This window comes from Euleptes europaea, chromosome 19 (assembly GCF_029931775.1).
Source record: "Euleptes europaea isolate rEulEur1 chromosome 19, rEulEur1.hap1, whole genome shotgun sequence".
Lineage (NCBI taxonomy): Eukaryota > Metazoa > Chordata > Lepidosauria > Squamata > Sphaerodactylidae > Euleptes > Euleptes europaea.
Window position 1 is genome coordinate 17,188,188 of NC_079330.1, and position 133,509 is coordinate 17,321,696.

The following is a 133,509-nucleotide window of genomic DNA, read 5'->3' on the forward strand; positions in this document are numbered from 1 at the left end:
TCACATCACCTACTTGCCCAGTCCCTTTCACTGGAGATGCACAGGATTAGAACCTGGGACCTTCCGCATGCCAAGCAGATGCTCTACCACTGAGCCACAGCCACTACTCTGACCCATAGAAGCTCTCCTGAGTCTCAGGCAGAGGGTCTTTCCCATCACCTACCTGATCCCTTTACCTGGAGATGCCGGGGATCGAACCCAGGACCTTCCGCATGCCGAGCAGAGCCACAGCCCCTCTCCAGGGTCTCAGGCAGAGGGGTTTTCCCATCACCTACCTGATCCCTTTACCCGGGGTTTGAACCCGGGGCCTTCCACATGCCGAGCAGAGACTCTACACCACTGAGCCACGGCCCCTCTCCATGGCTCTCCAGGGTCTCAGGCAGAGGTCTTTCCCATCATCTACCTGCCTAGGCCCTTTACCTGGAGATGCTGGGGATTGAACCTGGGACCTGGGGATTGAACCTGGGACCTTCCGCATGCCAAAGGGATGCTCTACCAATGAGCCACGGCCCCTCTCCATGGCTCTCCAGGGTCTCAGGCAGGGGTCTTTCCCATCACCTACTTGCCCAGTCCATTTAACTGGAGCGGCCGGGGATCGAACCCGGGGCCTTCCGCATGCCGAGCAGAGACGCTACCGCTGAGCCACGGCCCCTCCAAGTGCTGCCTCAGTGTTGCCTCCGCAGTTAAAGACAGAGGGGGGGGGCGTTCCCTGGGTGCCGCCGGGCCGAGAAGCACGTGGGCGAGCCAGCAGCGCCGCCCTCCCCCTCCTCCCCCCTCGTCCCCCTCCCCTTCCGTCCCCGCACCGTTTCCACGGCAACCGGCCGAGCCCCCGTCTGGGCGGCGCGTCCCCCGTCCGGCGTCCGGAGGCAGCCTGCGTGGCGCGCGGCCGGGCCCGTCCGGCGCGTGCAGGGGGGGCTCGCCCCGCCCCCTCCGGCCGCCCCTGCAGTGCAGGCCCCGCCGCCCCGCCGGCGGGCGCGGTGATGCCCGCCGGGCTGCGGCAGGCGCTGCGGAGTCCCGCCGGAGGAGAGACCCCCTCGCCGCCCCCCGGGCCGCGGAGGGCAGGCGGAGCGGCGCGATGATGCCCGAGCCGCGCAGGAGCTGCCCGGCCCCGGCGGAAGGCTCCGGGCATTGCCAGGCGGAGGGCTCGGCACAGGTAAGGTGCAGGAGGAAGGGCGCTGCCAGAGCCTCCATGGTCAGCGGCAGTCTCTCTGGCTCTCTTTCTGCGTGCCCCAGGCTGGGGTGGGGGGAGGCTGGAGCCTTGCGGTGGTATCCTTGGGGACCGTGCACATTTGCATGCCTCCAAAGATGGAGAAGGACCATGCAGAAGGACCCAGGTTCAATCCCCGGCATCTCCAGTTCAACGGACTAGGCAGGGCGGTGATGGGAAAGACCCCTGCCTGAGACCCTGGAGATCTGCTGCCGGTCCGAGTAGACAATACTGATTTTGCTGGGCGGGGGTCTGATTCAGGATAAGGCAGCTTGCTGTGTCCACGGTCTCAGCCGTCGGGTGACGGCGCAATCCTTTGCAGCGTTTGCTCCCCTCGAAGCCCATTGAGATCCAGGGGCTTGGGGTGGAGGAACTCTGTAGAGGACGGCGGATGGGGCTTTAGCAGAGATCTAGCTCGGGGGCTGGTCAGCAAACCGCCCTGGCCAGGCGGAAGCCTCTGCTTGCTGCTACAACCCCCCCCCCCAAAAAAACCTGGCATGCCAGTTTGCATACCTCCAAAGATGGTCTCCTGTAAAACCAATGCTTTTCAGCCCTAGGGAGAGTCAGGTATGGCTGGCTCTTGGGAATGCAAAAACCAAAGGCGGTGTGGGGGGGAGGATGATGATGGCTAAATGCCTTCTTGACAGATTCCTGGCAGGGAGGTCTCATGACAGCTATCAGCCGGGAGGGCTGCGTGGAACCTGCATGCCCAGAGGCAGTCTGCCTCAGTGCCAGGTGGAAGGGGCAAGCGGCGTCCATTCTGTGCTCGGGGGCTTCCCAGAGGAGCCTGGCTGGAACGGTGAAACGCAGGATTCGATCCCCCACCCACCCATGCGCACACCGGGTGGTCTGATCCAGCAGGGCTCTTCTTCCATGCCTGATTCTCGTCCACGCCTCTTAATCGGCTCTCCTTCGCCCACCACGCCAACGATTTGCCTGATCAGTCCGTTTGAAACATGGCGTTATCGATATTCGCTCCCTCGTTGCCCAATTTCAGCCACCTTTTTTTAAAAAAAAAATCATTTGCTGCAAATTTGTCCTTGCCGGTAGCAAACCTGTGGCTGTAAGAAGAGATGCAGTAAAGTCTCCTCGTAGGCAGGCATGAAGAAGCAACCATTTTCCCCCCCATGCTCTTTATGAACTGCGGTGCTTTAAAAAACAAAAACAAAATCCGTTCTGTACGCACCCTCCCTATTGGGCTGTCCAGTCCGGGAAAGAGCCGGTGGTTAAAAGGGGTGTGTGTGTCGGCTGTGTGGGTTGCGTTTCCTTTCCATGTAAGCCCACGAGAGGAACATGCTGCAGTGAATCATCCCTGGCTTTCACATTCCAGGCTTCTAGTGTTTAAATAGACTTGTAAATTGTGGCTCGCCTACAGCGAGCAATCATTGATTCCAGGCGAACGAGACAGGGAAGATTCGATGTCACAAGATGGTTTATTTTGGTATGCAGGCTACTATGTTTCTCTCTCTGATTTTGGCACGCTGGCAAGAGTTGTTGGCTCATTTGGAAATCTCTTTTTTAAAGGATTTTTTGCCTGCCTTATTTCAGTAACCCTGTTCTCCAGCCCCTCCAAAGGTGGCTACACTGATTATCCCGACTGGTGTGCTAAGGTTTCAGATCAGGAACTCCTGCGTTCATGGATTATACTTTCAACCCTCATGCTCTTGGTTGTCACAGCTAGGGTGTCACCGGGTGCCACAGTTTCATTCATTCCTCTACAGCGTGTCACAGTTTCATTCATTCCTCTAAAGAGTGTCACAGTTTCATTCATTCCTCTAACGAGTCCGGCGTAGATGAATTGCGTCATTCCGTTTTCACCCTTACAACAGCCCTGTGAGGTAGATTAGCCAGAAAGAAAGCAACTGGCTGCCCCTCCTAGTCAGTTTCATTCATTCCTCTAAAGTCCAGCATAGATGAATTGCGTCATTCCATTTTCTCCCTTACAACAGCCCTGTGAGGTAGATTAGCCAGAAAGAAAGCAACTGGCTCAGGGTGCCCCTCCTAGTCAGTTTCATTCATTCCTCTAAAGGGTGTCACAGTTTCATTCGTTCCTCTAACGAGTCCGGCATGGATTAATTGCGTCATTCCATTTTCACCCTTACAACAGCCCTGTGAGGGAGGTTAGCCAGAAAGAAAGCAACTGGCTCAGGGTGCCCCTCCTAGTCAGTTTCATTCATTCCTCTAAAGAGTGTCAGTTTCATTCATTCCTTTAAAGAGCCCAGCGTAGATGAATGGCGTCATTCCATTTTCTTTCTCACAACAGCCCTGTGAGGGAGGTTAGCCAGAAAGAAAGCAACTGGCTCAAGGTGCCCCTCCTAGTCAGTTTCATGGCCGAAGGAGGGTTTGAACTCAAGGTGGTTTCTCAGTCACAGTCTAACCACTGTACCATGCTGCTTTCCTTCTTGATGGCTGAAGAGGAAGGAGAGGCTTGAGAGACCAACACCAAATCGATTGCTTTTTTCCCTTTCCACGGAGGAGGAACACAAGCTCGGTTTTGCATCCCAAAACAAGTGCCATGAAGCAGCAAAGGTCTCTCTGCGGGGCCAGAGGCCTTTTGCCTCGTCCCAGACTGCCCTGGCAGGGTCTCAGCCAGCAGATGACCGGAATAACAACCCAAGAGGCTGCAGGCACATGTTCTTCACACCTCTAGCTTTGGGGGGGGGGGGGAAATAGAGTTGTCATTTTTGTTAGAGATGAAGGCAGCTGCCTCCTTGCCCTGCCTGCTGGGGAATCTCTGAATGAAAGGGGGAGGGTCTTGTTTTGGGGGACGATGCACTGATTCCGTGCTGTTAAAAACAATGAATAGTGACAATGGATCAGCTTTTGACCTTTGTCCAGATTGGAGGAATCTCCTGTGAACGAGGGAGGGCAAGAGTAAAAGGGTTGTTTTCTTGGAAGGGGAAGTCTATGAACTTTGGTGCTTCAGGGTCTCCTCTGGTCTGGAGGATTTTTTGAACATTTGCTGCTGCTTACGGGGATTATTTGCCTTTGGCCTTTCATGCAGAGACGTTTCCCCGTAGGCACCCCTGCCAACTGCTTCAGGGCTTCCTTTTGATTATGCATGCCTTTCATGCCTGTCAGAGGTCGCCTGCCCCACCCTGCGTTTTGCCTGTGTTTTCCAGATGTTGTTTTAGCCAGAATCTGGAAAATGCGGGCAACATGCCCCGGGGAGAGTGAGACGACCTCTGACAGGCGGAAAAGGCATGCATAATCAAAAGGAAGCCCCAAAGGAGTCGGCGGGGGTGACCGCGGGGAGAAACGACCCTGCATGAAAGGCCTTTAAAAGAGGGAAAAGGAGACCTCAAGAAAAGGCAGATTCCCAATTGCAGAAAACCCAGGTTTAAATATCTCTCTGGGTTTATAGAAAAAAAGAATGCAGCCAGGATTATTTGCAGGGTTATCTGGGCTTGGCTAGAGTTGGCAACTCTGGGTCAGGCAATTCCTGGAATTTGGGGGTGGGAGCCTAGGGAGGGCGGAGTTTGGGGAGGGGAGGGAACTCAGCCGTGATGTGGTGCCATAGAGTCCACCCACCAAAGCTGCCCTTTCCTCCAGGGGAACTTATTTCTGTTGTCTGGAGATCAGTTATGATTCTGGGAAATCTCCAGGCCCCTCCTGGAAGCTGGCAGCCCTAACTCTGCCCCAGGGTTTTGTGAGCCTGTGAAACAAAATTAGGAAAGGCTTCCCGCGGTGCCCAGATGGTGGGGGTGGGTAAGTGGGTGGGCAGCGACGGCTACTGCTCCGCAGTATGGGTTTGTGAGTGTGCAAAGTGCCGTCAGCTCACAGCTGACTTGTGGCGACCCAGTAGGGGTTTCAAGGCAAGCGACTAACAGAGGTGGTTTGCCGTTGCTTTCCTCTGCATAGCAACCCTGAAATTCCTTGGTGATCTCTCATCCAGATACTTACCAGAGCTAGCCCTGCTTAGCTTCTGAGATCTGGGGTCTGCAAAGTCATTTGCCCAGGGCACCTGGGGTGAGTCATATGCCCCTAGCCAAGCATCATTCGTCAAAAGAGGAGAGAGCCTTTTGCCAGGAAAGCTTCCTTTTGTTGGCGATTTCAGATGTTTTTGTGATGTCTTTTCCATTCCAAATCCACCCAATGGAACTGGTGGACTCACCCAGATAGCCACTTCTCTTGTGGGCAGGGCAATCTTGATCAGAGGTGCTTTCTTTTTCATTTGTTGCGAACTGTAGGAGATGCCAGATTTTGTAGGAGCCAACTTGGAGGGAGGGAAAGAGGGATCTCTGCTCCTGGCAACCTGAGACTGATTTAGAGAAGTCTCTTTCTTTTTGTTATATAATACCATCTAGGCTCAATTGAACTCAGCAGAAACACAGAAGTCAGGATTAATTGAGGTCTTTGGACGCTTTAGCATTCTGGGGCTTTGTTATATGGAGCGGGTTTGTGGCCCGGATTCGGAGAAGATGGCCCTCGGGCACCACGTTGCCCTCCTGTTCTGGGTTTCTAGGACTGGCTGTTCTGAGCAAGGGAAGGGAAGGGAGGACTGTGCTTAGCCTAATTTGCTAGGAGAATGAGAAATTGTGCGTGAGAAAGGGATTGTGCCAGCTCTGGTGTCTTCCAAAAATAAAAACACAGAGCTGCCTTTCTGAGTAAGAGCAAAGGTCTCCCCAGCCCAGATTTCCTTCTTTGAGTGTGTGTAAAGTGCTGTCATGTCACAGCCGACTTATGGCAACCCCTGTAGGGTTTTCAAGGCAAGAGACTAACAGAGGTGGTTTGCCAGTGCCTTCCTCTGCACAGCAACCCTGGTATTCCTTGGTCTCCCATCCACTTACTAACCGGGGGCGACCCTGCTTAGCTTTTCAAATCTGACGAGGTCAGGCTAGCCTGAGCCATCCAGGTCAAGGCATCGCTTACTTTAGCGGTGGTCAAGCATCAAGGTTTGCAAATTGGCCATGGCTCAAATGTTTCTGCCTAGCATCTCATAAAGAACAGAAATACTGCTTGTGAACATGGAGTCCGAGGTCATATTAGCTCTATGGATTTGCCGTCTGACAACTGCTAGGCCAAAACTCTAACCACCACACCTCAACGATGCTTGAATAAATGGAATTATCTGAGTAGAAACCTCTTTGCCCTTGTTCCATGCAAAGGATCCGGAGGACAGTAGTTTGTTGATATAAACTGTGTGTTAGAGATCAGTGTCCGTAGCACCGTTAAGATCGGCATTCATGCAAATGGAAAGTTACCCCAGAAGAGGAAGTTGCTCAAAAATAAAGGGGTTTGTCAAAAAGGAACTTAAAATGGAGAATATTAGAGGGGGGGATTTTCAGGATGCTTGGCGGTTATTTAAATGTACAGTGACTGAAGCTCAGGTGGGGGTGACCAAAACTGTATACAGAATTCCAACTCTGGCCTAAATCTGTACAATAGCATAATGATACCTATGGCTGTTCTGTCTTCAGTCTCTTAATTACAGATAAATTGCCTTTTTCGCTGCATTGAGTTAACATTTTCATTGAGCTGTCCACCATTACTCCAAGATCTCTTTTCTGGTCAAGGAGATTTTGAAAGGTTTTTGACACTCTGTGAATTAACCTGGTTTCAGAGCCAGTGTGGAGTAGCGGTTAGTGTGCTGGCCCAGGCCTGGGGAGGCCTTGTTCTGAACCCCCACTCTGTTGTTCTTGGACCGGACGTGGTGTCACTCTCTCTTCCTCAGCCTAATTTACCTCCGAGGGTTGTTGCGAGGATCAAATGGAGGAATGGAGAACTGCCTCGGAGGGAGGGCAGGGTAAAAATGTGACGGATATTCAGTGGGGCATGCCCAGTGACTGGTGAAACAAACCACGCAAATTAAAAGAGAACCGAAAGCGGCGTCAGAGTCAATCGAGTGGCGTACAGTCAACAATGTTCTCAATAGCTTTTCTGTCCCCGTTTCATGGCCGCGAGCGCAGACAGAGCCGCTGTGCGGATAATATCTTTGCTGTTTGCCAGCATCCATTCCAGCTTGCCGGTTCGACCGGTTTGTGTCTCAAAAGAGGCGAACGAAATCTAAACCCCACTCCCTCCTCCTCCATGAATCGGGCACTCAAACGAGAAAGCGGGGTAGTGCCGTGACATCTCCAGCAGCCCGGTTTCCCCAGAACACGAAAGCAGCACACCCCTCCAAGACTGAATAGGGAAACAAATAAAGCAAACCCTCTCCTGTAATCATTGGGACACGCTTAAATCGGTCCCTACTGCAGTGCTGGTTTTACTTCAGTCTGTAGAGAGAGGTTTCGAATTGGATAGAGGACATAGCTCAGCAGCTTCCGACTTTGGTTGCACGACCAAGGTCCCAGGTTCAATCCCCAGCACTTGCAGGTTTAAAAAAAGACCTCAGGGAGCAGATGTGAGAAAAGATCTTTCTCAGCCTGAGATCCTGGAGATCTGGGACCAGCCAGAGGAAACGGTGCTGAGTTGGAGGGTATGACTATGTGTTTACTGTGTCTCGATGCTGGACTTGCTATCATGACTGTCAATTACCGAGAGACCTGTCCTCCACAAATTCATCTCCAAGTAGGGTTGCCAGGTCCCTCTTCACCGCCGGGAGGTTTTTTGGGTGGAGCCTGAGTAGGGCGGGGTTTGGGGAGGGGAGGGACCTCAATGCCATAGAGTCCAATTGCCAAAACGGCCATTGTCTCCAGGCGAACTGACCTCTATTGGCTGGAGATCAGTTGAATTAGCAGGAGATCTCCAGCTAGTACCTGGAGGTTAGTAACAAAATTATGACACTTCTGTGTAAATAATAGTGACACGAAAGGTAACACAGAAAGGCTACACAATCCATAAAGATGCGTGAAAATATATTATCTATCAGCAATATAAACACCAGCTTGCAAAATCATGTCCTTAGTACAACATAGTTGTGACTCAAACACCAGTATGAAATTGCTAATATCAGTTGTCCAATTTTTTAATGATCTTATTTCTATTCGCAGGTATAACACAGGTAAGTCCACCCCAAGATAGAAGAGGAAGACGGCCGTTTCAATTTTTCATCGGTTCCACTTCATGGACCTAAAGTATGGCATTAGGTCCATGAAGTGCATAAGTGCAATGCTGTAAGACAAGAAAGTAAGGAGAAGCATAAATGCATTATTAGGTCCATGAAGTGGAACTGATGAAGAATTCCTATGTTGTCCTATGTTGTACTAAGGACATGATTTTGCAAGTTGATGCTTATATTGCCGATAGATAATATATTTTCACGCATCTTTATGGATTGTGTAGCCTTTCCGTGTTAGCTTTTGTGTCAGTACCTGGAGGTTGGCAACCCTATCTCCACATCCTTTCCTAAAGCAGCTGCTGCGACATCTCACGGCCGCGAGGTTCGGGTTTGCATCGCAGCTCAGATTGCGTTGGTCGGTTGGGGTGTCTTGCCCTGAATAGTTGAGGATTTGAGCATTTAGCCCGGCCCCTGGAAAGCAACCCGGATTTGCCCGCTGCCTCGCTGAAGGAGCCCTTTCCAGCCCTGAAGGTTACCTCGCTCTTCCCATTAAACATCTGCGCTAGATTTGTAGTCTGCATGTGTCGGATTGAGTCATTATCCTCGGGACGCTCCCCTCTGTCACCGCTTTCCGGAATCAAATGGCCCGTTCCTGTCATGGAAGCCTCCGCCAATTAGTTCTCGTTATGTGAGGTTTGACCTTGGACGTGAAGAGAGCTTCGCCCAGCGCCTGTCGTTTCAAGAGAGAGCATCTCTTGCCAGTTTTGCAAATCGTAACAGGCAGACGAGAAGAAGAGTTGGAGGGAAACGGCCTGCCGGAGTGACGTTCTGACACCGTTGCTGGAATGGCGCGGGTCTGTTGTTACTGGAGTCGGGGCCTGCGTGCGCATGTGTATCGTGGTGAAAGTATTCCTATTTTGGTCCTGGTGATAATCTTCAGTTTGCTGCTGGATCGTAACAGGGATCACCACCAGTGGTGGTGTGGAAAGTGCCCTCAAGTCACGCCTGGCTTATGGCGTAGGGTTTTCAAGGCAGGAGACATTTGGAGGTGGTTTGCCATGGCCTGTTCCTCTGTAGCCATATAATATGAAGCTTGCTAGATCAGATCTGCTCTGACCTGGATGGCCGAGGCTAGCCTGATCTCGTCAGATCTCAGAAGCTAAGCAGGGTCAGCCCTGGTTAGTATTCGGATGGGAGACCACCAAGGAAGACCAGGGTTGCTGTGCAGAGGAAGGCACTGGCAAACCACCTCTGTTAGTCTCTTGCCATGAAAACCCCATAAGGGGTCGCCATAAGTCGGCTGCGACTTAAAGGCACTTTACACACACAGGTCAGATCCAAAGCCCATCTAGGGAGAGCACCCAGTTAAAAAAAAAAAGGCTGTCCAGATGTTTCTAGAAATCCCGCAAGCAGGGCTTGAAGCAGTGTCCCTCCTTCAGTGTTTGGCTTTCTCCCAGTATCCAGAGATATACTGCCTCAGTACTTGGAGGTTCCATTTCTAATTGTCATGGCTAGTAAACGTTAAGCACGGTCTCTGTTGGATCAGATTGAAATTTCATCTAGTTGCCCGCAGTGCCCCCTGAAGGCTTACCATCTGAGCATGGAGACAAAAATCTCTCAGTTGTGGTCCTCCATTAATGGCATTCACAGGTAGACTGCCTCTGAACAGGGCTGAAGGGTTCCACTTAGCCATTGTGGCTAATGACCATTGGCAAACCTGTGCTTCAACCTGAATTGGTCTAACCCTCTTTTAAAGCTGTCTAAACTTATGGGTGTCACCCCCCTCTTGCAGCAGAGAATCCCACAAGTGAATTAAGCATTGCGCAAAGAAGCACTTCTTTGATTGGGCTGAATCTACAGCCCCCCATCTTCATCAACAATGCCCCTGAGTTCTAGTTTCATGACAGAGGGAGAAAAAGTTCTCTCTACCCACTTTCTCCACCCTGTGCATCCTTTATTGTCTGGTGTTTCTCAGTGGTGAGAGAGAGGCACTCGGCACATGCTCAGAGGTGCCATTGAGATTATGACTGCCAAAAGCTGGTTTGTGTGATGGATGAGGAGTTGGCAGAAGGAAGATGCTTGCTTATGGGTTACTGTTACTTGCAAAAGGCCTCAACAGTTTGGGACCGAAATATTTACAGGACTGCCTTCTCCAATGTGGACCTACCTATCAATTCAGATCTGTTTCTGGGGCCTGCTTTGCATGCTCTGGCTTGTCAGAAGAAAGGTAGGCGAATGTCAGAGACAGGGTCTTTTCTGTGATGGCACCTCAGTTCTGGATTTCTTCCCCCATGGAGACTCACCTGGGGCCAGGCAAAACTTTTATTCCCCAAACTTTGTTAACTTCTGACATTATGGCTGATTTGCAGTACAGTCCTCTGCTGAGTTGACCCAGTCTAAACCCATCAGTTTCAGTAATTTTAGACTGGAGTAATTCATTATAGGATTGCACCGTAATTTGTTTAAAACAGCTGTTTTTATTGACGGTTGTGCTGGTGTTTCAGGATTGAGCACTTCTGGGGCTATAAAAAATGGTTGGTCATATCACTGGTTGATTTTTATTGTTTTTGTTATTAATTAATGATCATTTTGGGTCTTTTCTTGCTGGAAGCCTGAGCCGTTAGCTGAACACACAGACTATAAATCTCTTAGATGAGTAAATGTTGAAAGGGCTCCCAAGTGAGGCACAGGATTTCTTCTTGCCTTGTGCACAGAGATCTTCTGCTTCTCCCTGGCTCTGGCAAGGCCCCTGCCCACCCCTGTCGTCAGGGGTGGGAGCCCCTGACCAACTCTTCTTCTTCTAAATGGAGGAGAGAACGATGTACGCTACTTTGGGTCCAGACTGGGGGGGGAAAGGAGGGGTACAAATGAATTCATTTAATTAATTGATAGTCATGGCTGAAGGAAGAGGCTGAAGGGGGAGGGGCTGTGGCTCAGTAGTAGAGCATCTGCTTGGCATGCAGAAGGTCCCAGCTTCAATCCCCGGCATCTCCAGTTAAAGGGACTGGGCAAGTAGGTGATGTGAAAGACCCCTGCTCTGAGGCCCTGGAGGGCAGTCCAAGTAGACAGTACTGACCTTGATGTTATGTGGGGAGGGGCTATGGCTCAGTGGTGGAGCCTCCGCTTGGCATGCAGAAGGTCTCAGGTTCGATCCCCTGCATCTCCAGCTAAAGGGACCAGGCAGGTAGGTGATGTGAAAGACCCCCGCCTGAGACCCTGGAGAGCCACTGCCAGTCTGAGTAGGCAGTACTGACTTTGATGGACCGAGGGTCTGATTCAGTAGAAGGCAGCTTCATGTGTTCAAGAGAGGCAAGGCTGCAGGCCACAGTGCCAGCAAGAGGGGGCATTTGCATTGGTCTCTCTCTCTCTTTTCCAGTATGGTGTGAGCTATCAGTGTCTTTTGCGGCAAAACCAAGTGCTGCTCACCGCCCTGGAGGAGCTGCAGTCGCGGTGTGCCGGCCTGAAGAAGGAGAACAGCCTGCTGGTGAGCCGAAAGAAATAGACTAATAGGCCAAGTCCGTAGAAAGCAGGACCAGATGTTGAAGGACATGAGGGATGGGTACAGGGCCGGGGACTGAAAGAACGTAGGGCAGGGGTAGAGGCAGATGACACGCTGGTATGCAGGAGGTCCCAGGTCCAATCCCTGCCCTTTCCAGTTAAAGGATCTCAAACAGCATGTCCTGGGAAAGGTTTTCCTCTGCCCAAGACACTGCAGAGCCACCTGCCAGTCAGAGGAGACTGTACGGAGACCAGAGTTCTGTTTCAGCAGACGGCCGCTTGATATGTGCTCTGTTATAGCTGCTTCTGTTGATATGTCCTGGTTCCACCTCAAGGATGAATACGACTTGCAGGGATTTCCAGGGGAATCGCCAAGGCGCGTCCAAGGGGTTTGGATGGGTTTTCAGGCGTCCGATTTTCCTAGAATCATAGGATCATAGAGTTGGAAGGGGCCACCCAGGCCATCTAGTCCAACTCCCTGCTTATTGCAGGATCAGCCTAGAGCAGCGGTTCCCAAACTGTGCTCCACAGAGCACTTGGTGCTCTGCAAAACATCTCCTAGTGCTCCGTGAAGAGATTGGAAAGGAAAATACTACCGTCATTCGGTTTACTATATAGGTGCTAGGTGAAAATTAGTGCTCCGTGACGAATTTCTCTCCTGAAAAGTGCTCCGTGACTCAGCGTGTTTGGGAACCGCTGGCCTAGAGCCTCCCTGACAAGTGTTTGTCCAGCCTCTGCTGAAAGACTGCCGGTGAGGGGGAGCTCACCACCTCCCGAGGTAGCTGATTCCACTGTCGAACAACTCTTGTCCCTAATCGCCATCGATTGTCCTTCCGCTGACTCCGCCAAGCTCCTCTGGGCCCCGAGGGGGAAGGCGGCTGCCGCCTCTCCACCCAGCCTGGCCGGTCCGCATGATGACCCCGAGGCACAGCCGGACTCCTAAGCAAAGGACATGCTGGAGAGGTTGTGCAGCCCACCAATGTTTCCCCCCTCTCTCCCCCACCCTTCCTCAAGAGAGCCAGCATGGTGTAGTGGTTAAGAGCGGTGCTTTGGAGCGGTGGACTCTGATCTGGAGAACCGAGTTTGAGTCCCCACTCCTTCACATGAGTGGCGGGCTCTGATCTGGAGAACTGGGTTTGTTTCCCCACTCCTACAAATGAAGCCTACTGGGTGACCTTGGGCCAGTCACCATTCTCTTAGAACTCCTCTCAGCCTCACTGACCTCACAAGGTGCCTGTTGTGGGGAGAGGAAGAGTACGTGATTGTAAGGCACTTTGAGACTCCTTAAGGTTGAGAAAAAAGGATATAAAAACCTACTCTTCTTCCTTCTTAAGAGAACTTCCCAAAAGACAGATAAAAATTGATCCTGAACATAAACTAAACAAAAAAGGGGTGGGAACTTACTGATTCGCTGCCACTTGAAGACCCGGCTGTCCTCGGAGCTCATCATCGCAATGATGCTGCAGGAAGACAAAGAACATTCAGGAATGAACACGGGAAATGGTGAACATGCCCAGATTGTAGCATACTGGTTAGAGTGACTAATCTGGTGAACTGGATTTGTTTCCCTGCTCCTACACACGAAGCCAGCTGGGTGACCTTGGGCTAGTCACACCTCTCTCAGCCCCACCTACCTCACAGGGTGTCTGTTGTGTGGGGGGGAACGGTGATTGTAAGCCGGTTTGAGTCTCCCTTAAGTGGTAGAGAAAGTCGGCATATAAAAAACCCAACTCTTCTTCTTCTTCTCAAGCGCAAGAGTTGCTTCCCAGAGACACAGGAGAAGGTGAAGCACCTGAAGAGGAAAAACGCTGAGCTGGCCGTCATAGCCAAGCGCCTAGAGGAGAGAGCCAGGAAGCTGCAGGAGGCGAACCTGAGAGTTGTAAGTATGGTAGGAGCTTGGCCCTGCCCCTCTTCCCCCAGCGCTGCAGGGACCTTCGAATGTGGCATAGCGAATAGAAGTCTTAATGTTTCAAAGGGGCCATGGCTCAGTGGTAGAGCATCTGCTTTGGATGCAAAAGGTCCCAGGTTCAATCCCCGGCATCTCCAATTAGGATTCGATTGTGGGTGATGTGAAAGACAGCCTCTGCCCATCATGTTGACCATGGCAGACCAAGTGTCTGACACCATATAAGCCAACTTCATGTGTTCTTGTATATGAGTAAAATGAATAATTGGAAAGCCCAAAGCATCTCTGTATGATCCACCACTCTGACCTGGCTTCCCTTAAATCAGCCATTATTGGGAATGGGTGAAGCTGTTCTGTCTCTAGCATGGGGTGTGTTTGGATCGCTGAGATACAGAAGCAATGACTTCCCTTCAGAGGCGGATGACCATCGTATCTAAAATGTGATATATTTAGAATCATAGAATTATAGAATCATAGAATCATAGAGTTGGAAGGGACCACCAGGGTCATTAGTCCAACCCCCTGCACAATGCAGGAAATTCACAACTACCTCTCCCCCACACACACACACCCCTAGTGACCAGAAGATGGCCAAGATGCTCTCCCTCTCATCATCTGCCTAAGGTCACAGAATCTGCATTGCTGACAGATGGCCATCTAACCTCTTCTTAAAAACCTCCATGGAAGGAGCGCTCACCACCTCTTGAGGAAGACTGTCCCACTGAGGAACCGCTCTGTTCGAAAATTCTTCCTAATGTCTAGACGGAAACTCTTTTGATTTAATTTCAACCCGTTGGTTCTGGTACAGCCTTCTTGGGCAACAGAAAACAACTCAGCACCATCCTCTATATGACAGCCCTTCAAGTACCTGAAGAGGGTTATCATATCCCCTCTCAGTCTTCTCCTCTTCAGGCTAAACATACCCAGCTTCTTCAACCTTTCCTCATAGGACTTGGTCTCCAGACCCCTCACCATCTTTGTTGCCCTCCTCTGGACACGTTCCAGCTTGTCTACATCTTTCTTAAATTTATTCTGTATCTATATATATTTCTTATACTAAACAATAATACCTTAAAAACACATTTTTAATATTATCCATATTGAACTCCTCTTAACTCATTCTGTTTTTGCATAATATTTCCTAAATCTTCTAAATCAATTTTTAAAAAAACTGCGTGCCAAAAGGAATCAGTGAAATAAAAAGAACCTCTTTGGTTTTGTGAGCCTTAAGTCGCAGTGCACGCAAAACTAAAGAGGACCGAAACAGGAATCTTTGGAAAACAAAATCCGCCTCCTCTCCTCCGTTGTTCTTTTCCCGGTGCAGGTAAACGCGCCAGTAGCTGTGAAGGGCTCCTGTGCTGGGCTTTGCAAGAAAGCGCTGGCCCGCCAGCGTGCGACAGACCTGAGAGAGCAAGCCAGCGTGCTCCTGGCCAAAGAGAAGCAGATCTGCGTTCTCCAGCAGGAATGCCAAGAGCTGCAAGCGAAAGTCATGACCCGAAAGGTGAGCCCTCGCCTCCGAAATCTCTGGGGCCCAAATGGTTGACGAGGCAGCTGATCGGTGGCTGGCTTCCACCACAGCAAGGTGGGGCCGATTGCCAAAGCCAAAGAATTAGAATAAAGTTCCCTGGACTTGGAAAGCTAGCAGCTCAGGTAATAGGCTATAGCTATCCTGGTGTGTTAGGGAGCCAGTGTGGTGTAGTGGTTAAGAGCGGTGGTTTGGAGCGGTCAAGTCTGACCTGGAGAACTGGGTTTGATTCCCCATTCCTCCACATGAGCGGTGGAGGCTACTCTGGTGAACTGGATTTGTTTCCCCACCCCTACACACGAAGCCAGCTGGGTGACCTTGGGCAAGTTACAGCTCTGTTAGAGCTCTCTCAGCCCCACCTACCTCACAGGGTGTCTGTTGTGGGGAGGGGAAGAGAAGGAGATTGTAAGCCGGTTTGAGTCTCCCTTAAATGGTAGAGAAAGTTGGCATATAAAAACCAACTCTTCTTCTTCTCCGTGGAGGGACTGAGGGGGTGGTTGTATGGGCAAGCTTTCAAATCTCAAGCAAGGTCCTAAACCATACAAAAATGGGTCATCGCTGATAGAAGGCTAGTAGAAATGCTAGCAAAGTTAGTGCCTGGTGAGGGCATACAGACTTCATCAGTGTTGATATTCGTATCCTCCTTTTTGCTTCCGTCCAGGACGGCCCCCCTTGCCTCCCTCTCCCAGACTTCCACCATCTGCTCCGGGAGTCTCAGAAGGAGGTGTTGCGCCTGCAGAGACAGATTGCGCTGAAGAATTTCAAGGCCTCTCTGAGTTCCGGGAGCCGAGGGCCAGGTGATGTTTCCTCGGCCGCCAAGACAGGGTTACCTGGGACAACCGGGCCCTCTTTCCCCGGTGGCTGTTCTCCTTCCAGCCAGCCGCCAGCAGGAGAAGAGTCGTCCTCGGCAGTGGAAGCAACTTGCCAGGTAAATAGCCAGGGCGCGGCTGCTTCAGCAACCTTCCGATCGACGACCGAGCGAATAAATGAATCGTGTTCCTTGTGGGCTGCTAGGCTCGCCAACTCCAGGTTGGGAAAGTCCTGGAGATTTGGGGGTGGGGCCTGGGGAGGGGAGGGTTTGGGGAGGGACAGCAGTGGGATATAATGCTGTAGAGACCACCCTCGAAAGCAGCCATTTCCTCCAGGGGGATTGATCTCTGTATGGAGATCAGGGGACGTTCTGGGAGATCTCCAGGCTCCAACTGGAGGTTGGCAACTGTATGGGCTGGGAGGAAGAAAGGGATGCACCAATCCAGTCTGTGAAGGGGGGGAATTGTGTTTTTAATAGCAGAAGAGTGTTCACTACTGCGGTTTCCACCACCTCCAGCTTCATGGGATGGAGCTTTCCTTTGATGTGCACGTACACCTAAGCTTGAGATGCTGTGTAAAAAAACACAACAACTAATCAATTGTTAGTAGGAACACCAGTCATACTTTTTCAACACAAGCAGTTCCTGTGCAGAACATCGTGGGGTAGCCTGTGTGGTGTAGTGGTTAAGAGCGGAGGTTTGGAGCGGTGGAGTCTGATCTGGGTTTGATTCCCCGCTCCTCCACATGAGCGGCGGAGGCTCATCTGGTGAGCTGGATTTGTTTCCCTGCTCCTACAAACGAAGCCAGCTGGGTGACCTTGGGCTAGTCACACTCTCTCAGCCCCATCTACCTCACAGGGTGTCTGTTGTGGGGAGGGGAAGGTGATTGTAAGCCAGTTTGAGTCCACCTTAAGTGGTGGAGAAAGTCGGCATATAAAAACCACCTCTTCTTAAGAGTGGTGGTTTGGAGTGGTGGATTCTGATCTGGAGAATTGGGTTTTGATTCCCCACTCCTCCACATGAGCTAATCTGGTGAACCGGGTTGGTTTCCCCACTCCTCCACGTGAAGCCAGCTGGGCGACCTTGGGCTAGTCACGGCTCTCTTAGAACTCTCTCGGCCCCACCTACCTCACAGGGTGTCTGCTGTGGAGAGGGGAAGGGGAGGCGATTGTAAGCCAGTTTGGTTCTCTCTTAAGTGGTAGAGAAAGTTGGCATACAAAAACCAACTCTTCTTCTTCACCTTGAAGAGGCCTTACAGATGTTGAGAACACTAACCTGGGCACCACCATGGATTTCTTCCTTCCTTTTCTGCATCGAGCTGCTGCTCCTTTGGGTTTCCTGCTGGCCATTCCCAGGCCGGGGGAGCCCCTTTGCACTTGGCCGCAGGATCCTGGGAAGCCAGGGAGGCCCCACCGTCTGTAGAGGGTTTGCGTCCTCCCCCGCCCCCCGCCTTTTGTGTATATCCGTTCCCCCTCCTGGGCAGCGCCTAATGGTTCAGCCCTGCAAATCCGCCCGGTTGGGACCTTGCCAGATCAGAGCTGTCCGTGGTGCTGAAAAAGGTAGGCACTCTGCCGGGGCCAGGATCTCCTGCAGGCCGCGGCACGGGGGGGGGGGATGGGAAGGGGGGGAGGCATAAGGTGGAAGGAGTGGGGGGCAGGAAGCTGCAGCCCCCCTATACTGACTTCCTCGGGGTGGGTGGGGGCAGTTTTGCTTGGAGGGGCCCCTGGGAGGAGACACCGCGTCAGGTTTTGCCCTAGGTGGAAACGCCTTGGCTTTAGTGGACTCCGAGCATGTGCAGATTGCTTTTCTCCCTGCGCTCCCCAAACTAGAGGGTTGTGAGCCAGAGAGACCCCAGGTAGGCCTGAGCCGTGCCACCTGTTTGGAGGGAGGGGTGTGAAAAGGTGGGCTGACGGGTTCCCTTTGGGCCTCACCCCACAGAGCACAGCAAACCTCTCTGGCTCTTGAGTTGTCGCTGGCTCGGAAAGGCATAAAAAGTTTTAGCTTCCATCCCTCCCAGAGTCGAGGCCCGCTTCTTCTTGCAGAGATAGCCACCGGCTGCTGGCTTTCCGCGATGGCAGGTGAAAAACCCGGCTAATTTGAGAGGACGCTTGGGGACAGGGGATTATCACTTGTTCCCTCTGTCCTCTCTGGCAGTTTTGCTGACGCTGTTTTATTTTTAATTTTTATTGTGCTCATACTGCTAGGGTGCCCTGTGGCCTCCGAAAGGACAAAGAGACAGGATGTAAATATTTATGGTGAATGTATTTCTCGGACACAAAAGCTGGGGCTGCAGCTTCTCTGGAAGGCACACATTTGAACAGTTCCCTTCCTCTTGCCCTTTCTAAACATGTTTTCTTGAAAATAAATCCCATGGATTGCAATGGGGGTTTATTTCCAGGTAAATATATTTAGGCTTACTTACATTCTTTCCACCTGTAATGTGCTTAGAGGCACTTCTGTTTTAGAGGGTTTTTTACCTGATCCAAGATGTGTGCTGAATTCTGACTTTCAGAGTCAGTTCTGGGGCTGAGATCTGGGGAACACTTTGTTTATAAATTCCTAGACTGCCTGAGGCCTCTTGCACTGGAAAGACATCAGTGCATAACTCAATGCATAATTCAAATGTTTTTTACAGTGAGAGTTGTTCAGCAGCGGAATCAACTGCTTAGAAAGGTGGTGAGCTCCCCCTCACTGGCAGTCTTCAAGCAGTGGCTGGACAAAGATTTGTCAGGGATGCTCGAGGCTGATCCTGCATTGAGCAGGGGGTTGGACTAGATGGCCTCTATGGCCCCTTCCGATTCGATGATTCTGTGAAACCGTGCCTGCGTGTCTGCTGGGCTCTTGGAATTTTGAAGGAAGGGGCAGTCTTTGGGCCACCAAACAGACAGCCCCAGTTGCCCTGCTGCTCTCTGAAACTCAGCTGTGATTTCTCTCTTAGGGTTTCCTAGAGGCCCCTGGTTGGCTACTGTGTGAACAGACTGCTGGACTTGATGGACCTTGGTCTGATCCAGCAGGGCCTTTCTTATGTTCTCTCCTTTCCAGACAGGCCCAGGAGCGCACTCATGTGATGGAGAGGAAACCCTCCCTCTCAAGAAGGTGATCGCTGCATCCCCTGAGATCAAACAACAGATCCAGCAGTTGGTAAGCTTTTTTTCTTTTTTTTAAAGATGCATTTCTTTTTAAGTTGCACAGCCGGGGCGTTTATCTGCAAAACAAGACGTTATTCAAGCAGGCTAGGTTCGGAGAGGCTGTAGGGAAGAACCATGGCTCAGTGGGAGAGCATGTGCTTCGACTGCAGGATGACTTTCCCTTGGCAGAGCGCATGCTTTAATTGCAGGATGATTCCCCTTGGCCTCTCTGGTTAAAGGATCTCCAGTAGTAGGTGCCGGGGAAGCCTTTGTAGGCTTGTAGACCTAGGGAAGTTCCTGTTAAACGGAGTAGACCATATTGGTCTGGACTGACCAATGGTCGGACTCTGCACAAGGCAACATCATATATTCATGTGCAATGCTCTTTTCACAGTCTGATTGATCATTCCTTGCATGCCATATCGCCATCCGGTTAATTGTGCATTGCGGTCTTTGTTCAAAAGCAGAGGTTCCTCCCAGCAGTAGAATGCAGATTTGCACGCTGGGTGTCTATTGTTTATCTGCCTTTGGCTTAATTTTGCATCCTCCTGGGCACTCAGCCCTCCTCCCCTCTCCCACGCACTTTCTGTTTTCCCAGGTCTGCCAGTAATGTTCTCAACCCCATTGCCTTTTTTTGTTATATTGACCTGCAGCAATTAATATAGGGGATTTGGGGAGCTGAAATTTTTATGTCATCTCTTGCGTTAGGCACGTTGGCTGGCTGGGACGGGGAGGGGCAATCGCGCTTTCCCAGAGATGAAACAGTCCAGTTGTGATTCTGGGAAAGACAGAGAAATGGAAATTCTACTATGAAGATCAGGTTTTTTTTAATTTTAAGATGTCTGCCTCACCCCCTGCAGTTTTATAGAGCCCTTGTGTGTGTGTGTAAAGTGCCATCATAAGAACATAAGAACATAAGAAAGGCCCTGCTGGATCAGACCAAGGCCCATCAAGTCCAGCAGTCTGTTCACACAGTGGCCAACTAGGTGCCTTTAGGAAGCCACAACAAGACGAGTGCAGGAGCACCATCCTGCCTGTGTTCCACTGCACCCAAAATAATAGGCATGCTCCTCTGATACTAGAGAGAATAGTATGCAGCATGACCAGTATCCATTCTAACTAATAACCATGAATACCCCTCTCCTCCATGAATATGTCCACTCCCCTCTTAAAGCCCTCCAAGCTGGGAGCCATCACCACACCTTGGGGCAGGGAGTTCCACAATTTAACTATGCGTTGTGTGAAAAAATATTTCCATCAAGTCGCAGCTGACTTATGGCGACCCCTTTTGGGATTTTAATGGCAAGAGACTAACAGAGGTGGTTTTGCCAGTGCCTTCCTTTGCACAGAGGTCTCCCATCCAGATACTAACTAGGGCTGACCCTGCTTAGCTTCTGAGATCTGACAAGATCAGGCTAGCCTGGGCCATCCAGGTCAGGGCTTAGAGCCCTTAGGGCACCAAAATAAGAATAGCAAAATCAATATAAACATATCAATATCTGAATTTTGTTTGGGAAAATGAATTGCTTAATACACTAACTTATCATCAAAGAACACTGATAAGCTCTTCCAATATTAAAGTTTATGGAACGTTAGGCTATGTTCATAATGTTCTGGGATGATAAGGCCACTGAAGGAACTTCTCCTTATGTTTTCTATGAGCTACCCTGAGCCATATTTGTGCAGTGTTTATATCCTAAGGAATTATAGAATCTGCGTTATCATGAATCACTCTGCTTCTTAAAATAGCAGGAATAGCTATGGGATATAGTTGTTTATGATGACAGTTAATAGTATCTTCTCTCTCCATTTATATGGCGAGTTAAGCGAAACACATGGCTTGTGTGATAACAGTTTAGTGAGTCGGCACTTTTCATTTATATTCCGCCTGACTCACTGAATTGCGAATCAGGATATTTTTTTATTTACAGCCCATGTGTCTTGCTGATCGTTGTTAGATGTGCATTGTGTATTACTCAAAGAGGTCTGTATTTTGCATACGTTTTATATTAATTAAAAATATCAGTGTCCATTTAAAAACACATGTGCACAAATAACAAATCAGCAGCACAAAAACAGAAAAGTCTCTTGCCCCGCATTCAATGCTACGAGTCAGCTTGTCTGCTCACGGCTCCCCCTCTCCTGCAAAGGGCGGGGTTTGGGGGACCTCAGCTGAGGAGAACGTCATGCAGCCCACCTGCAAAGCAGCCATTTGCTCCAGGGAAACTGATCTCTGTCATCTGGAGATCAGCTGAAATTGGGGGAATCTCCAGGCCCCACCTGGAGGTTGGCAGCCCCAGGTTGTGAGGAAAGGTTCTGGCAATCTAGAAAGGCTGGGATTAATTTCTGGAAAGGCAGAGACCCGGGGGGGGTGTTAAATAGGTCGTGGATAATGGCAGAGCCGGTCTTGTGACTACCATACACTCCCCTGTTCTTTTTTCGGTAGGAGTCTGAGCTGAGAAAGAAGCGGAAACAGTGTGAAAACCTTGAACATGAAGTGAGGAAGAAACACAAAAGATACGCAGAGCTTGTGAGTAATCCCGGCTCAACGTTCCTGCGGGGCACCCAGGATCCCTCGCACCCACCTTCTCAGACCCTCTTGTAGACGCAGAGCAGTTGGGTCTTAGAGCCAAAAACAGAGGGAGTCTCCCTCTTCGTCTGTTTTATTGATTGTTACCACTTGGACTTGTTTATAACGTATATTATGTTGTTTCAAGTGGTTGCTGGCATATTTTATGGAGAGCGCAGCTACAAAATAATTTAAATACCAGCGATCTTCCGATGTGACTGCCAAAGTATTCCTATCGCCTGACAATACCAAAGCTCAGAAGAGCTTTTACTTTGGCAAGAATGAATGCCCTTCCTTTGGCGGTTTTGGAGGGCAGATATTTTAAAAGTGTCATGCTCAAATAGAACATGTAGATGCTCACATGACAAAGTTGAAACTATCGAACATATGAGCATGGAGGGTCCTGTATTTAATGACCAGAGGACCAGTTTAATTACTCCTTTGTTTAAAAATATGGAAATGTCCAACGAGGCATCTGGCAGTACGAAGGCCCAGGTGACGTGGCTACTATCAGATACAAATGATTCAGTTATTGTGTTTGTGGCAAAATTTATAGGGGCAATAATTAAATACCAAAAGAATAACATTAAGTAAGGCATTTTTTATTCCTTTATTTTCTGCTCAAGGCTATAGCTGTATAAGCAGAGATGGATAGATGGATGGAGGATGGATGGATGGATGATAGATAGATGATAGACAGACAGACAGAGTTGGAAGGGACCACCAGGGTCATCTATTCCAAACCCCTGCACAATGCAGGAAATTCACAACTACCTCCCTCACACACCCCCAGTGACAGACAGACAGACAGATAGATAGACGGATGGACGGATGGACAGATAGATAGATAGAATCCCAACAGTCAAGTAGGAAAGGGAAGTCTCCTTCCCCTCAGCACCTCTGCAGGTGTAAAGTGGAAATCAGCTGTGCAGGATTCTCCAGCCTAATTCTGTGTTCAAAATAAGGGCCAGTTCATGCATCGCATTTCGTGAGGTGTCCATATGACGCTGCAAGCAGGAGTCTTTGGCCCCTTAACCACTAACAAGATTATATCCCAGCACAAGCTTTTGTGGACAAGAGCCCATGCCGACAAATGCATGGTTAGGCTAGTGAGGATTCGTTCATAGCACTGGACATCGTGGCTGCAATCCATGAAAGCTTTAGGCAGTAATATGCATGTAGGTACCATCAAGTCACAGCCGACTTCTGGCGGCCCCAGCCAGGGGCTTTCAAGGCAAGCGAGAAGCAGAGGTGGCTTGCCACTGCCTTCCTCTGCAGAGCCTTCCTTGATGGTCTCCCATCCAATACTGACTCTGCTCAGCTTCCAAGATCTGATGAGACGGGGCTACGCCATACCATTCCACACCCTTATGTTGTGATACAATCTTGTTAGTCTTTAAGGCATGCCGCCCGACTCCTGCTTGTTTTCTCTGCAAAGGATTTAACCCCTCTGGAATTATTACGGAACTGGGTCAATCTGAAAGTGTTTCGGGGTGCAGTCGAGCCCCGACACCCTCGCTCGCCACTCCCGCAAACACCCCGCCCCTTGGGTCAAAGGAGGGTGCTTTTTCTTGCTCCCCCCCCCCCCAGAAATGTTCCTGGTGCTTTCTCCCCCCACCCTACTCCCGGCAGGAAATTCAGCTGCAGGAAGTGCGGAGCGACAATGCCCAGCTGTCTGAGGAGAACGCCGTTCTTCATAGGCAAGTGGAGTGGACCGAGAAGGTAATCAGCGGTTTTTCGTATCCTCCTCCCCCCCACATCCATCATCAAATCATGAAATAAGCTGTGTAAACCCTACCCTGGAAAAGAAAGTGCGACTGTAAGCCACATTTCAGCGGAGAAAAGATGGATTTCTAAACCAGGCCTGGGGATTTGGAATGCCCATTTACAGAATGCCCAGGGTATAAGAAGAAGAAGAGTTGGTTTTCATATGCCAACTTTCTCTACCGCTTAAGGAAGAATCAAACTGGCTTACAATTGCCTTCAGCTTCACAGTGCTAACTGTGGGTTGGCAAAGTCCTGGTGATTTGGGGGTGAAGCCTGGGGAAGGTGGGGTTTGGGGATGGGAGGGACCTCAATTGGACATAATGCAATAAACGCCATCCTCCTGAGAGCCCGTGTGGTGTAGTGGTTAGGAGCGGTGGTTAGGAGCGGTGGATTCTGATCTGGAGAACCGAGTTTGATTCCCCACTCCTCCACATGAGCGGCGGAGGCTAATCTGGGTTTTTTCCCCCGCTCCTCCACAGGAGCCAGCTAGGTGACCTTGGGCTAGTCACACTCTCAGCCCCACCCACCTTACAGGGAGTCTGTTGTGGGGAGGGGAAGGGAAGGTGATTGTAAGCCAGTTTGAATCTCCCTTAAGTGGTAGAGAAAGTCGGCATATAAAAACCAACTCTCCTTCTTCTTCTTCCTCCAAAGCAACTATTTTGTCCAGGGGAACTAATCTGTGCTGTCTGGAGATCACCTGTAATTTTGGGAGATCCTCAGTCCCTGAAACAACTACATTTGAGGGAGAAGGGGGGTTGTGGGGTCCGAGTGGCAAGGGAGGTAATTTTGACAACGGAATTTGGGAGCAAGAGGAGAGGTCTGGGATGTAAGGAGGACAGGCCAGAGATAACGGAGACTGCAGAAGTCAAGGCAGGGCCCACCAGTTGACATTGAGCCCTTCACAAACTGCTGGCTTGGTCTACCTCACAGGGTTGTTGAAAAGAGCAAGAGTCCAGTAGCAACTTAAAGATGAACACAATTTCTGGCAGGGTATGAGCTTTCGTGAGCCGCCGCTCACTTCTTCAGATACAGCTAGAATGTGATTCCATCTACCTTTAAGTAGAGGATACTTAAGGAGAGATGGAATCACATTCTAGCTGTATCTGAAGAAGTGAGCGGCGGCTCAGGAAAGCTCATACCCTGCCAGAAATTTTGTTAGTCTTTAAGTTGCTACTGGACTCTTGCTCTTTTCTACTGCTAGTGACAGACTAACACGGCTACCCATCGTGATCTATCACAGGGATGTTGTGAGAGAATTGAGAAGGGGAGAATGATGTTCTAAGCTGTTCTGAGTCCCACCAGGGGAGAAAAGTGGGAGATAAATAAATGAACGAATACAGACGATGGGCTTCTCTTCTTGGGCAGATCGAGTCTGAAAATGCTGACTTGAGGCTGCGGGTGGCCGTGGTGACGGAGGAACGGGATTCAGCTCTTCAGAAATCTCAGGATCTCCAAAACAGGCTGGAGAGTCTTGGGCAGGCGTTGAAGGTGAGTAGGATCTTGAGCAGCTGCTGAGGTGGGGCAGGGGCGTGGATTGTGGCTGGATTTGGCAATTGTTGCACAACTCCAGTTGTAATAGCCTTTGGTCTTTTATGCATGGCTTGTCTCCCTTGCCGTCACCCTTCCGACGACTTCGGGTCTTTGTTGTGATTATGCATGCCTTTTCCGACCATCAGAAGTCGCCTCACTCTGCCCCGCACTTTGCCCGCATTTTCAGAGACCTGTTTTATCTCGAATTTGAAAACGCGGGTCAAACGCGGGGAAAAGTAAGGGGGAGAGTGAGGCCGACCTCTGATGGTGGGAAACGGCGTGCATAATCGAAACAAAGACCTGAAGTCTTTGGAGGGGTGACGGCGAGAGAGACAGCTATGTATAAAAGACCTTTCACACCTGCTTTATGCCACTCAGGTCTCTCTCCTTTCAGCTGGGGAACAGCCTCTCTACATAACAATATGTATGCAATGCACAATAAGTCAGATCTGCATTGTGAAAACAACACTCCGACGTTTGCAAGCAACAGTGTGCTCCTATGCATGTTTACTCAGAAGTAAATGCCACTGTGTGCAATGGGTTCCCTTCCCAGGCAGATCTGGGTAAGATTGCATTCCAAAGATGTGATGCTGGCATATGAGAAGAAAGTAGTATCCATGCAATGAGAGATTTTATATGTCCTTAATGACTCACACTAAAGATTTTATAAAGAGCTGGAAATATTTGAGTGTGGTATCGCTTCATACGTATTTCTTTTGTCCCTTTGGTCTCCTCTCGTAAAGAGGCTTACACATTTCTGTACAGTTTCAAAAACCTGCGAAACCTGTTTCGCCGAGGGGAGGGGCTGTGGCTCAGTGGTAGAGCATCTGCTTGGCAAGCAGAAAGTCCTAGGTTCAATCCCTGGCATTGCCGGCTAAAAGGATCTGTCTTTAGATGATGTGGAAGACCTCCACCTGAGACCCTGAAGAGCTGCTGCCAGCCAGAGCAGACAATACTGATATTGATGGACCAATGGTCCGATTCAGTATAAGGCAGCTTCATATGTTCAAAGGAGACTGCAGGATAAAGGAAATATGCATGTGTTTGTGTGGGTTTATAGCCCGTAGGAAGCAAAACCACGCTCTGATCACTTTTGTTTCTTTTCAAAACAGTGGCGTGTCAACCCAGCCTTTCTATAACAAGTTGGTCTCTTTCCTCACTGTCCAAAAGCATGATTCCTCCAATGGAATCATCCCACAGACCATACCAGTCTCCACATTGCAGGGACCAGGTGAGCACCCTTCTTTGGGTGCCCTGACCCTCACCTCTAGGAAGGGGGAGCCCAGACTTCCTGGGAGCAAATCCCCACGGCATGGTTGGGTGTGTGACTTCTCCATTTCCCCAGCACATGAGAGATGTCGCAGAACGGAGGCAGCAGCTGGAGCTGGAGCATGAGAAGGCCCTGCAGAACTTGCAGAAGAAGCAGGATGAAGTCCGACAACTCCAGCAGGTGAGAAAAACCTGCCACAGGACTCCCTTGTGTTCAGTTTTGGGCACCACAATTTTAAAAGGATGTAGAAAAGCTGGAACGTGTCCAGAGAAGGGCAACAAATATGGTGAGGGGTCTGGAGACCAAGTCCTGTGAGGAAAGGGTGAAGGAGCTGGGTATGTTTAGCCTGAAGAGGAGAAGACTGAGAGAGGATATGATAACCATCTTCAAGTACTTGAAGGGCTATCATATAGAGGATGGTGCTGAGTTGTTTTCTGTTGCCCCAGAAGGTCGGACCAGAACCAATGGGTTGAAATTAAATCAAAAGAGTTTCCGTCTAGACATTAGGAAGAATTTTCTAACAGAGCGGTTCCTCAGTGGAACAGGCTTCCTCGGGAGGTGGTGAGTGCTCCTTCCCTGGAGGTTTTTAAGCAGAGGCTAGAGGATCATCTGTCAGCAATGCCTTAGGCAGATGATGAGAAGGAGGGCATCTTGGCCATCTTCTGGGCATGGAGTAGGGGTCACTGGGGGTGTGGGAGGGAGAGGTAGTTGTGGATTTCCTGCACTGTGCAGGGGGTTGGACTAGATGACCCCAGTGGTCCCTTCCATTTCTATGATTCTAAGAGAAAATGGCCGCTTTGGAAGGTGGACTCTATAGCATTGTACCCCTTTGAAGTCCCTCCCCTCCCCAAACCCCTCCCTCCTCAGGCTCCACCCTCAAAATCTCCAGGTATTTCCCAGCCCACAGCTGGCACCCCTACCTACCACCTTCTGCCAGGTTGGTGGCTATCATTAAGGTTGCTTTCTTTCACAGGTTGGGAGGTTTAAAAGGTGAAGGAGTGCCTGTTTCAGATAGTGTTTAGCACACAACCGTTGTGTCACACTGAGCATTGAGCAGGAGCAGCCAGATCCCAACTTTGTTTTCTCTCGCACTCAGGCCCAGGCTGAAGCTCGGAAGGAGCACGAAGGAGCCGTGCAGCTGTTGGAGGTGAGAAGAGAAGAGAAGAAGAAAGAGGGCACTCAGCCATCAAACGGGGCTCAAAGGGTGTTAAATCCCTCCTCTTCCTTGAACTTGTGATGTTGAAATGCGCAGGGCTCATATTTCTAGGCAGATCCATGTTCTGGGGTGGGGACTTATGAATGGAGTCTGCCGTGCCAGCTCTGAAGGCATTTTGCCTACCGTGGAATCGGGACCATAGCCACAGGTAGTTTGAGAGCTTCTTTGTCTCCCAAGGAATTGTTGGCTTTCGCTGAAGTTAAGTCTCTAGTCCCTTTTACATATGAGGACATAAGGAGACAACTGCATGTTGTCTTCTACCTCGTTGGCCCATAATTCTGATTCTACTTTCCAACGTTCTGGCCAGAACAGCACTGGGGTGATCACGACTGAAACAATAAAACAATACCAACAAGTTTTGGAGACCAAGCCAATACGGGAGACCAAACCCTATGAGGAAAGGCTGAGGGAGTTGGGAGGAGGAGGTTGAGGGGGGACACGATTGCTCTCTTGAACTATTTGAAGGGCTGTCACTTAGAGGAGGGCAAGGAGCTGTTCCTGTTGGCAGCACAGGATAGGACTCGCAATAATGGGTTTAAATTGCGGGAGGCAAGGTACCGGCTGGATATTAGGGGACTTTTTTTTACAGTAAGAGTTGTTCAACAGTGGAATTGGCTACCTAGGGAGGTGGTGAGCTCCCCCTCGCTGGCAGTCTTTAAGCAGAGGCTGGACAAGCACTTGTCAGGGATGCTCTAGGCTGATCCTGCATTAAGCAGGGGGTTGGACTAGATGGCCTATATGGCCCCTTTCAGCTCTATGATTCTATAAAGTACATAAAAACAAGTGAAGCCCATAAAAGGGCAATAAAAACATGCAAAGGGCATAAAAGCAACATAAAAGAGCCCTCAGGCTCAGAGAAGACCATAAAACAGCTTCCAGACGTTAAAAACAAAGCCCTTAGATAAATTCTTGGGTGATAAGAAATGTTTTGGCCTGGTGCCTAAAGGAAAGTGAGGTAGGCACCAAACCTGCCTCAAAGGGGGGCATTCCAAAGGTGATCTGGTATTTCTAGATTTGGGACAGGGAGAGCCGAGCTGCTCAGAGTCAAACCAGATGAAATATTGTAAGAGCAACAACAGCCTGTGTGGTTTTGTCCCTGGTGAATGGCAACTGAGGAACAGGAAGGGGATCGGGGCAATATTATATTATTATAGTACTGGAAATCAGAAAGCCAGGATGGTGTCATGGTTAAGGATTTAGGGGTAAAGAAAACGCTGCTTTGTGGTTGACAATCTTTCTCTGCTTGGTTTTCACTGTTTCCGGACAGAGTTCCTTGGATTGCATGCAGGTATTGCTGATTTTACCCTGCGGTGAACTTTTCCTTTCTTCCTTTCACCCAAATCCTGCCTGTAGGGCTGGCCAGCGAGGGGTTTGGAACAGAGAAATGTCACATTCTCAGAAATGTTGAAGGGAGGGGGCAGGAAATAAAGTACAGCAAGGGCTTCTTGCATTCTTGTTTTCTCAGTTCCAGAGTTGACAGGGGGTGTCAGTCCCGCAGAAGAAGAGCAAGCTTTGGAGACAGACAGGTCTCTTCTTCAAGGGGAATGTTAAAAAAAAAAATCTAGGCATATAGGCACCTCTTCCCTGGCAACAAACAGAGATGGATTACTGCTACACAATCTTGTTTTAATTGTTAAATCTCTTTTTGAGCATTTGGGAAAGCGGTATAAAAACATTCTCAACAAAGATTTTTAGGCCTGAATGTCCACTAATATCTGAAACCCAGAGTGCCCCAGTATTTACCACATTGTCTGGATTTAGAAATAATAATATATAAAACTATCAGATTTTGCACTGATTTCTTTTAAAAGCCTCATGGCTGTAGAGAAATCGATATGCAGTTACGGGATCAGATGAATTAAGAGGGTAAGAAGAGCCACACAAAATCTTTTGTTTAAAATATTGTCGAAGGCTTTCACGGTCAGAGTTCATTGGTTCTTGTAGGTTATCCGGGCTGTGTGACCGTGGTCGTGATATTTTCTTTCCTGACGTTTCGCCAGCAGCTGTGGCAGGCATCTTCAGAGGAGTAACACTGAAGGACACTGTCCTTCAATGTTACTCCTCTGAAGTGGCCTGCCACAGACCACGGTCACACAGCCCGGATAACCTACAAGAATCTTTTGTTTAAATCCGTCATTTTATGACATGCAGATTGGCTGGCTGGCTTGAGCTGCCTATACTGCTTTATCATACATTCCTTGCCTTGGCCGGGCAGTTCTGGCCTGGGGCGTCTTGCTTGCTCTTGCTCTGTGCGGCATGTGCAAATGAAGCTGGCGTCTGTTCCTTCGGTAGGGTGACTGAAATGTTACATGAATGTGACCACGCGTGGAAGGACTTATGTCATGATAGTGGCAGTCAGTTCTCCCTTTCTCTTTCCCATTATGTGACTTTAGTAGTTTGTGTGCAGTGTGTATCTGTACTCTGTTGAACATTAAAACCTCACAAAATATACACTCGCTTTTCTGAAAAGTGTTTTTGTTCTGTCACTGGTTTTATGGGCAACCATTACCCGGCTTTTCCCATCCAGGGTGTCTGTCCTCGCACTCTTCTTTCCACCTTTATTCAGGCTTGCAAAATTTCAGTCAGCTCATGTGCACATGTGACAGTTTAGTCTTCCAAAGAGATCTCTTTACAACTTGAATAGAGGCATCTTCTAAAGTGGTCTCTCCCTGGCCACCCCTTCAATTTTAATGATGTCCCACTGCACCCTTCTTGGGCTTGGTGGATTTTGTCCCTGGTGGGGCATGCCTCTCTTTTGCTGATCCCTATTATGTGTCCTTTAAATAGGATGCAACGTGTAAATCACGTGACTCATGAGAGCCAATGGAATATACCGCCGAGAATGTTAAACTAAGGGAAAACCTGGGTTCATATCCCCACTTGGCAAAGAAGCTCATGGTGTTGGGGAAGTGACTCGCTCGGCCTAGCCTACCTCACAGGGTTGTAAAGTGGAAGAGGGGTGAATGATCTGTGTTGCCCTGAGATTCTTGGAAGAAAGGAAGGAGAACGAGGGGATAACAGACACAAGGGAAGCAATAAATGAATGAAACGTGAGGGTTCCTAACGGTGTTGCGTGCGATCTCTGTACATCACCTTGGGCAGCTGTGAATTTGGACTAGATGACCTTCAGATTCCTCTTCCAGATGTGTGATCCATGACCCGCCTTTCCATGTTGCTCATTTCCTTCTGCTGTCCTCTGCCCGACTCCTCAGGCCCGCGTGAGAGAGCTGGAGGATCAATGCCGTAGCCACACAGAACAGTTTAACTTCCTCTCTCAAGAGCTCCGGCGTTTCCACCTGCAAACTGGGAAAAGCGGTCTTCGGTCGTCCTCTCCCTTGGTGGCATCTGAGGTCCCCCTCACTGCCTGCCCAACGTCTCCACAGCTCCTGGATGGCCGCAAGGAGAGAGGTGAGAGAACACAGGTGTAGTGTCACCAGTGCCCGGCAATACAAACCACAGACCATGTTGACAGCACGCACTATCCATCCTGCCCACCCCTACCCCTTTTTTTCTTTTTTTCCAGATCAGATTCTGAAATCAAATCAGAAACCATTTTCTGTCTCTGTGCTTGTTCCCACACTCTGCATCCAAACCCTGCCCCAACCCCTGGCACAATCTGTCATTGGTTGAAGCTGTCAGTAGGCAATGACATTAGCGCCTTCTTCCTTAGGAATCATAAAGTTGGAAGGGACCACCGGGGTCATCTAGTCCAACCCCTTGAACTATGTAAAGTACCCTCAAGACATCAAGACTTATGGCGACCCTGTAGGATTGGGTACCTAAGGTTGGGTGGAAAAGATAAAATAATAATAGAGACATGTTTTATTTTAAGGCACTATGTGTGCGTAAAGTGCCATCAAGTTGCAGCCGACTTCTGGCGACCCCTTTCGGGGTTTTCATGGCAAGAGACTAACAGAGGTGGTTTGCCCTTGCCTTCCTCTGCCCAGCAACCCTGGTATTCCTTGGTGGTCTCCCATCCAAATACTAACCAGGGCTGACCCTGCTTAGCTTCTGAGATGTGACGAGATCAGGCTAGCCTGGGCCATCCAGGTCAGGGCTAAGGCACTATAGCAGGATTAAAATTGATAAAACATGGCACAGTGGCATCTTATAAGGTTGATAGACCTAAACTACATGCCATGGAGGTGGTTTGCCTGTCCGGAGCAACCCTGGACTTCCTTGGTGGTCTCCCATCCAAGTGCTAACCAGGGCTGACCCTGTTTAGCTTCTGAGAGTTGACGAGGTCGGGCTCTGTCCTGCCTTTGAGCATTCTGTCGCATCCCCCCCTTTGGCTTGGCCTTTCTGCCCAGAGTAAAGCACAGCGTTTGGTTTCAGATCCAGAGATCGTCCCTGTGGCTCCCCAATGCAGCAAGAAGGGTCACAATGAAGGAGTTGGAGGATTCTCTCCCAGGGCACCTCAGCACACCAATCTCGCGGTACCCGTGGTCGCCAGAAGTCCGGATTCAAGCACCCCTCCTGTCGCCTCAAGGAAGTCGGTCAAGCAACTGGAGTCCCAGTCCAGCTCCTCGAGATCTGAGTCTGTGCGCAATAGTTCCAAATCCTGCGCCACTCCCGAGGTTAGTTGTGGGCGTGGCGTGGGAGTTCCAGCTTTTCACTTAAGAACATTTAATGGCATTCCAGGGCCTTAAGCATACGTAGAGTGCTTTTGCCCCAAGGGGAGCAAATATATATCTTCCCCACACAAATGTTCAAGTCTCCAACTTCCTGGTCTGACAACCGGTCAGGATAAGGCAACTGCTGCCAGTCGGAGCAGAAACTCCTGGGCTAGATAGACCAAGAGTCGTCTTTAGCCTAAGAGGGATCCTGACGTCTCCTGTGAATCAGTTGTCCGCTTTTGGACGAGCCCTGTGGTCTTTCCTCCCCATGCCCTCCTTCAATTCCTGCTGCCTTTCTTTAGCTGGACACTGCCAGTGAGATGGAAGAGCTGGACATCGATAGCGTCTCGCTGATCCCAGAGCTGGAGCACCAGGGTCCAGTGAAGCTCCACGTCTTTTTAGTGCGATACAGGTACAGTCGTCTGGGCCATTGGAGTGCATAGACTCTTGTCTTCCCATTCTTTTGGGGCTACTGTATTGGAGAAGAACGTGCGCTTGCTCCAGATAATTGGCACGGCTCTGTGGAGGGGCTTTGTTTCCTTACAGGACCCCTGAGAGACCTCTCCCTATTCAGGTCTGGGAAGGGATGTGTTTCCCCAGGCAGTATTGGCTAGTGACCGTGGGGTAATTGTCTTTCCCCTGCAATATGTGGCTGGGCATCTGCTTCCTGCTCGCTTGGTAGTTCTTCAGTCTGGGTTGATCCGGATGCAAATGGCAGACGGACTGCCCTGACATTCAGCAGGTGGACATTAGCTCAGCATTTTCATACCTGGGGCTTGATTAAAGTGTAGTGCTGAGTGATGACTCACACCTGCGCCTGAGATGTCCTAGATTTAATGCCAGTGAGCAAATGTTCATGTCATAGCCACCCAATGATAGCACAAGATTTTTTCAAGGGACTCACCAAGGACTTAGTATAGCGTGTATATGTGAACCACCCTTAACAATTCTGTAACACTGCATGAGTAGCTTTTCAGAGGCTAGGGCCTTTCCCAGGTGATATGAACCCCTTTCTCTCTTCTAGCATAATTACCTCTGTCTACCTCGGGGACCCAGCTAGCTATGTTCTTACATTTCTGATCATAATGGAGGTTCTGTTTGCCAAATCCCTTATATTTGGCTTTTTTGTTGTTGTTTTTTTAAAAAATTCTGGGTTTATTAAACCCAAAACCGAAAAATACCAAAAAAAAGGTGCCCAGCCCTATAGGAGAATGATGTAAGCTACGTTTGGTCCCCGTTGGGGAGAAAGGCAGGGTATAAATGAATTAAATAAATAAGATAAAATAAATGAATACTGTGCTTTAAAGGGTACAAGAGTGTTGTGCAACCCTTTGACCTTTCGGTGTCAAAATGGCTGTCCTTGCCTCTGTTTTAGCTACAACCCTTTTGATGGTCCCAATGAGAACCCCGAGGCCGAACTCCCGCTGACAGCTGGTGAATATATTTATATTTACGGAGAAATGGATGAAGATGGCTTCTTTGAAGGTACATGGAACCAAACAGGCTGCTTTAAGCTGCTGTTGAGAGACAGGGTGGTGTAGAGTTTCACGTGTCGGACTATGATCTGGAAGGCCTAGGTTCGAATCCCCACTCTGCCATGGAAGGTGGCCTTGGGCCAGTCCCGCTCTCTCAGCCTAACCTAAAATAAATAAACAAATGGAAACAAAAACAGAGAGAGGACCCATTTTGGTTTGAGGAGCCAGCGTGGTGTAGTGGTTAACAGCGGCGGTTTGGAGTGGTGGACTCTGATCTGGAGAACAGGGTTTGATTCCCTACTCCTACACATGAAGGAGATGCTAATGGTTGGTTTCCCCACTCCTACACATGAAGCCAGCTGGTTGACCATGGGCAAGTTACAGCTCTGTTAGAGTTCTCTCAGCCCCACCTATCTCACAGGGTGTCTGTTGTGGGGAGGGGAAGGGAAAGGTGATTGTAAGCCGGTTTGATTCTTCCTTAAGTGGTGGAGAAAGTTGGCATATAAAAACCAACTCTTCTTCTTCATGACTCAGAAGCAGAGCCTTGGAAATAGCTGGTGCTTTTGATGAGGGATTTGAGAATAGATTATTGCCTGTTCAGATGCAAGGAATTGTGTCATTTACTCGAGCAGGTTCTTGATGCTCTGTAGAGTCAGGCCCTTTCAGAGATCTGGGTTTTTGTAGGATTAGGCCCAGGAATCATAACTGAGGGTTCATACGTTATGAAGTCTACATGGCAGGTGGGTGGACTTTCCGTAGATGTGCGCTGGAAATTCTGTGTTGGCTGCCCACTGCTTTATGTGTGCTAGAACATAAACAAGCGTGGCTGCTCCTGTCGTATCCTATTTGGCTCATGAAGAGTCACAGTTGGTTTGATGAAAGGCAACGCAGGTTAGTGAGGGAATGGAGAAGGTTTGGAGCTTGGCCAAACTCAGGTGGTTTACAAGTCATTGGGGTCACTGGGGGTGTGGTGGGGGAGATAGTTGTGAATTTCCTGCATTGTGCAGGAGGTTGGACTAGATGACCCTGGTGGTCCCCTCCAACTCTATGATTCTATGATTCTAAGTGACCAAGAACACTCACATGGCTGACAATGAGCTGTTCTAACAAGCAGGAAATATTTTGTCTTGCATTGTGTTGAAGCTAAGCTATGGTTCTTTAATAAATGTCTTGTAAGCTGCTGGTAGGAGGAGGGTGGGCAGATTTTCCTGAAAGGCTAGGAGTTTAAATTAAATAAGTATATTAAAAATGCCCACAACCTTCTTTTGTTACCTTCAGGAGAGCTGATGGATGGCCGGAGAGGCCTGGTCCCTTCCAACTTCGTGGAACGCATTTCCGATGAAGACCTCGTCACCTTCCTGCCTCAGGAGCTCAATGACCTCTCTCAAAGCTCTCCCCTTGAGAGAAGTTTTCTCAGCATGAGCCTCAGCAGCGGGGAGAGAAGCGATTATTCGGCTGAGGAGCTCAGCGCCAGTACAGCGCCTTCCAGGCTGGAAGGGGGCCAGGAAGAGCTTGGTGATCCCACAGCAGTGCCTTACCCCAGGAAGGTGACTCTCATCAAACAGTTTGGCAGCAGCATCCTAGTCGGCTGGGAACCTCCCCTTCTGCCCGCCGGCTGCTCGGACGTCCAAGGCTACAACGTTTACGTGGACACAGAGCTTCGGCAAAGCATGAAGTCCGGGTCCCCAATGAAAGCTGTCCTGGAGAAGCTGGACTTGAAGACGAAAGCCTACCGCGTCTCGGTGCAAAGCGTCTCGGAGAAGGGGAGCTCGGATCGGCTGAGGTGCACATTTCTGGTGGGACACGGCGCTGCCTTGGCCCCTGCGCAGCTCCAGATACGGAACCTCACGGCCACCTCGGCAGAGATCTCCTGGCTGCCTGGCAACAGCAACTTTTCCCACGTCGTGTCCCTCAACGGGGAAGAGTGCAACACAACAAAGGCAGGGGTCTACTGGTACACCTTCCGCCACTTGAACCCGACCACTTCCTATGTCGCCACAGTGGAAGTCCAGCTTCCGCAGGTGCTCTGGGAACCAACTCCAGAGAGGCAGGAACAGCCGTTGTGGGCAGAGATCCACTTCGTAACAACTTCAGCAGGTGAGTCCCAGGAAGCAAGATGGTAAATTGCTGTTTGTTCGGCGAGTAGTCGAGTCAAGTTTATTAATACAGTCGACTGACCAATAATGTGCCAACATGTCAAAATTTCCAGACACTATCGTTTTGCACCACAGAATCACAGACTGCCTGTACATGTAAAAGTGTAAGGCCAATAAAAGCAACCCCTGGTTAAAATTATCATCTTAAAATTGATAAAATTGAAAAATATTCTAACAATCATTCTCTAATAAAGCTCTGCGTATTTTAATAGCAACAGTGCAGAACTTGGCAATTTGGAGTGTAAGCTGAAGGTCTTCTCCTAATAGGAGCTTCTTTGCCAAAAGCCCAACTGACTCATCAGGGAATTTACCAAGTATGGGGGAAATAAGCTTGGATCTAACTTCGTGGTAGAATGGGCAACATCAGTGCATGTTCGATGGTTTCAGTGTCCCCTGTTCCACATGGACATAACCTCTCTGATCTTGGAATCTTCTTATATTTCCCCTCTAAAACAGCCGATGGTAGGGCCTGGCATTTGTCAAGGGTAAAGGCCTTACTATAATTAATAGACCCAAGATGATAAAAATAATCTGCAGGTGACACCAAGTATCTAGATTTGTCAGGTACTAGGAAAAATGGTGATTTTCCAAGGTCTGTCTGGCGTTCAATGTCTTCCACCCTTTGCTTCAAGAAACTTGATGCTTGGTCTATGCCCATGGCTTGTTCGGCGAGTAGAAATCACTTCCGGGAGACCAGGCAGGGAAGTTTTACAATAAGTTATTCTTCGGCCACAGATAGCTAACCTCGAGTGGAACTAGATTTATATTCAGACACCGCTGGATACTGCAAACCACTTGCTAATGGTTGCTGTATCCAATGATAAAATACAGCCTAAATCTTACAAAAGACACAGAAGATGCTGTTAAAGGCCTCATCTCCCATGTCAAATTCTTCCCCCGTGTAGAATGCATCTCGCCACATGTTGTGTGGTGTTATGTGCATTGGGGCAAGGGGCTGGTGCTGTTGGCAGCCAGTAATGTGGAGTGAGGTTTGTAAGGGGAAATCAGTCCCCTTTCTGTCTGAGAGCCAGTGTGGTGTAGTGGTTAAGAGCGGGGGTTTGGAGCGGTGGACTCTGATCTGGAGAACTGGGTTTGATTCCCCGCTCCTCCACATGAGCGGCAGAGGCTAATCTGATGAACTGGATTTGTTTCCCCACTCTTCCACACGAAGCCAGCTGGCTGACCTTGGGCCAGTCACAGCTCTCTCAGCCCCACCTACCTCACAGGGTTTTGTGGTGGGGAGGGGAAGGGAAGGTGATTGTAAGCCGGTTTGATTCTGCCTTAAGTGGTAGAGTAAGTCGGCATATAAAAACCAACTCCTCCTCCTCCTCTTCCTCCTCCTCCTCCATACAAAAGTCACCTGTGTTTTCCCCATTTGTCAGTTTTGTCCCCAAACCCCCTGGGTTTTCTGCCGTTTTAAAAAATGAAGAGTGAATGGCTTTTTTCCTCAGGGTCTCCGGATGCCCCACTGGATGTCCGAGTGGAGCCAGGTCCCTCACCTGGGATTCTGGCCATCAGCTGGTTACCAGTCACCATTGATGCAGAAGGATCGTCGAACGGGGTGCGAGTCACGGGCTACGCCGTGTATGCCGACAGACGGAAGGTACCAAACTTGTGCAGGCTGGGGAAATTAGAGGGAGTGTATTTCACATGTTTTTAAAATTTTATAATAAATGCAAATATCAAACAAAAAATAAAAAAAATATAAAAAACAAGGGTGGCAAGTCTACACATATTCATGTAGAAAAGGTTTCCAGATGTCTACAGATATGTCCATACACCATTGTTGTCTATATGCCATATGTTTTAATGTTGAATGTGAGAGCCAGCATGGTGTGGTGGTTAAGAGCGGTGGACTCTAATCTGGAGAACCGGGTGTGATTCCCCGCTCCTCCACATGAGCGGCAGACTCTAATCTAGGGAACCAGGTTGGTTTCCCCACTCCTACCCATGAAGCCTGCTGGGTGACCTTGGGCTAGTCACAGTTCTTTTCGAGCTCTCTCAGCCACACCTACCTCACAAGGTGTCTGTTGTGGGGAGAAGAAGGGAAAGAAATTGTAAGCTGGTTTGATTCTCCTTAAAAGGTAGAGAAATTCAACATATAAAAACCAACTCATCTCCTCCTCCTCCTCCTCCTCCTTTCTACTGGATTATGGGAAGTGGTCATTTATCTCTCCAGTATTGTAATATAAGTTTTTTAGCAACAGTAAGAGTACAGAGGGTCCGTTTTCATTGACCAACGGTTAGCCTCCAAGAAATTGGCAAATGGTTTAAAAGTACATAAGCATCCTCAAAGGCAAATGACTATTCCTAATGCAAAACCTGGAGGTTGGCAACCCTATCTACAGGCAATAGAGATCAGTTCACCAGGAGAAAATGGCTGTTTTAGAAGGTGGACTCTATAGCATCATACCCCATTTAAGTCCGTCCTCTCCCCAAACCCCACCCTCCTCGGGCCCCACCCACAAAATGTCCAGGCATTTCCCAACCCAGGGCTGGCAACCTTAAGTAGCCCCTTGGAGACCAAGAAGATATTCACGGGATAAGCTTAGGAGAGTGAAAGCTCTAACCCAGGGGGCTTATACCCTGAAAACCTTGTTGGTCCCTAAGTTGCTCCTGGACTCGAATCTATTAGTCCAGTCTCCTTTTAGGACCCTCACAAAGCAACTTTTACTTGGCGGTGTGTAAATGGCATCTCCAGACTAATCTTTCAAAAGCGAGACAGTTCATAAACGACAACAGCTTCAGTCGGCGGTCGGCTCCATTACCCTACCCTCGGGCATCGGGTTTATCTCACAGTTACCCTGGTTCCTTTCCCAGGAGCCTCTCCTTGTGGACGAAGAACCAAAGCCAGACTATTCCTAATGCAAAATTGATATGAGTAATGACTTTTCCCCCTATCGACCAAATAACCGGACAGGCCCAAAGCAAGGATTGTATATCTCATGGAACCCTTCTGAGGGGGTTGGACACTACCAGAAATGGGAGCCCAATGCAAAAGAAGCCCGATCTTCTTGGCTGTGTCTGTTAACCTCACTGCAGAAAAAAACAGAACCATTCAGTTCTCAACCCTTGCTCTGGCATGAAAAAGTGTGGGCCCCACATAGGCACGTGTACATTATTTGTTAACAGAAAATATTAGCACTTGCGTACAAAAGTGAAGGTAAAAGCGTTACCTTGAATCTCTCTGTTTCCCTGTGCCCAAACCCACGCCTCTCCTCTTGAAATCCATGGCAACGTCCTTGGGGCTCAGAAGAGTAGAAATGGTTGTAACAGTCATAATAGAAGATTGGCGCTGTAATCAACCCCGCAGCAGAGAGATAATGAAAGTCACTCTGTTCTCCACAAGGCGAGAACTGTCCCACACGAAGGTTACCATATACCCAACACATTGTGTGTGTTAAGTGCCATCATATCTCTTCCAGCTTATGGCAACTCTATGAATTAATGACCTCTAAAATATCCTATCATGGACAGCCTTGCTCAGGTCTTGCAAACTGAGGGCTGTGGCTTCCTTTATAGAGTCAATCCATCTCTTGTTGGGTCTTCCTCTTTTCCTGCTGCTTTCCAGCCAGTGTGGTGGTTAAGAGTGGTGGTTTGGAGTGGTGGACTCTGATCTGGAGAACCGGGTTTGAATCCCCACTCCTTTACATGAGTGGTGGAGGCTAATCTGGTGAACTGGATTTGTTTCCCCACTCCTACACATGAAGCCAGCTGGGTGACCTTGGGCTGGTCACAGTTCTCCTAGAACTCTCTCAGCCCCACCTACTTCACAGGGTGTCTGTTGTGGCGAAGGGAAGGTGATTGCAAGTCGGGTTGATTTTTCCTTAGGTGGTAGAGAATGTCGGCATATAAAAACCAACTCCTCTTCTTCTTTCCACATTTTGTAGCATTATTGTCTTTTCCAGGAACTCTTGTCTTCTCCTAATGTGACCAAAGTACGATAACCTCAGTTTGGACATTTTAGCTTCTAGAGAGAGTTCAAAAAAGTCTGTGGATGGTCACAGGGTGGACCTGGGTTCTGAGAAAGGAGGCTAGTGCTGAGCATGCGGTTTTTCACAGAGATCCCAACCTTAAATAAGCAGTGGCTTAGATCCTAAGTGATCTTTCCGCTGGTGATAGATCCTTCTGCTGATGGAAGAAGGAAGGGCCATTTTTGCAGATCCCCCCATACACACACCGCAGCCTTCCACTTTGACCACTGTGACTTTCCTTGGGATCCACAGACCCCCAGGGATCCAATTTTAGAGGGCTCAGAAGACAGTAGCAGAAAAGGGGAGGCAGGAAAGTCAATGCCTACACAGTACAGTTCTGCTTATATTACATAGGATCTAATATCTCCGTTTTCGCTTTATGAAGTATAGCAATGTCCCTGCAACATCACTCCAGTCTGTAATTATTCACCTGGTAGGCATTTCGTATTACATTTTTGTCCCACCCTTTCTCCAACAAACACAGGGTGGGAGCCAGTGTGGTGTAGTGGTTAAGAGCAGTGGTTTGGAGCGGTGGACTCTGATCTGGAGAACCAGATTTGATTCCCCACTCCTCCACATGAGCGGCGGAGGCTCATCTGGTGAACTGGATTTGTTTCCCCACGCCTACACAATAAGCCAGCTGGGCGACCTTGGGCTAGTCACACTCTCTCAGCCCCAGTAATGCGATAATACCATTTGCCCTGACCTGGATGGCCTAGACTAGCCTGATCTTGTCAGATCTCGGAAGCTAACCAAGGTCAACCCTGGTTAGTACTTGGATGGGAGACCACCAAGGATGTCCAGAGTCAGGGCACAGAGGCAGGCAATGATAAACCACCTCTGAACATCTCTTGCCAGGAAAACCCCATGGGGTCATCAAAAGTCAGCTGTGACTTGACAGCAAAAAGAAAAATATCTGTATTAACCACGGCCTCACGAAAGGGACAGAGTGCAGCAGGTCCCTTTGGAGAGAGAATGTCCTAACTTTTGATTTCTAAGGTTACAACCGAGTGCACAAACACATTGGTAATGGGTTTCTTTAAGTGGCAATTTTATGTTTCGTTTCTGACTCTTTGTTGCAGGTGATGGAAGTTACCTCCCCAACAGCTGGCAGTGTCTTGGTAGATATTTCCCAGCTGCAGATCCTCCAGGTGTGTCGGGAGGTATCTGTAAGGACGGTGTCTCTTCATGGAGAATCAGCGGATTCAGTACCAGCTCAGATCCCATCGGCCTTGTTAGGAGATGTTGGCCGTTCTCCTCCATCTGTGCCGAGCTATCTCACCTCTCCGCTTCTATGTGGGGAGACTGGGGCTCCTCTCACCCTGCAGCCCCCCCAGGAACATAGCGCAGACCCATCTTCCAGGGGTGGTAATCCCGTTGCCAAATTCACCTCCAAGCCTAATGCCAACAGTGAGGGTTCTGTGAATTCTTCACTCACAGAGATGTCCCCAAGCAACCATTCCGCTCCTACCAGGCCTCCTTCAACTCACGTCCCTCAAGCACCAACGATAGAATCGGGAACCGCACCAGGAGAGGAAGGGGAATCCTTTGTGCCAGTTGCAAACAGTGTAGCAGCAGAAAATCTGGCTAAGCCCAGGAAGGAACCTGGAGAAGATAACCAGGTATGTGTTACAGCTGCATGGGAATTGGGACTTCTTTTGGGACGGAGCCAAAGAAAAGGGGGAGGGTCATAAAAGAGGAGATGTAGTCATGGTAAAAGCTGGAAAGAGGCAGTGTAGCATAGCAACCTGAAGAGAAGCTGTGGTAGTTCAGGTGTGGAACTTAAATCTATATGAACACACAAATCACTATTGTTTATACACAGAAGTGTCATTGTTTTGTTACAATCTCCAGGTAGTGGCTGGAGGTCTCCTGGGATTACAACTGATCTCCCCATAGGGTTGCCAGCTCCAGGTTGGGAAATACCTGCAGATTTTAGGGGTGGAGCTTGAGAAAGGGTTTGGGGAGGGGAAGGTCTTTAATACGGTATAATGACGTAGAGTCCACCTTCCGGAGTGGCCATTTTCTCCAGGTGAACTGATCTCTGTCACCTGGGGATCAGTTGTAATAGTGGGAGATCTCTAGACATCACCAGGAGGTTACATCCAAATACAGAAACAATATTCATTCATCAATTATATACTCAGTTTCTCAACCAGCATACATATTCATATATTATTAAAATACACCAACCAGTGAAATATATAAACCTCCAAATCTGGTTCCACCCTGGTTGGCAACCCTATCTCCAGGCAATAGAGGTCAGTTCACCTGGACAAAAGGGCTGTTTCGGAAGGTGGACTCTATGGCATCATACCCCATTTAAGTCCCTCCCCTTCCCAAGCCCCACCCTCCTCGGGCCCCACCCACAAAATTTCCAGGCATTTCCCAACCCAGGGCTGGCAACCTTAAGTAGCCCCTTGGAGACCAAGAAGATGTTCAGGGGATAAGCTTAGGAGAGTGAACGTTCTCTAAGCTCTTTCAGGCTTATACCCTGAAAACCTTCTTGGTCTGTAAGTTTCTCCTGGACTTGAATCCAGTCTTCATTTAGGATCCTCACAAAGCAACTTTTACTTGGTGGTGTGTAAATAGCATCGCCAGACCAGTCTTTCAAAAGCAAGACAGCTCATAAACGACAACAGCTTCAGTCAGCGGTCGGCTCCATTATCCCACCCTCAGGGGCATCGGGTTTATCTCACAGCTACCCTGGTTCCTTTCCCAGGAGCCTCTCCTTGTGGACGAAGAACCAAAGCCAGAGACGCCAGGCAGCGGTGCTGGCAACCCAGAGGCGTGCAAAGCCTGCTTTGTGGGGCAAGGGTCGAAAGAGCCATTGCCTGAAAGTGGGGCTGAAGACACTCCAAGCTGCCTGGGCACAAAGAGGCCGCCCCCAGGAGAACACGCCGCGCAGAGAGAGGACGGCTCCGGAGACACGGGCCAAAGCGGCAAGCAAGGCCTGGAATTCTTCACCGGGACTTTGGGGAGGAAGCTGTTGAAAGAAATTCCCAGGGACGACTCCGCCCTGACTGCGCCTCGGGTCAGAAGAGAGGTCCGTGTCGCTTGTCGATTTGGGGGATCTCTTTACGGACGGGGTTCACACATGCTTGAACCTCTTTTGATGGCTCTCGAATGAACGTTTGAATGATACCCCTTAGCATTTGGACAGCACGGTAGCATTTTCAAGTGTTCCAAATGCTACACGTGTATTAGCTCATGATCCTTGCGACGACCCTGTCAGGTAGGAGGGTATTCTAGTCACTATACACATTCATTTATCTCAAGGTTAGCACTCCACATCTAATTTTTATTTATTCATTCATTTATTCACATTGTTTATAGTCCGCCTTTCTCTACTAGAACTCAGGCGGATTGCAACACAGTGAGGCAAGACAGGATGAGACATTCAGTGAACAACACAATAGGGTTGTAGAACCAAGCAGAAGTCTAAAAACAGAACTAAGGCAAAGGTTAAGTATTAAGTATGCATTAAATGATGCAAAAGTTACATAGTATGATGCTAGTTTCAGCAAGATACACACAGTATGATGCTAGTTTCAGCAAGATATGCACAATACTATACAGTCCCTAATAATTTATCCAAGTAACTTAGGTCTAAAACGCATGGTCGCTTTAGCCTCCTTTATTCCCTGTTTCAGCCAGGATTCAGCCAGGATCAAATGCATGTTCAGCTAAAGCGTTCGATCCTGGCCGAATCCTGGCTGAAACAGGGAATAAAGGAGGCTAAAGCGACCATGTGTTTTCGCCCTTAGTGAAACATTTTGTATAGTGCGCCTCTATTGCCTGCATAGAAAAGCCCTTGTGAGTACTTCAGTTTTGCATAGTTTGCAGAAGGCCAGGAGAGCGAGAGCCTTGTGGGTTGTAATGTTTTATTCTCCCCTCTTCTCAAGTGAGCTGTGACTCATGAAAGCTTACACCCTGCCAGAAATGTTGTTTGTCTTTAAGGTGCTACTGGACTCTTGCTCTTTTCTACTGCTATAGGCAGACTAACACGGCTACCCGTCACAGGGTTGCTGCGAGGGTAAAATGGAGGAGGGAATGCTATATGCCACTTTATGAACGCTATATGAAGAAAATGAATCAATCAAAGTTTTCTTCAATCAACCAATCAAATTTTATTTCGATACAATATCAGCTCTGAATAAAAACCAAAGTTAGGTTAAAATAATAAAAGGTGAGGGCTCTGGAAGGGATGAGTTGAAGAAGAGGAGGAAAGATCTATGGAGAAAGGTTTTCAATCAGCCGTTTATGAATCCCACTAGACCGGAGGGGAAAATTTGGCTACTTGAGTGGTTATCTCCTGAGAGGAGTCTGCTAAGAGACAGGAAACTTTAGCTTCTTCCGATCTCCCAAGAAAGGATGACAATATGGGGAGAATGTACTGCGATCTTATGTCGTTGTAGAAGGGACATTGCAGCACAACATGTTCGATTGTTTCCACTTTCTCAGTTTTCTTATGTTCCTGTTGAGACTTGGCCAACGGAAGGACAGAAGCGTCAGCAGTCGCCGCGCCACTTCCTTTTCTGTTCTGTTTCCTCTACTTTCAACAGACGTTGCAACGCGACAACAGAGGGCAGCACCAACAAACCAATTTATGTTTAGAATTTGGAGGGGCGGGAAAGGGGTGTCCAAAATCCAACTGAAACGATGGTTGGTAAAGAGCTAACAGTACTACACCACATAGGTCTGATGCCTCTAGGGTCATCAACCTCCAGATAGTGGCTGGAGAGCTCCCGCTATTACAACTGATCTCCAGGCAACAGTTCACCTGGAGAAAATGGCCGCTTTAGAAGGTGGACTCTATGGCATTATACCCCGTTGAAGTCCCTCCCCTCTCCAGACCCTGCCCTCCTCAGGCTCCACCCCCAAAATTTCCAGGTATTTCCCAACCTGGAGCTGGCAACCCTAGATACCTTCCACGCATCCCATCCTAGGTCTGATTTTTAAATTTGATACTGGCCAGACACAAACAACTCACATTGTGCATTCAAATAACATCTCTTTTCAACCGTGCTGCTACCTACGACAGTGAAACACTCAACTAAAATTTCGTCTTAGAACCGATTTTTAAAAATCAACACAAAGGATGTAAAAAAAGTCAAAACTTTCCTGTTTTAAGGGAGCATCTTTCATTTTTGGTCTTTAAAACTCAATGCTGGAACAAATTTCTCGTATTTGTTTTGGCTTTTGGGCAAACGGTCCATCGCTTACTTTGCCATTGATAGCGAAAGTGCTTTTTAATTTCTCCACCAGGGAGAAAAGAGACTGGAACCCGGAAATCGTCCGCTAAATCTCCTTACTGACCGAGGATCTGACCTCTCCGACATTATGGAGGAAGAAGAGGAGGAGGAGGAGGAAGGAGAGAACCGTCAGGCAAGCGGGCAAGGGGAATCGAAATGGGACGCATTGGAACAGCACAGCAGAGAAAATGGAGAGAAGGTAGCTATTGGCATTGCTATCTTAGTGATTTGCCCTGACAGCAGGACTGCTTGCTGAAGCAGCACGTCACAACAACCCTGCAGGTGACAGTGTGGTTTAGTGGTTAGAGCATCAGGCTAGGTTCTGGGAGGCCCAGGTTTGAATCCCCACGCTGCCATTGCAGGTTGCTGGATGACCATGGCAGGGTGCTGGGTGACACTGGACCAGTCGCAAGCTCTCAGCCAAACTTACCTCACAGGGTCGTTGTTATGAGGATGACATAAAGGAGAATGACGTAAGCTGCTTTGGGTCCCCCATTGGGGAGAAACGCGGGGTATAAATGAAGTTAATAAAATAAAAATTATAAAAAGGGAGATCAGTGATTGGATCTTGCAAAGGGCCATGGCTGAATGACAGAGCACCTGCTTTGTGTGGAAAGGGACCCTGATTCAGCATCCGGATCTCCTGTTTAAAAGTGGTCTCAGGTAGCAGATGTTAAGGAAAATCTCCCTCTGCCTGAAAGTCACTGCGATTCAGAGGTGACAACACAGAGATAGAAGAAGAGTTGGTTTGTTATAACCCATTTTTCTCTACCTTTAAGGAGTCTCAAACCAGCTTACAATCACCTTCCCTTCTTCTTCCCACAACAGGCACCTTGTGAGGTAGGTGGGGCTGAGAGAGTTCGGAGAGAACTGTGACTAGCTTAAGGTCACCCAGCAGGCTTCATGTAGAGGAGTGGGGAATCCAACCTGGTTCTCCAGATTAGAGTCAGCCACTCATGTGGAGGAGTGGGGAATCAAACCCAGTTCTTCAGATTAGAGTCCATCGCTCTTAACCACTACACCACACTGGCTCAATAGAAAGGGTCCGACTCAATCAAAGTAACTTCATGCAGTGTATTTTTTTAAAACCTTAAAAAGGCCCACAGTGTGTTTTTTTTATTTAGGTCTGGGCTGCGGGTCCAGCATCCTGTTTCCATCAGTGCCCCGATGCCTCTAAGCCCACAAATAAGGCACGAAGGCAACTACCTTCCTGTGTTGTTTGTCCTTAGTAAACTGGTGATCAGAGAAAGTTTGCCTCCGAACATGTGGGCTTCATTTACCGCTTTCAGGTGTTGGTAGACCATTCCACTGAAAATGTTATCCAATTCTTGGTTGTCTATGCATTGTTGCCTGCGAATTTTAAAATCGTCTAATGACCATCGCTAAACCTGACGTTAAAATGTGCTTTGTGTAAAAATTGCCTCCCTTTTTTTTGTGCATCCCAAACCTATGACAGATTGGCTTTGTTTGGGTGATCCTGAATTCTTTCCCTTTCTCCCTTAGAAGCTCCTTGATTCATAAATCTTGAAATTCTAAATCTATTGTTTAAGGGATAAAAGGACTGAGATGCATTTTGCCACTTCCAACATAACCTTACAATCGCTTTCACTTAATAAATAAATTAGCTCAGACACAGAGTTACTAATACATTCTGTTAGAAGAGGAATAATATATCTTGATCTTAGATCCTCATAAAAACAACGTTCCAGGAGCACGTGTGCTAGAGAATCAGTAGAACCAGAAAAACACGGGCAGGTCCTTTTTGGATGTAGTAGATTCTTGTATCTGTCTTGCATAACCATAGAAGGGTCAGCACTCAGTTTAGCGGGGAGGGGGGGGAAGCTCTTAAAGAGATCCTGAATTCTTGCACTGAACCAGAGGGAGAGAAATTTATCTGTCCGTTCTCTCCAAGATCTCATTCATAATGTCATAAATACCCATCAAACCTCTCTCCACTTCCCTGTTGTCTTCCCATTCCCAATATAAAAAATCTCCCAAGTTCTTTAGTCTTTCCTCTTGTAGAATATGCATAATTCTAGGTGTCCTTTTCTGTACGTTTTACAACTATGCAACATCCTTTTCAAGAGGGCGAGGCTGGAAATTTACATGGTATTGTCAACATGGCTGCCCCAATCATTTATGCAGTGGTACTATTATCCTTGGTGTTCTTGTGAGTTAAGGGTGACCTTCCTCACTGCAACCAGAAACAGGTAATGTAACCTTTGAGTGAACCAAGAGGGAGGCAGGTCTTACTTTCCACGTATGAGAGATGTCAGGATTTGAACCCATGACCTAGAGTTGCTTCTCCCTGTTCCAAACATGTCTGCAGGGGTTGTTGATCCTGCAGCTTGTGGAAGAAAGCCTGTCCACACACTGGTACATGCAGAGGTATGCTCCGGTTTAGATGGCACTGTCCATTCCAGAGCTGGGCCCAGTTGTTGAGAACAGGTTTGGCGCTAAGCGCCTGCTCAAAGGAAGCCCTGGATTGACTTTGTGGTGAGCTTCTGACCAAAGCCAGAATTTCTGCAGAAGAGGCACACGCTGTGAGCACGGCACAAGTTTTTTTTCCCCAGAAGCTGTGGACGGGGTGTCGTCCCAGAGGTCACAAGCTACCCGGTACTTCGACCTCATTGCATACTCTCTGGATGATCTTCAGATGTTTATTCTTTCCCCAACAATTTGCACTGCAGTTCAGGACAAAGGGGTGGCCAGGCCTTTCTGCATGGTCATCCCCAGAACAGCAAACAAACGCTGATTAATTCGGCCTGGTTTTTCGAGAGGACGTAGGGCAAGGTCTGGCAGGGTGATTTGAACAGGGCTGATCCTGTGCCGCGGGTTCACAAAATGCATCTTGTAGCCTGGAATCTAGAAGACTCGGATGACTTGCCGAAAAACCGTGAAAACCTCAGAGCAAGGCTCCAGCCCTTGTGAAAACAGGCAGATATGCTCCAGGGTCGGGCGTTTAAAGGGAGGAGCTTCTCTGCCCTAACTGAATCATCCTTCCGCACTCATGTATTTTTTTCCACGAAGCTTCTGCCTGCAGAACAGCAATTTTAAGAACCCTAAAATGGTAAATCTGGGGCTAAGCCTACAAAGTGAGGCTGCATGCGCAAAAGATATAGGATTTACATAAGTTATGTGTTTCATAGGTTAGGGGGTTCTCTGCCCTAACTGAATCATCCTCCCGCACTTATGTATTTTTTTCCACGAAGCTGCTGCTTGCAAAACAACAATTTTAAGAACCCTAAAATGGTAAATCTGGGGCTAAGCCTGCAAAGTGAGGCTGTATGTGCAAAAGATATAGGATTTACATAAGTTATGTGTTTCATAAGTTAGGGAGTCTCTGACTGCTTGAAAAGTCCAAAAGAAATGCTTTGGATTTGCATAACTCTTTCCTTAGAAAAAGGGACTTAATGTGTCATTATGACATAAATGGTTGGCATGGAAGTTGGGATATTTTTGGCACCAAATGCGAGGATGGAATTCAGCTAATCTGCTCTCTCTGCAGCCGGTCTTTAAGTATAGAATTGCACATCACAGAGTCTAGCATTGTGGCCTTATAAGAAACAAAAACACTGAGAGATCTGGGAATGACCTTCCCAAGGGCTTTCTAATGCCACCCTGAATAAATCAGTTTTCAGGCTGCTTCGTCCTGCCCCTCGAACCAATAGGTTCTGGGGGTGGCTACAAAAAGAAAATCGCAGAAAGTGGTCATGTGAGGGGAGATTCAGATTTGGGCTGCGGCCTGCAGAGCAGCAGGAGGTAGGGCCACCAACCTCCAGGTGGTGGCTGGAGGTCTCCTGGGATGACAACTAATCTCCAGGTGACAGAGATCCATTCACCTGGAGAAGGGTAGCAAGTATTGGGAGCAACTCCTTTTCTAGTGGAGTGTGTCTGCCACTCAGAATGGGAATCCCAAAGCCGGATGGATCACGGTTTTAACTAGGCATGAGGAAGCTTCATCTTGTCACATGCCCGTGGCTTGTGGGGCGGAGCCCCTGCTTTGCATGCAGAAGGTCCTGGGTTCTATCTCTGGCATCGCCGGCAATTGAGGTTGGGAAGGAGAAGTTACAGGAAGCATCCCAACTAGGCGATATGATACGATAAAAGTTTATTGTTGGTGGCCAAAGGCCATCACAGTCGGTCATACAAAACCCAGTCATAAATAATAACATGAAAACAGCCTGACCCAAAAAAAGCTAGTAATTAAATGCACTAAACATCCTGATTAAAAACAGCTGTAGCCCGGATTTTATTGGCTGCTAAGGCAAAGAGGGACACTCTATAGGAAACAACTGGATCGGCGTCTGAGAGGAGAAGGAGCTGAAAAAAGATTTAGGCCCTTTAGGAACGCTGCGAGAAATTTAGATGTGGGCTCTGTATAAAGAGGACAGAATAATGTATAATGCGTTAGGTCCTCTGGAACCGTGGCTCCACAGATACATAGATGAGAGGCCCCTGGCGTTTGGGAGTAACGTCCAGCTCACAAAACCATTGGCCTAGTTTGAAACTAATGTCCACAAGGAGATAATTGCAAAGTAGAGTCCAATCTGAGTCTTGTAGTGCTCCTTAAGATCAAATATATCCCATGTAGTATGATCTCCCCAGAGTCTAAGATGGGATACTGGACTCTTATCCACTGTTCAGTGAACCCATAAATGGATGCTACGTGATAAGCAATGTGATTTCAGTGAACCCTTCTTCGATAGGGATCCAGATATTCTACTGTTTCGATGGCATCTTCATTAGGATTCAATATGAACTGCTCCTTGGCTAGTTTCTATGTTGAGTGGAACATAAGCGTTCTCCCCCTAGTTTGAAACTAGGCAGCCAGTCGTTTAGAGACTGCAGTGTGTGATTTTTGACAGATAGGGTTTGGTGGTTGTTCCTCGGTTAAAAACAACTAATTGTTAAAGCTGTCTGGTTACTTTGACTTTAAGTTTGACCCGCCTGCAAGAACCCAGCATGATCACCATTAAGTATAGCACACCTCCCAGCTCTGGTAACTGTCTCAGCTGTCAGACTAGAGAGGAAAGGCATTACTGGTCATGCTTACCAACTAAATAAACATATATGTTTGGTTATATGTGACTCCTGTGTTATCTTTAACCTGTATAACCCACATCATACTCTGTAAGGTCCAGAGAAAAGGGGTAAAGCATCTGCTTGGCATGCAGAAGGTCCCAGGTTCAATCCCTGGCATCTCCAGTTAAAGGGACTGGGCAGGTAGGTGATGTGAAAGACCTTTACCTGAGAACCTGGTGAGCCGCTGCCGGTCTGAATAGACTATATTGACTTTGATGGACCAAGGGTCTGAGTCAGTATAAGGCAGCTTCATGCATGAATGATCTTTCTCTGCAGGGGACCCTGTTGAACCATGACGGGTCAGAACAGGCAACAGAACAGGGTTAGGTGGACCCTGTCAGTGTAAAGCAACTTCATATGCTCCTGCGATCTATCCATGTTCATCCTTCCACTGAGCAGGCATCCTAGGTGTGAGCTGCTGCTCCAGAGTGCTCCAGAGTGTTCTTGTACCCTTCATGTCCATCTCCTACCCCCCCACACACTCTTCCTCCTGCACCGCCTTCTTCTTCCAGCTCAGTAGTTCCAAATTCGGCAACGGATCCTAGTGTGTGATTCAGAGGAGAGATGGGAGGTACCTGCTCCCCCCCTCCATGTTTAACGCCTCTTTCCTCTTTCTCTCTTTGCTTCTTCCTTGCATGCCTGGTCTCTGGGGCCGGAATGCAGCTGGACCCGGGCGACACTGATAGCGACGAGGAGATCCTGGAACGGATCCTGGAGATGCCCTTGCAAAAGAAATGCAGCAAAGCCCTTTTCAGCATCCCGGAAGTGACCGAAGAAGAAGAGGAGGAAGACTGGGAGCATATGCCGAGGAAGAACCTTTCGGCCCCTACAGAGAAGGCTACGGATTGCCTCCCGGAGAGGCGGCCATCGTGCGATACCAGAAGGACGAAGCCTCTTCCTCCTGTGAGTTCCCAACAGGGGTGTTTGCCAAAAAGAAACCAGGTTGTCCTGGACCATATCTTGCTGGAAAGAGACCTGCCTCGGAAGCTCAGAGGAGAAAATAATGTTAATGAAGATAATGTTAACGAAGCACCGGTTTGCCCTGAAATATCCAGCAGGTGGAATTGGGAGAGTCAAGAGAAGAGGCTGAGGTCTACTGGAACAGGAAGAACCTCCCAGTGGAAGAGACCTAGTCAAAATAAAGAGAAGGCCCACAGCCAAGCCCAGGCGAACCAGATGAGAAAAGGAGATGTCCGAGAGCACAGGCGCTCCTTGCTGGGCAGTTCCCACCAGAGTGGGGGAGGGGGCCTGTACCGTACCCAGAGCCTGAAGGAGAATTTGGACGTGATAACCAGCCTGGGGCTGGAGGAAGCGGCAGATCTATACAGCTGGGCCAGGCCAAGGACCTACCAAGCATCTCCAAATAGGACAGCGGCCCATGAGGTAGGGGGGAAAGGCCTCCGAGGCCTACCCCTCTGTGTCAGCCCAGAAAGTTTGGAAATTGACATTGAGTACGACTCCGAAGATGACCAGGATCTGACCATGACTTCCACCCCGGTGAGCCAGCTGAGTTCGGACGGGAGGGCCGACGGGTCCCCCACAGACTGCGAGGACGGCTGGAGCGACTGCTCCAGCCAGTCGGAGTCCATCCGGTCCAGCGGCCCGAGAGAGCTGAAGAGAAGCAGCAGCTTGGAGGACGAGAGCATGGAGTGGGTCGGGTCCCCGAGCCGCTCCCCGGGGCACCGCTGCTGGGAGAAGAGGGCCTTGTTCGGCTCGGAGGAACGGAGCCGGAGCCTCGAGCGGAACCCCTCTCTCTGGAGAGCCGTGCCTGAGCGCCGCTGGAAGGGGGGGACGTTTACGTCGGCGCACACGCGGGTCCGTGAGACGCTTCCTTCATGCTCTGGTGTTGTCATCGCAGCTGGCCACGGTTCCGACTGTGCTTCCTCCCCTTGCTCCCGGCTTGCCTGCATATGGCTTAGTGTGTGCAGTGCTTAACAAAATTAGGTGTCCTTTTTTCTCCTCAGGGCTTTGTGGTGCATCTGTGCTGTTTTCTGTGTGGCTTTTCTCATGCTTCATTCCAGAGGTATCTCTGAATCGGACGCTGCTGGCTGAAAGTTCCAACGCAGTATTCCTCTTCTCCGATTAACCTTCAGAAAAATTATTCTTTTTTTTTATATTTACATGTTGTTTATTATTTTTTCACCAAATACGGTCAAATATAGACAACATCTGGCCAAATTGCATTCTGCGACTTTAAAATAAAGGAAAGAAATTATAAACACCCTTTTGCAAATTAAGTGTTGACTTCCAACAGTTTATAAACGGCTTTCTAATATTACCAAATAATCTGCAGTGCTGCAGTCCAAGCTCTGCTCACGACCTGATCCCGACGGAAGTTGGTTTCAGGTAGCCGGCTCAAGGTTGACTCAGCCTTCCATCCTTCTGAGGTTGGTCAAATGAGGACCCAGCTTGCTGGGGGTAAAGGGAAGACGACTGGGGAAGGCACTGGCAAACCTCCCCGTAAACAAAGTCTGCCTAGTAAATGTCAGGATTTGACATCACCCAATGGGTCAGGAGTGACCCGGTGCTTGCACAGGGGACTACCTTTACCTTTAATATTACCAAATACTGGTCTAAGGTGTCTCCCATCTTATTAAATGTTCACTTTCGGTCAATGTAGCCATTTTTAAAAAACAATCCGCCATATTTTCTAAGTCTAATCTTTGACTGGAGGGAAGGTGGCATGGTATATACCCGATCTTGTTGGAGCTTGGAAGCAAAGCAGGGTCAGTACTTGGATGGGAAACCACCGAGGAAGAATCTGCAGCGGAAGGCTATGGCAAACTACTTCTGCTTCCCATTTGCCTTGAAAGCCTCTTGCTGGGGTCGCCATAAGTCGGTTGCCACTTGAAGAGACATAGATATGTAATCTTTGACGAAAAGTTTCTTTAAAAAGGTCTGATGAATGGTTTTATTGACCAATTTCAAAGTTACCTTCTCCTGCATTTAGGGTGGCGTACCGTCCAATGTGATTAAAACCCAGATACAACAACACAGGCCCTGACCTGGATGGCCCAGGCTAGCCTGATCTCGTCAGATCTCAGAAGCTAAGCAGGGTCAGCCCTGGTTAGTATTTGGATGGGAGACCACCAAGGAAGACCAGGGTTGCTGTGCAGAGGAAGGCACTGGCAAACCACCTCTGTTAGTCTCTTGCCATGAAACCCCCCCAAAAGGGGTCGCCATAAGTCGGCTGCGACTTGACGGCACTTTACACACACACACACACACACACACACACACACACACACACACACACACACAACACAGTAAGCTAAAAATGGTGCAAAGCAGGCAGCTTGCCACACATGGCAATTAAAAAAAAAAATATTTAGCCCTTCTCAGTAAACACCATTAAGCCAGGAATGCCCTCCACAATATGTTTGCTTTTCAGACCTTTCAAAAGACCTATAGTGAGAGGGCCTTTCTCACCCTTGCCTCTTTCTGCTTGACTCTTGCGATCATAGTCCATATTCTGAGAAGCTCTGCCACTGAGTGAGCTTGAAGACAAATTTGGAGATCCCTGCTTAGGTGAAGCAGCTGCAGGAATTTTGTTGGGAGGATTTAGATCAGATTCAGGGGTTTGCACATCTGTTACTACCAGTTTTCACCTGAAGTGAGATACGGGGTGTCCTTGGAAGTCCAGATGTCCTGTTGGAACCTAGAGGGAAGTTAGAAGAATTCTGATGAGATTTAGATTTAGAATTTAGTCTCTTTTAGAGGATGAACCACAATTCAGTGGTGGAGCACGTGCTTCGCATACCAAGTGTCCCAGGTTGAATACCCAGAAATGTATCCTGAGGCATTATGACTTCACTAGCAACCAAACATTGCCAAGGATAAAGGCTTGATTACTCTTTGATTAGTTTAAATGTTTGAGTGTGAAAGGAGGCAGAAGCAGATAGGAACAATGCCTAGGTTCTGATTAAGTATTTCGTTAAGTATTTTGCTACAGATTTCCAGATGATTGAATACATTTTGGGAGAGGTTTCCCAAGAAGGAGGAGATGACTCAGAGGGGATTGGCTTTACCTGTTTTGCAACTTGATGTGGTTAGCTGGACATCTGGATGTGTAAAAGAACAAGTCCAAGTTCTCTGAATAGAGAACTCTTGATTGCTGATGCAATTAAGAGGTTGAATCCCTGGCATCTCAGTAGAAGCACTGAGAAAGACTCTGCTTGAGGTCTCTTGGAGATCCTGGTCACTACCAGTACAAATAAACAATAGCGGGCTTGTTGGGCCAAAGGCCTGACTCAGTAGAAAGAAGCTTCAGATTTTGAGACCCGTCCTGCTGTGGACTTGAGTCACACTGATGTGGTTTCGTAAATCCATCCTCAGTCCATTGTCGATCAAACAGTGCCAACACAATACCCTCAACCCTTCTCATGTTCCAGGGGAAACATAAGAACATAAGAAAAGACATGCTGGATCAGACCAAGGTCCATCAAGTCCAGCAGTCTATTCACTCAGTAGCCATCCAGGTGTCTCTAGGAAGCCCCCAAACAGGACAACTGCAGCATTATCCTGCCTGTGTTCCACAGCACCTAATATATTCAGCATGCTCCTCTGATCCTGGAGAGAATAGGTATGCATCATGACTTGTATCCATTTTTACCAGTAGCCGTGAATACTCCTCTCCTCCATGAACATACTCCCCTCTTAAAGCCTTCCAATTTGGCATCCATCACCCCATCCTGGGGCAGGGAGTTCCACAATTTAACATCATGGGGCAGGGAGTTCCACAAGTTCCACAGGGAGTTGCCCACCATTTCTAGAAGTCCTCCTCCAAAAGGTTCCAGAAGAGGAATACTGCTTTGAATTGCTTTGCATTTTGTGTTATTGCTGTGAGAGAGCGCTAGAATTGCAGAGGCTGAAGTGCTGAAGGGGTTTCCTCGGGAGTAATTCTGCCAAGGTGTCTGTTTCAGGTGGCAGGTAACGGGGATCCCGAGTCACCAAACTCAATATCCTGGCAGGCCTCTACCAGAAGAGGCCGAAGGCCCCAGAGGAAGAGGCACGAAGTGGCGCTTCACACTGCTGGTTCTGGTGAGTTGATCAGAGCTTCTGGAAAAGGAGAGCCGTCAGGGGCAGGGAGTTACTCGAGCAAACTTTGCAATAGCTGTGGGGGCTCACAGTGGAAGTTGGGGCTAACCACGTTTCTTTTGGCTTGCCAGCAGGCTCTTGGAGAAGTCCCCCCTCTATAACAATGGACGACGGGGACACCGTTCGGCTCTTTGTGGCCCTCTTTGACTACGACCCCATTTCAATGTCTCCTAATCCGGATGCTGCAGAAGAGGAACTCCCGTTCCAGGAGGGCCAAATTCTAAAGGCAAGAGCAGAGCTAAGAGAGGAAACATCTAGTCCACTTGGGAGCCAGCGTGGTATAGGGGTTAAGAGCAGTGGTTTGGAGCGGTGGACTCTGGGGTCACTGGAGACCTGGTAGGGGTCACTGGAGACTCTGATCGAGAGAACCGGGTTTGAGTCCCCCACTCCTCCACATGAGCGGTGGATGCTAATCTGGTGAACCAGGTCGGTTTCCCGACTCCTCCACATGAAGCCAGCTGGGTGACCTTTTCTTCACTTTTTCCCATTTCTACCAAAACCCTTTTTTTTAAGGTGGGGTGGCCAGGGGCTTTTCCACACCGAGCTGCAACTCAGCTTCTTAACTGCGTCGTTTCCCCCCTTCCTTTACTCGTGATACTGTTTACCAGTCATTGCTCACTTGTTCTCCCCCCCACCAAATCACAAGATAAAAGTTAAAGAGAAACCAGCAGAGTGACAACCGCGATGCTGCGTGTTGTAAGAGTGTGTTAAGGAACTGAGCTGCGAGGGGGAACTCAGGGCGGAAAAGTCCCTGAAAGTTACACGGTGTTTTAAATGTAGCCACGTCATTGATGTATGGCAAGAGCAAGTATGGTACTTGCTTTATTTTTGGTCCCTTTCCTTCTAATCCCTAGCACAGAATTTAGGGGAGGGGCCGTGGCTCAGTGGTAGAGCATCTGCTTGGCATGCAGAAGGTCCCAGGTTCAATCCCCGGCATCTCCAGTTCAAGGGACTAGGCAGGTAGGTGATGTGAAAGACCTCTGCCTGAGACCCTGGAAAGCTGTTGCCGGTATGAGTAGACAAGACTGACTTTGATGGACCAACAGTCTGATTCAGTATAAGGCAGCTTCATGTGTTCATGTGTTCAATTCCTTTCCTTCTTTGCTTCTATGACCCATAGGTCCTGAGCAGTTACTTCTTAGAGGAAAATATGATGGAGAGAGATTTGGCCATGGCCAATGTTATATTTGGATCCATCAGCAAAAAGGGGACTATTTTGTCTCTTGTTATGGGGGCAGGAATTCTTGCCAATATGGGGGTGATCCATTTATCTCGGCGGCATTTAAAGAGGGGGCATTCCATCACCTTATGAGATGATGTGTCAATTTTCTTTGAATTTGCTTGGGCAAAGTCTGTCGGAGTATGGTAGATTTCCATATCTTCCATTTAATACTGCTGAGGATGCAGCATTTAAATGGGCGAGCATAAAGGCTCTTTGGAAGTAAGGGACTGTCAGGTTGTAAAAGTATAGTGGAGTTAGCAAAGGGGGGGGGAATGCTAAAGAACTGAGTTGAACATACTCTCAGGGCACGCATTGTGGAACTATGGTGGTCTAATTCTTTTATGCATCTCTTAATAGTTAATATAGATTTCCTTTCCCCCATATTTAGTAGGGTTAGCACAGAATTTGCCTTTTTCACACACACGCACACATGCAGAGCACACTGGGCTGACATTTTCATTCAGCTATCCGCCGTAATTAGGAGCCCCGTGGCGCAGAGTGATAAGCTGCAGTACTGCAGTCAATAGCTCTGCTCACGACCTGAGTTCGATCCCGACAGAAGCTGGTTTCAGGTAGTTGGCTCAAGGTTGACTCAGACTTCCATCCTTCCGAGGTTGGTCAAATGAGTACCCAGCTTGCTGGGGGTGTAAAGTGTAAACGACAGGGGAAGGCAATGGCAAACCACCCTGCAAACATAGTCTGCCTAGTAAATGTTGTGATGTGATGTCACCCCAATGGTCAGTAATGACCCGGTGCTTGCAGAGGGGACTGCCTTTACCTTTAATAAGAGCCAACAGGAATTATAATGGACAAAAGAACGTGAGGATATTTTTCATTTAACTTCTTTCCCTGGCTCTTAACAGTCTGCATTAGGAAGTTCAAAGAGATCACAGGACAGGGAGGCAGGAAAGAGATGAACCTGACAGGGAAGCTTTCCAAGGGAACTACCTTTACCTTTTTAGCTAGCATGGTGTAGTGGTTAAGAGCGGTGGTTTGGAGCGGTGGAGTCTGATCTGGAGAACCGGGTTTGATTCCCCACTCCTCCACAGAGTGGCGGATGCTAATCTGATGAACCGGGTTGGTTTCCCCACTCCTCCACATGAAGCCAGCTGGGTGACCTTGGGCTAGTCACAGCTCTCTTAGAGCTCTCTCGGACCCACCACCTACCTCACAGGGTGTCCTTTGTGGGGAAGGGAAGGGAAGGTGATAGTAAGCTAGTTTGATTCTTCCTCAAGTGGTAGAGAAAGTCAGCATATAAAAAACAGCTCTTCTTCTACCCCTCCTCCTCCTCCTCTTCTTCCTCCTCCTTTTCCTCCCCCTCCACGGTCTCTTTCCTAGGGTCGAAGGTGCCTTGAGAGAAAGATAGCTGCTTGTGCTCATCTCTGCCTAGCCAGGCTTTGTCTCCGCAAAACAGTTTCTTTTTAAAAAATAAATTCCGCGAAGCGCGTTCAGCCAGAGATGACATCAGGCCACAAGGCGTGTGTGAGTGCACTGTGGCAAGCAAAGCTACTCTCGCACCACTTCCATCCCTCGTAAATAAAATTATTGAGTCTGTCTCCACCACATGTCCCCTACCTGCAGGTCTATGGCCACAAGGATGCTGATGGTTTCTACAGAGGAGAAAGCGCCGGGAGAGTGGGGTACATTCCATGCAACATGGTCTCCGAGGTCCAGGTGGACAGCGACGTGGCCAGGAAGCAGCTCTTACAAGACGGTCACATTCCTGCCAACATGCTGGCGGAAAGCCTAGGTACACTCTCTGGCTTCCTTTACCTGCTCTTGATAGGGTTTACTTTAAAAATGAGCCCTGCTTTGGTACCCTACTTCCTCCAGCAGTTTAGGAAAGCTGTAACTCTCGGCTGTTTCCCTCGCGGTCACGCCTCCGATGACTTCGGGTCTTCGTTGTGATTATGCATGCCATTTCCGACCATCAGAGGTTGCCTCGCTCTCCCCCTGCGTTTCCCCGTGTTTGGCCTGCGTTTTCAAATTTGAAATAAAACAGGTCTCTAAAAATACAGGGAAACGCAGGGGGAGAGCGAGGCGACCTCTGACGGTCGAAAACGGCATGCATAATCGCAACAAGGACCCGAAGTCGTCAGAGGGGTGACCGAGAGGGAAACAACCACGCATAAAAGGCCATAGTACCCTTCAGGGAAGATGTGGCTCCTCGGGTGGTGGTGGAAAGTTCTGTCGAGTGGCTGCCGACTTATGGCAACCCCATAGGGTTTTCAAGGCAAGAGATGAACAAAGCTGATTTGCCATTGCCTGACTCTGCACAGTGACCCTGGACTTCCTCGGTGGTCTCCCATCCAAGCGCTAACCAGGGCTGACCTTGCTTGGCTTCCAAGATCTGACATAATCAGACTAGCCACCAGCTTCAGTTCCTGGCAACGTCTGTTGGGAAACACTTCCTATTTTGCCTGGAGAGCCACTGTCAGAGGAGATAATGCTAGATGGGCCAAGGGTCTGATTCAGCATGGGGCAGATTTATCAGTTACAGAATGATCTGGACTGTAATGATTGATTCCATTCTTTTCATGCATAAGATCCCAGCTTTTATATCTAGCATTGCCAGTTAAAGAATTTGCTGGGAAGGAATTGTGGGTACTTCAGGAAAGGTTTGGCGTTTCCTTTCTTCTGCTGATTCTTCTTTGCGAGTCCCTCCCAGCCCCAGTACCCTGGTTCCTTTGGCAAAGGACTCAGTAATTTGCATCTGCTGAGGGGATGCGTATTCTCATTGAGACACCTATCCACCAACATAACTGCACCATGTTAATTCCTTCTCCCTAGGAAATCCTAGAGACTGCAGTTTCATGTTGGGGGGGGGGGGAAATACTAGAGACAGCTAAAATTCCTAGGATATTTTGGGAGAAGACACAGGAGAGCCAGTGTGGTGTAGCAGTTAAGAACGGTGGTTTGGAGCAGTGGAGTCTGGAGAACTGGGTTTGATTCCCCACGCCTCCACATGAGTGGTGGAGGCTAATCTGCTGAACTGGATTTGTTTCCCCACTCCTCTGCATGAAGCCAGCTGGGTGACCTTGGGCTAGTCACAGTTCTCTTTGAGCTCTCTCAGCCTCACCTACCTCACAGGATGTCTGTTGTGGGGAGGGGAAGGGAAGGTGATTGTAAGCCGGTTTGATTCTGTCTTAAGTGGTAGAGAAAGTCGGCATATAAAAACCAACTCTTCTTTCTTTTGTATGTGAAAAAATGTAAGAACTGGCCTCTAGAAACTCTTTTGTTTTAAGCCTCCTTTTGTTGCTTTGCTGATTCAGTATTTATTTCAAATATTTCTGTCTTGCCTTTCTACCAAAGGGTAACTAAGGCAGCCCGCAATATTATATTTTTAAAATAACTTATTTGAGATTAAGCTGCAATTGATAGTGACGTAATTAATCATTAATTTTTTTACTCCCGCTGCATGATTGATTTGCTTTTTTCTTTTGATTCTTTACTGCAGGGAAAAGTGCAAACTCTGCCTCGCCCCAGAGAAAGGCAGTCCATCCTCCGAAGCCCCGGCGGTCAAAGAAAGGTCTGTGATGGCAACAGGCTGTCAATTCCTGTCAGTCATTTAGGGCCAGACTATGTGAGATGGAAATAATGGACCTCCCCTTGGGTTTAGAATGTAAAATTGAGGCGCGTGTAAATCTGAGGGGCCAGTGTGATATCGTGGTAAGAGTGCTGGACTAAAATCTTACAGGCCAACGCTCCCCAGAACCGGGTCTCAGGCAAAGGTCTTTCACATTACCTACTTGCCTGGTCCCTTTAACTGGAGATGCCAGGGATTGAACCTGGGACCTTCTGCATGCCAAGCAGATGCTCTACTACTGAGCCATGGTACACACGGGTGGAAGAGCAGGGTTAAAAACACTAGCCAGCATTGTGTCAGGGTTAGTGCCAGGCTAGGCTCTAGAGACCCAGGTTCGAATCCCAACTCTGCCATGCAAGCCTGCTGAGTGTCCGTCTCTCTCTGCCTAACCCACCTGGCAGCATGGGTACTGTAAAGAGAGAATGACATCGGAAGCTGCTTTAGGTCCCCACTGGGGAGAAAAGTGGGGTATATTTATCTGAATTAATCATTTAAAAAAATTAAAATCTTTTCTTGCACAGTGGGACGAGACAAGCGGGAAGGAGAGAGCCCTCGCTCGGGTGAGAATTGCTTTCCTTTTTTTCCTTCTCAGATTCCCAGGAGAGCCAGCGTGGTATAGTGGTTAAGAGCGGTGGTTTGGGGCGGTGGACTCTAATCTGGAGAACTGGGTTTGATTCCCCACTCCTCAACATGAGCGGCAGAGGCTAATCCGGTGAACTGGGGTTGGTTTCCCCACTCCTACACATGAAGCCAGCTGGGTGACCTTGGGCTAGTCACAGTTCTCTCAGCCCCACCCATCTCACAAGGTGTCTTTTGTGGGGAGGGGGGAACAGACAGTGATTATAAGCCACTTTGAGATTCCTTATGGTACAGAAAAAGCGGGTATAAAAACCAACTCTTCTTGAACACATGAAGCTGCCTTCTACTGAATCAGGCCCTTGGTCCATCAAAGTCAGTTTTGTCTACTCAGACAGGCAGCGGCTCTCCAGGGTCTCAGGCAGAGGTCTTTCACATCACCTACTTGCCTAGTCCCTTTAACTAGAAATGCCGGGGATTGAACCTGGGACCTTCTGCATGCCAAGCAGATGCTCTACCACTGAGCCACAGCCCCTCCCCAATTTAACCCATGATCCTTTGTGAGTCTGGAGGTTTGTTTGGTGTCCATCCATACCCCTGCCTGCCTCTCTGTCCTGGGACTGTGTCCCACCAACACACATCCACATTAGCTTTGAATCACACGTGATTCAGCCATAGCTCTTGTTGAATTTTCCTCCGTTGTGACTTTAGCTTTGACTTGTGTGCTGAGAAGAGAGCCACCCCTTCTTGATGTCGCTGTACTTTTCCTTTTTCTGACAGCAATACTTGAGGGCCAGGATCTCAGCTCTGAAGAGGAGGCTTCCAAAACGATGGTGGCCATCTTTGACTACAATCCGAAGGAAAGTTCTCCCAATGCGGACATGGAGGTAAGTGAGGGCCGCTGTCCCCATAATATTTATAGGATTTGGAATATATGGGGCACATTTGTATTTATAGGCATAACTCTTCATTACCATTTTGACGTTCTTAACAGCATGCCTCAGAGACTTCTCTTTTCTGCTCTGTCCCAGCATTTAAGTAAGGCTTAGCTGAAACTCCTCGCTAGGTTTTTTGGTGAATACCTTTGGCAGTGCTGAAAACACTTTACCTTTTAATGGTTTTTCCGCATCCATTCCTTTGCCTCAAAATGTTTGCTTATTTGTTTATGTTGCTGACACTTGCTGCCAGCGATGTCATCATGTAGTCACATCTGATCACGATGCCATTCCGCTAAGTCTTGGATTGGGTGGCTTCACCCAGGTGGCTGAGGCATCCAGGGCACTCTGGAAGCAGCAACCGTGGGATGCAATGGTGCTAAACAGGATCAAAATTAGGTAAATGTTCGCAATGCCAATGTGTTTTTTGGGGAGAAGCTTCCACCCTATTACAATTGTGAACATGAACATTACAATTGCTGGTTTTGACCTGGAAAATGAATACGGAGAATATTTGGCACGAACTGCCCTGTTGATCATTGTATTTCTTTCTAGGCTGAGCTGAAGTTTTGCGCTGGGGACATTGTGACTGTAGTTGGCTCCATGGATGTCGACGGGTTCTATTTTGTAAGTACAGAACTTCCCTCTGTAGAGACAGCTTTTACTTCACCAACCTTTTTCTGCTGACTTTGCATGCTAACTGAGAGTTTGAGCACTCTTCAACTTGTTAGTTAACTATCTTTGCTTAAAGTTACTTTAAACTTTGGCAGTTAATTGAAACAGTTTACAGTAAAGTTAAACTAATTGAACACATGAAGCTGTCTTATACTGAATCAGACCATCAGGCTCTCCAGGGTCTCAGGCAGGGGTCTTTCCCATCCCCTACTTGCCTAGTCCCTTTAACTGGAGATGCCAGGGATTGAACCTGGGACCTTCTGCATGCCAAGCAGATGCTCTACCACTGAGCCACAGCCCCTCCCATAAAATTGCTTTTTAATAGAGGTTAAGAGTTGAGATTGGCCTTTTTATCTTCCTATATCAGATGTAATTAATATGTACTTGCTGATTGGCTCATTTGCACTTGTGTCGGTTATCTCATATTTAGTTAAGAACCAATCACTTACCTAGACAGTAATCACATGATTATGACAGAACAGATTTAGAAAAAGACAAGATTGATATTTTACTATAAATATGCACTACAGTGATAGCCAAATCAGATTTCTCTGGATGGAAGTCTCAGAAGAAGATTAGATGGAATTTCTGGGTATATGACTAGGGCTTTTTGATCATTCCTAAATGCAGTGAGACCCTGGAAATCTTGTTGGTCTTTAAGGTGCTGCCAGACTAGAGAAACAAAGGCACGTGTATTTGTTTTTTTGTAAGGCAGAAACAAAACCAAAATGGGGATATTTTGAGTCACATCAGCCCACATTCCTCACCCTCATTTCTTCTCTGTCCTTAGGGGGAGGTCAACGGGCAGAAGGGGCTTGTGCCGTCCAACTTTCTGGAAGCCCTGCCATCCGATGGTGTGCTGCCTGGTGAGCCAAGGCTTGGAAGGCAGGTAAAGTCCCACCCCCCACCCCCCGCATGAGAGCTTGGGCTGTGGACGGGAGAATTGTCAACCACCGGGATGTGGGCGCCCAACAGCCGTCTCTCTCTCTCAACTGCCCACAGTTTGGCAGTCAATTTTATATGAAGTGGTGGTGTAACCATTAAGATTTCCTAGAGCTGAAGAACTTTTTGGGGAGGAGGGCAAGATCCGGGCTGGAAAGCAATCAGAATGGCCGCAGGAGGCAGGGATTAATTATTCCAATGGCAGCCAGCAGCGTTGTCTAAACACCACATTCATTTTGTGCTTTTGAGTGCCCAAAGATGCCTGTTGGTTTATTTGGTTTATTTATACACTGTCTTTCTGGAACTGCCCGAGGCATCTTAACGCTTCATACAGTATAATTATAGTTGTTAAATTAAAGATAGGAGATTAAAAAGACATGGCAATTAACCCCCAGTTTAAAACCACATTAGGAATTAGTTTTAAAAGGTCCTTTGAAGTAGAAACTGTTGGGCAGCCAAACTGGTCCATGCGAAATCCAAACACAAGAACAAAATCTGTGTAATAACCTTTATTGGGACAAACCCAAATTGGAACAAAACGCTTTGCAAGCTCATCAGAACTCTTCCACAGACTGGATGTTCCCAAATTTAAAAAGATAGAAGGGTAGAGGGCAGAATTCTCAGGCCATGATCTTGAGGTCTGGTCTTACAGGAATCCATTGTGAGATTCTGGCAGGCAGTTCATTTTGTTGGTGAGGTGTAGCATTGCACCATGGTCAATGTCTTTGATTCTTTGTTCTGATATAAAAACATCCAAGTCTTTTGAAACAAAAACTATCTCCAGAAAACTGGTAGCTTGAGGACCAGATGTAATTCATGGGGTAGGGAGCTGTAAAGATTTGGGGTGGCATTTTTCTCGTTATCCTTGCAACAGCTTTGTAAAGAGGGCCATATTGCACTACATATATTTTTGTTTGGAGGAGGGTATACGTCAAACTGGCGGGACGACGGCTTGCCTAAAAATGACTTTAGTGCCTGAGGCCACTCAGGATTTCCTGGCAAACACTTTATCATCCTCTTTGATTTGCCGTTTTCCTGTGTGGAATCTGAGCCTGTGAGTCTTCCTTTTCAGTCTGGTCATTTATGCAGGGGAAGTTTGTGTTTGGTTTGCTGCACAGTTTTCTGATCCAAATGCTCAAACATCATATGCATGAGGGCTTCCCCCACCCCCGAAGAAATTCCAGGAGTACCTTGTGATTAATTAGGCCTCCCCAGTGAATCACAGAGCTTCTGAGTCCCTCCCCCTGAAAAGGGAGCCTTGTTGCAGTGTACTTGGAGGGGGTAGGTCAGCTCTTAAAGGGACCACTCCCTGTCTGTGCCTGTGTTTTTGCACAACTGGGTATTCCTCCCCTGCTTTCTTCAACAGCTCCCTGCCAGGAGCTGCCTTCCAGCCTCTCTTTGGTTGATGTCTTCCTGCACATTTCATGAAGATTCCACTCCCTCTTTTGAGCTTCGCAAGGGGTTGGATGGGAGGGACAGACATGTGGGAGGGAGAAGCCAGAATAGGTGTGGGGAAAGAAACCCCAAAGTTAGGGCTATGCATGAAAATGGCGGGGATTTGCCTCACTCTTGCCTCGAAGCAGAATTTAAATTTGTTATAAAACAGCATCCTAGAACTGCGGGGAAAGAACGAGGCAGGAGCGAAGTGACTTCTAAATGTTGGTAAAATCATGAATAATGCAAAGGAAGCCTCGAAGCAGGGTTCACGAGCTAAATACCCCTGCATAAATGGCCTAAGTTTCCATGTAGAAAACTTTCCCCATGAAACTTGTGCACCAGTTTTGCATATTAGCTGCCTAATAATGACATGAAAGAATTAAGAAAACCAGAAATAAAAATAGGTGAAATGAAAAGATGCCTACTAGAGGAGGGGGCTTCCACAAAGCATGACTGGCATAGAGCTTTATGGCAAATCCTAGTAGTGTGTCTCTTGTCAATATTAAAGCACGATGGTTTGGGACATTTTACAAAAAGTCACTTCAGCCGTCATGTTTAACTGGATCTCTTCTGGCCTTGTCTTACAATCTCCAGGATAGAAATCTGGATTTCTTTTTGAAAGAAAGCAAAGTTGAGAATTGACCTGTTAGAGGGGGGAAATCCATTAGGCATCTCAAACTGGGTTTTAAAAAAACAGATGATGGAAAGTAAGCAGAGGGATGCCAGAAAGGCATTTTTGAAGTTTTTGACGGGTGGCGTGTGTGCGTGCGGATGAATATTGACATCTTCTGTTGTCCTTTGTGGCTGGCGGTGCTCTTCAGAGAACAAGGAAGAGAAGAGTCCAGTGACAGAAGCGAGGCAGACAGCCACAGAGGGAGAGACCGAGAGAGACGGATTGAAATTATGTAAGTCTCTCCAACCACAATAGCTGGGGAAGAGGCAAATCATTTTTTAATGAGTACATATGAGTACATAACAACCCTGCTGTATTTCACAAAGGGCTGATTTACCCATTACGAACTCCACATGTGGATTTTCAACGTATGTGTGGAATATGCAGTCACAAGAGCGGCTAGCCATTGACATAGGTGTTCATTGAGCCCACATTTGGAAAGACTAGGCGTAATTTCTTTGGTGGCCTGTTCTGTCACTAACTCCAGTGCTCAGAGGACCATGAAACTGCCCAGTTGAGCAGGCATTGTGTGTAGTTTCATTCACACTAGCACATTCTATCAAAAAAAATTGCCTTATATATGATGAGGAAACTGGGTCCAGAATTTCCTGTATTACAGTTGTTTATGCATAATGAGAGATACACCATTCTCCCATACAGTCATTCCCACACCATTCTCCTGTACAGTCATTCTCCCATACAGTCGTATTACAGTTGCTTATGTGTAATGAGAGATAAGAACATAAGAACATAAGAAAGGCCATGCTGGATCAGACCGTTATGTTAGGTGCTTTGGAACACAGGACGGACGTTCCTGCTGCAGTTGTCTTGTTTATGGGCTTTCTAGAGGCACCTGGTTGGCCACTGTGTGAACAGACTGCTGGACTTGATGGACCTTTACAGAAGCCATGTTGGGTTTTGCTCAGCAGGGCTTACCCTTCTATATGCTTGACAATTCTATCTTTAATAATGCTTTCCATTAATTTACCTGGAACAGACGTTAAGCTAACTGGCCTGTAACTTCCTGGGTCGCCCCTGGAACCTTTTTTATAAATGGGTGTTACATTGGCTATTCTCCAGTCCTCTGGTTCAGAGGCTGATCTAAGGGACATGTTACGTATCATTGTTAGGAGTTCAGCAATTTCCCACTAGAGTTCTTGAAGAACTCTAGGATGAATATCGTCTGGTCCCTGTGACTTGTCAGTTTGCAGTTTGTCAAGACGTTCTAGGACTTCCTGCCTTGTTACCACTATTTGCCCCTCAATCTCCCCTCCCCAAAACCTCTGTTCAGGAGAAGGTATCTGCCCTATATCTTCAACAGTGAAGACAGATGAGAAGAATTAATTTAGTTTCTCAGCAATCGCTTTAATGTTCCTTTACTCCCATTGTCATCCAGTGGTCCAACCGCTTCCCTAGCTGGTTTCCTACTCCTAATGTACTTAAATAATTTATTATTGTTGGTCTTGATGTGTTTAGCAATATGTCCCTCAAAATCTTTTTTTGCATCTCTGATTGTTTGCTTTCATTTCCTTTGTGCAAGTTTGTGTTTGCTTTTGTTTGCCATAGTTGGGCAATCCTTCCAGTTTCTGAAAAAAGCCTTTTTTTCTCTAATAGCTTCCTTCACCTTACCCGTTAGCCATGGAGGTGACCTCTTGGACTTATTACCACCTTTCCTGACCTGTGGTATACAATCTAGCTGAGCCCCTAGTAATGTGGACTTGAGTAACCCCCAAGCATTTTCCAGAGATTTAACCCTCCTAACTGTTATTTTCGACTTCCTCTTTACCAGGTTTCTCATTTTAGAGAAGTTCCCTCTTTTAAGGTCAAAGGTAATTGTGTGAGATTTCTCAGGCACTTTCCCACATACATATAAATTAAATTTGATGCCATTGTGGTCACCATTGCCAACTGGCTCAACTACATCCTCATCCCGCACTAAGTCGCTGGCAGCACCACAGAGTATTTCCAGGATCGTCTCCCTTCTGGTCGGGTCTGTGACCACCTGTTCGAGGGCACAGTCATTGAGGAGGTCTAAAAATTTTTATCTCTTTGGCTTGACTGGAGCATGCGTTTATCCAGTCAATATGAGGATAGTTAAAGTCTCCCATTGCCCCATTCTCCTGTCATTCCCACACCATTCTTCCACACCATTCTCCTGTACAATCATTCTCCCGCACAGTCATATTGCAGTTGCTTATGTGTAATGAGAGATGCCAACCACCAGGTACTAGCTGAAGATCCCCTGCTATTAAAACTGATCTCCAGCCGATAGAGATCAGTTCACCTGGAGAAAATGGCCGCTTTGGCAATTGGACTATGGCATTGGAGTTCGTCCCCAAGCCCCGCCCTCCTCCGGCTGCGCCCCAAAAACCTCCCGCTGGTTACGAAAAGGGACCTGGCAATCCTAGAGATGCACCATTCTTCTGTGTAGTCATTCCCACACCATTCTCCTATACAGTTATTCTCCCGTGCAGTCAGATTACAGTTGCTTATGTGTAATGAGAGATGTACCATTCTCCCGTGCAGTCATTCCCGTGTTAAACCTGTAAGCACAAACAAAGCCATTTTATGCAAGTGCAACATAACATCTGAACTGGGTTGGAGCCATCGTAACAAATAGTCGCTGATGGGGACCTATCCTCCATGATTTTGCCTAATTCCTTAATTTATTTCAAAGTTATTTTGCAACTGTAAAAGACGTTCTCCTGTTCTTGGATCTCACTGCCCCTTTGCTTTCTGTTCCCTTTTCAGTGGCATTCACTAGATTGTGGGGAACGGCTCAATTTCTTTGCCTGGAAGCTGGGAAGTTCCACTGCCTCACGCCCTCTCGGCCTAGTCAGGGCACGTGTCCCTCAGGACCCCTCAACCCCAAGCCCTTTGGGGAAGAAGATGAGGCATTTCTTCTTAAGGACTCAAGTAAGAAGAACAGACAACGGTGGCCAGGCAGCCAAGAGAAACACAGAACTGCTGGGCTCTCTGAGCTGTAATCTGAACCCCCCAAAAGTGTCTTGGAAGAAGGGAATTCAGATTATGAGAAATTTATCACAATGGCATTTTGCTTCTGGAGAGCTTCTGGAGAGCTCCATAAAAGGGAGTTGGAGCTCTGGAGGTCCAGAAAGGGGTGTGGGTTTCCCGTAGGAATGTACCACTCATGATGTCTGTTCTCCAGTGTGAGGTTGTAGCTGTGATGCAGTTCAGTGGATGTTTCCCATCTTCATTATCTCACAGGAAAAAAATCCCCTTTGATTGGAAATCAAAGCTCCTGTCTTAAACCTTTGCTCTGTTCCTGGGGGTGTGGGGAGGCCTCTCAGAAGGTCACATTCCCCCAGTCTAGGCCTTTTGCACTCAGATTCATTTCCGTTACTGCCTCCCATCAGCAAGATGCGGTCAGATTTGGCCAGGGAAGACCTTCTTTGGGGTGATTCCCCACCCCAAGAAAGGAAAAAAGGAAGGATCTCTTTCCCATTGCTCGTGAGAGGGGAGTTGCATCTTCTTCTGAAAGCTGGGAGAGCCGATTTTACCCAGGGCTCCCTTCCGCAGGACACTTGTGTCACTCAACAGGAGATTCACACCACCATCTTTATCCAAGTTGTCTATTTTGACATGGTGACTTGTCAGTGTTTATTTTTGGTCATTAGATCATGCCAACAGGGTGCCTTGGGAGACAATCCTTCCTCACAGTCTTGCCACACTTCTGCTCCAGATTGGAAACCTGGAGAAGCGGGGGGTGCGGGTGGTAAGATTCTCCTTACCACTTGGCAGGATGTTAAGTGGACAGCTTACCATGTGGTAGGGATGTATGGAAACCGACCCCTGGCAGATTTCCATATTACCAGGCCTATTTTTACTTCCCTCAAAGTACCTCGAAAGAAGCAGGAACATAGAAATCCAAACTTGCCTTGGACACAATTTAATGGTAGTTCCACTCTGAGGACTTGCCATTTTGGTGTGGTGTGGAGTGGGCCCTCACCAGCCCTGGTGGCCAACAGAACATCCAGTGTTGGTGTGTATGTGTGTGAGAGAGAGACCGCTTTGGCACGTAACCTGGGTTCTAGCTTGTATTAAAGCCAGCTCTAACGAATGGTAAGATTGGGCATTTGCTGGGGTTCCTAGAGTGGGAAAAGACCTGCAGATGCCCTAATGACGTGGCATCCTTGCTCTAGAAGTTCTCTAGAAAGTCAAAGACCACTTGTTCTTCTTAAGGGTCATGTAATGGTGGCTCTTTCAGATCCTAGAGGTGGCACAGATTAGTGCTGTTCCTTTCTGTGGAACCCATATAGGAATGTGGAGAATCCCCCTTTTGGGTAGTCTTACAGAAGGCCTCTTGCTCACCAGAAAAAACTTGGGATGTTTTGTCTGAGCTGGAATGTCCAAGGCACCTCAAAATTCTTTAGGGTGGTTTGGTGGTAATGCTAGTGGCCTGTTTTCACCAAGACCTGTGAACTATACAGCCTGAGCTATTTTTAATTACCAGATGAAGCTGCCTTATACTGAATCAGACCATCGGTCCATCAGGGTCAGTATTGTCTGCTCAGACTGGCAGCCGTTTTCCACAGTCTCAGGCAGAGAGGTCTTTCCCATCACTTACTGCCTGGCCCCTTCAACTGGAGATGCCAGGGATTGAACTTGGGACCATCTACATGCAAAGCAGACATTCTACCACTGAGCCACAGCTTCTCTCCACAATGATGGTAGACCCGAGATGGACATAGCGATTTTCATTTGCTGCTTATTACGTTTCCCAGGGAGTCAGGAAGGAGGATGGTGAGTTGTGTACCATTGGCCAAACCCAGCATTCTTAGGTTCTCTGACATGCGTCAGTCATAGCTCACAGTCTCCATGTATTGGATTGTTCAGATGACCTCTGCCTAAAAGCACGGCCACTTACCGCGGTTTCTGCCCAGGCTCCTCCCTGTTGATTCCCAATTTCACCCAGGATCAAATCCTCGGAAACGAACGGCACTTGATTTGCTGCTGGCTGAGCGATGTGTCAACCCAAAACGAACCCGGATTTGCTCTTGAGGAGCCAAAACGTTATGCCTGGCTCGTTCAACTTACCCGGAAGCGGGGCGTGGACACCAGAGGCTGTAGTTGGTCAGTGAGAGTGAATTGACCAATCACCAGGGGGAGGGGGCGTTGCTGGACGACCAGGAAGTTCGTTGCTCCCGCGTTTTCTGTTTGCACGGACGGAGCAGCGCACAGTTTCTCCATGGGTCATGTGTACAGATACTCCCCCGGCCCGGGTTCATTTAATCCTGGCTGGAACGGGGAGGAGCCTGGGCAGAAACCGCGGTAAGTGGCCGTGCGTTTTAGGCCCTCATTAGAGCTGGTGCCAGATTTTGGTGGGTGGGAGAAAACAACAAATTCCCAATTGATTTGGAGACCGAAGCTCAGGTAAATCACTCAACGAATTCCCACACCCAAGAAGCCTGGTGAAATGTTTCAGTGTTTGGCACACTTCCCCTCCTGAGTTCCACTGGAAAGACAAAAGGAGGTTTTCAGTCGACAGGTATTGTGTCATCTGTTTCTCACTAACCAGATAGTCTGCGGTTGGTTTGGGGGAGGTGAAGAAACGCCCTCTGCAGTGTGCCGAGTCAGTCAGAGGCCAGGACTAGAACTGGCTGTCGAATTCTCCCTTGGCCGAAATTTCAAGGTGAATTTTTCACACAGGAGGAAGACCCAACGAATTTCAAGGAAAACAAGAAACGGTTTTGAAAGTGCGAGCTTAAGTACCCGGGGAGTTGGGGGGGGTTGCCCTAAATCTCTACCTACCATTGTGCCAAATGATTAAGGTGACCCCAAATGGCCTCGTGGCCCTCTTCTCAGCTCTGCCTTACCTGACTCTTCCATCTGCCAAATGCTTTTAGCTGAAGGGGGGGGGGATTTGGTGAAATGCAATCCTGGGCAGCCACGTCCTGCCTTGAGGGTTGGTTTTCTTGTGCTGAGGAGAGGTCTGTTTTCAAGGCCGAGGGGCTTCAAAAAATGTTCTTGGTTTGTCTCCCATTTTGCCGCCGGTGTTCCTCTGCATGTTTGTAGGGAGGGGGAGCCATCTTGTTCCTTTCATTCGGGGCCATTGCCGGGCGGGAGGGAGTTGGGGTTCAGGTGAACTCTATTTTTATTTTTGAAAAAGCCTAATTTATTACATTAAAGTCTATTTTCACAAAAATCAAGTGTTAGCGTTCAAAGTTCTTTCTGAGGGCTGATTGGGAAGCTGGGACTCTCTACCCACATCCTTTTCTCCATTAATACATGACCCCCTGGTTGCTTGTCGCCTGGTTTTGGGGGTGCAGATGTGGAGGGAGGAGGGCTTGGCAAAGTAGATGAGTTCCCTGCTCCATAAATAGTCCATGTTGCAGGGTAATTCGTACCCTGCATGTTGCAGGGTAATTCGCACTACGATTTGGGAATGAAGCGACGTGAGATACAACCTCAACTGAGTTTGCCGACTTTTTCTTGGTCGAGTGGAAAAGTGAGAACGGTAGATCATGCAGAGGTGCTGCTGCCAACCTCCTGTCCTTCTGTCCCACTTTGCATCTCTCTCAGCATGTGGTTTACAAATTATTGCTTGCATTGTGTTTTGCATCACCTTCCCAATTATCAATATGACTGCATTGCTGCTGAATGGGGCAGGGAATAAAAATAGCAAAGAACTCTGTGCTAACTTGAAGGCAAATAGATTTATCTGCCCACTGGGTTTCTTAGCCTAGGATCTCATACATCAGATACAGAACAGGAATGAGGAGATTCTCATCAGACATATGCCTACATAACTGAATATCCATTTTTGACTTTTGAAGTAGTGGCACTGCATTTGAAGAAATCTGAGAGATTTAGTAGTTAAGAGGTGGTGTAGTGGCTAAGATCGGAGGACACTAGAGAACCAGGTTTGATTCCCCACTCCTACATACAAACAGTGGACTCTAATCTGGAGGACCGGGTTTGTTTCCCCACTCCTTCACATGAAGCCTGCTGGGTGACCATGGGCCAGTCACAGTTCTCTCCGAATTCTCTCAGCCCCACCTATCTCACAAGGTCCCTGTTGTGGGGAGAGGAGGAGGTTATGATTATAAGCCGCTTTGAGACTCCTTAAGGTAGAGGTAAAAGGTAAAGGTCCCCTGTGCAAGCACCGGGTCATTCCTGACCCATGGGGTGACATCACATCCCAACGTTTCCTTGGCAGACTTTGTTTATGGGGTGGTTTGCCAGTGCCTTCCCCACTCATCTTCCCTTTACCCCCAGCAAGCTGGGTATTCATTTTACCGACCACAGAAGGATGGAAGGCTGAGTCAACCTGGAGCCAGCTACCTAAGACCAACTTCCGTCGAGATCGAACTCAGGTCGTGATCCTAACAAAGAAGAGAAGAGGAGGAGGAGGAGGAGGAGGTGGTGGTGGTGGTGATTTTCATATGCCAAGAATCAAACAGGCTGACAATCTCCTTTCCTTCCTCTCCCCACAACAGACACCTTGGGAGGTAGAAGAAGAAGAAGAGTTGGTTTTTATATGCCGACTTTCTCTGCCACTTAAGGGAGACTCAAACCAGGTTACAATCACCTTCCCTTCCCCTCCCCACAACAGACACCCTGTGAGGTGGGTGAGGCTGAGAGAGAGTGACTTGCCCAAGGTCACCCAGCTGGCTTCATGTGTAGGAGTGGGGAAACAAATCCAGTTCACCAGATTAGCCTCCGCCACTCATGTGGAGGAGTGGGGAATCAAACCCGGTTCTCCAGATCAGACGCCACCGCTCCAAACCACCGCTCTTAACCACTACACCACGCTGGCTCTCAGGTGGTGGAGGTGGGAGATGGGGCTGAGAGAGTTTGGAGAGAACTGTGACTAGCCCTAGGTCACCCAGCTGACTTCATGTGAAGTAGTGGGGAATCGAACCCAGTTCTCCAGATCAGAGTCCACTACTCTTAACCACTACTCCACACTGGCTCTCCCATTATACTTTCCCATTAACAGAATCAACCCCATCATCCTCTTTGTTTTTAAAGCAAGTAGGGTAGAACCTTCAGCAGTGTGTAATTGGGGAGAGGGCTTTTGTTATGATCTTTGGAGTGAGAAGGGGTGAGCATTGTAGGCACCTCCGGGTTTCCATTGGTGGAATGTTAGAGGGTTTCGATGCCGCCATAGACCTCTGCTGGACTCAACACAGCATTTCCTCCTAAACCACCGAATGTTGAAATCAGATGATTACCAAGATGCAATTGCAGAACAGAAGATTGTCTTGGCTTGCGAAAACGTACTATGTCTCAAGAACTGTTAATGCAATCAACATATGTGCCTTTTCCCCCCTTGGGAAAACTCCAGTTTCTGCTTACACAAAAGGTCTGTTTCACTTTAATGAAAATGAAGCAGGATTGGTTGGCGACATACAATTGCCATCACCATTGGGCACACATCAGCAACATGGGCTGGCCCACACCAAGGATTTCCTGGACATCATCCACCCAGCTGTTGCCATTGTTTTTGTTTTTCCCCATGTTTCCATGGGTTCAAACCTTTGCTCAAAGGATGCCAGGGAATTCCCTCATTCCTGATCAGGGATATTTGAGGTCTGGTTCTGTTTGCTTAGATCAAGACTGGTTTTCTCAACTAGAATCATAGAATCCTAGAGTTGGAAGGGACCACCAGGGTCTGTTACAGGCTTTGACATATTACGGCATATAAACTACTGTATTAATGTTGTAGATGTGCAGAATTGTTCGATGTAAAACCCTAACAGCTCATAAAAGCCCATTTAAAAAGATACAAGCCTGAGGATTCTTGGCCAAGGACAAATGTGACAAGCCAGAACAATGCTTGCACCTTATCCTTGAAAGACTTAATGTCACCGAGCTCAATGCTCGGTTCTTTATCCTTGAAGGACCTAGAACACTGCTTGCATTCTATCCTTGAAGTGTCATGCAGGAATTACGCTTGTATTCCTGTACTAAAAGGACATCACCTTCACAACATTTGCCCTACAACCTTGTTTTGCTGACTATTGTACTGTAACATTATATTGGGTTTTAATATGATAAAATGATGGTAGAAACTTATAAATAGGTTCATTTTATTGGTATTATCCAGGAGATGAGAATGATGGTAAAATTAAAAATATAGAGAGATAACAAGACTTAAAACTGACTGTTTAAAGTTTAGCAAAATAGCCTTGTGGAAGGGGAAGTCTTTATATGGTAGTCTGAAGGGAAGCCACAGAGCATGTGCAGTAAAAATGTATCCTGCTCCAGCTCAAGGTTCAAGCCCATTAGAGGTAACTTAAACAGTATAAATAAAGGCACAGAAGGGCTAGAATCTCAGACCTCTCTCAGAGGGTCTCAGAACACTGGCTGTTGATGTATGGATTTAAATATATTATTCTAGATATTGTGAATCAGAATTTTTGAACTAAATCAGACTTTTAACTGTTATAAGTATGGATTTTAAAACTGAATAGTATGTAGAACTTGCTTGCTTTATAATATACATTGTTACTGAATTTTAAGATTTTGTAATACTTGCATATACACATAAATACACATAATTTCATTAGAGCACATCAATAAAAAGACTTACTTTTTAAGTGAGTAAAGTAGTTGAGTCCTGCTAAGTAGGTAACTAACTGAATAAGATAACATACCACTTCTCAGGAAGTGGTCGATTCTAAGAGTATAGTCATCTGAAATGCACTGACCCGCTTCAGGTCATCTAGTCCAACCCCCTGCACAATGCAGGAAATTCACAACTACCTCCCCCCCACACACTCAGTGACTCCTACTCCATGCCCAGAAGATGCCCAAGATGCCCTCCCTCTCATCATCTGCTTAAGGTCATAGAATCAGTATTGCTGACAGATGGCCATCTAACCTCTTCTTAAAAACCTCCAGGGAAGGAGAGCTTACCACCTCCCGAGGAAGCCTGTTCCACTGAGGAACCGCTCTAACTGTTAGAAAATTCTTCATAATGTCTAGACGGAAAGACATTCTGTTTCCAAAACAGAATCTGTTTTGGAAACTGTGAGTCAAACCAGCCTGGAGAGGTTGAAGTAATGCAATAAGCCCTACGGGGCATTTGGGAGCCGTTTGCACTGTGGAATTGCTGATGAAGCCCCTAGGGGCGAAAACGTGCAAAGCAATCCAGAAGATGTTCCTTTATTTCCTTTCTGGCGGAGAAGACTACGAGTATCATGAATTCAACTTTTATTCTAGCCTTGTTGGCAGAATGAGAGAATATATATATATCATTTAAGAACTGCATTTTTGAACTTGTGAGAGAAGCTTGGAAGGCTATAAGAGGGGAGTGGACACGTTCATGGAGGAGAGGGGTATTCATGGCTGCTAGTCAAAATGAATACTAGTCATGATGCATACCTATTCTCTCCAGGATCAGAGGAGCATGCCTGTTATATTAGGTGTTTTGGAACACAGGCAGAACAATGCTGCTGCAGTTGTCTTGTTTGTGGGCTTCCTAGAGGCTCCTGGTTGGCCACTGTGTGAACAGACTGCTGAACTTGATGGACCTTGGTCTGATCCAGCAGGGCCTTTCTTATGTAACCCTGCTTCCTGAAAGAACACAGGACGGGGCTGTGCTCTGTAGAGATGGTTAAAAAAAAAAAAGGAAGCCCACATGTATCCCTCCAGCTGCAATGGGTGGTTCCTTCTGAGCATAAAAGGGCAAGTCACCGAAGCAACGAAGGTCAGATGGATGGAAGATGGCAGGTGAGAGAGGCACAGTCCATGGACGAGGGAATGGGTGTGGGAGGCAGGTGCTCCCGTTAGGTCTTGTGGGGTCAGACAGCTTTTGTCAGAGATTTTGTGGACTGAGAAAGATCTGCTTTCTCACCCATGCTGATCTCCTTCTGCGGGAGGTGGGAGAGGGGTTGTGGCTTCTTAGAAGAGCAGAGGTAGAAAAGAGCAAGAGTCCAGTAGCACCTTAGAGACTAACAGTGAATCAGCTAGTCACAGCTATTGAGCTGTGACTCAGGAAAGCTCATACCTGCCAGAATTTTTGTTGGTTTTTAAGGTGCTACTGGCTCTTTTTTCTACAGCCTCAGACAGACTAACACAGCTGCCCATTGTGATCTATCTCCATAGAAGAGCAGCGGATTTGCATGTGGAGGGTATCATTTTCTATCTCCAGTTTCTCTAGTTAGAAGGGTCAGGTAGCACATGATGTGAAAGACCTGTACCTTAGACCCAAGAGAGCCGCTACCAGTTAGAGGAGACCTTGCAGAGCTTGGCAGATGAAACGCCTGACTCCGTATCATGCAATTTCCTGTGTTTCAATTCTGTAAAACAATCTTAAGTGTTAGGAAAGGTTCCTTCTTTGCCAGGGACCCTGGAAAGCTGCTGCCCGTCAGAGTAGCTGATTCTGAATTAGATGGCTGAAGGGTAAAAGGCTATTTCCTCTGTGTAATTTTTGCTTCTGTGTATATAGAATTATAGCTGATCTCCAGGCTACAGAGATCAGTTCTCCTAGAGAAAATGGATGCTTTGGAGGGTGGACTTTGTGGCATTATACCCTGCTGAGGTCCCTGTCCTCCCCAGACTCCATCCCCAAATCTTAGGGTTACCAACCCCTTTGCCATTGGCAAAGAGGCTGGCGACCCTACCATCTACTACAGGGAGAGCCATGGGGGACCCGGGAAGAGCCCAGCTAACTACCATCGTTATTCTGAGATGGGCAGCCTGGTATAGTCCTTCTGCTTATTATTTTAAGGAAAAATTGTATTCCAGTTGTGATTGTTCTATTGGGGTTCAGTCCATACGCGAATTAATGAGGCACACCAGGGAAGTTTTGATAAAGACTATTTGCATATAGCCCATGCAAAAAATGTTCCTTCCTTCAAGGTGCAAGCTTGCTCCTTTCCCTTCTGGGATTCCTTGTGGCTGTGAAACCCATCCAGACTTTGGATCCTTCTTTCCAAGGTAACATTTCTTTCCCTCGACTTAACAGCTGTTTTGTAAAATCTCTTTAGGACGGAGCCTGTCTCTTTAGTATCGTAACCTTCCTCCCCACACACAGAGAGATGTTTTTAATTTGGCCAGAAACAAACACAAAATTAGACTAACTTCTATTGTTTCAATGAAACCCTGAAGTGCTGTTTAACTGCTGGATGCACATTCATGTCACTTATTTAGTTAATGAAAATGACTAGGAAAAAAACAATGAATGCCCTAATTTAATTTAATTTAATTTACTGATTTCTCTGGAGCCTGACAGGGAGTTCAAGAAGATAGGAGGGAATGGAGAGAGACTCCCTTTCATCCTTCCTTCCTCTCATCCCTGTCATTTCTGGGGGCAAGTTGAACTGGAAATGCCTCTCTTGTTAATTGCATTAAGGTAATAAGAGCAAGTTAAAGAGCCCCGGGGCGCAGAGGGGTAAGCTGCAGTACTGCAGTCAAAGCTCTGCTCACGACCTGAGTTCGATCCCAACAGAAGTTGGTTTCAGGTAGCCGGCTCCAGGTTGACTCAGCTTTCCATCCTTCCAAGGTCGGTAAAATGAGTACCCAGCTTGCTGGGGGTAAAGGGAAGACAACTGGGGAAGGCACTGGCAAACCACCCCGCAAACAAAGTCTGCCTAGTAAACGTCGGGATGTGCGTCACCCTATGGGTCAGGAATGACCCGGTGCTTGCACAGGGGACCTTTACCCTAAGGCCAAAACAGACCTTGCAACAGAAAATAATACAGATGAGTGTCTGTTTTAAAATAATGTGTTCTAGATGTCACAGAGAAGCTGACAACAACCACCCTTCTGCAAAGTGTGAAGGAAGCCAAGCGGCTGGTCGATGCAGACTACAAGCAGACTCAGCAGAGGTGAGCACCAGTCCTTTCCCGTTGCACAAACAGATGCTGATCCCTCTGGCTAGCAGGCCCTGGGCATGGCAAGCGAGTGTTTGAGTGCAGGAAACACAAGGAGCCATCCTGGGTTGCCATCTGGGCAGCCAGGATTACCAACTTATTACTGAAAGCTGATCCTTAGGGTTGCCAACCTCCAGGTACCTGGAGCAGAAATAGTACTTGTACTACAATAGTCAAGCTTAGGGGAATAAATAGTAACAGGCTCTATAAATTACACACAAACTGATATTCTATAATAAAGTGATTTTTAGTGCAAACGGTGATAACCTCAAAAAAAGCATTCAAAAAAGGAAACTTAACGGTTGCTAAGAGTACAAGACAATACAAAAATATATACAAAGGATAAATCTGTTTCTATCTTACCACAATCAATAGCTTTTAGTCCCTTAGGACTCTTGTAAAGTTCTTATGCTTGTGAATCCCACAGGCGCAGGAAGAAAACGTTCCTCCACCTCTTGCCAGTCGTTTTCTGATATAGAATATCAGTTCGTATGTAATTTATAGAGCCTGTTACTATTTATTCCCCTAAACCTCCAGATACCAGCTGGAGATCTCCTGCTGTTACAACTGATCTCCAGCTGACATAGATCAGTTCCCCTGGAGAAAATGGCCGCTTTGGCAATTGGACTCTACGGCATTGAAGTCCCTCCCCTCCCCAAACCCCGCCCTCCTCAGGCTCTGCCCCAAAAATCTCCAGGTATTTCCAAACTCAGAACTGGCAACCCTACTGATCGTGCACCTTTAGCAGCATCTTGGTGTGGATACATTAGCAAGAGAAAATGGTTATCTTCATGCAATGCCAAGCATCCTCTGCTGGTGTTCAAAGGGTACGTTTCTATGAGATGGAAGAGTGGTTTTTCTCTGGTTAGCTGGGAACTTTTAACGGGCATTGTCCTGTCAACCGTCCACCCCTCCCAATCTGCACTGCTTTAAAAAGACTTGCTGCGTGATCTTCTGACTGTGCTCGCGAGCAATCGACAGTTGCATGCGAGGTTGAAGTTCATGAAGTTTGGCGTTTGAGTCTCCGCGTAGAATGAACACCTTGAATTTTGAATTTCCCTAGAATTTCTGCCTGACACATAGGGTTGCCAGGTCTGGGTTGGGAAATACCTGGAGGTTTTGGAAGTGGAGCCTGAGGAGGGCAGGGTTTGAAGAGGAGAGGGACTTCAATGCCCTAGAGTCACGTTGCCGAGTGGTATCCTGGGAAGAAACCTTGAGACTGTTACGTACCGACTTTATGGAAAAGAATAAGACGTATGGAATGCAAGGAGTGGTGAGGTGGAACTGATGAAGAATTGAAACGATTGTCTTCCCCTCTACTTCTGTGACCTCCCTACTTCGGGATAGAAAAATACTACCTGCCATCCACATCTGAAAGAGAAAAAGAAGCAATAAGAACCATTATTGGTCTACATGACTGATTTTTCTGAATAATATTTACCTGCAATCAATTTTTTGGAAAATAATCATTATTGGTATAAAGGACTGAGACTTTTGTATGGTGGATTATAGTCTATGTAACAGTTTGGTGTGTGCTTGCATGTTATGTGTATGTTACGTGTGTTTTGTAATTTGTACAATACAGTCTTTGTTTAAGCTAAACTAGGCATATAGATTATCGGTGTCAGAATTTGAACAACCACGTATGTACACAGAGGTGTCTACTTTGAATTACCACCTGGAGGTTGACAGCCCTACTGACACACCACTCTTGAATTTCTGCCTAACACACCACTTTTGTTTAAATGTTCAAAATGGGATTTCTAACTTTCTGCATTCTAACTTCTAACTTTCTTCTTCTCTAACTATGAAGAGAGCCAGCTTTGTGTATCCGGGTTCTACATTTTGGATTGTCTAGCAAGCATAAGGGTATTTTTCTTTTTTAGCCTATGGGAGAAAGAGGCCAGACAGCCAATGACCAGGAATAAGGAACAGGAAGCTAATCCAAAGAATGCACCTGTTAATGTCTGAAGCATCAAATCGATGGCCAGAGGTGACTGGTCATCCACATCTATTTATTTAGTGCATTTTGATCCTTTTCCCATTTTACCCTCACAACAACCGTGTGAGGTTGCATAGACAGCAAGCGACTGGTCCACAGTCACCCAGAGAGCTTTGAACAAAATAGGGATTTAAATCAGGGTCTTCTAGACCCTAGTCCAATTGCACCACACTGACTTGTTGTCTGGGAAATGCCCAGCAGGAAAGTAACATCTTTCAAGTCACCATAACACTTTAGGAACAACTGCTGAGAAAGTCAGACACAAGAATTGCCCATGAGAGCCAGCATGGTATAGTGGTTAAGAGCGGTGGTTTGGAGCGGTGGAGTCTGATCCGGAGAACCGGGTTTGATCCCCCACTCCTCCACATGAGCAGTGGAGGCTAATCTGGTGAACTGGATTTGTTTCCCCACTCCTCCACACGAAGCCAGTGGGGCGACCTTGGGCTAGTCACAGCTCTCAGCCCCACCTACCTCACAGGGTGTCTTGTTGTGGGGAGGGGAAGGTGATTGTAAGCTGGTTTGAGTCTTCCTTAAGTGGTAGAGAAAGTCGGCATACAAAAATCAACTCCTTCTGCTTCTAATCTGGAGAATTGGGTTTGATTCCCCGCTCCTCTACATGGTCTGATCTGGAGAACTTGGTTTGTTTCCCCCCTTCTTCCACATGAAGCCTGCTGGGTGAACTTGGGCCAGTCACAGTCCTCTTAGAACTCTCTCAGCCCCACCTACCTCACAAGGGGTCTGTTGTGGGGAGGGGAAGGGAAAGCGATTGTAAGCCGGTTTGATTCTCCTTAAAGGCAGAGAAAAACAGGGTATAAAAAAACCAACTCTTCTATGTCACCTATCAATAAACAGGTCTGCAACAAAGAAAGAAGAGAGGCTACAGACTCTGATCGCACTGGCTACAACCTTTATTTCCTTGTTCTCTTACTCTCCAGTTGGAAGGAAAGGCTGAAGACCGAGACCCTCAGCCTGGCAGACCTCTTTGCGTTTTCCAGGCAGCCCAGTGGGAGCTCCAAGGAGGCAATAAGAGCTGCCAGTTACCTGGACGTCACCCTGCACCTCCTGAAAGAGAAGCTGAAGCGGGGGATCCCAGGGGATTTTAAACTCCAAGGTAAATGTGCTGGGCTGAGGCCAACCAGGGGTATTGTGAGGGGGACGGGGCGCCTCGGAGATGCTTCAAGCTGTCTAGCGGCATGCTCACCCTTTTAAAAACAGTGTCAGTCTCAGGATTTTCTCCTTAAGGAGCTACAAGGGAAAATATCCCCGCTGCATTGAAACCAGGTGTTCGCTAAATAGCTTATCTCCTGTGCTACAGTACAGAGCTGGAAAGAATCCACGGCCTAAATTTTTCCTCCGTGCAAGTGATGTCCAACAGTCCAAATATTTAGTGCAGAATCGACGTCCAGCAGCGGTGTTCGGAATCCAACAGATCATGCAGTGCCAGTTAATATTTGACCCTTTCGGACACGCACTTCTCAATACTCAGAAGATCTGACCGTGTTTGGTAGATGCCTTACAATCACGCACCGTGTTTTTTCCTGTTAGCTCCACTCATTGGTTAAAACAAAGGTCTTCTATGCATTGACGTTTCCCACACCGTCACCCCTCCGGGTGTCTTTGTTTGGATTATGCATGGCATTTCCAACCATCAGGTCTTTGTTTGGATTATGCATGGCATTTCCAACCATCAGAAGTCGCCTTGTTCTCTCCCTGTGTTTGCCCGCATTTTGCCCATGTTTTGAAATTCAAAACAGGTCCCGCAAAACACGGGCAAAATGTGGGGAAACGCAGGGGAGAGAGCCAGTCGGAAACTGGAGGTTGGCAACCCTAGTCCTAAAGCAGTTCCTTTTTTTTCCCTTTAACACATTGCAATCTTAGGCAGAATTCTGCCCCCTAAACCCACTGATATCAATGCTAGGAAGTCCAGTTTCCACTTACATTTCAGCCATGTAATAACTCACTGAATTAGAGATGCATAGTACGTCTGATTTGGAGTTGCTAACTTCTTTTACCCTGACCTGGATGACCTAGGCTGGCCCAGTCTCATTAGATCTTTGCTGCTAAGCAGGGTCAGCCCTGGTTAGTATTTGGATGGGAGACCACAAGGAAGTCCAGGGTTGCTACACAGAGGTAGGCAATGGCAAAAACCATCCCTGTGTGTCTCTTGCCTTGAAACTCCTGTGGGGTCGCCATTACTTGGCTGTGATTTTGACGGCACTTCCCCACCACCAGTGTCTTTTTTCCCTAGCTTCTGGGCCTTGAACATTGGGCAAAGCGTATCTCAGCATGGAGTTGCAGTCAAGAGGAAAAACATTTCTGGTGAATTGTTGCACTGTAAAAATGCATCGAACCTAGGGTTGCCAGCTCCGGGTTGGGAAATACCTGGAGATTTTGGGGGTGGTTCCTGAGGAGGGCGGGGTTTGGGGAGGGGAGGGACTTCAATGCCCTTGAGTCCAGTTGCCCAAGCGGCCATTTTCTCCAGGGGAACTGATCTCTATTAGCTGGAGATCAGTTGTAACAGCGGGAGATCTCCAGCTAACACCTGGAGGTTGGCAACCCTAATTGAGCCCTAGATGACTTTAAAAGCAAATAATCGCAAAAGGGGGACCAATTTCTTCTCTCGGACCATCATCCCATGTCGACAGCCCTGATTGCCCCAGGCCACTGGTGACGCTTCTGCCTTCACTCCTCCAGATGTGCTCACATCAGACCAGATGCAAACCCTCTACAAGGAGACCGGATGTGCCCAGCAAGAGAAGATGGCATGCAGCTGCGATGAGAGGAGTCCCTACCGGACAATTACAGGCAAATGCAATAATATGTAAGCTTCTACCAGTTAGGGGGTATGCCGAAGATGGTGTGGCACAGGGCCGGTTCCCCATTTCCCTCTCATCGCTACTATGGCAACAGAAGCCCTGCACAAAGATTTTTTTCTCTGTGCTGTTCTGTCCCACCTATTTTGCTTCCTTTTACTGCTAGGGTTACCAACATAAAGGTGGGGCCTAGAGTTCTTCTGGAATTACAGCTGGTCTCCAGACTGCAGACATAGGGCGAAAATGGCACGGTTGCTTTAGCCTCCTTTATTCCCTGTTTCAGCCAGGGTTCAGCCAGGATCGGACGCATGCGTTATCGCCGAACGTGCGTTCGATCCTGGCTAAATCCTGGCGGAAACAGGGAATAAAGGAGACTAAAGCAACAATGCGTTTTTGCCCATATATTCCCTTGGCAGGAAATGTCAGCTCTGGAGGATGAACTAGGGTTGCCAGCCTCCAGGTGGCGGCTGGAGATCTCCTGCTATTACAGCTGACAGAGATCAGTTCACCTGGAGGAAATGGCCGCTTTGGCAATTGGACTCTATGGCATTGAAGTCCCTCCCCTCCCCCAAACTACCCTCCTCAGGCTCCGCCCCAAAAACCTCCTGGCAGCGAGGAAGAGGGACCTGGCAACCCTAGGGTGAACTCTGTAAGGTACCATAGAGTCTAGGAGAAACAGAAGTCCTAGAGTGACTACATCAGGTAGATGCTCTAACTTCTGCTTCCCTTATGATATGCCATAAAGACTCTGTGGTTAGGGTTGCCAACCTGCAGGGATTAGCTGGAGATCTCCTGCTATTACAACTGATCTCCGGGCAATAGAGATCAGTTCACCTGGAGAAAATGGCCGCTTTGGCCATTGGACTCTATGGCATTGAAGTCCCTTCCCTCCCAAACCCTGCCCTCCTTAGGCTCTGCCCCTAAAACCTCCCGCCGTTGAGGAAGAGAGACCTGGCAACCCTAACTGTGGTGTTTGATTGTCACCTGTCAAAACATGAAGGTGGAGACCAGCTGGGATTTGAGAGAGGAATGGAATTGCTCTTGGCTGGCATTTTGGGAGGATACGGACAAGTCCTCACCATCTTCCTCTTCCGAGTTGCCTTTACTGTAATGATGTGTAGAGCATTTAATGGAATATGAGCTACAGGTATTTTGTGGGGACTTTTTGTTGATGCTTATAATTATAGGTTTTTAACAGTCTTCTGCCACAAAGGGAAAGGCAAGGTATCAATATCCTAACAAATAAATGTATAGGTCTTTCATTCACAGAGTGCTTCGCATATGTTATGTCTCGGCAATCCTGCCATCATTGCTGGAAGGGCTACTAGTGCTAGCATCCCTGTATTAGGGATGTGTTGTGTATGTATATAGTTGGGGAGTAAGCAAGGGAGACTTAGGAGCTTGAGTTCTGCACGAAGGATCCTAAACCCTGCTCACCCTATTGGTCAAGCAAACGGACCCTATTGGCTCTAAGCCAACATATACCATTCCTCACCTGGAGGTTATGTCCCCCTATCATGGACTAAGGGGGGAGTGGCCGCAGGCGGCCAAAGGGACATATAAGCAGGGGTTGCTCATTGTGTTAACCAGTTCTGTGCTGAAATCAAATAAATGCTGTGTTGTAAACTCCGTCTCTGATCTCGTGAATCCTTCCCACGCGGACTTAACAGGATGGAGTTCTGAGGCTTCCATGTGCATTGGCCTTCCTTGTGTTGAGTCTGCTAGTGGTACTGTCTGCTTGGGGAGTTTTTAAGTTAGAGATGCCAGGCATGGGGCGCTTTCCCACATGCTGAATAATGCACTTTCAATGCACTTTAACAATCGTTTGCAAGTGGAGTTTGCCGCTTCACGCTGTAAAATCCAGCTGCAAAATGCGGTGAAAGTGGATTGAAAGGGCATTATTCGGCAGGCGGGAAAGCACCAACTGAAGCAGGGACCCTTTGGATGCCACCAAGATTTGGACTCTCCCCTGTAGAAAGAACCTTCTTTTTTTTTCCCCCACTACCCTTTCAAACGCATGTTTGTTTTTCATGGATTATGGCAGAAGAAGCCCATTTTGGGGAGCTGCAAACCAGCCTTACACCAGGTGGCTTCCCCAGCACTACGAAGACGACGTCTCTGTCCCACGCGGCTGGACGGAAACTAAGCTATATTCTGGATTTCCTCTGCCTTTGGTAAGGGGTTCATGCCTGCTTCTTTTTGTTTGTGGTTTGCTTTTCATTTTGGATGTGATAAAGATTTAGGATGGAAGAAAGGAGCACAAGGCTATAGATGGAGGAAAGGGGGCTTGGCAAACAAAAGGTTTTTGGGGCAGGAAGCCAGAGCCCATGGGAGTTTTTATTTATTTAAAATTTAAATTTATTTACATTTATAACCCGCCCTCATTCCCAGCCAGGCCAGGCTCAGGGTGGATAACAACATTTCAAACAGCATAAAACCATAAAACTCTAATTAAAACAGCAACAATCACCGTCATCAAACCCATATTAATATAAACGAGTATCAAATAAATACCCAATAAAATGCCAAGATGGCTCTCAGTCAGGTAGTAATATTTATTTGTTTGTTTGGTCATTGTGTTTATATCCCGCCCTTTCCCGGCAAGCTGGGCTCAGAGCGGGTCACAGCATAATCATTAGCAGGAGATCTCCTGCTACTACCTGGCAGTTGGCAACCCTAAGCAGGAGATCTCCTGCTAATTCAACTGATCTCCAGCCGATAGAGATCAGATCACCTGGAGAAAAATGGCTGCTTTGGCAATTGAACTCTATGGCATTGAAGTCCCTCCCCTCCCCAAACCCCACCCTCTTCAGGCTCCGCCCCCAAAATCTCCCGCCGGTTGCCAGCCGCCAGGTACTAGCTCAAGATCTCCTGCTATTACAACTGATCTCCAGCCAACTGATCACCTGGAGAAAATGGCCCTTTTGGCAATTGGACTTGAATGGAAGGGAATTGAAGTCCCTCCCCTCCCCAAACCCCACCCTCTTCAGGCTCCGCCCCCAGAATCTCCCGCCGGTTGCAAAGAGGGACCTGGCAACCCTACCTGGTAGATGGTTCCACCAGACCGGTGTCGAGAACGCCCTAGCCCTTGTCGAGGACAGCCACACACTCCGCTGGCCGGGGACCACCAGTAAATTGTTGTTCATTGAATGTAGAGCTCTTTGGGGGGGGTGCCAAGATAGTGGCAATAATAGCAGCCACAGAAGGCTGGTCAGGCAGCTAAACCCCACAAAGTTAACAGAAAGCTGAGGGAGGGATGGGGAGGCCAGCACCAATGGATAGGTTTCCAACCTCCAGGTACTAGCTGGAGATCTCCTGCTGTGACAACTGATCTCTAGCCAATAAAGATCCGCTTTGGCCACTGGACACTATGGCACTGAAGTCCCTCCCCTCCCCAAACCCCGCCTTCCTCAGGCTCCGCCCCCCAAAACCTCCCACCGGTAGTGAAGTGGGACCTGGTAACCTTACTGATGGACACCTTGCAGCTGCCCTCACTTGTGGGCCTGGTGGAATAATTCCGAGTTATCGGTGGGGAGCTGAATTTGCCTCATTGATTAGACATAACTGTAGTATTCCCTCTAAAGCTACTCACTCACAAAGCAGTTTCACTCGCTAGCTATTTCTGGTACGCCGGCCACCTGCACGAGAGAAGTATCTCAGCACAGGTGACCAGGCGAGTGATTGCTGACAAGCACGTCTTACTTGCTGCAGACCCGGGCTGTGTCCAACGAGATTGTCAACTTGCCCAATGACAAGTTCACCGAGGATCAGCAGCGCTCCATCATGTTCATGCAGTGGGGCCAGTTTATCGCCCACGATTTGGATCTGGGCCGTTCCCCACCACTGCCGGACAAGTGCCGAAATACATGTAACGAAGAACCTCCTTGCTTCCCCATCAAGGTTTGTGGGTGTCCTTGCCTCCTTCTTGCCTTCTCCACAGCCACCAATGCTCAATTACCAACTCGTGCTAATTAAGGTTGCCAGCCGCCAAGTACTAGCTCGAGATCTCCTGCTACTACAACTAATCTCCAGCCAACTGATCACCTGGAGAAAATGGCCCCTTTGGCAATTGGACTTGAATGGAAGGGAATTGAAGTCCCTCCCCTACCCAAACCCTACCCCCTCAGGCTCCACCCCAAAAACCTCCCGCCGGTTGTGAAGAGGAACCTGGCAACCCTCGTGCTAATGCAATGGCGGATGTGATTGTGGAGGCCTCCAGTGACGTTTTGCGACCTTGCAGATGATGGTGGAGCATGAAATCCAGTTGCTGGGCTCTGACATCTCATGTGGCATCGTAAGAGACCTTGGAGTGTGGGGGGGAGATGAACCTCGATCCCATCTAAACTCACTGAAAGATAAAAATACAACCCAAAAATGAAGATGGTAACTGGAGACGCAGGCAGGGGGTGAGAGGCAGCGGTAGGGATGCTGGTCCCAAGGTGGGACCTGGGGATCCCCCAGAATTACAGCTCATCTCCAGACTACAGAGATCAGTTCCTATGGAGAAAATGGATGCTTTGGAGGGCAGATTCTATGGTGCTGTACCCCGATGAGGCCCCTGTTCTCCCCAGGCACAATCCCCAAATGTCCAGGAGTTTCCCAGCCTGAATATGGCAACCCTACCCCTCATCCCTCCCCAAACATTTAAGATAATGTGTAGGTTGGCCCTCAGATTCTTCTTTGTTTGGAAGAGAAGAGAATCCTGACTTTCTGGGCATAGGGGTTTAATCCCGTTTTCCTTTTTTTGCCTCAGTTACCCGCCAATGACCCCCGCATTGTGAACAGAAGCTGTCTTCCCTTCACCCGGTCATGCCCGGTATATAACGGCAGCTTTGCCGTTCGAAATCAGATCAACATGATCACATCCTTTATCGATGCCAGCCTTGTGTACGGAAATGAAGAGGTTGTGGCCGAGCAGCTGAGAAACTTGTCAAGCGATGGTTTGATGGACATAAACCACAACTTCACAGATAAAGGCTTGGCCTTCCTCCCTTTCTCCAACCAGTCCGGCTTCTGCACTGGAACTGATCCAGAGAAAAAAATCCCCTGCTTTCAGGCAGGTAAGTCTAGTCCTTTTCAGGACCTAAAGACTGTTTGTTTAATGATTTTACAGCGTTTATAGTCCAGCTTTCTGAAGAAGAAAAAAAGACTCAAGGCAGATAATAACTGAAATATTTGAAACCAGTCAATTACCAGAAAACATCTATAAAGCTATGGATTGGATCCAGACTCTACTGGGAGAGAAGGAAGCTCAGCAGGGATGCGATTGCACTCTAAGTCTTCCATTTCCCCTAGACCCCATGTAGGGTTTAAGAACATAAGAAAGGCCGTGCTGGATCAGACCAAGGTCCATCAAGTCCAGCAGTCTGTTCACACAGTGGCCAACAAGGTGCCTCTAGGAAGCCCACAAACGATTGCAGCAGCACCGTCCTGCCTATGTCCCAAAGCACCTAACATAATAGGCATGTTCATCTGATCCTGGAGAGAATAGTATCATGGCCAAAGCAGCCATTTTCTCCAGGGGAACTGATCTCTATCGGCTGGAGACCAGTTGTCATAGTGGGAGATCTCCAGCCACCACCTGGAGGCCGGCAACCCTATGTATGATACCTGTTTTAGTTATGTAAGTGGCCTTCATTGTCACATACGTTATACAAACCAACCAACCAATTTTGGGTTTTCAAGGGGACAATCGGGCCGACGAAATGACTGACTTGACCGTGCTGCACACCCTTTTCCTGCGGGAGCACAACCGGCTGGCCACCGAACTGAAGAGGCTGAATCCGTGGTGGGATGGTGAGACGCTGTACCAGGAGGCCCGGAAAATCGTCGGGGCTGTCTTGCAGGTACGCGGCAACCTGTTGTGCCTGCTGCAGTGGAGTCAGATATAGGCAGGCCACTTTTTCTCTTATGACAGGTATGCGAAGTTGACGATGGGTCAGGTACCTGCAATAGGGTGGCCAGCCTCCAGGTACTAGCTTTGGCTTGCTATTTGGCCAAAAACCTCCAGGTATTTCCCAACCCAACCTGTTGCCAGTTTCCAGGTGGTTCAAGCAAAAATACCTCGTGCCAAATAGTAAGTTAGCAGAAAAACGAACAGGCACTGATAGCAATGGTCGTTTATGGAAAGCAATAAAATCAAGCAAAACACAATGACATGAATAGAACGTAATGTCCCGAAAATAAACGAACAACTAGCAGGCATTCTGGGTGAAACATCTACCCAAGCAAGTGAAGGCGGCGAGTTCCAGTCAGGACGGCCGGGCGAGCTTGTAGCAAAGAAGGTAGGTAAAACAACGTTGACTGTATTTCCATGCAGATCGTAGCGGCGCCTCTAGCCTGCAGTTGAGTAACAATCCACCACGAGATGGAAAGTTGTGGTGACCCGAGATAGGAGCCAGGTGCAAATCCTATTTCGCAGGATGCTTTCTCTATCGGGATTTAATGCAACCGATGTGCGTCTATCACGTTGCAGTGTAAGTGTGTGGAAGGCTAATAGCCTGTCTTGCTTGGGTAGATGTTGCTGTCTTGCTTCACTTGCTTAGGTAGATGTTTCACCCGGAATGCCTGCTAGTTGTTCGTTTATTTTCGGGACGTTGTATTCATGTCATTGAGTTTTGCTTGATTCTATTGCTTTCCATAAACGACCACTGCTATCAGTGCCTGTTCATTTTTCTGCTAGTCTCTAGGTGGTGACTGGAGATCTCCGGCTATTACAACTGATCTCCAGGCTACAGAGATAATTCATCTGGGGAAAAGGGCCGCTTTGGAAGGTGGATTCTGTGGCATTATACTCCATTGAAGTCCCTCCCCTCCCAAAACCCCACCCTCTTCAGGCTCCACCCCCAAAACCTCCCGGTATTTCCTAACCCAGAGCTGGCAACCCTAACCTGAAATGTCGGAAGTATCTTGTGGCCCGTGTTCTATGGACAGAGTCAGATCTGTTATGTTATATCCTGGGCCGTTTGCAAAGCATTTCAGTATTGTGTTTCTTTTTCTGCTTTCCCCCCCATTGGTTTCATTTGTCTGCTTTTGTTTGTTGTTGGTGGCACTCCTAGTTTTAGAACTTCATTGAATATCATGCATGGATGCGTTATTTATTTGTTTATTTTGATTTACAAAATTGGTGTGCTGCCTTTCTACCCAATGAAGGCTGCCGACTGTTTAAACAATATGAAACCATATAAAACAACTCCTAAAAATGCTTAAAATCAAAACTAAAAGCACATAAAACAGTAAATAGAACATTGGCGGGATCATTGAGGGAACGCCTCAATGTGCAAGCTATATGGTATGTTGATGTACAATGTATGTCATCAGGCTAGCCTGATCTCGTCAGATCTTGGAAGCTAAGTGGGCTCGATGGGCTTACCAGGTCCCTCCTGTCCGTCGGCGGGAGGTTTTTAAAGTGGAGGTGAGGTGGGATTGCGCGCGTGCACAGCTGCGCCGACGCGATTACGTCACTTCCGGTTTGCATCAAGAGGCCTTCTCCACTGAAACTTCCAGTTTGAGTGGTAAATCGCCCTTTGTGATGCGTTGTACAACCGGAAGTGCTGCATCGCAAGAGGCCTTTTCCACTCGAACTGGGAGTTTGAGTGGAAAAGGCCTCTTGTGATACAGCACTTCTGGTTGTAAACCAGAAGTGACGTACCGCTGCGGGCAGGCACCCATGCATGCATTGCCTGCCGATCCTCAGCTGGTTGGCGGGCAGCCAGGTGGATTGGCGGGGGTTTGCCCGCCACCACCTGGCACTTGGCAACCCTAGGGCTCGACTCTGGCTAGTATTTGGATGGGAGGTCTCCAAGGAATACCAGGGTCATGAGGTGGAGGCAGGGAATGGCAAACCACCTCTGAACATCTCTTGCCTTGAAAAACCCACTAGGGTTCATCATAAGTCAGCTGTGACTTGATAGCAAAAAAAAAGTCATGAATACAGGTGTGTGTGCGTTATATATGTGTGTGTGTGTGTGTGTGTGTGATGCTGATTTATTGATACACAAATAATATTTAAAATGTGTACATTTTAGTGGGAAAATTCAGCAAAGCATACTATACAATAAATATTTTTTTAAAATGGGTTTGATTAATAGCAAAATCAAAATGCGGATTTGGGGTTAAATACAGCAGGGATTACAAGTTTGAAGTCACCCCTGTTTTAACACCACTCGCCTTGTGTTTATACCCCGCTTTTCCCTCCCAGAAAATTACATACACAGATTACCTGCCTAAACTTCTGGATCCTGTTTCTGGGTCAAGCCTAAAACACTACCGGGGCTACAACGCTTCAGTGGACCCTCGAATCTCCAGCGTCTTCACGAATGGCTTCCGTTTTGGACATGCTACAGTCCGACCTGCAGTGAACCGCCTAGATTCCCATTACCGGCTTGTGAGCCAAATGCCCATCCAGCGACAGTTCCAGGCTCCATGGAGTATCGTGAGACTAGGTAGATCCTGACTGGCTCTCTGCCTCTTGGATTGCTGGAAAGATGGCTGCCATCTTTCCATCGCAAGCGTGGCTGTGCTTTTCTGTGCTGAAATTAACAACCCCAACTACCAGCACCACATATTTGCAAAAAGCTAAAACACTTGTGTTGTGTGTGTGTTGGTTTTTTTTAATTTAGGGTAGAATAAAGGTCTTTGCAGAAGAGGAATGGGAAGGAACTACGGATGTTTAGAAAATTAGGAACTGTATAGACAGAGGATTTCCGCCCCTGTTCTCATGCTTGAGACTAGGATTGTGCAACAAGGCTGATTTGTGAGTCATGCTCGGTGTTAAATCATCACATTACATTTCTGGAGACCCATGTTTTCATCATTATATCTGCAGTCATGAATGGTAGAGGCTTTGTTTTTAAGGGTCTGAAATTACCAGACTGCAGGCAGGAGCCCGTTTAGTTCTGCCCTCGGGCCTAGCAGAGTTTAGGTGCTTTCAGAAATAATTATGGCATTGGTTTTAAGGGACCGTTTCATTCTTGCAGGAGGAATCGATCCCCTTCTACGAGGCATGTTGGCAAAGCCTGCCAAGTTATTCAGACAAGACCAGTTTGTAGTGGACGGCCTCAGGAACCACCTTTTTGAGCAGGGTGGGATCGGAATGGATTTGCCCTCTATGAACATGCAGCGAGGCCGAGATCATGGACTGCCAGGTAACATGCCTGCCTAAAAGTAAAGGTAGTCCCCTGTGCAAGCAAGCAATCTTATCTTTTTCTAAATCTGTTCTATCATAATCATGTGATTACTATCCAGGCAAGTGATTAGCTCTTAACTAAATATGAGATAGCCAACTCAAGAGCCAATGAGCCAATTGGCAAGTACATGTGAATTACATCTGATATAGCAAGATAAAAAGGTCAATCTCAACGCTTGAAAGGTAAAGGTAGTCCCCTGTGCAAGCACCAGGTCATTACTGACCCATGGGATGACGTCACATCACGAGCTTTACTAGGCAGACTGTGTTTACAGGATGGTTTGCTCTTGCCTTTCCCATTTGTCTACATATTACCCCCAGCAAGCCAGATACTCCTTTTACCGACCTCGGAAGGATGGAAGGCTTAGTCAACCTTGAGCCAGCTACCGTCGGGATCAAACTCAGGTTGTGAGCAGAGCTTTTGACTGCAACATGGCAGCTTACCACTCTGTGCCACAGGGCTCCTAACTTACCTATCTTTCCTTCTATTTGCCATCCTTCTTGGCAGCTGCTTTGACATTTCTTTTTAAATTACTGTGTAATTTAAAAGAGTTTCCGTCTAGACATTAGGAAGAATTGGAACAGGCTTCCTCGGGAGGTGCCCTGGAGGTTTTTAAGAAGAGGTTAGATGGCCATCTGTCAGCAATGCTGATTCTGTGACCTTAGGCAGATGATGAGAGGGAGGGCATCTTGGCCATCTTCTGGTCACTAGGGGTGTGGAGGGGGGAGGTACCGTAGTTGTGAATTTCCTGCATTGTGCAGGGGGTTGGACTTGATGGCCCTGGTGGTCCCTTCCAACTCTATGATTCTATGTATTGTTTTGCAGGCTACACAATCCAGCCAGTCAGTGATTACATAGTCCATAACAGTCCACTCCCTTCACTCCTGTTCTCTTGAACCCCCTAGTAAAGAGTCAGCACCCCAATATCACCCCCTTACCAGGTTGCTAACCTCCAAGTTGATCCTGGAAATCTCCTGGATCTATACCTCATCTCCAGACTATACTGATCAGTTCCCCTGGAGAAAACGTCTGCATTGGAGGGTGGACTCTGTGGCATTATACCCTGCTGAGGTCTCTCCCCTCCCCAAACCCTGCCCTCCCCAAGCTCCAGGAATTTCCCCACCCAGCGTTGGCAACCACACCACTTTACCTCGTCTTGCCTTGCAGTATCACTGGCTCTGTGAAGGAGTCTGTATTCCCCATTGGGGCACACCCCTTTAGGAAAGAGTTCGGATTTTTCTTCAACGGGAAAGAGGTGCCGTCCGCACTCACTGACCCCTGTTCTTGCCGCACAGCTTATAATGCTTGGAGGAGGTTCTGCGGCCTCTCAGCGCCGCGCGACGAGACTGAACTCGCTGCGGTCCTCCAAAACCCGGACTTGGCAAAGAAGTTCATCAGACTTTATGGGACCCCCGAGAACATCGACCTCTGGGTTGGAGGCGTGGCTGAGCCCTTGGTAACCAACGGCAGGGTTGGACCTCTCCTGTCGTGTATCATTAGCCGCCAATTCAAAAATCTCCGCGATGGGGACAGGTGAGCGAATACGAAATTCCGGGAAGCACTGAGATTTGGTTCAGGGGGAAAGGATTGACGGCGTGTCCAAAACGGGGGGAAGTGACGCTGTCCTCAATCAGGGCTATACCCTATATTTGTATATATTATATGTCACTTACCTGCACTTACTTCACTTTTATAAATTTTGCATTTTTGCTAAATTGCTATTTTGTGCTGTCTTGGGTTGCTCCAAGCTCCAGGTACCAGCTGGAGATCTCCTGCTATTACAACTGATCTCCAGCCGATAGAGATCAGTTCCCCTGGAGAAAAGGGCCGCTTTGGCAATTGGACTCTATGGCATTGAAGTCCCTCCCCTCCCCAAATCCCGCCCTCCTCAGGCTCCACCGCAAAAACCTCCCGCCAGTGACGAAGAGGGACCTGACAACCCTAGCCCTGCATGATATTAAATCTTTCTGCAGGGCCTGTAAAACGTTGTTATTCCACCATGCCTACGATGGAGGGCAGCTATGACTTGTCATCTATGCTGGCCTCCCTACTCCCCCCCCCAATTTTATTACAAACTGATATATTGGGGGGCTCTGGCTATTTGTAGGCCCTGCTGTGGCCTTATGCTACAAATGAGCACCACAATAATATTGTTATTATTATAAAAATTGGGATTTCTGATTTTTAGACTAAATGTTGGTGATTTCATGAAGATTTTATTCATCGTATGGGTTTTTTGTTGTGAGTCGCCCTGAGCCCGGCCTTGGCCGGGGACTGAGGGCGGGGTATAAAACTAAATCAATAAACAAACAAATAAATGTCACATATTGATACGTGGGATTCTATGGGTTCCAATCCTCTAGTTGACAGAATGCACGAGTGCATCCAACTCAGTCCAGTTCCCTTCCCTGACTACAGCGGTTTATTTCCATAATGTCCCCAGCAAATCTTTCTCCAACTCCCTCCTCTCTCCCCACGCACACCAAAGAATGTGATTCCACCCTGACATCGCTGTGATCTTTCCCCCTTAGACTGCCGTGATCTGGAACCGAGGTTTTCTGAAGCTCTGAGTAGGGTTGCCAGGTCCCTCTTCGCCACCGGCAGGAGGCTTTGGGGACGGAGCCTGAGGAGGGCAGGGTTTGGGGAGGGGATGGACTTCATTGCCATAGAGTCCAATTGCCAAAGCGGCCATTTTCTCCAGGTGAACTGATCTCTATCGGCTGGAGATCAGTTGTAATAGCAGGAGATCTCCAGCTAGTACCTGGAGGTTGGCAGCCCTAGCTCTGAGAGATGATTAAAAAATGCGACCCCTTTTCTGTTTTCTATCTAGATTCTGGTGGGAGAATCCCGCTATATTCACCCCTGAGCAACGTAAGGCCCTCAGTGCAGTCTCCTTGTCCCGGATCATCTGTGATAACTCCCACCTTAGGGAGGTGCCCAGGGATGTTTTCCGGCCCAGCCGGTACCCTCAAGACTTCGTCAGCTGCAATGCTATTCCTAGACTCAGCCTCTTCCCCTGGAAAAAAAAATGAGTGAGTATGGGATTGGAGCAGGGGGTCCTTTGTCGTTTTACAACAGTGTCACCAGAATTTGCACACGAGATACAGAGACCTGAGAGGAAAACAAAGATAGGCCTTGCCCCAAGGAGCTTTTCTTATCAATGGTTCACTCAACCCTTCTTATCTTAGGTAAAAGGGAAAGGTCCCCTGTGCAAGCACCAGGTCATTCCTGACCCATGGGGTGACGTCACATCCCGATGTTTACTAGGCAGACTTTGTTTATGGGGTGGTTTGCCATTGCCTTCCCCCAGTCATTTACACTTTACCCCCAGCAAGCTGGGTACTCATTTTACTGACCTCGGAAGGATGGAAGGCGGAGTCGGCTACCTGAAACCAACTTCCGTCAGGATTGAACTCAGGTTGTGAGCAGTGCTCGGACTGCAGTACTGCAGCTTTACCACTCTGCGCCACAGGGCTTCTTATCTTACATCCCATCAAAGAATCTGGGTCCTACCATGATGGGGGGGAAAGCCCACTTTTTTCCCAAGAAAGACATCAATATATTTACAAGTATTGTGATATTACTACTAAAATGACAAATGGTCACGGTAACCTGGGGCAGGTAGTATTGGCAGGAGATGGCCCGCCACACTTGCAGGGGAACATGGGGATGGAAGGAAAGCGGAATATTAGTTGAAGATTCAAAGCAGTTTGTTTTATTGGCCAATACACAAAACGCCTGGTGGAAATTGCCCTAAGCGCGGGACAATTCACACACACATCAAAGGGTTGCAAGCATGAATATAGACTTCGATAATGGGTGATTACATAGGTGTAATGCACACGTAAGACCCAGCTGCCCAATACTTGGGACACCCTAAATTAGAATACCCTATCCCAAGTTGAAGGCGGTTACAGAGAAAGTTATGATCTAATGCTCTCTAATGAGTAGAGAAGACCCACCAGTGTCAGGTACTTCTGTGTTGATCCTAAGTTTCTGCAGTTCTTATCTTGGCCTCTGCCAGCTCCCAAAGCTAACTAAGGGAGTTTTCCTATCTCCCCTTATATGTGGGGAGCCAGCTTATGAGAGCATACTGGGGCCTTCTATGGATTCTCTAATTAGTTTCTAACTAGCAAAGCTGGGCCTCTTATTCTCAAGGCCTTTAACATATATGTGCTTGGTGTAACTTTAATCATAGATGCCAACTCTTATACACTGAGTATGGCATATTCATAAGTGCAGATTATACTTTATTGATTACAAAGAATATATTTCAATCAAAGAATACATTTCTAATACATTTCCCATAGCAAATAATGATTTCAGGCATTACACAATCAGCATGTGAGGAGGTATTACTTGTCGTCATTGATGTCACTAACGCTAGCCAATAGGTGCGCATGACAGCTGCTTGTGGGATTGTCATTTGAAAAAGACCATTTTGTTTCTTTCTAAATGTCTGTGTCAGAGAGAACCAAGCTTAGGTAGAACAAAGCCACCTCAAGGTAAAGATCATCCGGACACAAGCATTCAGTGAGCTCAGAATTGGTGTATCCCCGGCACAGGCGCCACTGAAACAAGTGGGAACTGGTTATCTGATTCGTTGTCAGTCCTTGATGATGGCTACATGAAACCTCCATGTACAGTGGTCCTCTACCTTGGAACACCAGATGCTGTGGAAAAACCACCACAGGAAGACCTTTGCCTTTGTACCCTGCCGGTCAGTTTCACTGAAGCTTCTGGCTGGTCACCATTAGGAAGAAAACTTAAGAGCATTTTGTTTCCTGCTCTTCATAAGAGAAGCCTTGCAGCTGCTTCCGATGGCGCCTGCCGTTGACCGAGAGCTAGAACTGCCACAATCCAGGAAGCGGTACTTCGTTTTGCTGCTTATAAATCCCTGCAAGTGCAAGCACACAGCCAGGAAATGTCAAGGCGGAAACGCTCCACCCCGCCATGCTTATTGCTGCAAACAGATTCAGATTCAAATCATTGCAATATATAGCCTTTTCACGTCTGCAGAGGTTACATTTCTGAAGCGTGGTTGTGTTGGCCTCTGTTTATGAGTGCTTAAAATCCTGTTGTAATCCCCCTCTTTGCTAGCCTTCCAGCAAAGGAAGGCATCGAAATCGAAATAATAAAGGATGGAGAACCAGTGAAAAAGCCGTTGCCTCTCCCACCCCAATATCCTGCTGCATAATCTCAAAGCCACATCTTTGTGATATAGACCCTTAGATCTAGGGTTGCCAACCTCCAAGTACTAGCTGGAGATCTTTTGCTGTTACAACTGATCTCCAGCCGATATATATCAGTTCACTAGGAGAAAATGGCCAGCTCTGGGTTGGGAAATACTGGGAGATTTTGGGGGTGGAGCCTGAGGAGGGGGGTTTGGGGAGGGGAGGGACTTCAATGCCATAGAGTCCAATTGCCAAAGCGACCACTTTCTTCAGGTGAACTGATCCCTATCGGCTGGAGATCAGTTGTAATAGCAGGAGATCTCCAGCTAGTACTTGGAGGTTGGCAACCCTAGACATAAATGTCATTTGGTCAGGCGGGGGCAGGTGGCTGGCGATCCCACAGATCCAGACTGGGGATAGGGTTGCCAGCTCCGGGTTGGGAAATACCTGGAGATTTTGGGGGCAGAGCCTGAGGAGGGCGGGGTTTGGAGAGGGGAGGGACTTCAATGCCATAGAGTCCAGTTGCCAAAGCTGCCGTTTTCTCCAGGGGAACTGATCTCTATCGGCTGGAGATTAGTTGGAATAGCAGGAGATCTCCAGCCACCGCTTGGAGGTTGGCAACCCTACATAAAAGGAAATGCTTGGATCACTCATATACAACATAAGAACATAAGAAAGGCCCTGCTGGATCAGACCAAGGCCCATCAAGTCCAGCAGTCTGTTCACACAGTGGCCAACCAGGGGCCTCTAGGAAGCCCCCAAACAAGACAACTGCAGCAGCACCATCCTGCCTGTGTTCCAAAGCACCTAATATAATAGGCATGCTCCTCTGATCCTGGAGAGAATAGGTATGCAGCATGACTAGGATCCATTCTAACTAATAGCCATGAATAACCCTTTCCTCCATGAATATGTCCACTCCTCTCTTAAAGCCCTCCAAGTTGGCAGCCATCAGCACATCCTGGGGCAGGGAGTTCCACAATTTAACTATGCCTTGTGTGAAAAAACACTTCCTTTTATCTGTTTTGAATCTCTCACCCTCCAGCTTCAGCAGATGACCCCACGTTCTAGTATTATGGGAGAGGGAGAAAACAAGAACAACAAGAGGCAGGCCTCTTAATTAAGTAGAGAACACATTCTGACTCTGAAAGAGAAGCATGCCTTTACTCCCATCTTCCTTCAAAGAGCTCAGTATGCAGTTTTTTCTTTTCTATCTTTATTTTAGCCTAGCAAAAACTCTTGCCAGGTCCTTCTTTGCCACTGGCAGGAGGTTTTTGGGGTGGAGCCTGAGGAGAGGGGATTTGGGGAGGGGAGGGACTTCAATGCTATAGAGTCCAATTGCCAAAGTGGCCAGTTTCTCCAGGTGAACTGATCTCTATCGGCCAACCAGGTGCCTCTAGGAAGCCCAGAAACCAGACGACTGCAGCAGCATTATCCTGCCTGTGTTCCACAGCACCTAACAGAATAGGCATGCTCCTCTGATTCTAAAGAGCATGCCATAGACCCTTTTTCTGTGTAGCAAAAGCATACGGCAGTGTGACTTTGCCACCCCAAAATTGAAAAAAATGATACCATCTTTCATTCTAAAGGGTGCCTTGCTAGTCTGCTTCTGCGTAGGTTTCTTTCCCCAGATGGAGAACAGCCGGCGCTCTCCTTTCAAGGGAGCTTCCCGCACACCTTTGTGCTCATTGTGAGCACAGCCTGCCTGGGGCTTTCTGCTTGGAACCAGATCAAAGGAAAAGCTGCTTTTATTTGGCTCAAGAAAGAACTGTGTGGTGGCTGTGGGCAGAGCACCTTTGTGGATGCGCTCTTCACAGCTGCTAAGGGGTGGAGCTCATCTCCACATTCCTAAGCTTTTTAGCTTTAATGAGCTCCCCCCCCCTTTTCCCAGGTAAGCCAGGATTAGGGTTGCCAGCTCTGGGTTGGGAAATTCCTAGAGCTTTCTGGGTAGAACCTGGGGAGTGGGGGAGGGTTTGGGGAGGGGAGAGACCTCAGTGGGGTATAATGCCATATTGCCCACGCTCCAAAGCAACCCTTTCCTCCAGGGGAACTGATCTTGGTCATCTCAAGATCAATTGGAATAGTGGGAGATCTTCAGGTATCACCTGGAGGTTGGCAACCCTAGCCATGGCGTAACTTTACATAACGGTGGAAGCAAAGGGGGAGGGGCTGGGGCAAGTGACCGCAGTAAGCAGCGCAGGGATGGGACATGTGGGCGCCCTTCCCCTGACCCTCCCCCCGTTAACGCCCCATGTGCAGCTGATTCCTGCCCCCATGCTGAATCAATCTTAGAACACCGAAATGATTTAAAGCAGTAAGACATGTCATCTATGTACACATCATTTTAAATTTAGAAATAATTTTGCATGTGTCTGAGATACAATCAGATGGTATTTTCGTTAATTACTTAAGTCACTATCAAGTCACATACATGAGGCTGAGAAATCAAGAAGGACTCGGGGAAACGCTAGCATGCAGCGTGGTGTAGTGGTTAACAGCAGTGGTTTGGAGTGGTGGACTCTGATCTGGAGAACCGGGTTTGATTCCCCACTCCTCCACATGAGCGCCGGAGGCTAATCTGGTGAACTGGATTTGTTTTTCCACTCCTACACATGAAGCCAGCTGGGTGACCTTGGGCTGGTCACACTCTCTCAGCCCCACCTACCTCACAGGGTGTCTGTTGTGGGGAGGGGAAGGCGATTGTAAGCCGGTTTGAGTCTCCCTTAAGTGGTAGAGAAAAGTCGGCATATAAAAACCAACTCTTCTTCTTCATCTTATTCTGTGGCTAGCAAACACTCAAACCTTTGCCAGTTCACTCGCATTGGATCCTTAAATGGGACACAAGCAACTCTGTTTGAAAAGGTAAATACAATCCGTTAGCAGCCGGGAGCCCAACTGAAATGACACAAACAATCCACTAGCGACTGGCAGCTAAAACGGATTACGAAGGCGGTTTGAAAGGGGCCTCAGTCTAATGAGAATTTCTCAGGTTCATTCCAGCGTTGCAAATGCACCCTTTGCAACATTTTTCAGCTGCTTCATTTCATCGGCATCTTTGCCTGTGTGTTACTGATGCGCACACGCAAAGCTGCCAAAAATAATAAGGCAGGCGAGGTAATTGCATGTACTCATTGCATAAGGCTGTTTTTTTGTGAGGGGCTTTGAGGCACACGTTGTGCATGGCTGAAGCACCACAAAGAATCTTGATGCTTGAAGACTGCTTTTTTGTAATGTGTTATCATCAGAAATATAAAGGAGGGAACAGACGTGGAAGGACTGAAAGCTGTAGCAAACTGCTGGAGCGCTCTTTGTAAATGTCCAAGAATATTCAAGAAAAAACCAACAGAGCAACAGAGAATCCACTTTGGAAACATGGCCAGCTAATTTGGAACTCCAGAAGCCAGGAAACATTTGGCAGCATCCCATATTTTGACAGATCAGATAATAAATAGAAAGTGGATTTTCTGTTTCTGTGAATGTTTCCTACATTCGGGAACAATCTACTATGCCTCTCTCTGAAACACGCCCCTGAAATCCAGGATTATGCTACACGACCAGCTCAGTAGCTCTTAGTAGCACCAGGGGAACAATAGACTACAATCCCAATATCAGTGCATGGCCTGTCTTCCATCGGTGCCCTCAGTTTTTAATTCCTAAAATAACAGGTTACATGAACAAATGAAGCTGCCTTCTACTGGATCAGACCCTTGGTCCATCAAGGTCAGTATTGTTTATTCAGACTGGTAGCGGCTCTCCAGGGTCTCAGGTAGAGGTCTTTCCCATCACCTACTACCTGATCCTAATGTGGTGTTGGAGGAGAGTGTTACGGATACCACGGACTGCCAAAAAAACAAATCAGTGAGTTATAGATCAAATCAAGCCTGAACTGACCCTAGAAGCTAAAATGACTAAACTGAGGCTATCGTATTTTGGTCACATTATGAGAAGGAAAGAGTCAATAGAAAAGACAGTCATGCTACAAAAAGTTGAGGGCAGCAGGAAAAGCGGAAGACCCAACAAGAGATGGATGGACTCCATAAAGGAAGCCACAGCCCTCAATTTGCAAGACCCGAGCAAAGCTGTCAAAGATAGGACATTTTGGAGAACACTGATTCATAGGGTCGTCATGAGTCGGAAGCGACTTGACAGCACTTAACACACACACACACACACACACTACCTGATCCTTTTAGCTGGTGGCACCAGGGATTGAACCTGGGACCTTCTGCATGCCGAGCAGAGGCTCTAACACTGAGCTGCAGCCCCTCCCCAGATTCTTGGGGTCAACCTCAACAGGAAAAAAATGTCTTGTTTCACCCACTCTCAGGTGTATACAGGCTCACTGTGTTCGTACTGTGCTGAAGAAAAGTCACACTGTGCATATAAACAGGCGCATCGGATATTCCTAGAGTTGAGCCTCAGAAAGCACATTCTGTGGTTCAGCCCTCCAGAGTTCAGTCTCAAAGTAAGATCAGGGTGCAAAGCCAGAGTCAAACAGCTACTCCTCTTGTCCTCTTTCTTCCACACCCATGTCATTCTCTTCTTTCCAAGCTGACAAGTCCAGTCCCCCGATTTGGGGGCAGCTCACAAAATCTTTGGGATACTGGTTCCTCTTGAAGATGTCCATTGGCACCTCGCCGATGCGTGTGTTGTCACAAATCATGCGGGATAACGATACACCACTAACAGTGCGGCGTTGCCAGGGAGTGAAAACGCCAGGATTCTCCCACCAGAATCTGCAAGCGAAGAAAGGATAGCAGAGGGGAAAGAGGGAGAGGTTACTTCATTGACATGACTGTCAATTCTAATCTGAAGAACAGGGTTCGATTCCCCACTCCTCCACATGAGCAGTGGACACTAATCTGGTGAACCGGGCAGGTTTCCCCACCACTACACAGGAAGCCAGCTGAGTGACCTGGGACTAGTCACAGCTCTCTTAGAGCTCTCTCAGCCCCACCTACCTCACAGGGTGTCTGTTGTGGGGAGGGGAAGGGAAGGTGATTGTAAGGCGGTTTGATTCTTCCTTAAGTGGCAGAGAAAGTCAGCTTATCAAAAATAACTCTTCTTCTTCTTCTTCTGAGATTTCTCCAAACATTCCTCCTGACACTGGTATTCAGAAGTTAACTGCTTCTGGATGGGGAGGTTCATTTTAATCACCATGGCTACTAGCGCTTGAGGCCTCTGTGCTACCGGCCATCACTACATCCACTGGAGGTGAATTCCATCATTTAATATCTGTTGAGGGAAGAAGCCGTTCCTTTGGCCTGTCCTGAATCAACCACCCATCAACTTCACCAAGTGCTCCTGAATTTAAGTATTATAGGACAAAAAAAAATTCCCTCTATTCGCTTTCTCCACCCCTTGCATAATTTTACAGTACGTTCGAAGCCTGAGAGAAATCTGGTGGGGGATACGTCTTCTTTTTTAATCCTCTTCCAGGATTCTATCAGCTTTTGGAGATATGAGGACAACCTTCCTGTGTGCCTCAGGTTTTTTTTCCTGTATTAGGGCTGAGAAATTCCTGGAGATTTGGAGGTGGAACCTGTGTGGGCGGGACCTCGTAAGTGTACAACGCCATAGAATCCACCCTCCAAAGCAGCCATTTTCTCCAGGGGATCTCTGTTGTCTGGAGATCAGTTGTAATTCTAGGAGATTTCCAGGTTCCGCCTGAAGGTTGACAGTCCCACGTGCGACTGACTCCCAACAGCTCTCCACAGGCCATGGAGGGGTCTTTTGCTTTCAGTTAATTCATACTTTTCTGCATAACTAGGGGCACAGCGTTCCATTGGGATGCCAGCTGTGGGTTGGAAAATACCTGGATTTTTTAGGAGTGATTCCTGGGGAGAGCAGAATTTGGGGAGGGACCATAGAGTCCACTCTCAAAAGCACCCATTTTCTCCAGGGGAACTAATCTCTATTACTCGGAGATCAGTTCTAATAGCGGGAGATCTCCAGGCCCCACCAGGAGGTTGCCAACCCTACTGAAGTATGTAGGGACCCCCCCCAGCCCCCACCCCAACCTTGTCTGTGGGCAGCCTGGTTTAGCTGCTTTCATAAATGGGCTGAGCCACCAATTTTAGTGATGTTTACAGACATCTACATGTAGGGATGCCAGCCTCAAGGTGGGATCTGGGTGTCCCCTGGAATTACGGCTCATCTCAAGAGTAAAGAGATTAGTTCTCCTGGAGAAAATGGATGCTTTGGCGGGTGGACTCTATGGCATTGTACCCCACGGAGGTCCCTGTCCTCCCCAGGCTCCACCCCCATATCTCCAGGAGTTTCCCAACCTGGATCAGGCAACTTTACCCCCACCCCCTGCTAGTGGCCAGGAAGGACCTGGCAACCCTGTCTCCATGAGATGTTAGAGACTTGGAAGTAGGGTTGCCAACCTCCAGGTACTAGCTGGAGATCTCCTGCTATTACAACTGATCTCCAGCTGATAGAGATGAGATCACCTGGAGAAACTGGCCGCTTTGGCCATTGGACTCTATGGCATTGAATTCCCTCCCCTCCCCAAACCCTCCCCTCCTCAGGCTCTGCCCCAGAAACCTCCCGCCGGTGGCAAAAAAGGACCAGACAACCCTACTTGGAAGTCAACCCACCTGTCTCCGTCTCGCATATTTCGAAACTGCTTTCCGATGAGACACGCAAGGAGAGGCCCCACCCTTCCATTGGGAACAAAGGGTTCAGCCAGCGCCCCAATCCAGATGTCGATATTGTCCGGCGTCCCGTAAAGTCCAATGAACTTCTCTGCCAGTTTAGTGTTCCGCAGCACTACAGCAAGCTCGGCCACGTCGTGGGGTTCGGAAAGGCCACAAAACCGCCTCCAGGCGTTGTACCCTGTGAGCACAGAAAACGGTTGTTCTCCTTGCCTCCCTCGAGATGCTAAGTGCGCGGGAAGCACAGTGGCCAGATGCAGAAGAGGGAGGAGTCTCCCATACCTTTCATGATTGTTAGGGTTGAAACTTGCCAACCTCCAGGTACCAAAGGTGACAATAACCAACCTAAATAGTAGTGCTGCAATATGGTATTGTACAAAAATGACAGCACTACGACCACTTAGAAAGTATTTACAGTGAGCCACTTATAAACAGGCACAGTTTGCCACAGTCCATATAAATTTAATTCAGTTATGAAACTGTGAAACTAAAGCCTGTACTGAACCTAACTAGCTAGCTAACAAAAGCTGCAAATATAAACAACCACAATTGCAAACACAGTCTTTAAGGGTCCCCTCATAACAACTGGCTGCGCAATGTTACATCAACGTAGTTACATCTTTGACCCCAAAAGTAAACATGTGTAATAAATAAATCTTGGAAGGCTAGTTTAACAACGCTGAAAACATTTCAAGGTATTTCAGTTGCTGATCTTGAAAATATAAATCACTACAATGCGTTGACTGTAAAGGCAACGTTGGGCTCTGTACTGCCGATCCTTGTAAGTTTTTTTTTATGATTTTATTCATTTTTAAGGGGGGTACAGAAAAATGAAAAAAAGGGAAAAGACAGATAGGGAAAATTTTACAATTCATCTTGTGTCCGTGCCCGGCAAAGCCCGTCTACATAACTGGTTTTTTTCCCCTGTTGTTATTATTGTTATCATTGATCTTTTAGAGATACAGGAGAGTGAAGGGGAGGGGTAAAGCATGGGGAATAGGGAAATGGTGCATGTGCTGTGGTCCCTCAACCCCCATCCAGTTTTACGCCTGGTAGTACTCCATGTAAATCTATACAACTCATTACTAAGTTTTTGTTCTGAAATGTTGTCTGTCTATAAAAACTTGTAAGTTTTAAAGAGGCATACTGAGCTGAGCAAGGGACGGCTTTTGCAGACCGGCGATCCGTAGTACACAATGGCTGGAAACCAGCTGGAGATCAATTCAATTCAATTTATTACCGTCGTTGGCCAGCTGGAGATCTCCTGCTATTACAACTGATCTCCAGCCGATAAAGTTCAGTTCACCTGGAGAAAATGGCCGCTTTGGCCATTGGACTCTATGGCGTTGAAGTCCCTCCCCTCCTCAAACCCCACCCTCCTCAGGCTCCGCCCCAAAAACCTCCCGCTGGTTGTGAAGAGGGACCTGGCAATCCTATCCTCATGTGCTTTCTCTCTTCTTACCTCCTCAACAATTACATCCATAAAGATATTACAGAAAAATCACATCTCCGCCCTTTGCACGCTCTCTCTCTCTTTCTCCTCCAGATGGAGCTGAGTCTAAAACGTTGCCCTAGAACTCCTTCAAGCTCAGGGAACTGGGATGATTGCAAAATAATACAATTGCAAAGGACCAGACCAAAGCATATGAAAGACTGATAAGGAACTCCTCTACCTGGCAGGCCGTGATCTCTCCCCCGCTGAAGGTTGAGAGCAGCCAGATCGAGACCGATTGCTGCCACTTGCTCAAAAAGCCGATCTACAAGCTCCTCAACCATCATTTGGCTTTGCTTCATCAGCTTGGCGTGGTCGACCATGAAACTACGGAGAAGAGGGTCGATGCCACCTGAAACAGAAAGGAGACAGAGCTTGCAGGTAGTCGCATCAGTCCATAGCAAAATCCAGAAACAAAAGCCATATACAGGTTGAGCATCCCTTATCCAGAGATCTGATATCCAGACAGACCCAAAAACCAGACTTTTTGAGCTGGACCTCACAGGTCCTCCACAGCACACCAATTTGCTTTCTGATCGTTCAAGGTAAACAAAATTATTAAAAATATTGTTTAAATTTACATTCAGGCTATGTGTATAATGTGTATATAAAACATATATAAACTTGAAGGAATTTCGTGTTTAGACTTGGGTCCCATCCTCAAGATATCTTATAATGTATATGCAAATATTCCGAAATATGGAACTATCCAAAATATGGACCACATCTGGTCCCAAGCAGTCCGGATAAGGGATACTCAACCTGTAATACATGTGTTTTTTTAATTAGGACTAAGCCAACACAAAACAGTGTGCAAGATTTGCAGCTGTCCAGAATTCTTCATCAGGCTGGATCTTTTTTGCAAAAGAGGAAGAGCAGCTCTTCCAGGCCCTGATTTCTTGTGTGTATAATCCCAGGCAGATTTGAACAGATAATGGATTGGATCCAGACAAAACTGTCCATCAGCAGAATGGAACTTCCCTGCCAACCTCCTCCCACTGCAGTCTACAGATATCCATAAAATGTTGTCCCTGGGATATCAGGTTGGGAAATACCTGGAGATTTTGGAGGTGGAGACTGAGGAGGGCGGGTTTGGGGAGGGGAGGGTTTTCAATGGGGTATAACGCCATAGAGTCCACCTTCCAAAGCAGCCATTTTCTCCAGGTGATCTCTGTAGCCTGGAGATCTCTTGTAACCCCAGGAGATCTCCAGCCACCATTGGGAGGTTGGCAACACTAGATATCGGGGACCCTGAGGAAGGACAGAAGGAGGTCTGCAGCTCAACAGCAGAATCAGTGAAAGCAGCCAGTTAAATGTGGATCCCACCCAATATGCTCGAATCCATACATATTGAAAGTGTTATATCAGTATTTATTATTGATTGATTGACTTCCAGGGGGGAATCATTCAGCGCTATGTACAATCAGCTTCTGCAGGGAACTTCTAGAACCAGGAATACATCCACATGCTTGGATACCACACTATTTTCCCCCTTTCTGTTGTTCTGCTGAACTATTGCTACATAAGAGCAATCATTTGCAACTGGATAGGTTTGTCCACGCAGGGTAACCAGCTGTGAATGACTGGTACAGTGCAGCAGTAAGCAGGATACCCAGTGACGTATGGATTGCACCCCAGGTTATTTTTGGAGCTCAACCCCAGATAGGAAAGGCATGCTTGACCTGAGTGCAGTGTGAACACTTCCTCCAGAGTAGCTCCACTTCTCTAAAAGATTAATTTCGCCTTCACTGCAAAGTCCTTTTGTCCTCTGTCAGCCTCACCAAGTGAAACTGACTGGAGCAGAACAGAAGTGGTGATCAATTTCATCACTCCTTTAAACTGATTAACTGTAACTCTTCCCCACCCTTACATTTATTTACATTCCTGATCAGTGTGAGTACTACAGCAACGCTAGGGTGAAATCTGCTCCCAGATGCCCTGTGGAAGTAAGGGTATGTTTAAGGGCTTTTCTGCATTTTCATTTTCCTTGCTTGTAAGTTCCTGTTTCTTGGCGGAGGGGTGGGTGGTTCTGTTCTGCACATGTCTTGATCCCTCTAGTGGTCATTTCGATATTACACCGGTTTATGTCCAGCATATCTCCCTGCAGATTTAAACTGCAGGTTTTTAAGCTGGACATAAACCGGAGTAATATCAAATTGACCACTAAAGGGAGGAAGACATGTGCAGAATATATAACCCACCCCCCGAAGAAACAGGAACTTACAAGAGAGGAAAATAAGAATGTGAAAAAGCCCTAAAAAAATGGAAGGGCTTTCCCACATTCTCATTTTCCTTGTTTGTTAGTTCCTGTTTCTTGCGGGGAGGGGGTTGTGTTCCCCATGTGTTTTGCTCCCTCTAGTGGTCAATTCACTATTATACCAGTTTTTATCCAGCGTAAAAGCCTGCAATTTAAATCTGCAGGGAGATATGAAAAACAAGTGCAGAACAGACCTCCTCCCCCAAAGAAACAGGAACTTAAAAGCAAGGAAAATGAGAATGCGGGAAAGCACTTAAATGCCCAACCCTGCTCTTTCTAGAATGCATTCTGAGCCTGTTCATTATTATTTTAAAAGGATATTTCTGCAAGGAGGTCCACCACACTGCAACAACAAAGGCAAAGAGCTCACACTCACCTTCCCGAATGATTCTCCACGATGCAAAGAAGGTGCGATGAAGCGGTAAGTGGGAATCAGGAAGCAGTGGTCCAAAATCTTCTCCTAGTCGGGACACCAAGGGTGGGATAGAACCGTGGCCAAATCGGAAGGTAAGGGAGAAAACATTTGCAACGGTGGGATCTACAGAATCGTCGTAGCCCTTATACAACGGCAACTGTTTATTAAATTCATCGCCCAGTAAGAGGGGCAGGTAGTCTCTGAATGTGACCACCTGCAATGGAACCCAGAAGGTATTGTTATAGTTATACAGCTCCATTCATGGTGCTTTTCAGAGTAACATAAGGAAAGAGGCAGGGAGAAATCTCTGCCCTGAGGAACTTACAATATAAAACTTGGACAGTGGGTGGGGACATAAGAGGTGAGAGAGGGAGATGTCAGAGTGAGCCAATGCAATTACATACAAGAACATGGGAGGGATGAGGGGGGAAAGTTCATGGGAGCAAGAGCCTCTATACATGTTCATTGGAAGGTGTGCATAGAATATTATGTTCTGCAGATAATAACTTACTGGTGGTCCCTGGCCCTAAGAGTGTGTGGCTATCCTCGACAAGAGGCAGGGCCTTTTTGGCCCTGGCTCCGGCTTGGTGGAACTCCCTCCCTAGCAACATCAGTGCCCTGCGGGACCTTCAAGAGTCGGGTTGCCAGATCCCTCTTTGCCACCAGTGGGCAGTTTTGGGGGCAAAGCCTGAGGAGGGTGGGGTTTGGGAAGGGGAGGGGAGGGACTTCAATGCCATAGGGCCCAATTGCAAAACTGGCCGTTTTCTCCAGGTGAACTGATCTCTGTCCGTTGGAGATCAGTTGTAATAGCAGATCTCCAGCTAGTACCTGGAGGTTGGCAACCCTATTCAAGAGTTCCACAGGGTTTGAAAGGTGGAGCTGTTCCACCAGGCCTACAACTGAGGGCAGCCGCAGATGTCATCTATGCTAGCCTCCCTACCTCCCACCCACCCACTATTTTTAGTTGAGTTTAGTCTGCTCTGGTTAGACCTCAACTAGAGTACTGTGTTCAGTTTTGGGCACCGCAATTTAAGAAAGGTGTAGACAAGCTGGAATGTGTCCAGAGGAGGGCAACAAAGATGGTGAGGGGTCTGGAGACCAAGTCCTACGAGGAAAGGTTGAAGGAGCTGGGTATGTTTAGCCTGAAGAGGAGAAGGGGATATGATAACCATATTCAAGTACTTGAGGGGCTGTCATGTAGAGGATGGTGCTGAGTTGTTTTCTGTTGCCCCAGAAGGTCGGACCAGAACCAACGGGTTGAAATTAAATCAGAAGAGTTTCCATCTAGACATTAGGAAGAATTTTCTAACAGTCAGAGCGGTTCCTCCGTGGAACAGGCTTCCTTGGGAGGTGGTAAGCTCTCCTTCCCTGGAGGTTTTCAAGAAGAGTTTAGATGGCCATCTGTCAGCAATACTGATTCTGTGACCTTAGGCAGATGATTAAAGGGAAGGCACCTTGGCCATCTTCTGGTCACTAGGGGTGTGTGTGGGGGGTAGTTGTGAATTTCCTGCATTGTGCAGGGGGTTGGACTTGATGACCCTGGTGGTCCCTTCCAACTCTATGATTCTATGATCTACGGGGGAATGTCTGGCTGCAAAACTTCTCCGCAGAAACGACTTTTATTGCTCCATCTGTTGTTTATGATTGCTTTTATTGTTTTAATGGAATGAATCATCATCAAGCCTGTAGGCTGGTTTTAAATGTTACCCGCCTTGAGCCTGGCTTCGGCTGGGGAGGGCGGGATATATAAATCTAAATAAATCAACAAACAAGCATTTTGAGCAAAATTAAGACAGAAGAGCCATTTGTGCTGGCATGAAGGAGGATGGATACCTGATTAATGGCTCCGATGATCTTCCGGGCCTCCTGATAGAGCTTCTCTCCATCCCAGTGGGGGTTCAGTTGTTTCAGCTCCGTGGCCAGTCGGTTGTGTTCCCGGACAAACAACGTGTGGATGGCAATCAGTCTCAGATTTTCGGTTGCTCGCCTGTCCCCTGCAAAATAAAAAATACAGCTGACACACCTTTCGCTTGGTGCATTTCCCCCCATGTGCCAGGTGACTGACATTTTTAAGGAGTCAGAACGAAGGAAAGCAAATTAATAAACACTCTTTTCTACCATATCACCACCTGGCCTGTGTCACCCTCTGATACCTTTCCCAGTACCCTCCAAGGGTTTTTAGAAAGTGCGCTAGAGAAGGTTGAGCTTTTGCCCAGAAGGGCTTCTAATTAGGGTTGCCAGCTCTGGGTTGGGAAATATCTGGAGAGGGGGGGTTGGGGAGGGGAAGGACTGCGATGCCACAGAGTTCAATCGCCAAAGCAGCCATTTTCTCCAGGTGAACTGATCTCTATCGGCTGAAGATCAGTTGTAATAGCAGGAGATCTCCAGCTAGGACCTGGAGGTTGGCAACCCTACTTCTGATTGGCCATTGTAGATCTGATCAGCTGGCCTGCCGCCACAGCACAAGGATCTTCACTGAATGATAGAAGATAAGCTGTGTGAATGCAAGAAAATATTTAAACAGTAAGGCCGTTTTTAAAGACATCCTGTTAAACAGAGCTTCTGCCTGAATTGTTGAAGAGTTAGTCTATTAGAGTTATACATGACTTCACTCCCTGGCATTTTATGATTGGCTCCACCACCTGCAGCACCCATTTCGTGGTTGCGCCCACTGCCTTGTGTCAGAACTCCAAAGGTAGCTGCAGGCTCAAAAAGGCTGAGTATCCCTGTATGAGAGCTACACTAATCCCCTTGTTTCCAGTTTGATGAAAGAAATCCATCAATCTCTGCCTCATCTACTTGCTGGGCTGGGCCATGCTCCCAAAACAGAAAAGGTGACACAGTAAGGCATACACTATTGATACCACAGTTATGCTGCTGTTTTAAGAAGAAGAGTTGGTTTTTATATGCTGACTTTCTCTACCACCGAAGGAAGAATCAAACCGGCTTGCAATCACCTCCCTTTCCCCTCCCCACAACAGATACCCTCTGAGGTAGGTGGGGTTGAGAGAGCTGTGACTAGCTCAAGGTCACCCAGCTGGCTTCATGTGTAGGAGTGGGGAAACCAACCCAGTTCACCAGATTAGCCTCCGCCCCTCCTGTGGAGGAGTGGGGAATCAAACCCGGTTCTCCAGATTAGAGTCCGCCGCTCCAACAAAACCATAATGACTTGGCCAAGACTTACCTGCTATAAAACAAGGGATGTTGTCTGACTTGTTTGTGAACAGACAGAGACTGTTGGGATTGTTCTCAAAGGGCAGCAGCTCCAGCCCTGCATCTGTGAAGTTCTGGTTGACGGCCATCAAGCCCAGAGAATTCGTTCTGTTCCGCAGTCTCCGCGCCAAAGGCTCTTCGTTCCCGTACACCATGCTGGCATCCATGAATGATGTGATCGAGTTGATCTGCTCACGGATTAACGTCGTGGGATTACACACCGGGGCAGTCCGAATGAAGGGTATGCAGACCCCCGGCTCACTTATTCGTGGATCCCCAGGAGGAAACTGTGGAAAACAATCAATCCGGTTATACTGATCAAAACAGATTGGCCAGGGATCTTGGAGGTTTTTTGCCTTCCTCTGGGCATAGAGCAAGGATCACTGGGGCAGTGGGAAGGGGGGGGGAGTACTGTAGCTGTGAATTTACTTTGTTGTGTAGGGGGTTGGACGAGATGACCGTTGAGGTCCCTTACAGCTCTATGTGTCTATGTCACCTCTAAAGATGGGTTGAGACTGCACATTTAAACTGGCCGTATGGTCATAGCTTCTGTTACAGAAGACATGACACATTATTCTTTACCCACACCGGGTAAGCTCAGTTCTTAGCTAGCATTACAATATGGAGCAGAAGGCCCAAATACTGCATTCATTCATTCATTCATTCATTCATTCATTCATTCATTCAAGCAATTCCTATCATGTTCTCTTCTCTTTTTTTTTGTCCCATAGGTCCATCACACAGCTAAAAATAATGCATTAAAAGTATCCTAACAATGAAATCTAAGGTACAGCAAAAACAAAACAGCCACAGTTGTTAGCTGTTTAAAAAATAATTAAAGTGGCAAATAACATTTTATTTTTTAAAACAATTGCCTTCTTCTTTTAGGAGGCAAAACTGCTCCAAGGATTACTCAGGAAGGTTACTTGGGTGGGTGACGTCACAGGCACTGCCCAATAGGCACCCTTCAATTTTTGCTATGGTTTCATCAGTACATTTTCCTTTCCCCCTAAGAATCTCTAATGCTGAAACATTGGTTACCTCAATAGGGAAGCAAGGCAGCTGATAGTTGCAGACGGTGCTACAGCGGGATTTTTTATCCTTGACGTTGGTGTTAGTAAATGGTGCTAAATCCAAGTCATGGTCAACCCACTGACCCCAGTGCATGAAAGCCACAGAGCGTTCCTGGTCAGCTGTGACATTCTCATTGGAGGTGGTAATGATTTCATTGGACACTTTCCGCACCTGTGAAGAGGCATCCAAGAGCCATCAAATCCAGCCCCTCAGCCGATGGAAGGAGCCCCATCCAACCCTAGCAGCCAACCACAGAAAAACCAGACATTTCAGTTGAAATATGATATTCACACCCTGGTAGGTAGGTATTTATTATTACGGCATTAGCCAGAAAAGATACAAACCTTGTCAATAAAACCGATTACATGATAAATAATCTCTTTGTACAAAATACTGATAGAATTATATCAATTAAAATTACTGGCACATTGGCACATTATATGACCACAGATTTCAGTTAGGTAGATGTGTTCGTCTATAGCAGTGGTTCCCAAAGTGGGTAGTACCACCCCCTGGGGGGCGGTGGGATTACCTAGGGGGGCACTAAGAAGCAAGGGGGCAGCAGGGGGCACTAGAAGTGGGCCCCTTCAACTGTGTTGTTCATTAATTTACAATAGATCAAACTATGGCACCATGCTGGCAAATTTGGTGGAAACTATCAGATTCCACACACACACACCCAGACTCTGAAGAGCTGGTACCACTGGATCAAGTTCATCAGTTTTGTTGAATAAATTTCAACTAAAAAGTTTTAATTTGATTTTGAATGGATGTGCAATTAATTGTTGCTGTTTTGAAATTTTATTGTAATTATCTTATTTGGTGAGTCATGCAAACCTCTATTTTGAATAATGCTTTTTATAAGATAGGGTGGGAGCGCGCTGGGGTTGAGTTTGTGGAACCAAAGGGGTGGTGGCCCGAAAAGTTTGGGAACCACTGGTCTATAGAGAGCCAGCGTGGTGTAGTGGTTAAGAGCGGTGGTTAAGAGCAGTAGACTCTAACCTGGAGAAAGAAATCTACTAAAATCTTTTTTTTTTTTTAAAGGTAAATTTCTAGAACTGATGACTGCGAAGATATCCATGAGATGGTTTCATGAGCTAGATAGTGAGCTGAGTCAGCTACGAGGTGACCTGCCCTTTTTCATGACTGGGAAAACCAGAATAAAGTGCACAAAATATTCAAGTCTGCTCATCTGAGGTCACAAAATACTGCTTTTTGGTGTTCAGACTCTGCATTGCCTGTGAGCGGAATGTCAAGCTATTTAGCACAGAGGATTGGATCCGGACAGCTTCTTCACTCCTTCCTCCCTTTTTCACCAGGGGAAAAACTGGTTGGATCCAACCCAAGGTCTACATTGCTCCCATTAAGGAACCAAATGAGATTAGGGTCATGTGATGACAGCTCTCCTGTGCCCCGCAAAATACTCCTTAGACCTTTACCCTGTCGTCTAACTCCACGCTAAAGCCCACCCTCTTCCCTCAAGCTTTTTAATAGCACTTAATTTGTGATGGTTTTATACTGCTGCTGAAATGGGAATGTGTATGGTCGCTTGGTGTTATTTCGAACTGTTCTCTTTCTTTGATGAGACGCTTTTATTTGAAATGCTTGCATGTCATCTTGAGAATGTTTTAAAGTGAAAGGCTGTGGGGTGACTCAAAAAAAATTAGACACAAATAAAATTATTCCGGAGTTTGCATCAAGGAGTCCAAGGGTCTCTCGCAATGCCATCCTAAGCAGAGTTCCACTGTTCTAAACCTATTGATTTCAGCGTAACTCTGCTCAGGATGGCACTGTTAGACGCTTACCATTGGGAGAGGATATCCATTATAAAGTTTCTCCTCAGTGAAGCCCCGGGGGAGAGACTTGCCATCCTCGTATTCAGCTGGTAGCCAGCGGGTATAGCCACGGTTGGATGCTCCCAAGTGAGGATGTTTCCTAGGACAAAAAAAAGGGAGGGGAATTTGTTTGGAGGTCTTTCCCTCACAGATCTCTTTTCCCTCATTGGCTCTGAGGCTCTGCCCATCTGTCTAAGATATATAGGTTCCCATTAAGACCTAGAACCTTCTCAGTGACTCTGCCTTGTTACGGAACTCCACCCTCCAAAGCATCCATTGATCTCTGTAGTCTGGAGATGAGGTGTAATTTCAGGGAATCCCCAGGTTCCACCTGGAGGCTGGCATCCCCATGTCTTACAGAAACACACTTACACTATATGAAGATACTGAAAACATAAGAACATAAGAAAGGCCCTGCTGGATCAGATGGAGGCCCATCAAGTCCCACAGTCTGTTCACACATTGGCCAACCAGGTGCCTCTAGGAAGCCACAAACAAGACGACTGCAGCAGCACCATCCTGCCTGTGTTCCACCGCACCCAAAATAATAGGCATGCTCCTCTGATACTAGAGAGAATAGGTATGCAGCATGACTAGTATCCATTCTAACTAATAGCCATGAATACCCCTCCATGAATATGTCCACTCCCCTCTTAAAGTCCTCCAAGCTGGCACACACACAGCTCTTGGGTCTGCTTCCTTGTTGAGGTGTATTTCACTGTAAAAACAACATCACTGCAGGTCCTGATTGTGAATTTCATATGACTCATCTCCCTACCTGTTGTTGCATTCTCCAGTAATGGTCCGGTAAGTGCTAGTTTCTGGACATCTCGTAGGCCGGGTGAGATAGTCACAGCCAGTGGCTTTGGCGATCATTTCCTTCTGGGTGTCATTGAGCACATCTAAATAATTAATCAACCAGAAGTCAATGTTATCAGCCTCTTCCTTTTACAAGCATACCTTGGAGATATTGCGGGTTCCGTTCCAGACCACCGCAGTAAAGCAAGTCACGAGCGTTTTTTTGTTTTCCCCAGCGCATGTAAAAATTATGTTTACACTACACTGTAGTCTATTAAGTATGCAATAGCATGTCTTAAAAATGTACTGTAATAATAATGAAAAAGTTTGAAATATTGCAAGAATTACAAAAATGTGACACAGACACAAAGGCCATTTATGCAGGGTCGATTCTGACGCTCGCTCAAAGCTCCTTTTTTAAATTCGACCTTTAAAATGCCTATTCACAGTCCCGATGCAAGAGGAGAAAGTCAAACAAATTCCATCCCCACTCGTCTGCTCCTTTGTTTGCATAGCCATTAGCAATCATTGTTTGCATAGCTAACCCGCAGCTGTGATTCTTCAGGCTTCCTTGAGTAGATGCTTCGAGGCGGGGACGGAGCAAGTAAAAAAGGTCGCGTTAAAGGGGCTCTTAAGAAATGTGAAGAAGGCATGCGCCGGCTTCACAGTGACATCTGGAATGACGGTTCAGCGTGAAGAACTCAAAAAATTGCAGGGGGGGGGGGCTTCAGCCTGGAATATGCTGCTAATTACCAAGCATAAATGGCCAAAGTGAGCATGTGCTGTTGGGAAAATGGCAGCGGTAGACTTGCTTGAAAAAGCAAAATCTGCAAGGCGTAATAAAGTGAAGTGCAATAAAACGAGGTGTGGCTGTACTTGGGAAAAGACGCTTGGCAATTGTGACTCATAGCGAATACTTTGATGAAACTTTTTGAAATTGCCAATAAAATTTAATTTGTGGGGGAGCAGAATTAAATACCATTTTCCTGGTTGTACTGCTATAGCTATTTCAAACCATTCGGATTATATGTTTTATACATAGGAGGGGTATCGCTATTTAAAATAAATGAGGCACATGCATGTGTCATGATGGTCTGTGTATATCTTGATGGCTTTTGTCATTTTTTCCATGCTGCTTCAGCAACCGGAAAGAGGGTGGCATATTCTCCAAATAAACAAACACACAATGGTTCCCTTGCCTGAATTCCATATTTCGTTGCTGAATCGCAGCTGTTTTTGGAACATAACAAGAATCTAGTCTAGGGCTGGCAGCTCTAGGTGGGGAAATACCTAGAGATTTTGTAGGTGGAGACTGGGGGGAGGGCGGTGTTTAGGGAGGGGAAGGACCTCAGCAGGGTACAATGCCATAGAGTCCACCCTCCAAAGCAGCCGCTTTATCCAGAAGAACTGATCTCTGTCATCTGGAGATCAATTGTAATAGCGGGAGAACTCCAGGCCCCACCTGGAGGTTGGCAACCCTAGCCTACTCCTTAAGGTCCTGGCTTTAAAATCAACATTGGAAGCTTTCGCTCAATTCATCACACTACCTGTGATGTTGAACTCCCTGCGCCAATCCTTCTCCAGTTTCTTTTCGAGGAGGCTTAAAACCGTCTCCTGGTAAGCCGCAGAGCGGATTGCAGTTCTGGTCCCTGCCACCGGCTCCTTTACATATTTTAGGAAGTCAGATGGGCTGACGCGGTTCTTTTCCAAGTCTTCCTTTGCGCTGAAAACAAGAGGAGGTAGGAACATAAGAAGTGCCTGCCTGGAGAGCCAACCAACAGGACACGGAGACCAAGGTCTCCCGCTGATGTTGCTGAATTAAGTACCCAAAGGTCAAGAAAAAATAAAACACCCAAGGCCAAAATTTATACAGTCCAAAGGTTATGTCAGTACTATTTAACACATATAACCAGGGTTGCCAACCTCCCCAAACCCCACTCTCCTCAGGCTCTGCCCCAAAAACCTCCTGCTGGTGGTGAAGAGGGACCTGGCAGCCCTAGTAGCCAAGTTAAGTACCCAAAGATCAAGAACAAATAAACATCTAAGGCCAAAATTTATACAGTCTAAAGATTATGTCAGTACAAGATGGATGGATGGATAGATAGATAGATAGATAGATAGATAGATAGATAGATAGATAGGTTTTTTTTACAGGCTAAGATCTAATAACACATATAAGGCCCTGCAAAAGCCTACCAAATCAACACACACATGTAACACAATTAGACATAACATCACACAATTAGAATCTGACCATACGCGTTTCTGCCCTACAGTCTTCTTCAGTGGTCTAAACAATCCCATCCCAGACTAGAAAATACACATAACTTTATAATATCTTTATGACTCTGTGTGCGTTGTATTTGCAGGTTCACAATTAATATATATAACTGCAAAACTTCCTCCTGTATTAGGGGGGTTACCGCACTTTGTATTCCCAGCGATGTATTAAGAGTTTGAAAATGTTATAAAAAATACTGTTCGCACTTTGTTTGGCCCCTTTAGCTGTGAAGACATCTTCCAACCATTTATTAGCCGTGGTATCCAAAAACCCTTTTAAAGCAATGTTTTTTATAACATTTTCAAACTCTTAATACATGGGAATACAAAGTGCGGTAACCCCCTAAGTTTCCAAAACTGGTGACAGTATGACAGCGGGCTGTATTGCACCCCAGTGCAGTTTCTGTTTTGGAAAACTCACATTCACGTTCAGGATCTCATGGGATACAGGACAGAAAGCTATATCGAGTGAGATTTATTAATAAACTGGGCGGGGGAAGTGGTGCAGATTGCTTTGTGTAATGAAATATGAAGGGAAGTCTATCAAGTGCAGAACAACCCAGAAATGCTAAATACAAACACTTTCGGATGTCAAAAATAGAGGATTCCTGGATAAAAAGATGCTAGCAAGTTGGGATTTTATTAGATTTGCCAGGTCCCTCTTCGCCACCGGTGGGAGGTTTTGGGGGCGGAGCCTGAGGAAGGCAGGGTTTGGGGAGGGGAGGGACTTCAATACCATAGAGTCCAATTGGCTATTAGTTAGTCATGGCTATTAGTTAGAATGGATACTAGTCATGCTGCATACCTATTCTCTCTAGTATCAGAGGAGCATGCCTATTATATTGGGTGCGGTGGAACACAGGCAGGACGGTGCTGCTGCAGTCGTCTTGCTTGGGGGCTTCCTAGAGGCACCTGGTTGGCCACTGTGTGAACAGACTGCTGGACTTGATGGGCCTTGGTCTGACCCAGCAATTGCCAAACTGCCCGTTTTCTCCAGGTGAACTGATCTCTATCAGCTGGAGATCAGTTGTAATAGCAGATCTCCAGCAACTACCTAGTGGTTGGCAACCCAAACTTTTATGAGCAAAGCCAGGCAGAACCAGATCTTCAAACCCCAGTTCCATCACAAAACCTAGTTTTGCTAGTCAATGCAGTTCAACACTGGTTGGTTGATAACTTGATAACTTGACTTTGGACCACCTGCCTGTAGAATAAGAGTGATATGTTCAGAATCATCCACTTTTCCTTCCAGCCTCTGTATCTCTTTCCTTTTGGGCCTCTTGCTTCTCTTTCCTCACTGTCTAAATGTACACTGTAAGCTAAATGTAAGCTCCCTGGGGCAGGGATTGTTTGCCATTTGATTGCTCTAGAAGACATCCAGCACGCCACTGGCACTATATAAAGAAATAAATCCCTTTCATGCATCTTCATGATGAGGAACCTTACATCTCCCGTGAGAACTTGTATGCTTCGTCCACCATCTGCTTGGCTTCTTGAATGCTGCTCAAAAGAGAAGGAAGGGCCAGTTTCTCCGAAGCAGCTACATCAAAACAGAAGGGTGGGTAGAAAGATGAGGATATTTTGCAGCAGAACTGGGGAGGCAAATGCTAGGGATACTTCAGAGCAGCCCACCCATAAAGCAGGAAGGTACTGGTCAAAATCTAATCTCTGCCATGAACTCTGGCTGCTTCCACATGAGGATTTTCCCCCACATGGAAAGCGGGAAGCGCCAGCATCAAAGGGAAATGTGCACATTTATTTAAATATTTACTTCATTCGCGTCCTGCCTTTCTCCCCAAAGTGGGCCCAACGTGGCTTACATTATTCTCCTCCATTTTATCCTCACGACAACCTTGTGAGGTAGGTTAAGTCCGAAAGCAAGTGACTGGCCCAAGGTCACCCAGCAAGCTTCCATGGTAGAGTGAGGATTCAAAACTGGGTCTCACGGAGCCTAATCCTTCACTCTAACCACTGCACCACACAGCCCAAGTGGTGATGTGGCACAAAAGTGTGTTAATTAATTTACTTTTTATAGGGTTCCCAGCTCCAGGCTGGGAAATACCTGGGTTTGGGAAGGAGAGGGGCTTCAGTGGGGCATAGTGCCATAGAGTCCACCTTCCTAAGAATCCATTTTCTCCAGGTGAACTGATCTCTGGCCCCTGGAGATCAGTTGTAACAGTGGGAGATCTCCAGCCACCACCTGGAGGTTGGCAACCTTAGCTTTCTAGCTTGCTGACTCCTTAGAAACTTAAATCGCTTGGAATTTGGGCAGAAAGGCGCAAAGTGAAAGGGGGTGTCAGCTTTTTATTTTGCAGGGGACAAGCGAGTGGCTGAAAATCTGGGACTGACTGCCATCCACACATTGTTTGTCCCAGAACACAACCGCCAAACACCCATGTGGAAACAGCCAGAGAGGTGTTCTGAGCATCTGCATCCACCCGCCACTGCCCCCACCCAACTTGGAAAACTCCCCTCCTTTAGAAGTCCAAATAAACTTAGGCATTTCCCCTCACTCCAGAAAGATATCTCAGCTCTACAGTTCTTCACTTCAAACTGAAAACTCAAGCTGGCTCCTGAGAAATTGCTTTCACTCAAATACTTTTTTTTAAAAGAGAGAGATGACTTCAAAGAATCTCTTTCTAAAACCCACAACAAATACTATACATCCCTGAAAGGGTAACTTACCATGAGGGGAACATTTGGATGATGGCAAGAGAGTCAAAGTCCCCAAGAGGCCCAGAAAGGCGACGATTTGCTTCATCTCTGGAAAAAAATAAACTGGTAAGCTTCAAGCTTCCACTCCTTTGATGGGCGGCAGCCAATTTTAACTGGTGGGGCTGTGAATTAAGGGAATACTTGTCTGTTTATCTGGAGACTCTCGGGATCCTGCTCAGTTATTTGGAAATGCAAATAATTGCCTTTCCTAAAAGCTGCCAACCGTAATTCTGCACGAGAATTAATAAAGGAGATGTCATTAGTCTAATCAAAGGGAAATTTAGCAAAGTCCTTTAACATATTTACACAAGCGATGGAAAGGAAGATTAAGATGCCCGCAGGCTGACTTTGTGGGCAGCGCAGTGCAAGCCAATATCACCAGTTCAACAGCAAGCAGAAGCCAGATCTCGTGCGGAACCATTGTGGGTTGGGATACAGCCAAATTTAATCTCCTTGCAAAATAAGAAGTGGACAACAGGTGCCAGATTTTGTTTGCACTGATTTACAGCTGTCTCAGCCCTTGGCGTGAGGAGGATCCCAGGAGCCAATTATTCAGAAATTCGCTTAGACCCATTCTTCCATGAATCAGGTCGCTTCCACACAGGAATCAGTTGCTGTCCTGCCGTCAGTGAGGGCAGAACCCTCCCCATACCCAGCAGCTTCAGGGCAAAGGAGGGATTTGAACCCAGGTTGTCCAGAATCTAGTCTAACACTGTAACCAGTACGCTATCCCAACTTGGTGGTTAATCCATCCCTTAGCTGGGGCTCAGTGGTGGTAGAGTATCTGCTTTGCATGCCTAAGGTCCTAAATGTGGTCCCTGCCATCACCAATGAAAAAGGGTGAAGCCCTGACCGGAATGGCTCAGGCTAGCCTGATCTTGTCAGATCTCAGAAGCTAAGCAGGGTCAACCCTGGTTGGTGTTTGGATGGGAGACCACAAAAGAAGTCCAGGGTTCTATGCAGAAGCAGGCAGTGGAAAACCCCCTCTGTTCGTCTCTTGTCTTGAAAACCCTATGGGGTTGCCATAAGTCGGCTGCAACTTGACAGCGCTTTTCACCACCGTTCTATACATCTGGGATTAGGGGCCAGGGTTAAACACTGAGTCCATGTAATGAGCCACACATTTTCACAATGAAAAAGAGTGAAGCTCTGACCTGAATAGTGCAGGCTAGCCTGATCTCGTCAGAAGCCAAGCAGGGTCAACCCTGGCAAGTATCTGGATGGGAGACCTCCAAGGAATACCAGGGTTGCTACACAGAGGCAGGCAGTGGCTAGCCAGCTCTGAACTTCTCTTGCCTTGAAAACCTTACGGGGTTGCCATAAGTTAGCTGTGACTTGACGGCAAAAAAAATGGAGTAATGAAAGATCACCTGGAGACCTGCTGCCAGTCAGACTAGGCAATGCTCACCTTGATAAGCTCAGTATAAGGCAGCTTCATGGCTATCATGATAGACAAAGAGCAATCATTCAAAAGCTCACCTGCCATCCTGCGCTCCAGGCTGTGGTGTGTACTGAGTGGCTTATTCTTTTATACTCTCAGAACTGTGGGTGGGTACTTCCTGAGGCTATTCTAGGGGGGGGGGGGAGAGAAAACCTTGGGGATGATTTGGGCGAAGAGGAAATAGTTGCTGCACTTTTTCCTGGAACAAATAGAGGATGCCCATTTCCTCATTCTTAATGGCTGGAAGATAATTCACCAATACAGGGGGAGAAGTGACTGACAGGCCTATCTGTGCCTGGCAAGGATCCATCCCACCATTTGCAAGATCTGGCAATGGTTGCTACATACAGTATTGCCAACTCTGGGTTGGGAAATTCCAGGAGATCTGAGGGTGAGACCTGGGGAGGGATCATAGAGTCCACTCTCCAAAGCAGCCATTTTGTCCATGGGAGCTCATCTCTGTAGTCTAGAGATCAGCTGTAATTCCAGGAGATCTCCAGGCCTCACCTGGAGGATGGAAACCCTATGCATCCCACACACCCCAAAGCAGTAGGTCCATTACCCATCATCAGATCCCAAGAGGGGATTCATCTCCATCCAACTTTCTCCCCCAAAGCCTGAATACACATCACACTGTTCCTAGCTCCACCCTGGATCCTTTGAAACCAGACATGTTCTGGGAGTTCTGTGATGAAACTTAGGGTCAGCTCTCATGTTATAAAATCTTTCTGAACAGCCCACAGATGTGAGGTTTCTTTTTCCACAACCGGGCTGTAGTTGGTAAGATCCTTGGGATCTAAAGATGGCTTTTTCAAGAGCTGTCGCGAAGAAGAAGAAGAAGAAGAAGAAGAAGAAGAAGAAGAGTTGGTTTTTCTATGCCAACTTTCTCTGCCACTTAAGGAAGAATCAAACCGGCTAACTATCACCTTCCCTTCCCCTCCCCACAATAGACACCCTGTGAGGAGGTGGGGGCAAGAGAGCTCTAAAAGAGCTGTGACTAGCCCAAGGTCACCCAGCTGGCTTCGTGTGGAGGAGTAGGGAAACCAACCCAGTTCACCAGATAACGTCCGCCGCTCATATGGAGGAGTGCCAGTGGGGAATCAAACCTGGTTCTCCAGATTAGAGTCTACCACTCCAAGCCACTGTTTTTAACCACTACACCACCCTGGCTCTCCACTGCCCCTTTCAAAACCTCTGGGAAGGTCCCTGGACTAAGGGACAGGTTGACAATCTCTCTCAGGGGAGCCCAGACCGCATCCAGATTGGCCTTGACCAACCGAGATGGGCACGGGTCAGGTGGTTCTCATAGCTAACAGGATCTTGTCAACATAGGCTTGCGAAAGCTGACTGAAATGGTCCAAAAACCGTCCAGAAGACGGGCAAGGGGCCTCTAGTTCTTTTACTGTATCAAGGATTTTACCCGCCGCCACTGGGCACTTGGCAACCCTATTCTTACACCATCCCTCTCCTGGCCAGCTAGGTGGTGGCAGGGAGCGCCCACCGGGGTAGGGCTGCCAGGTCCCTCCTGGTAACTGCTGGGAGCTTCAAGGAGGCGGGTTCAGGGGCGGTGATCTGGGTCCCCTGCGCAATTACATCACTTCTGGCTTGATGCGGAAGCGCCAGCATCGCACTGGAGGGATGCTCTAGCACTTGCCCAAAACTCTATGGTTTCCATAGAGTTTTTGAGGAGAGTGCTAGCACATCCCCCCCCCCCCCACCAAAGCGATGCTGGCACTTCCACATCAAGCCGAAAGTGATGTCATTGAGCAGGGGACACGGATCGCTCCTGCCAGCCTGCTTCCGCCCGCCGAGCAGCTGAGTATCGGCCAGCAGCTGAACAAATCAGTGGGCGATTGCCCGCCATTAGTAGGCAGCTGGGAACCCTACGCTGGGGGCAAGAAATATCTAGGTCAGCCTGACAGCTCAGGCCCATGAACAGCTCAGGCACATGGCACTTGGCATTATCTGTTTGTTTGTTTTTAAATAAATGAATACATATTGGGACATCATTATGTATTCACAGCTTCAATATGAAGAAAGCTCTGTATACAAATTGAATTCCAGGGAGGTTCTGAACTGGGCCATTGGGCCATAGAATTAATACCCTTTGCACTTGAGCATGAAGAAGTTTTCTTTGTCTCTTTAGCATGTCTGCCCCACCCAAACCTCTGCTTTCGATAAGAACCGAAACTTCCAGAGAGAGGAGTCGGTGGTGGAGGACCCAGATTAACTGGGACACCACCGCCTTCCTGCTTCATGAGCTGTACACACAGACAAACAGGCTTCAACTGGAGTTTTGCACAGACCAGTTGAAAATGTTTCTCTTGTGAAAGGTTCCAGAATATCAGTCTTTCAAACGCTCCTGCAGCCCTTTCCCTTCGGAATATGTCCCAGATGGAAGCTACAGCACATAGGGTTGCCAACCTCCAGGTAGTGGCTGGAGATCTCCTGCTATTACAACTGATCTCCAGGTGACAGGGATCAGTTCCCCTGGAGAAAACGGCCGCTTTGGCAATTGGACTCTATGGCATTGAAGTCCCTCCCCTCCCCAAATCCCGCCCTCCTCAGGCTCCGCCCCAAAATCTCCCACCGGTGGCGAAGAGGGACCTGGCAACCCTAACAGCACAGTTGCCATTGATCTAAGGGGCTGAACTCAACAATCTGATGGCTCACTGTTCACCGAGTTCAAGCATGTGCATTAGGTGGAAATGTTGCTGCTAACTTCTACACAGTAACAGTGCTCTGGCAACCAGCCCCAATTTCTGGCTTTTACTAGCCCAAAGATCCAAAGCCCCCCCCCCTTTTAATTAATTTGGCTAGTGATTTGACTGGAACAGCCATTGCAATATAAGGATTAGTGTTTCCCAAAGTGGACGGTACCACCCCCTCGAGGGCGGTAGGATTACCTAGGGGGGCGCTAAGGTCTTTTATGCATGGCTGTTTCACTCTCTGTCACCCTTCCCACGTAGGGTTGCCAGGTCCCTCTTCACCACCAGTGGGAGGTTTTTGAGGCAGAGCCTGAGAACGGCAGGGTTTGAGGAGGGAAGGGACTTCAATGCCATAGAGTCCAATGGCCAAAGCATCCATTTTTTCCGGGTGAAATGATCTCTATCAGCTAGAGACCAGTTGTGATAGCAGGAGATCTCCAGCCACCACCTGGAAGCTGGCAACTCTATTCCGACGACTTCGGGTCTTTGTGCTGATTATGCATCTGACCATCAGAGGTCGCCTCGCTCTCCCCCTGCGTTTCCCCGCGTTTCCAAATTTGTGATAAAACTGGTCTCTGAAAACGCAAGGAAAATGTCATAGAATCATAGAGTTGGAAGGGACCACCAGGGCCATCAAGTCCAGCCCCCTGTGCGGAAACGCAGTGGGAGAGAGGGTCAAAAGCATCAGAGGGGTGACGGTGAGTGAAACAGCTATGCATAAAAGACTGACCAGGCTCAAGCCTAGAGTGAAACACCTTCCTCGTTTTGTCTTTATAGTTTTACTGCTCTCATCACTTGCAAAGATATTCCCTTGGGTCGCATTTGTTTGCATTTACGATTCTGACTTGTCGCAAGTCACAAGGTTACTTACCGTACACCTGTGGCAGGTGAATGCTTACGTATGTTTGGTAAGTAGTTATACATAAATATTTTATGCTGTAGATTTCCTTCACCCTATGTTTTAGTTAGTAAGAATGTGTAAAAAGACTATTTATGCAATTTTTTGGCCACCCTCCAGGTGGGAGCTGGAGGTCTCCCAAGATTACAGTTGATATTCAAGACTACAGAGATCCGTTCCCCTGGAGAAAGTGGCTGCTTTGGAAGGCGGACTCTATGGCATTGTACCAATCGGAGGTCCCTCCCCTCCCAACCCCTGCCCTTCTTAGCTTCCACCCCCAACAACATCTCTGTGTAGGATTGACTAGTTTAGGGCGGCCAACTCTGGGATGGGAAATTCCTGGAGATTTGGGGATAGATCCTGGGGAGCGGAGAGACCTCAGCGGGGTATAATACCATAGAGTCCACCTTCTAAAGCAGCCTTTTGCTTCAGGGGAACTGATCTTTGTACTCTAGGGATCAGTTGTAATTCCAGGAGATCTCCAGGTCCCACCTGGAGGCTGGTAACCCTAGACTAGTTTTAGGTCCAGAAGAGAGTTTACCTGTTCTGCATTTGTTGGCTCAAAAGTTTCTTTTCTTTCCCAGTGATGGGGGATAGTTTCGAGGTAAACCTTTGAGAGACAAGCTAGGCTGTTCCAGGCACTAAAAGAGATTTTATTCTGACAGTTGCCTGAAGGTTAGATCTTTCACCACTGGTACATTAGCAAACAACTTTGAAGATTTGTGTGAAGAAAAGTGTATGTTCTTGCTTATTTTTTTATCGCTTTGGAATGGAGTGGAGGTAAAGGGTGCGTACATCATATCATAAGGGAAAAGGAAATTGTCAACATTATTATATGCTGCTGTCAATTTCGCTTTCTCACAGCCAAAATTGGTCAGCGTAACTGGTAGCAGCTTCAGGAAGTTTTTTTTTTTTTTTTGCAGGGACGGGAGGAGTACTTACTGAGGATAAATCACTGTAAGACCGATGGCACTTCCTTGAGTCATAAACCAGGCTGACATGCTGGGAGCAAACCCCTCAACCTTGAACTGGAAACAAAGTTTTATTGCTGCCAAGGTGAGGACTGGTCAGTCAGAATACTGGAGATTTTGAAGAACCCTAGAAGATGCTGTTCCTACCCGTTTCCTCATCACTTGCTGCTGCGGCAGTGAATCAACGTCCTCCAAAATGTCCTATCTTTGACAGCCTTGGCTCAGATCTTGCAAACTGAGGGCCGTGGCTTCCTTTATTGAGTCAATCCATCTCTTGTTGGGCCTTCCTCTTTTCCTGCTGCCCTCAACCTTTCCTAGCATGATTGTCTTCTCCAGCGACTCTTGTCTTCTCATAATGTGACCAAAATACACTAGCCTCAGTTTAGTCATTTTAGCTTCTAGGGTCAATGTTCTTTAGCCAGCTGTAGAACATGTTCCCAATGGGTCCTAATAGTCAGGAGGAGTTTTCCAAAGAGCTTGCTTGCCCAAGGACTCGTCCGAGTGTAGAGAAAGTGATGTCCTTCCAAATGAGAGCAAGGAAGGAGAAAGGGTTGCATGCAGTTTTAGAAGAGACGCTGTATACCTCAGAATAACTTTGTACAGGCAATGCGTGTTGACAGGGGAGCAGGTTGTGGTGGATACTGCCACCCCTTCATTGTGCTGATGCTTTTCTAAATATACGTAGACAGGGGCTGGGAATAGCGGCTACAGTTAGGGTTGCCAACCTCCAGGTACTAGCTGGAGATCTCCCGCTATTACAAATGATCTCCAGCTGATAGAGATCAGTTCGCCTGGAGAAAATGGCCGCTTTGGTAATTGGACTCTATGGCATTGAAAACCCTCCCCGCCCCAAATCCTGCCCTCCTCAGGCTCTGCCCCTGAAACCTCCTGCCGGTGGCAAAGAGGGACTTGGCAAGCCTAGCTACAGTACAGATATATCCATCTCGGTGTGCTTTTCCGTTTCACAGGGATCGAGAAAGAGACAGACAGAGAGCAACCTAGAAGGTGCAGAGGTTACTTTGGGGTGCAGCTCTTTCTCCAAGCATGTGTTGTGGGTTAGAGGGTATGCTGCCCTAAAGGAATGCCTGTTTGCCTCCACCGGTGCATTGTTTATTTGTCAGTCAAGCAAATCTCAAATTTCAAGGGCGCAATAAATCTCCATGTGCTATCATCCAAAAGGATCTGAGCCCAAAAAGCCCCTGGAACTCCTCACCACTTGGAGAGGTAGAGAGCACACACCGTTAAAGAACATTTCAAGGAGAAGGCCTTCAGGATCTGTGGCAAAGAAAGGTCATTCCTAACACCCGAGATGCACCTTGTTCTGCTGCAATGCCCCTTCTGCATAAGATCGCAGTACATTCTCCCCGAATTGTCATCCTTTCCTGGGAGATCTGAAGAAACTAAAGTTTCCCTTCTCTTAGCAGACTCCTCTCGGGAGATAACCACTCAAGTAGCCACATTTTGTCTCCGTCCTTGTGGGATTCGTAAACGGCTGATTGAAAACCTTTCCCCATAGAAGGTCTTTCCTCCTCTTCTTCAAACCAGCCTTCCCAGAACCATCAACGTTTTATTATCTTAACCTAACTTTGATTTTTATTCAGAGCTGATATTGTATCGACATGAATTTGATTGGTTGATTGACCTATCTGGAGATGGCCAGAACTGATCCTGGGACAATGCCTGCCTCTCAGCTATAACACTTTCCCTTTCCCAGAAAGGAACCAATAACATGGCACGACACAATTTCCTCCTTCTCATAATGCCTGCACTGGAGGCATACCATCACCGCTGCTTGGCTCTAGAATCAAGGAAGAGAGAAGAATATAATTCCCTAGCACAGTGTACGAGGAAACACCTCTTTGATTCCACCAGATGTGGGGTTAGTCTCTAGATTAAAGGCTCTTTCAAAAGGATTAGGCAAATGCATAAGCCTGCTCAAAGGATCTTCAGCATGACAGCTGAATGGAGCTTCTATGTACAGAGGCACTGCACCTGTTGACTACCACGGACAAGCAATGATGGGAAGGCTATTGCCTTCGTGCCCTGTACATATATTAGACCCAGGCAGTGGCCACTTGATGGAGAGGGGAAACGTACTCTGTTCATGCTCATAAGCATTTCTTTTTGTTATCATTGCAGCTGTTCTTGGGCTGAAGAAATCCCTAGGTGAGCTTGCTGCTTTTTATAGCACACAAGATTAACGTATAATAAAACTTTGCAGAGTGATAGAATCGAATGAAAAACGGAGGTATACAAACCCCAGCTTTTTTTAAGAAAGGAAAAGCTTACTAATATTAAGACCGAAATCCTCATTCTAATAAACCGGAGAGTTAAACCTGCCAAAGGAACCCTTTGTTCCTAATTTTAGAAACTACCTGCACTTTGAGAGCCAGTGTGGTGTAGTGGTTAAGAGCAGTGGACTCTAATCTGGAGAACCGAGTTCGATTACCCACTCCTCCACATGAAGCCTGCTGGGTGACCTTGGGCCAGTCACAGTTCTCTCCGAACTCTCTCAGCCCAGGCGGAGGCAGGCAACGGCAAACCACCTCCAAACGTCTCTCACCTTGAAAACCCTATAGGGTCGCCATAAGTCAGCTGTGACTTGACGGCACTTTCCACCGTTATCATAGAATCATAGAGTTGGAAGGGGCCATACAGGCCATCTAGTCCAACCCCCTGCCCAATGCAGGATCAGCCTAGAGCATCCCTGACAAGTGCTTGTCCAGCCTCTGCTTAAAGACTGCCAGTGAGAGGGAGCTCACCACCTCCCTAGGTAGCTGATTCCACTCTCAAACAACACTTACTGTAAAAAAAATTCCCCTAATATCCAGCCAGTACCTCTCCGCCTGCAATTTAAACCCATTATTGTGAGTCCTATCCTCTGCTGCCAACAGGAACAGCTCCCTGCCCTAGGGTCCCTTTGCAGAATCTTCATCCCAGAAAGTTTTCTGGGTTGCACAGTCCTGGAGGAACGTACTCTCCCCACGGTCTACCCAAGAAGACAAATATAAAAATAACCTCCTTTCCTTTGGCTTTGTCATCCGTAGGACTCCGGAGATGTAACATGGGGCATGAGTTATAAATCAGGAGACAGGTCCTACATTTGTTTACATGTGTGCATTTTTTTAAAAAGGCCTGTTTGGGGCAACCCCATAAATCTCTCAACTGGGTTACCATCTGCTGAACTTCTGGAGCTCATTTCACCAGCCGTAGATGCTTTGTTATGTCGAGGCATCCCAACAGCTGAGATAAGGACTGACCTGATTCTGAGAGCCAAATATAGCAATCATGCTCACACTGTGAACGGGGGTTTCATGAATGACTCAGGAAATCGACGTTTCAGTAACTGCTTTACAGAACTGGCAGCTCACAGTTCTGCTGTAAACGTTTTGTTTTATTTATTGCATTGAAATGAAAAATGCGTATGCCGCCTCCTCATTTCCAGCTAGGGTTGCCAACCTCCAGGTACTAGCTTTCCTGCTATTACAACTGAGCTCCAGCCGATAGAGATCAGTTCACCTGGAGAAAATGGCCGCTTAGGCAATTGGACTCTATGGCATTGAAGTCCCTCCCCAAACCCCACCCTCCTCAGGCTCCGCCCAAAAAACCTCCCGCCGGTGGCGAAGAGCGACCTGGCAACCCTATCTCCAGCTGTTGGCTGACAGTTTCTTTAAAATTGGGGGGGGGTGTTAAATCATCCAGTTTGAAAAGTCATTAGCAATGAGATTCAAGGTAGGCAACCTTAATAGGTTCAAACTGAAATTTAAATATTGTCAAAGGCTTTCACGGTCACAGTTCATTGGTTCTTGTAGGTTATCCGGGCTGTGTGACCGTGGTCTTGGTATTTTCTTTCCTGACGTTTCGCCAGCAGCTGTGGCAGGCATCTTCAGAGGAGTCACACTGAAGGACAGTGTCTCTCAGTGTCAAGTGTGTAGGAAGAGTAATATATAGTCAGAAAGGGGTTGGGTTGAGCTGAATCATTGTCCTGCAAAAAGTATCAAAGGTAATGTGCTAACCATTGTCCTGTAAGTATCAAGATAATGTGCTGATGAGGGTGTGGTATGTTAATATGGAACCATTGTATCCTGAAGTGCTCTGTTAATGTGTGAAATCCAAAGCTAATCTGCATGGCTATTGTGGACTGCAGTCTTTGTTAGTCTGGAAGTTTTCAGGACAGGAAGCCAAACCTTATTCATTCTTAAACTCTCTTCTTTTCTGTTAAAGTTGTGCTGATGTTTATGAATTTCAATGGCTTCTCTGTGTAATCTGACAAAATAGTTGGTAGAATTGTCCAGTCTTTCAGTGTCTTGGAATAAGACCCTGTGTCCTGTTTGGGTCAGTCCATGTTCAGCCACTGCTGATTTCTCAGGTTGGCCAAGTCTGCAGTATCTTTCATGTTCTTTTATCCTTGTTTGTATGCTGCGTTTTGTGGTCCCGATGTAAACTTGTCCACAACTGCAAGGTATACGATATACTCCTGCAGAGCTGAGGGGGTCTCTTTTTTCTTTTGCTGATCGTAGCATCTGTTGTATTTTCTTGGTGGGTTTAAACACTGTTTAAAATCAATACACTCAATAGCCATGTGGATTAGCTTTGGATTTCACACATTAACAGATCACTTCAGGATACAATGGTTCCATATTAACATACCACACCCTCATTAGCACATTATCTTGATACTTACAGGACAATGATTAGCACATTACCTTTGATACTTTTTGCAGGACAATGATTCAGCTCAACCCAACCCCTTTCTGACTATATATTACTCTTCCTACACACTTGACACTGAGAGACACTGTCCTTCAGTGTTACTCCTCTGAAGATGCCTGCCACAGCTGCTGGCGAAACATCAGGAAAGAAAATACCAAGACCACGGTCACACAGCCCGGATAACCTACAAGAACCAATGAAACTTAAATGATCTCAGTGGGATATAAGCCCCCCTGCTCCAGCCTCAGGGACAGCACTTGATTGGATAGGTTGATCGCATATCCAACGAACTGCCAAGGCAGACAAAGACTCCCCCTAAGTAACATACCCATCCAGCAAAACCTTGAATTGAGCAAAGAATCTCACAGGTCACCACTGCAGGTGTCCCAACATTGGCTAAATATGCGCCTTCCTTCGTTAAGGTCAGGAGACAGACCACAGAACTGGCAGCAGCCACAGAGTAGTCTTCAAGGGGAACCCTGCATAAAGCAGCAGTCTATCCAAGAAATTACGAAGGCACAGACAGGTCCTTTGTCTTCACTCCCCCAAAAAATAAAGGATGAAACAAACATAGAAGACCTAACTGAAAGTCAACTCTTGTGGCCCTGCCCATAACCCTTTAGCAAGAGCACCAAAGGTAGATCAAAAATGAACGTTCAGTCTCCGGCAAAGGTAACCAAGATCCAGTCAATAACTAGGACCCTGACAGTTCGCAATACATTTGATTGTCCCACAAGCATCATGCCCATCTTGTCTTAATTCTAGTGCAACCTAGCATGGAAACTGGCATTCACTTAGGTGCAGTAGCAAAGGTGGCTTTCGGACTCCTCAAGTAGCTTAGGGCAATTGACATGGCTTTATCTTCACAAAAACCCAGTGGGGAAGATAAAGCAGACAGCATATGACTGGCCACGATCAACCAATGAGCGCTGGACTGAACAGGCCTTTGAATTCATGTCTGCCACCTCCAACACTGTAGGCCACCCACCACCTTGCTTTTCCGTCCAGTTACTTTTCCGTCCATTTTTTATGCATAACCGTTGTTTTGAGGCAGGCTGCAGTGCCCTTAAAAGAAGAGACCACCATAGTCTGCAGACATTTTCTTTCATAATTTATATGCTGCTCAGGAGGGTAAGGGGGCTTCTGCAAGCTTTAACCCAGGCAAAGTTCCTCTTCATTTAGCGTAGGGAAGGAAGAGCCCAACCGTACACATAAACCAGCAGTAGTGATTGATGAGCTTTGGTGTGTTTTAAGTTTGCATAAACTTAAATAGGCGATTATTCTTGCCATTTCCTGCTACAAGAAATTTCAGCCTGGATTTTCCCTTTGTTTAATCTGCCTGTTTACCCACTCATTCAGATAGGAGGGCTTCGGTCCACTGAAACTCTGAGACAAAAATTCTGACGAACAAAGAAAGTTCTCCGGGTGATTTTCGCTGCTGTTCATTCATTGTTACCTACAAAATCAATACACATCTTAACAATGAAGTATTCTCCCTTACTAGGTTGTTTTGCTTGGGATACTGACTCTTGGAAAGTTTCCATGCCACAAAAACTGAGCCTATGAGCACTTCCTGGTGTTTCTAGAGGAACCCACTCACCCAACCCATGGGCAAAATGGCGGCCATGTTGCAAGTATGGTAGATGGGTGTGGTCACCACATCTAGGATATTGTAGAGTTGGAAACAGTTCAGACGTGGACGACCAAACTGAACATTAATTCCCAACATCCCACTGTTCCTAGATAGAGTTGTCTGTAGTGACTACAATAGCCGAGAGATTAAATACTATTTGCAGAAATACATTTCCTTGGTTCAGGCTGCCTTTACGAAAAGAAGCACATTAAAGAACGTTAGAAAAGATGTTTTAAAGACACCGGAAACCAGCAACCGAGCGGTTTAGCATCTTTGGACACCGAAAAGGCATTTAACAAAGTAGAAAGAAGTATTCTGGTCTTGCAGGTAGAACAAGTCAACAGCTGGCGTCAAGTTGTGGACATGGATCCGTTTATTATAAAAATAACTCCACAATTTTTAAATGGCATTCTGAGAATATGGAATGAGAAATGAGAACATAGAAGGGATACCCACTGTCTTTTCAGTCATCTGTGAGCAATGGCTGCCCTCTTCCTCCTATACACATATTGAATCTTAGTGTTGCTTCATGTTAAGAAAAGGAGGCGGCTGTGGCTCAGTGGTAGAGCATCTGCTTGACATGCAGAAGGTGCCAGGCTCAATCCCTGGAATCCCCAGTAAAAAGAATCGGGTACTAGGTGATGTGAAAGACCTCTGCCTGAGACCCTGGAGAGCCGCTGCCAGTCTGAGTAGACAATAAAAGCTTTGAGGGACCAAGGGTTTGGTTCAGTGTAAGGCAGCTTCATACGTACAGATGAGGAAGAACCGTCCAGTCAAAAGCAACAGCAGAAAAGAAGGAACACGAGGAAGGAAGAGTGCGCAAGGGGAATGCCAAATCAATCATTTCTCCTGTGCACGCTTCACTGGGACTAAAGCATCAGTGAGCATGACAGAGGTGACTTCTGAATAGACGGGAAGAAGATTGCACTGGGGGAGAACAAATTGAGCCACACGCACAGCAACAGTCACCACCAAACAAGGCTGCATAGCAACACTCTCCGATTCAGGAGAATTTGAAAGCTGACAGGAATTATTTTCATGTTCATTTCCCTGCCCTTTTTTCTTTTTAACATCTTCTCCACACCTTCAGTTCCCCAACTCTACAGAAGTACATTTTCACGTTTCAAGCAATTTCTTCACCCAAATGTTATTATTTCCGCTTATTATGAAATGATTTAAAAAATACTTTTGGTGTGAGCGGTTTCCTTCGGCGCGCTCTCTCTCTCTTTCATGCCTTTCCCCAAGCACAATCCCTTGGGATCATTGTCCCCTGTATTATTTTTAAATGCGAAGCGGTGGAATTTAATGCCTTT

The 133,509-nt window shown here is 47.5% G+C and overlaps 3 protein-coding genes across 3 annotated transcripts; 2 read left to right on the forward strand and 1 right to left on the reverse strand.

Moving 5' to 3' along the window:
* Window positions 1-1,075: 1,075 nt before the first annotated feature.
* On the forward strand, window positions 1,076-65,304 carry TSPOAP1 (TSPO associated protein 1). The gene is made up of 29 exons (XM_056864970.1): window positions 1,076-1,153; window positions 11,527-11,634; window positions 13,399-13,527; window positions 14,879-15,055; window positions 15,741-16,007; window positions 18,931-19,029; window positions 21,463-21,546; window positions 23,218-23,307; window positions 24,718-24,840; window positions 26,228-26,332; window positions 27,249-27,299; window positions 28,636-28,656; window positions 30,581-30,776; window positions 31,704-31,945; window positions 32,287-32,396; window positions 33,360-33,469; window positions 34,738-35,556; window positions 37,067-37,218; window positions 40,672-41,211; window positions 42,312-42,623; window positions 44,858-45,043; window positions 50,566-51,744; window positions 54,852-54,969; window positions 55,101-55,252; window positions 57,830-57,998; window positions 61,191-61,297; window positions 61,901-61,972; window positions 62,811-62,909; window positions 65,221-65,304. Exons 1-29 carry the CDS (start codon window positions 1,076-1,078, stop codon window positions 65,245-65,247), a joined length of 5,922 nt encoding a protein of 1,973 aa, XP_056720948.1. The 3' UTR covers window positions 65,248-65,304.
* A 4,470-nt stretch (window positions 65,305-69,774) lies between these two features.
* Window positions 69,775-94,952, forward strand: LOC130491259 (eosinophil peroxidase-like). The gene is made up of 13 exons (XM_056864971.1): window positions 69,775-69,836; window positions 76,876-76,982; window positions 77,779-77,872; window positions 80,855-81,030; window positions 82,614-82,740; window positions 84,777-84,906; window positions 86,444-86,632; window positions 87,486-87,792; window positions 88,418-88,578; window positions 90,933-91,176; window positions 91,711-91,878; window positions 93,216-93,453; window positions 94,751-94,952. Exons 1-13 carry the CDS (start codon window positions 69,775-69,777, stop codon window positions 94,950-94,952), a joined length of 2,205 nt encoding a protein of 734 aa, XP_056720949.1.
* A 6,640-nt stretch (window positions 94,953-101,592) lies between these two features.
* LOC130491260 (myeloperoxidase-like) lies at window positions 101,593-121,319 on the reverse strand. Its single transcript, XM_056864973.1, has 13 exons — window positions 121,312-121,319; window positions 119,803-119,880; window positions 118,564-118,657; window positions 116,385-116,560; window positions 114,818-114,941; window positions 114,010-114,139; window positions 112,172-112,375; window positions 111,102-111,417; window positions 109,751-109,911; window positions 107,879-108,131; window positions 105,427-105,597; window positions 103,697-103,934; window positions 101,593-101,830 (listed from the first exon to the last, which is right to left on the reverse strand). Exons 1-13 carry the CDS (start codon window positions 121,316-121,318, stop codon window positions 101,593-101,595), a joined length of 2,190 nt encoding a protein of 729 aa, XP_056720951.1. The 5' UTR covers window position 121,319.
* Between the last annotated feature and the right edge of the window lie 12,190 nt (window positions 121,320-133,509).

Excerpts from the sequence above, each read along its gene's own strand:
- LOC130491260 (XM_056864973.1), bottom strand. Across the intron at positions 109,912-111,101 it reads CATCCCTTGTTTTATAGCAG|GGGACAGGCGAGCAACCGAA; the intron begins GTAAGTCTTGGC and ends TTTATTTTGCAG. Across the intron at positions 101,831-103,696 it reads AATATGCGAGACGGAGACAG|ATTCTGGTGGGAGAATCCTG; the intron begins GTGGGTTGACTT and ends CTTCGCTTGCAG.
- LOC130491259 (XM_056864971.1), top strand. The coding sequence starts at position 69,775 with ATGGACATAGCGATTTTCATTTGCTGCTTATTACGTTTCCCAGGGAGT. Across the intron at positions 86,633-87,485 it reads CTCCTTGCTTCCCCATCAAG|TTACCCGCCAATGACCCCCG; the intron begins GTTTGTGGGTGT and ends TTTTTGCCTCAG. Across the intron at positions 91,177-91,710 it reads ATGGAGTATCGTGAGACTAG|GAGGAATCGATCCCCTTCTA; the intron begins GTAGATCCTGAC and ends TCATTCTTGCAG.
- TSPOAP1 (XM_056864970.1), top strand. The coding sequence starts at position 1,076 with ATGATGCCCGAGCCGCGCAGGAGCTGCCCGGCCCCGGCGGAAGGCTCC. Across the intron at positions 31,946-32,286 it reads AATCCTGCGCCACTCCCGAG|CTGGACACTGCCAGTGAGAT; the intron begins GTTAGTTGTGGG and ends GCCTTTCTTTAG. Across the intron at positions 35,557-37,066 it reads CTTCGTAACAACTTCAGCAG|GGTCTCCGGATGCCCCACTG; the intron begins GTGAGTCCCAGG and ends TTTTTTCCTCAG.